The sequence below is a fragment of the Podarcis bocagei genome, assembly GCF_964188305.1.
Source record: "Podarcis bocagei genome assembly, chromosome: 16".
NCBI classification, from domain to species: Eukaryota; Metazoa; Chordata; class Lepidosauria; order Squamata; family Lacertidae; genus Podarcis; species Podarcis bocagei.
This window is the reverse complement of record NC_138142.1, coordinates 30,105,340-30,243,791: the sequence shown is the minus strand read 5'-3', so window position 1 is coordinate 30,243,791 and position 138,452 is coordinate 30,105,340. Positions and strand designations below refer to the sequence as shown.

The window sequence follows — 138,452 nt, the reverse complement described above, 5'->3', positions numbered from 1 at the left end:
CCTGGGGTGCAGCTTATCAGGCCCTGGAGATTTGAATGCATTTAAAGTTCCCTTGCCACTTACTTTCCCATCTTGTGTTGCAGTTTCCTCTTTGCATTATTTATTCTATTATCTCCAGGCTGGGGATTGCTTTCCTTTTGGGTGAAGACAGAGGCATAGTAGGTGTTGAGCAGTTCCGCATTCTCTCTGTCACCCAATAGCATTTCTCCATGCAAGGGACTTGCTTGTTCTTCTTGCTTCGAACATAGCCGAAGAAACCTTTATTATCATTTTTAACCTCTCTGGCAAGCCGGAGCTTATTCTGAGTTTTGGCCCGCCTGACCTTCTTCCTGCTACTCGTGTATACTCTTCCTTCGTGATTTTTCCTTCCTTTCATTCCATTCCATGGCTGAGATATAAATAACACCCTCGGCAGTGGAGTCAGGCTTTAGTGTGTTTGAGGTGGGTGTACATGGCATTGTTAGTTAAACGATTAAGGCACCAACCTCAAGAAGGCCCCGTGCTGTGCCCCAGCCTGATTACTTTCCTGGGGGTGTCTTTTAAGAGTTGAGCACTTTTTATTTTTTGCAGTTTACAGTGGTACCTCGGGTTAAGTACTTAATTCGTTACGGAGGTCTGTTCTTAACCTGAAACTGTTCTTAACCTGAAGCACCGCTTTAGCTAATGGGGCCTCCTGCTGCTGCCGCGCCGCCAGAGCCCGATTTCTGTTCTTATCCTGAAGCAAAGTTCTTAACCTGAAGCACTATTTCTGGGTCAACAGAGTCTGTAACCTGAAGCGTATGTAACCAAGGTACCACTGTATTTTCATCCCTGCTATCAAACTTTTTTTTTTAAAGACAACTGATTCCTTCAGCTTAATGGATGTTCTGCAGGAGTCCAGCACCTTTAATTAGCACTTCAAAATGCCAGAAACACAATGACAGGTATATTTAAAGGCCTAGTCAGGAAGTCATCTTCAGATTTGGGGTTGAGCTGGAGCCAACAGCACTGCCGCTGACTCCTTTGCATGCAAAATACCTCTTCGGCCCCCTCCCCTCTTCCCAGCCTGAGTATTTTGGCAGAGTTCTCCCTGGCTATGCACCTCCTCAGTTGTTCAGCCCTTCTCTCTTTTGCGTCTCTGACTGTGCTTGGAGGTGGGGAGGAGAGCAATCAAGCATTATTATTTTCTTTTAGAAATAATAATTGTTGTCTTTTGGGGAGAAGGGCAAAACAAAGGAAGCCACAGCAGAACCAACGGAAGCAAAACGTAAAGAGAACAAAGGACCAAACTGTGGCAGGTTGTGGTGTTGCACTTTCCAAAGAACGTAGACATATTGGACCAGGTTCAGAGGAGGACAGTGAATGCGGAGATGGGCATGGAAAGGCCGTCCCTTGAGGGAGGTGTGAAGGAGCCGGGTGTGTTCAGCATGCTGAACGGAAGGCAGAGAGGGGGACAGGATAGCCCTCCTCAGATACCCAAAGGGCTGCCCCATCAATGATGACAAAGGCATGTTCCTTGATGTTGGTCCAAAGGGTAGGTCTGCATCTTGTGTTCCAGGAGAAATGTCCATTGCCAGTGGAGCCGATGGCCTAGAGAGCTAGGAGGGCAGGTGGGCTCCTCTTTGCCGGAGGACTTCAAACTATTCTAGCTTTGGGTCACCTGCCATTAGCAGGGGAACGCGATGGATCAGGGGCAGTGTTCGAAATTAGCCAGGCGCATTTTGCACCTGGCTTTCGGCCACTCGCAGCCTAGTGATGATGCCTGGGCACCAGGATGGCACCTGACGTCTCTGCCACCTGGGGGTTATTGGATTTAGACTGTTTTCACACACTAGTACCCAATCCTGTAGAATTCTATCAGTTATATTTTATCTGCACAATCGGAATGAATTTCGGGAACCCAAATGCTTTTTCTGTGCAGCCAGAGCAGGAGCAGTCGCCATTAAGAAAAAGAGGTCGGAAGAGGCCAATATATATGTGGACTGTCCTTGGATCAAGGGACTTTTCTTCTTTAAGTTCTCAAAGTTCTTAACTGAGGCTCAAGGCTGTCCTCTGAACTAGCCAGATGTTTAAATGAGAATCAATCACAGTCAGTCCATCATTTGACAAATTAGACTTTAGAGCCTCCTTGCCCCAAAATGGCAACTAGACATTCCGTTTTTGAGTTCAAGTTCAAGTTCAAGTAGTTTATTACAGTCATAGACCAGCATAAGCAAAACATCTAAATAAATAGTATAACAGTATTAATTAAATAGGAGCAAGAACCAAACGTAGATTTAAACATATACATAGAATACTTAATTAAGCCTAGATAATGGGTGAGTAAAAATTTAGAAGAAAAATTAAAAGATTGGTTAACACAGCTATATGGGGTGGGTTTCAGAAGTGCGGATCTAACAATATGGGCCTTCAGTTTAGGATTGAATTGCAGCATAGACCATTCTTTGTCGAGTATCTATCATGGCAGCGCAAAATATGGCGACTAAATATGTGACTTCTGGGCTCTTGTCCTGTTGTAATAGGGATATGTTGTGTTGTTCTGAACGCCCAGGAAACTTATATAAGATGGGTTGGATAAACCTAGTTGGTTTTTGTGATTGCAACCTTGGTTTAAGGAGTCATTTGGCAACTATCTTAGATATCGGAGTTTTGAACACTGATCAGGGGTCTGTTTCTGTTTGAGCGGCCCATTACATTGAACGCCCATCGCCACCCTGTTGCCCCTCCAGAGTTTTAGTCCAAAGCAGCTGGAGGGCACCAAGTTGGCATTGCCTTGAGTGTAATAATGTCTTGGGGGCCGCATGCTGGTGGTGGGAAGGGCCAGGTCCAGAAGTGAACAGGGACACTTGTTCCTTCACTCTCTGGTTTCTTTATATCAGTTGCTGGGCATTGCAAGTGGGGAGGAAAGGTCTCTTGCATTCGGGACCTGCCTTGAGGCATCTTGTTGGCCACTGTGAGAAGACTGTGATGGGCCATTGGCCTGATCCAGCAGCTGTGCTCTGCTTAATCTTCTTAGGTTCTCTCCATGGCCTTCTTTGGACAGTTCTCTCCTTCTTGCCCTTCCTACGTCAGCCTGGCCAATGCTCAGGAGTTAAGTTGTGGGTGAACATATCAGACAGCGATTCTTCAAACAGCTCTTATTTATTCACAGGCCAGAACAGAACTGAACTGAAGGGTTCAGCCAGCCTGCTTATATAGAGCTCCACTAGAACGCAACAGTAACCACTTTCTGTAACTATCCAATCACTGAACGTCACTTTCAATCCCTTATTTGCATATGTGGACCTGAGTGAAAACTATCTACAGTATCCCCCTGCTGGCCCAGGGTGAGAACTTCAGTACATAACACCAGGGATGATGGGAGTTGTACTGTGGCAACATCTGAGTGGCCACAGGTTTCCCCTATCATAATATGGCAAAGTTGCAATGGGGGGTTGGGTGGGGCTTTCTGAAATCCAGTTCTCTTCTCCCCTCAGGACAAGGATGGTCCTCAGTGAGCCCTAAGGTGGCATTTGAGATGGAGGGGAGCCCAACTCAGGTGGGCCAGAGGTTTCCTCACCACCGATGGAAAACATAGCAAGATTTCACATCTTCCGCTGGGTTTAGCCCCAGCTGGCCTGACATTTGCTATAAGAGAACGGATTGAGAGGGGTGGAGTGAGAACGAAGGACAACCATGCAGGGGTGCATGACGGCACGTGAGTTTGGGGTAGGGCAGTGGCGTAGCATGGGGGGTGCAGGGGGTGCCGGCCGCACCGGGCGCAACATCTGGGGGTTAGGGTTAGGGGGCGCAAATCCATGGGTTAGGGGGCGCAAATCCACGGGTTAGGGGGCACAAATTACTTGCCTTGTCCCGGGTGCTGACAACCCACGCTACGCCACTGGGGTAAGGAGAGAGCGAGAGCTGTACCTGACTGCAGCCCTCTGGGATCCTACTTTTTATGGTATTCCCTGAAGCAAACGCAACAGCCATACAAAGCCTGGATGAGCCTAAAGAGATAGTATTATTATGTGCCCCAGAGAGTGGCTCTGGAATCTGTCCGCCCCCCCCCCCAGTGCTTCAGTCTAAGTTCTGGTTAAAGGAGTGCCCCTGACCATGTCAAGAGTGCTTTTTTGCCTTCTTGCTGGAGAAAAGGCTCCCAAGTCACCCTGAGCTCTGAAACCTTTCCTTTCCCTGCTACGAGAAGGTCAGGTCTTCATTGCCGCCCTCTTAATTGTGGCTTGCGGGGATCCATGCATGTTGTTTGAATGAAGTAAGCAAAAAACAGTCGCTATAGAATGAAGGCAGATAAATTACAGACACCATCCAGTAGCCAAACCATAGTGGCACCTCCGGATGCTGCACCCCCCTGCAATCCCTACACAGATCTAGCTGGCACAGGGCACAAAACCACAGCTCGCCCCTATACACGAAGCCAAGCCAGAGCACAACTAAGTGCAGTACAGCCATCTTCTCAGAAAAAACTCTTCACAAGCTCAAGAGGTCAAGACACGAAAGCTTTAGCAACTAATCCACACCTAATGACCCTCCTAAGTGGTACTCAGAATATCACTCAAGAAATCACTCAAGATATCCCTCAAGTAATTAATGAACAAAAGAAGAAAAGACACACTAACCTGGGAACTTCCTCTCTGCCCAGAACGTTGGAGGCTATACACCACACCCCCTCAACAGTATTTATAGGAACTCAAACACTGAGATCCTGCTCTGTTCCAGTAACAAGAAGCCGAAAGCACCAGCCTGAAGATGACGAGTGAGACCTCGTCGAAACGTCGCCTAGACACCCCAACTCTTACACGGGAAGACACCCGAAGACACCAAAACCTGCATTCCTGTACCCGTGAAAATCTACGAAAGCATATATATATATATATATATATATATATATATATATATATTCATATATTCATTTCCTGTGAGAAGCGGTTCAAGGGGGCAAAGCGGGTTCTAAAGATAGATAATTCATTCTTGTTCCCAAGAGCTGGGAGCATGCAGAAGAAGGAAAGGGTACAGCAAAATCTCAGTGCTCTGTCGACATCCCAAATCCTCTCTGTTCCCAGGGGGCTGGAGAGGGGAATTGTCTTCGTTTTGGAAAATTGCAACGCTACAGACTCACAATTACGTAGGATAGGTCCTGTTTCCTTGGCAGGGGTCAGCATTGTTTCAACAGCAACTGGACGGGTTGCAGCATTTTGCTGGCAGGAAGAAGATCTGACAGGCAAAGCTGTACCTGTGGGATTTCTGCCTGCCCTACATTTTATATTTTTAAGGGGGAGGGAGAGCTCAAAGCAATTTACAGCTGACATTGAAAGATCAAGTGAAACAATCCAGAATGAAACATGACTGAAGAAAGTCAAATATGAAGTCAACATTCAAAGCAACATAATTAACAGGAAGCTAGAATATTGTCTTAAAGGTTTCAAAAGAAAGCGTTGTAATGGAGGTCAGCTACAGAATGCACATTTATCGCAGCAAAGTTAACCGGGGGGGGGGGGGGGAGAGCCTTTAAACCTTTGAAGAGAAAGCAAATATAACATGCACATTTAAAACAGCATAATTAGCAAGAGAATAAAACATTATCGTAAGCATAGAACATATCTGCTGCTGTTGTTGCCAGTCCTGCCAATGGTAGTTCATGGTAGCTGGTGGCTGTGGAAGCCTAGACTCAGTGATCTGGGTCTCTGACCTCTTCAGCAGCCTCCGTTTCTGTAGCTCCGTCATGGCAGGGAGCAAGTCCTCCAGGATTCACAGCCAAGTGAAAGAAGTATTGAATATTGAACAGCTCTTACTCAGAATCTCCTTTCTTGTAACTTGAAGCCATTGGTTCAAGTCCTACACTCCAGAGCAGGAGGAAACAAGCTTGCTCCCTCTTCCATGTGTCAGCCCTTGAAATATTTGAAGAAGGCTATCATATCTCCTCTCGGTCTCCTCTCTTCCAGGCATACAGCAAACCTTGGTTGCAGCTCATGGTTTGTCTGGAGCAGAAAACAAAACCACCACCCCATGAGCCTGGGCTAGGGAAACCTGCTTAGCCATATCATCGAACCCTGCTGTATTTTGAAGCTGTGCTTTGGGGCCCTCCGGATTGGGGTTTGTCGTCTTTGGAGGGTGTCGTCTGAAACATGTCACTGATGAAGTAATAGTGCATGGGTAGGCAAACTAAGGCCTGGGGGCCGGATCCGGCCCAATCGCCTTCTAAATCTGGCCTGCAGATGGTCCGGGAATCTGTGTGTTTTTACAAGAGTAGAATGTGTCCTTTTTAAAATGCATCTCTGGGTTATTTGTGGGGCATAGGAATTCATTCATTCCCCCCCCAAAAAAAAATATAGTCCGGCCCCCACAAGGTCTGAGGGACAGTGGACTGGCCCCCTGCTGAAAAAGTCTGCTGACCCCTGGAATAGTGCATCATTGGTGGATTTCTAACTGGACCACCCACCCACAATTCCACTGTGTTAGTGGTTCTGTGATGCTTAAAAAAGTAAAGGACCCCTGACAGTTAAGTCCAGTCGTGAACGACTTTGGGGTTGCGGCGCTCATCTTGCTTTACTGGCCGAGGGAGTCGACGTTTGTCCGCAGACAGTTTTTCCGGGTCTTGTGGCTAGCATGACTGAGCCGCTTCTGGCGAATCCAGAGCAGCACACGGAAACGCCATTTACCTTCCTGCCGGAGCGGTACCTATTTATCTACTTGCACTTTGACGTGCTTTTGAACTGCTAGGTTGGCAGGAGCAGGGACTGAGCAATGGGAGCTCACCCCGTCGCAGGGATTCAAACCGCCGACCTTCTGATTGGCAAGCCCAAGAAGCTCAGTGGTTTAGACCACAGTGCCACCCGCGTCCCTCTGTGATGCTTACTCAAGGCTATTACACCATTGCCTCCTGGAGGGGCCCCCCTTGCCCTATAGCGCAAAAAGAGGGACAAAGAAATAAACAGGAACATGTATACAGTGGTACCTCAGGTTAATAACTTAATTCTTTCTGGAGGTCCGTTCTTAACCTGAAACTGTTCTTAACCTGAGGTACCATTTTAGCTAATGGAGCCTCCCACTGCCACCGTGGCACAATTTCTGTTCTCATCCCGAAGCAAAGTTCTTAACCCAAGGTACTATTTCTGGGTTAGCGTAGTCTGTAACCTAAAGTGTCTGTAACCCGAAGTATCACTGTAATATAAAATGTTACAGGATTTCAGCAGAAGGCACTTGGACATGCATGCACCAACTGGAAATCAAGCAAGTATGTTTACCCCAAACTTTGGCATGTGCAAAACCGCACTGAAAGTGCCCTGATACCATCATGAGCACAAATTCTCATAAATGCACAATTAAAAGGACGTCTTTTAAGAGTGTATTTTGTTGCTTGGTCATGTCACTTAAAATGCGGAATTATTATTATTAAATTTTCAGTAGTATTCTTCGGTTTTGAATGAGTAATGTGCATAGCAGTTGTCATAACGATTCCCTTTCTGTTAGGATATATGCAAACCAGTTAGAGATTTCCCTGTAGGCTAATGTCTGATCCCTACAGGGGGAGATGGTGGGAGCTTTCATGTAGCTCTTCTAAGTCAGATATCTGGGTTCCACAAGGCCTTGGGAGGAGAATGAGGGTCCGGTATGTTTTTGGCAAGGCTATGGACCTGGGGGTCAGGACACCTGGGTCTTTTTGAGGCCGTGGGAGAAAAATGAGTTCTGACAAGTTTCTTAAAGCAGTGGGGTGGGATATGTGTCTCGTTTTGCAATCCACCTCCGGCAGGTGGTGACGGACTCCACTATCTGGAAGGGAGGAATGGAATAATAGCTATTAACTGAGGTTCAGAAGCATTCCTGTAGTTCAGGGGCGGGGGAACCTGTAGCTCTACAAACGTGGCTGGACTCCGTCTCCCATCAGCCCATCAGCAAAGCCGATAATCAGGGTTCCTCACTCCTGCTGTAGCCTTTATGTTCCAGTGTAGAAGGGGAGTGGTATGCAGTGGTTAGAGGCGATCTGTGGGCATTGGGCCCTCCCGATTTGCTGTCACCTTCCTCCAGCCTCTCTGAGAGGCCCGGGGCGGCGACTGTGAATGGGCTCTTGCAGCGCATTCTAAAACCAGGTCACCTTTGCTGGAACCTTGTCCTGTGTAATCATTGGCAGTAATCTGAGCCCAGGTAACCTGGCACGGAGGAGCCGGTGGATGGCAGGTAATGGATACTTCTTGGGACTAGGCGGGTAGCCAGTCCTCCTTGTTTTCACCTGAATGGGCAAGTCCAGCTGCCGCCTAAAAGGCAGACTAGCTGGATGGTTGCAGTGGTGGCTATTAATAATACTAGCAATAATGATTTTTTTCAAACTTGCTAGCTGCTTTTTAAAAGCCCTTGCTTTATTTGGGACTCACAAGGACACCGCCTCCCCATTTTCCAGGAGTTAAGGCTGAGAGAGGGTGGGTGACTTGCACAAAGCCCCTGACAGAGTCAGGATTTGAACCCGGGCCTCGCAGGTCTTTCGGACCCACTGTGGATAATAAGTGGTCTCAAAGAAACGAGCCTGCCTGAGGTTGATGGAGAATGAACTCCCAAGTAGCTGTGCCTGGGGACTGCATCCAAAGATTTGAAAAACAAAAATTCTAAGCTCCTTCTGCCTGGGTGCTCTGAAATGTGGCAACCGGCATTCAGGAATTTGAAAGATTTCTTTCTCCAGTCCAGTCTCTCTTCTCTCCCCCTCCCCACAAGGCCTTTCCTGCCTCTTAATTCTGACGTGCAAATTAATCAGCTTTCATCTTTGCTGCTGCCTCCCTGCCATCCTGCCTTTTTTCCTTGAGGATTGTGTTTGAATTTCTAGGTTTCTCTCCTGGAAATTCAGGATAGCAAATTGGCAGAACTCTAAGCCCCCTCCAGACAACCCTTTATTATTGTGCATACACAACTGTTTGTGCTCAGGGTGGTATCGGGATGGTTATAAGCAATCCCCCCCCCCTTTCGATACTGTTTGCATCTGTGCAAAAGGTTCAGGGTGGCTTCGTTTGCGATTGGTGCATATCTCATTATCTTCTGCTGAAAAATTTGCAGCTTTTCGTACCACAAATATTCTGGAGCGTCATTGACTTTTTGGTTCTGCTTTGCACTGTTGTAGTGCAAGAGAGGCCCTTCAGACAGCAATAATACAGTGACAATGGGCTTACATTGCAAAACGACTCTCAAAGCTGAACACTGTGTGGATGGTCTGGTCTAAATCTGCCACTGTTGTTGTTGTTTAGTCATTTAGTCGTGTCCGACTCTTTGTGACCCCATGGACCAGAGCACGCCAGGCACTCCTTTCTTCCACTGCCTCCCGCAGTTTGGTCAAACTCATGCTGGTAGCTTCAAGAACACTGTCCAACCATCTCATCCTCTGTCGTCCCCTTCTCCTTGTGCCCTCCATCTTTCCCAACATCAGGGTCTTTTCCAGGGAGTCTTCTCTTCTCATGAGGTGGCCAAAGTATTGGAGCCTCAGCTTCACGATCTGTCCTTCCAGTGAGCACTCAGGGCTGGTTTCTTTAAGAATGGAGAGGTTTGATCTTCTTGCAGTCCATGGGACTATCAAGAGTCTCCTCCAGCACTATAATTCAAAAGCATCAATTCTTTGGCGATCAGCCTTCTTTATGGTCCAGCTCTCACTTCCATACATCACTACTGGGAAAACCATAGCTTTAACTATACGGACCTTTGTTGGTGATGTCTCTGCTTTTTAAGATGCTGTCTAGGTTTCTCATTTCTATTATTCCACCAGCAACACATTGTGGGAAATGCCTGCAAGAAACCCACCAGTCTGGGATGGCCCTTAGAATTGGGACGAGGAGAGGAGGAAAGGTTGGCTCAGAGAGGAAAGGGCTGTGGGTGCATTTTGCAAACTAGCTTTTGCGTGCCCCTGCTCTGATCGCCCAACTCCCCCTCCCTGGCCCTCCGGCGCTCTCTCTAGCTGCGCATGGATTTATCGAGGGACAGGGAGCTGTCAAGTTTCCACCTCACCCCTGAGGCTCGTGCTCATCGATCGGGTGAAGTCTGTGGCCTAGATTCCAGTGAAGGGCAGAGAGGTTTAGTGGCTGGGGCACTGGGAGCCAGGTGCTGCAACTCTCGGCTCTGAAAGGGCGAGTGGGTAGTGGGTTCGAGGAGATGGGGGCAGGTTCCACATTTTTAATTAAGTTTTCCATTCAGTCCTTCGTTCTGGATTTTCAGACGGTGGAAATGGAAGTTGGTTAGGGTGGAAAACAACAGGAGGAGCCTCCTCTCTCTCTCTCTCTCTCTCTCTCTCTCTCTCTCTCTCTCTGCTGACAACTTTGATTGAGAAAGGAAGTCAATTCGGTTCACCCACCTTTCGATCAGCCTCTCTCATGGAGGCATTGGTGGCCGTTGAAATAGGCTGTCTGCCCTGCAGGAGTAAGACCTCTCAGAGGAGTCTGTCCTTGTTAGCTATCCTGCTTTCTGGGCTCCGAGTTCAAGGTGATGGGTGTGGTCTAAATTTTCTCTTTGCAGCCATGGGTCTGGCCCTGCCAGCCTCTGAGCTCTCTGCTGTTTCACGTGTAGCCTGTTGCAATCTCTGAGACCCATGGAGAAACCATCCCTTTTTATTTATTATAGACAGCCTTGTTTTGGGGGGTACCCTTCCCTAGTAAATCACAGTCCTTCTGGAGCGCTAAACTAGAAAATGCTTTGAAAAAGCAGCACTTTACAAGCAATCCAGAATGCAGTGCACACGAACTGAAAGCTGCTTGAAATGAAAAGATTGCAGAATCATAGAACTCTAGAGTTGGAAGGGACCCCGAGGGTCATCCAGTCCAGCCCCTGCAATGCAGGAATCCATCCTCCAAGGACGGAGAGTCCACCACCTCCCAAGGGAGTCATTTCCACTGTCAAACAGTTCTTACTGTCAGAAAGGTCTTCCTGATGTTTAGTCAGAATCTCCCTTCTTGTAACTTGAATCCATTGGTTCAAGGCCTTCCCTCAGAACAAGAGAAAACAAGCTTGCTCCATCTTCCACGTGACAGCCCTTGAGATATTGGAAGATGGCTGTCGTATCTCCTCTCAGTCTCTTTTCCAGCCGTAGAGCAAACCTTGGTTGCAGCTCATGGTTTGTCTGAAGCAGAAAATAAAACCACCCTCCCCCCATGAGCCTGGGTTAGGGAAACATGCTAAGCCAAATCATTGAACCCATCATAGTTGGACTTAGGGGAATGTGTGAACCCTGCTGTATTTTGATGCTGTGTTTGGGGGGCAGGAGAAGACAAGTGGGAACTTGCCCACTTTCCCTGCATGGAGGTTCTGAGCAATGAGCTCTTCTTCAGAAATAAACGCAGCAGAGAAGAACTGAGGGTAAAAGCAGGTCCAGCGACAATGGTGGAAGACCAGAATGAAATGGCCTCGCGTGAGGAGCAACCAGAAGGGAAGAGGTGTGGTTGGAGGAGAGCCTCCAGTGTTGTCAAAACCACACACATTTAAACTTGGGGAGTAAAAGCCCAAAGGAATGCCCACACCTAAGATGGGTTTTTTGCACTGCTGTTCTGGATCTTTGAGCCTTCCACATTAGCAGAAAAGATGGGCAAATGCAAGGCACAGAGCAATGGTTGTGAAAGGACGATGGTGTCATCTGAATGTCCCATTTGGGTTGGCAGGAACACCAGGGCTGGTCCTACAGTGATGCAGCTGCCTCAGGCATCAGACACTGAGTATGAGGAGTAGCCAGAGTTGTCAGTGCCCCATGGCCTGCCCTGTACCCTCTTTGCCAGCCTGCTGCCCTCAAGTGCAGGGAAAGATGTTGGAGTAAGATTCCACTGCCATTCCAGTTGGCTCCTGTATGTGCCCTGGGGGAGGGAGCCATCTTGTCCTTCGCCTCAGGCAGCAAAATGTCTTGAGCTGGCCCTGAGGAACACAGTGTAAGGGACACTATAAAACACTGAAAACACACTGTCACACACCCGCCAACATTTTATGGTTCATTTGTGCTGGTTTGCCGTTGACTTCGGCTCCTACGTCTAACTTCAACGGAATAATTTTCTTATGCCTATTTTTATATCCACATTGACTTCTTTTTTTTGTCCCTGGTCTGCCCTTGCAACGGATGCCAGAAACACTGACTTTTGCTGCCTCTCTCCAGTATCTCATTTACTTTTTTCAGACTTTAATTCTCCACAGTGCCTGCTTGTACAAAATGGATTCTCTTTTTTAAACAGTTGTGGCAAACCTTTCCTCATGCTGGGCGTTCTGCCCACCAGTACCTTTTAAATCCTCCTCCTCACGCTCTCTTTGCCAGAAATAGTTTTCCAGCAAGGCCCATTATAAACTTTTCATCGTTAATTGTTACTGCTTAAGTTTATTGGTTTTGTCGTTCTTATTTCATTAATATATGAAGATGATTTGCAAACACACCACAAAAACCAGCTACAATGGTTTTAAAAAACAGTACAAAAATGAAACTGAAAATAGGTTTGAGAACACCCTTTCATCCAGCTAGAAATGCTTGTTGAAACTAAAATGTCTTCAGTTGCTTCCAGAAAGGACAGGAGGCAGGCACCTGTCATACCTCGACGGAAATGTTGTTCCACAGAACAGGGGCAGCCACGGTGAAAGCCCTGCTCCAGACTTCTGGTATTTTAGAGCTTCAATGAGAAACTCTTCTGCAGACTGCAGTGACCTACTAGGCATATAAGGATTAAGGCGGTCTCTCCCGTGACCTGGTTCTGAGCTGTCGAGGGCCTTGCAGGTTAGTGCAGGCTTCCTCAACCTCGCCCCTCCAGATGTTTTTGGCCTACAACTCCCATGATCCCTAGCTAGCAGGACCAGTGGTCAGGGATGATGGGAATTGTAGTCTCAAAACATTTGGAGGGCCGAGTTTGAGGAAGCCTGGATTAGTACCAGAACTTTGAATTTAGCCCAGCAGCCGATTGTCAGCCAGTGCAGATGAGGTACTATATCCTGGCAGTAGTTTCTCCAACAATTAACCCAGCTGTCTCATTCTGCGCTAGCTGCAGTCTCTGGATCAACCTCAAGGGCCACCTCACACAGAGCACATTGCAGTAGCCCAGCCTTGAGGTTACCAATGCATGGACAACTCTGGTTAAGCTATCCAGGCCTGGCCATAGCTGTCTTGTTAATAGCAGCCTGCCAGCCTGTGAGTTGCCCCATGCCTGCCCCCCTCGTGCACGTCTCTCCACAATTTTCATTTGAGCTTGGGGTATCTCATGTGCTCTTGCAGTTCCTTCTGTTGGGTCAGGTCTTCCTCCTGCAGTAATTTCTCCTTTGAACTGGATTTCATTTTCATTGTGTCATGAAACCAACACCTTTAGCTAGAGTGGCAGGGGTATTATTATTATTATTATTATTATTATTATTATTAGAGTACGTGAGACGCAATTCTAAAAATGGGATGGCCATTATCATTTGGAGTGATTACACAAAGCAGTTCTTTTTGGTAGCTTTTGACCCCGGTAAATTTTTTAGCCATTGTGTCCTTTGGTAATGAATAGCTTCCATTGCCCTTGATCCTGGAAAAGTTGTATATAGCCCTCATGACTAGTAGCCACAGATAGCCTTATTCTCCATGAATGAGCCTGATTCTTGAAATATACTCAGAGTCCCAAAGTGATTTCATGCTCTTTATTCAGCTCATAGTGGTGAGGAGGAATGAATGAAAGTCCCCTCAAAGTATCTGCTTTATATACATTATTTACACAATGGGCCGCACATGATTGGTTAATTCTGGAATTCTACTGTAAGCCAATCAGGTTGTGGATTCACTTATATCTGGAGCATGATTGGGTGGTTCCTGCCAACCAATCATACTGCTGCATTGTTCTTGGACCAATCAGACTGCTGCATTCTGAATCCTATTGTTCTAGGACCAATCAGACTGCTGCAATTTGGATCCTATTGTTCTAGGACCAATCAGACTGCTGCAGTTTGGATCCTATTCAACTCAGTACATAACAATTCTCTTTCCAAGTCATCTGTCTCTCCATCTTATGAGAGCCAATTCTGTAGTTTAACTACGTGCTGTGTGAAGACGGACCTCTTTTTGTCTGTCCTGAATTGTCATTCAGCCTCACTGGATGTCAGCGAGTTCATCGTGATTTTAAACAAGCCACGCAGCTTGTTGTTGTCGTCGTCTTTTTCTCATTTCTATTTAAATCTCCCTTCCAAAGGAGTCCAGGGCAGCAAACACATAATTAAAAGAGCATCATTAAAAAAACATTCTAAAAACAGTTTCAAACAACCCCCATTATCTCAGCCAGTGACTTCAGAGTTGCTAGGAACAGTACCTTTCAACCATCAAATGCCTGAGTGAACAGGAATGCTTTTAAGTTCCTCCTGAAAGTCAATAAGGACGGACACAACCACACAGCATTTACAGCAGAAGCCGCCTTATACTTAACCAGACCTATTTCCCCCCTATCTAGCTCAGTACTGCCTACACTGACTGGCAGCAGCTCTCCATGTTTCAGACGGGTCTTTCCAAGCCCACACCTGGAGATGCCACTGGAACAGAATCAGAGAATTGTAGAGTTGGAAGGGACCACGAGGGTCATCTAGCCCAACCCCCTGCAATGCAGGAATCTTTTGCCCAAGGTGGGGCTTGAACCAACAACCCTGAGATTAAGAGTCTCATGCTGTACTAGCTGAGCTATCCAAGTGACCTTGGGGCCTTCTGCATGCAGGGCAGGTGTTCTTCACCAGGTCCAGCATTACTGCGGAAATGTCCATATTATTTCTCCTGGGCAAACCCTGCTGCAAAAAATTATTTCTAGCCCCTGCAGATAAGTTTGCCACTTGCACCCTTTTCTGCAACCTCCCAGCAACAACAAAAAGCAGTTTGCACATGCTTAAAGTTACTAATGAAGAATCTCAGCAAAACACCTCCCATTTCTCGTAGGAAATAAGTATAAGTCTAATACATATTTTATTTCTAAATTCTCTGCCTTCTAAATGATGGCAGAGAGAACATTGTAAACTTTCACGAGGGCTAGAAGTATGTCCCCTTCTGTTATGTACTGAGTTGAATAGGATCCAAACTGCAGCAGTCTGATTGGTCCTAGAACAATGCAGTACTATGATTGGTTGGCAGGAACCACCCAATCATGCTCCAGATAGAAGTGAATCCACAACCTGATTGGCTTACAGTAGAATTGCGGAATTAGCCAATCATGTGCAGCCCATTGTGTAAATAATGTATATAAAGCAGATACTTTGAGGGGACATTCATTCATTCCTCCTCACCACTATGAGCTGAATAAAGAGCATGAAATCACTTTGTGACTCTGAGTATATTTCTCCTTCCTTCCTTCCTTCCTTCCTTCCTTCCTTCCTTCCTTCCTTCCTTCCTTTTAAAAAGAAGTCTTAAGATTTTGCCTATGTCAACAGACCAGACTACAAAATTCAATTCCATGTATAGCCAGCGAGGGGGGAGCTGTTTTCATTTTGAAAACGAGGCTTGATCCTTTGTAGAACGACTTGCCACCTGCTGTAGTGGCTCTCCTTCCAAATGTGTGCTGGAGAGGGAGGCAGTTTGTGGCTATTCTGTGCCGACGGGACCTCACTCTGCGCATGATCGGGAGCACTGGAAGCCCTCAAGATCTGCCTTCATACTGAGCCTCTCTAGGTGCTGGCATGCATTATTTCAGTGGCGTAATGTACTGAAGGCTTACGGTTTTAAACGTTGTAAGGAGCTCAAAGACCTTTGGGTAACAAGTGACTAACAAATCAGACTCATAGGATGGAAGGGACCTTCAAAAGTCATCTAGCCTAACCTCCTGCAGTGCAGGAATACAGATAAGTCTAATAGATAAGTAAATAAACAATTCCTTCATGCTACAGGCCAGCCTTTGGTAACCTGGAGCCCTACAGCTGTTTTGGACTACATCAGCCATTGTGGTCTGAAATACCTGAAGGACTCTAGCCTTTATTCAGCTGCGAGGTGGCTTCTCTGCCAAGGTCTGAAAGCCAGAGGGTGGCATGGGAGCTGCTTCTGTTTGCTGTGCTTGGCGATTCCAGGCCCAGGTCCCAGGAGCAGTTGTGTTGCCCTCTTTCCACAGGACATGGCAAGGAGCTGCTGGAGTCCGTCCAGAAAAGAGCGGCGAGGCAGGTGGGGAGGGGAGAGGAACGATCCCAGTCCTGGGACACTTAATCTCCTGTTGTGCGAAGAAAGGTGAACTTGGTGGCTTTCTCTGGTTTCCTCGGTGCTGGTGGGGGTGAGATTGCTGGATGCTCCTTCATTCAGCTGTGGACAGTATGTTTATGTGTGTATGTGAGAGAGAGGGTAAGGGATAGCTCAGGGGGCCGGGAACTGGGCCCGGGAGCAGGAAATAAAGTGAAATTGAGAGGACAGCTGCTTTGCTTTGGGTGGGAAGGGAAAGGGGTTTGCTTTGTATGAACATCTATTTTGGAGCTGCTGAACGCAGGTAAGTCGAAGGATCAGCTGGTGGCAAGTTCCTCTCTCTGCCCCCTCCCCTGTTAGGATTGTGCTAGCAGGTTATTTCTCAATAAAGAGGTTTGGGGGCTCAACTCTGCCTGTATGCCATGTTCTCTGACCTTGAAACCCTTGTCCTCTATTTATGATATTATTGGGGAGGGGGAGAGAAGGGGCACTCAGGGCATCTTCAGATAACCATCTCTGAGATTGTTGCTTTGTTTGTTTTTAAGGGTTTGTTCAGGAGCTTAATTCCCCCCCCCCCCTTTAGTGCAGAGGGGACATGTGAAAAGCGGGGAGGAATATAGTTCTGGAGGCTGAGGAAGAGGAATAACTCCGTAAGGGGGAGCACAGTTTGGATTGGGGGGAAATGAGGACGAGAGGCAAAATTAGGCTTTTGAGAAGAGAAGGCAGGACTTGGAGCGGGAAGAATGTTTCGTGGCATTTTATTTTTTTACTTCATTTGTAGATCTTCAGCTACTGCATAATGTTCAGAATCAAATGTTGTATTTGATGCCAGAGTACATATTTCATACCCTCCAACATTTCTCCAATGAAAACAGGGATGTCCTGTTCCATTATTTGTTTGTTTGTTTGTTAATTATTTTATACCTCACCCATCTGACTTTGTTGCCCCAGCCACTCTGGGTGGCTTCCAACGTATATAAAAACATAATGAAACATTAAACATTAAAAAAAATTCCCTATGCAGGGTTGCCTTCAGATGTCTTCTAAAGGCTGCATATTTACTTATCTCTGTGGCTTGGGGGTCGGATAATTCCATACCCTCCAACATTTCTCTGATGAAAATAGGGACGTCCTAAGGAAAAGCGGGACATTCCAGGATCAAATCAGAAACTGGGACAGCAGCTGTAAATCCATTGGGACTGTCCCTGGAAAATAGGGAAACTTGGAGCGTCTGATATTTACGGGTGGGTGAAGCATTTATTTTATTTACCATGTTTGTTCTCAGTGGGTGAGCCTGGCCCCCACACTCTGTAGACACATGACTCCCAGTGTTTCCCATGAAATTCTACTCAGAGGAGACCCATTGAAATGAATAAACCTACATTCGTCATCCTTCTGAACTTCAAAGAGATCTGAAGGCAGCTCTGTATAGGGAAGTTTTGAATGTTTGATGTTTTCTGGTGTTTTTAAATTTTGCTGGAAGCCTCCCAGCAGTCATATGTGCAGAATAATAATAATAATAATAATAATAATAATAATAATAATAATAATAATAATAATTTATTGTTGTTATTGCTGTTGCTGTTATTAGTATTAGTATTATCTCTGTAAGTTTTTAATGAACTTTTCAATTTTTACAAATTTTAAACAACCACCAGAACAAATCTCTCATATCAGTTGACTTCCCATCCACCCTTCCATGGTGCTTATTTTTACCTTATATTACTTATATTTTACCCATTATATACATTAGTTATAAATGATTAAACTGCATTTCTTATCTGATGCTATACTTCCTGTCAGGGAACTGACATCAGAGCAGAGGGGGGAGGCGAGGCTTCCAGATTCTGCAGGAGAGGGAACGAGTAAGGGTAGAGAGAGAACGTCATCTGGGGAAGGAAGTCCAGGTGACACCAGGAAGAAGGGAGAGGCAGAGAGCATCTCGGAGGTGAGGCTCCGAGACTCTTCCAGTGAAGTCAGTGAGGAGGGTGGAGGACCACCACTAGGCACGCCCACTCTGCGCAGAAGGCTTCCGCGCAGAGAGGCGAGGCGAAGGTTGTCCGTTAAGGAATTCTTATGATGGAGGAAATTTAGGAGACGCCCACTCACGGATTCTGCTAGCGACTGAGCAGCAGCGCCAAGGGCTGCTCAGTCAGGGAAAGACACAACCACCCCTAAGTAGTTTGAAACAGCTAGAGGTTTACACACAAGCAACCCCAATTCCCGTGACACTTCCAATCCTGCATACGCTTTAACATAACCGTAATACTTTTTCAAATATTCAAATATTACACAAAACATTTCCGTTCTTCAAGATACTTTTATTCATTCTGTTCTTTAATTCTCAGTTAGTTTAGCCATCTCAGCTTCTTCTTCCCATCAGTGGATCTGCTCTAAGAGGGATTAGCATTGGCTACAATGTCTACAACCTCTTGTCCTTCATATTATAGCAGTTCACCTGTGAAACCTTAGTGCCTCTGTTTGAGTTGGATCTGCCATGACTCCTTTATACACACACAGAGAGAGAGGACTTGTTGCTGACTGCTGTGCTTCCCCTCGCAGGTATCCCCTTCTTCGCAAGGCCGGAGGCCGCTGCCTGCTACCTGCCCTGAGCCTCCATGCCGGGGTGGACTTGCCCCTGCACTGTGCCTGGATAAGGGCCCCCAGCATAGCCTGTGCCCTTTGCACCGCTGCACTCCAACCTTGAGATGATGTCGCGCAAGAAGGCCATCCTCCTCCTCCTGGCGTTCAGCACAGGCACTTTGCTCCTGCACCAAAGTGCCCACCTCGGCTGGTAGGCGTGGGAGACTTTGAAATGGCGGGGGTTGGTGCCAGTTCTAGGTTTGGGGGCAGCCTTTGGGCAACACGCTCTTCCCCCTGTCCTCCCTGGGTATGCCCTAGGCCACTGTTCTTCAGACATTGCTGGGCTACAACTCCCATCATCCCTGTCCATTGGCTAAGCCTGTGCTTCCCAAACTTGGATCTCTAGCTGTTTTTGGACTACAGATCCCATCATCCCTGACCACTGGTCTTGCTAGCTATGCATGATGGGAGTTGTAGTCCAGCAACATCTGGGGTTCTGAGTGCACCACCTCCTTGCTGCCGCTGCTGCCGCCGCCACTGCCCAATTGCATACCTCTCCCTCTGGGTCCAATCCAGACCTCCTCCCAGAGAATGAGGGCAAAGTATGGAGAGTTTTCTTCTCCTCTTCTCTTACCTCTCACTCGCACCAACAGCAAGGAGGAAGAGGCCCAAGAGATTGGGAGTGGGGCCCCTATTAGGGCATGGGCATTTGCAGGTGCCCAGTGATGCTGACCCCTGGCACCATTCCAGACTAATACTAACGAGAAAGAAAAGAAGGGAATGGTGGGTGGGTGTGGGAATGGGCACTGGGCACTTTTAAGATGGCCTATGATGTCTTACCGGTTGAGGCAAATGAGAAAATTTGGAGGCAGCTCGGGGAGGTTGGGGTGGCAGTCAAGGAGATGGGCAAACAAGCACAGGAGGTGGAAAATGGCATGCTCCTCAGGATGAGAATCCGCCACTCCACCCAGCTGTCCCCAACCTGCCACCTGAGGCACCTGCTTCACCACGCCTCATAATTGGGCCGGCCCTGCAGATGAGATTTGGGTTGCGTAATGGACAGGAGAAAGGAGCAGCGCTTTAAAAAGTGGTGGAGCGGAATTAAAATGAAGGGAGGGCTCAAAATAAGTGGGGGAAGAGGGTGGAGGGTCCGTGAGGGCTCCGGGGTGAGACTAGGAAGCATCTCTGGGCTTGTTGTAATTTCTCTCGACCCCCCTGCCACTAACCGGACCCCTTGCTTCTGCACCCCGCCGCCCAGGTTCCCAAAGTCGGCGCCCTTCAGCTGCGTGCCCCCGTCGCCCCCCCGCCCCAAGCACACTGCCGTGGCCTTCCTGAAGACCCACAAGACGGCCAGCACCACCGTGCAGAACCTGCTCTTCCGCTTTGCCGAGCGCCACAACCTGACGGTGGCGCTGCCTCACCACACCTGCGACCACCAGTTCTGCTACCCACGCAACTTCTCGGCCCGCTTCGTGCACCCTTACACCCTGCCGCCACGGCTCATCGCCAGCCACCTGCGCTTCAACCGCGAGGAGCTGCACCGCCTCATGCCCAACGACACCATCTACGTCACCATCCTGCGTGAGCCGGTGGCCATGTTCGAGTCTCTCTTCAGCTACTACAACCAGTACTGCCCGGCCTACAAGAGGGTGCCCAACGGCTCCATGGAGGCCTTCCTTGACGACCCTCGCCGCTACTACCGCCCCCACGAGAAATACGCCATGTACGCGCACAACACGCTGGTGTACGACCTGGGAGGAGACCCCGAGCACAGCCCCGAAGACCCCACCTACTTGCCGGAGTTCATCCGCCAAGTGGAGGGCATCTTCTCGCTGGTGATGCTGGCTGAGTACTTTGACGAGTCCCTGGTCCTCCTGCGCCGCCTTCTGGCCTGGGACCTGGAGGACATCCTCTACGTCAAGCTGAACATGCGCAGCCCTGAGTCCAAGCTGAACATCACCTCGGCCCGCGTGGCGGCCCAGGTCCACGCCTGGAATGCCCTCGACGCCCGCCTCTACGACCACTTCAATGCCACCTTCTGGCGGAAGCTGAGGCGCGTGGGCCAGGACTGCGTCCAGAAGGAGGTGCGCGCCCTCCGCCGGGCCTGCGAACACCTGGCGCGCCGCTGCTTCGGGGGCCAGCCCCAGCTGCGCCCGGCCATGCAGATCAAGAACAAGGAGCTGCGGCCCTGGCAGCCCAGTGCCAAGGTGGGCATCGTGGGCTATGACCTGCCGGGCTCAGGCGCCCCCTTGGACGAACAGTGCCTCAAGCTGGCCATGCCCGAGGTGCAGTACTCCCGCTACCTGCTGAGGAAGCAGAGCCTGAGGAACAGGAGGAGGGCGGCACTCCATCGGCCGTTGCCGCCTCGGGGGCTCCTGCGGCCACCCCGGCACCCTGTCCCCAAGGCGGCATGAGCTCCCCACCACCACAGCAGCTGGAAAGGCCCAGGAGGCGGAGGCCCGGTTGGCAAGAGCCCCGGAGAGAAGCTTCTCACCGTCGCCCTGGCAACACCTCAGCGTCCTGTGATGGGCCCTTGCAATACTAGATTAGGCCTAGGCCTCAGCCTTCTTCAGAGCCAGGGTGGAGGGGGGCTGGTGATGGCTAGTCCGATTTGGCAATGACTCCCCCTCAGTTTCTCTTTTCTGGGACTTAGGGCTGTGCTTAGTCCTATTAAAACTCAGGGCCTTGGGATCTGGGTGAGCGGGACTTTCCTCCAGGCGCCCTGAGGCCGTGTGTGCGAGCCAAGTGGATTCCCGTCACTCGGCAACCAGCCCGATTTTTGTTTCTTAAACCCAACTGGGTGTTCCGTTGTGGCCTTGTTTCTCCCTTGCTCCAGAGGAAATGCTACAACTGGACCTCGGGGGAAGCTGAGCACATCCGGGCCCCATCCCTTGCTGTTAGAAAGCAGTGAGGGTGGTCTCCCTCCCCGCTTCTGACAACCATTTTCTTCGTCCTCCACACTATGTACACTCGAGTGCTGAGTTCGACCACTTCCGGTTCTGCTCCCCCAAATCCATACTGCATGCCTGCACCCCACTTTCACATCCATCCACGTGGAGCTCCAACCTGACATCTTCTCCCTCCCCTGCCCAAAATTAATTTTATACCTTTATCAGTCTCTCTCTACGCCCCACCCCCTTCATGGAACTTGCCAGGATTCATCTCCAGAAACTTGTTTTTTTTTATTTTATTTTATTTTTAATGTCCTAGACCTTGTGACATTGTAATACAGAAGATCTCGCTGTGTTTTTCTTGAAGGAGGAGCTGGAGGCCAATAAAACAAACAAACAAACAAAACCTGTTTTTGCTGTTAGAATTAAGTGTGTGTGTTTAGAGATACTGTATTTTTTTAATAGAGTGGGTGGGTTCCTCACATAGGGGATATCAGAGAATTCCCAGGGATAGAGGAGTTGAAATTAATAATGCCTGCTTCATCGTTCCCAAGTCTGGAATGGAAATCAGTGCAATGAATATGATTGGTATTGGTTGTTGTTGCTTTCAGTTTACAAATGATATGTAACCAATACCTTCCCCCTGCCCCAAAATTGCATTGCATTTCCTTTGCATTGAAATGAATGGGGTGAAATAACATCATAATTATGTAAAATTCTGCCACAGAGGACAGCAAGGTAAATAACTGAGGGTTTTTAAAAAAAATGTGTTTCATTAATTTTCACACAGCAAGTACAATAAATAACATGGTTTTCGCCAGGAGGTGAACAGTAGAACGGAAACAAGCTGCATGTGATGAGCATATATCAAAATGGAAATTGATGCCTCCTTAGGATGCTGGATAGCTCAGTTGGTAGAGCACGGGACTCTTCATCTCAGGGTCGTGGGTTCAAGCCCCATGTTGGGCAAAAGATTCCTGCATTGCAGGGGGTTGGACTTGATGGGCTCTACAATTCTACCTCCCTCTGTGTGGATTTCACACAGGAGGTGTTGGCAACTGTGTCAGCAGGCATCCCCATAGATTTATTTATCTCATTCATGACTCACTTCCTATGAAGCATCTCTGAGCAATTTTGCGGTAAAAACATGCACAATAAACTCTGCATGAAACGATTTCACAGCCAACATGGATGCTGATTAGGATAAAAAAATCCACGTTAGAAGGCTTGTTGAAATAGGAAGTTCTTTAACAGGCACCAGAATGTCAGTAGAGAGGGTGCCTGCCTGCCTATTCATGGGAGGGAGCCACCACCTTAAAGGCCCGACTCCAACACCATGTGCAATGGAGCTCTTGATGAGATGGTATTTGCAGGAGGCCCTTTCTCTGCAGAGAGCTGTCGGAAGGAAGTGTGTGTGTGTGTGTGTGTGTGTGTGTGTGTGTGTGTGTGTGTGTGTGTATACTTCTTCAGTGTGTGTGTATTCTTCAGAACTACCGCTCTAAAGTTCTCAGGGTAGTTCACAAGATTAAAAAGTACAAGATAACCTCCATACAGCTTGCAGGAAGAGCAAAAGGGGTCTTCACTAACCCAGATGGAGTTGGTTGAACAACTGGTCTCCTGGATGGATATTCCTGTGCAGTACTTTTTAAAGAAAGTGTCTGTCGGATTGGTCACAAAGTCCTTCCAGCTTCCACTCTCCCATTTCCCTACAGCAGCTTGAGACCAAGAGCACTTCTAAATCATCTCTATTGTCAGGTCAGATTCAGTCACGTTGCAGCACATTCGGGTGGTGCAGTTAAAGGTAGATTTGGGGCTCTTTGCAATAAGGAAAGAAATGGGGGGAAATGCTCTGGAAAGAGTGGGCTAACTTAACACTTGCTTGGCACCATGTTGTATAAGCTCCCCAAGAATCAAATCAGAATGAATGCTCAACGAACAGGTCATCTTGAAGTGACCTTGATTTCCCTGGGATAGCTTGAGAACACATTTGAGGGCCATCTCATCAACATGATTTGGTAGCTTCTGTTTCCCCCCTAGACTGTCAGTATTTTCTGCAATTAAAGTGTTATTAAGGGACTCTGTTGCTGTGGCACAATAAACCCACTTTTTAAAAACAGGCATTTTTGCGTTTAGGAAAGTAATGAGGAAATGGACTGAGAAGTGTGGGCGGAGCAAATTATTTTAACAGGAAGGCGTATAAACTCCTCACTAGCAAATCAAGATAACCACCTTGCAAACAAACCAGAATAAATGCTCAATAAAGATCAGACATAAGGTGTTCTTTTTTGGGTGGGATCCAATTGCATACATGTAAATTCAGGCTGTACAATTATAGATGATTGGGAGGTCTTCTGCAACAAACCTGCTTCCCGGAGAGGTCAAACTTCTTGCAACAAGGAAAGAGACTGGAAAGTGTGGGAGAAGACTTGTTTTGATGCAACATCCCACTAGCACATCAGAACGAATGCACATTAAATAGGGAATGTTGTCTAATATATCTGCAAACAAATCAGGATGAGTGTTCAATAGACAGGTAGCCTGGAAGCTTCCATATTTTAATCTCCACGTAGACTATGTGCAAGAACACAAACAGGTCTCTCTCTTTCTGGCTTTTAGCTGGTCCTTGCCAGGGATGAGAGAAAGAGAGAAACTCAGCGGTGACTTGGCTGGTGAGAGGCTGCAGCTTCTTAACAAGAAGATTTATTTGCTAATCCTCCAGAGATCATCCTTGCAGATTGGCCGAGTTAGAAACCTTGTGTGGGGAAGTGAGATGGGTGAAGAAGCACAGGGGAGGAGAGCACATTATTATCAGTTTAACAATCTGCAAAAGATTCCCCCATCAGGATGAGAAACTGGTCACAAGAAATTTGTGGGCCTGAGGCTCTCAATGCCAAACTGGATCGTACCCCACAAACCGAGAGCGAGAGGAAAAGGTAGGATCTGCCCTTCAAATAGCCTGCAGAGGTCAGTTGAGTCCCTCCCCTTCTCTCTGCCCTGTTTCAACCAAGCCATGATCAATTTGCTTCCCATCCCCAATAAATGGCTGATGGCACATGACTTTGTCTGGCCCAGGATGAGCTACTAGTGCAAGCTATTTTTTTTTAACCAGCACCCAACTGCATACCACTTCCATTGTGCCTTTTCTTAGTTTGTGAAGAGCTGTAGGCTAATTTGCAAAGAGCATAGTTAGCAGTCTACAGAATGGAGATTTGATGCAGAAAGCCCTTCTAAACAGAGACTAGGCTGAAGTGACTTTTTTGCTACAATCTAGAGAAGCTTGTTTCTACAGCTTGCAGTGTTGGGGATGGAGCACTTAAAGCATCTTTCAGCTTTTTTATTTGTGTTAAGAAACAACTGTGATCCAGCAGGGCGGGAGCTCAGTTGGCAGAGCCTCTGTTTTGCATGCCGAAGGTCGCAGGTTCAATCCCCAGGGTCTCCAGGTAGGACTTCTTGTCTGACTGTGTAAGGCGGCTTCCTTTGTTCCTATTTTTGTTCTTTCAGTTTTCAGTTCTCTCTGCTTGCCAGACTGTGTGCTAAAGCTACATTATTAACCTATTTTCTTTATGAACCTCTTCCCTTGAAGCAACCCAAAAGGATTCCCCATACTATAAAAACATACACAGAACAATTGCATATGCAGAAAGCAGCTTAAGCATTTGTGTGTTATACAATTAAGAACACATAAAATTTAAAACACCACTCCAAATGTATTGTTACAAGTTGGGGTGGGGGGGTTAAGCTGTATCCGAGGTCCTTCTAAACCCTGGATCCAGCAAGTGTTAAAATATAAGCCAGGCTAGTTTCCTGTATTAAGATGATCACTTGAAAGATGGACCATTAAGAGAACAAAGGAAAGTGGGCTCTGTGCGAGACAACAAATGAGAGATAGTTAGAAGGGCAAATCCTGGTTTGAAAGTTGAGAGTTTGCTGTGATGTGTGACCTAGGAGCAAGCTGGAGAGAAAGTTGGAGAGCAATGTCTGATGTCTGTTTTAATCCAAGGCTGAAGCTCTGGGAGAAACAAGACCCTTTTGGGGGTGTTTGTACTGTGAGCCCCTCCATCGTAGGCTCAGGTTGTATATACATGTAAATAAATCATATATCATAAAGACTCCACGGTCTGCTGCGCCTCATTTCCAAAAGGAAACACGAAGCCTGGGGAAGTGCCTGGAACTCCTGGAATCTGATACTGCTTAGAAAGTGGTGTGGCGTGAATACATACCGTATAAAACTAGGCTTTTCCCCTAAAAAATAATGTCAAAGATTAGGGGGTGTCTTATACTCTGGGCCATCTCCCCCCATTTTCTTAAATCTGAGTCCCCCCCAAAATAGGAGGCATTTTATACATGGGGGTGTCTTATAGACGGAAAAATACGGTGTGTGTGTGTGTGTGTGTGTGTGTGTGTGTGTGTGTGTGTGTATATATATATATATATATATATATATATATATATATATATATATCTCCAGTAGAGATGCCAACTGGAGGAAATACATTCATTGTTGAAAGAGGAATGTCTCCAAGAAGCACTGAAATAGAAGGCTGACAAAGGACAGGTGCCTCCACATTAAGGGCTCAGTTCTGGCATAGAGCAGAGTGGACTTCCTAGTTGGATGGTAACTGCAGGATGTCCTCTCCAGCCATCTGTTGGATGTGTTGTATTTGCCCTACTTCTCCAAGTGGCAACACATTCCAGGAATGGAGTGCTTACTCAGGTCGGGTTGCCATGTTGCCATATTTGCATTTTTATTTTATGTTACAAATATCCAGGCTGAGAAGATGTGGAGGCACAGCTGGAAACCTCCAACAGACACCTGGAGTCCACTGCTCCCACATCAGGGCTCCAGAGACATTCCCCTGGCATCCTCTGATACTGTTAACTTGCGGAGCTCATGACAGTACATCTCTTATTGCTGTCCCAACATTCTGCTTCACATGCACACACTTAGATCGTATTCTCTTTAACTGGTGTGGAGGGAGAGTTATGCATTAGGGCTGAGCGATGCCTGGTTTTCAACATTGTGATACATCCTGATGTCTGAAATAAGGAAGTAACTATGTAGACGTGAATGGAGTAGTGTCCTGGGAATGGCTACTACTTAGGTGTCTAAAACTGATCCATTTTTTACTTACATTTAACATATTGTTAAAGGGACGCGGGTGGCACTGTGGGTTAAACCACAGAGCCTAGGGCTTGCCGATCAGAAGGTTGGCGGTTCGAATCCCCGCGACGGGGTGAGCTCCCATTGCTCGGTCCCTGCTCCTGCCAACCTAGCAGTTTGAAAGCACGCAGTGCAAGTAGATAAATAGGTACCACTCCGGCAGGAAGGTAAACGGCATTTCCGTGCGCTGCTCTGGTTCGCCAGAAGCGGCTTAGTCATGCTGGCCACATGACCTGGAAGCTGTACGCCGGCTCCCTCAGCCAGTAAAGCGAGATGAGCGTCGCAACCCCAGAGTCGTCTGCGACTGGATCTAATGGTAGGGGTCCCTTTACCTTTAACATATTGTTACAACTGTTATATTATAGTACAGAGCAGCAGGGGAAGCAGGAATCATGAGATAAGTGATGACCAGCTTCACGGTTTTTCCCATATCACGTTTTTTACCTAGCAAACACATTGTAATTTGTGATATATCGCCATGTCAAATATTATGAAACCGTTATCACAATGTGGACTTCAAAGCGATTTTGAATGGTGTAGCAATACATCATCCAGCCCTAGTATCCATCTTTCTAGAGAAGCTATGAGGAGGACCATTCAATGAAAGTTTTAGCAGAGTTTTACTTAGTAGCACCTCCATACCTTGTACAACACATTCCACACATATGTCAGGATGAACTTCTATGTTACTAAAACACACTAAAGACATCACAGTTTCTTGCCCAGTTTCTCTCTCTGAGCCCAGAGAAGGTTTCTGCTTTTCAGTTTCCTGCTTCCTTAAAGTTCACAGCAAGCATGCAGTCCAGTTGCCAGATTCCTGCAACTTCACAGTTCTTCGGTTCTTTTATTCAGTCTCTCCTCCTGCGTCTCCACATCTCTCTCTCCTTTTCTCCCTCATTCATAGACAACACTACGTGCTGAGCGGCACAGCAATGAGATAAGGAAGATCGCGAGCAATTGCAGCTGCATCTTAATAAAAAAACATGACTGCCCAGCTTATGCAGAACAACACTTTCCTCAATGTAGCTCACCAGTAATGCAAAGCCTAGTCATCAGCAGGGTGCTTTTGAGGGCTTCCCACGAAGCCTTAAGCCTGGGAGATACATGGCACTCTTTATCATCAGATGGCAAGATGCTTACCTTCCCCCACCCTAACCAACCTCTTATAATATTTCCTCCCTCCAAGTTATTTTTGCTACCCTGTGCCACTTTATACAGTGCCAGAGTCATTTTCTTTTTCTCCCCTAGCCCAAAGACGCAAGTGGCTGCACTATGCAGGTTATGGACTGAGCTATGCATGCATGAGAACCAAGCACGGATCCGGAACAAACAGCTGTTGCAGGACTTTGCTGAAGTGGAGGCCCAGTTGGCGGATCTGTCGGCCAAGATAGATGCATTGAGGAAGAGGAGGAGGAGGAGGAAGAGAAGCGATTTAGCCAAGGTAGCCAAGAAAAACGGACAAGGGGGTTGTTTGAAATCAGGTTCACAGGAGAAGAATCCCCATCAATTGCTAGTGGTGGGTTTCCTCTGTGTAGTGTTGCTATATTGCAAGGGCAGGATTAGCAATTCTCATGCATTCAACATCTTGAGAGGCAGACGTTTAATAGGCCCAATTTCCCCCCAGCATGCAGATGCAGTGACGGGTAGAGATCTGCCTGTTGAATTCTTAGGTTTTGGAATTATAGGGTGCAACATATAACTAACAGGTGATATTCATAAGTTGGTAGGGATGGCTGCTAATCTAAGGTAGCTTTTAAAAAGAAACTGGATCAAGGTGCAGTATGTCAATGGCCAAAATTAAACCTCCATGCAGCGCAGGAAGGAGTAACCTGTTGCCCTGCAGATGTTGCTGACTATTTGCCATTGGCTTGGGCTGTTACTCCTCATCCTCCCTGCATGGGGATAGTAAGCTGTAGCTGTTGGATCCTAGACAAAGAGGACTTTTGCCATCATAACAACATGAGAAGAGCCTGCCTGCTGGACCAGGCCAAAGGCCCATCTAATCCCAGTGTGGTGTAGTGGTTAAGAGCGGTAGTCTCGTAATCTGGGGAACCGGGTTTGCGTCTCCGCTCCTCCACATGCAGCTGCTGGGTGACCTTGGGCCAGTCACACTTCTATGAAGACTCTCAGCCTCACTCACCTCACAAAGTGTTTGTTGTGGGGGAGGAAGGGAAAGGAGAATGTTAGCCGCTTTGAGACTCCTTAAAGGGAGTGAAAGGTGGGATATCAAATCCAAACTCCTCTTCTTCTTATTTTTTTTAAAGTAATATTTATTGAACAATTAATAAAAGTACAGAATAAAGAAAGAAAGAAAAAACATTTAACAGAATAATAAAAAAGAAAAAGAAGAACAAAGAATACCAACAAACAAAACAGAAAAAAGATTAGGATTTTCATATCCCATACTTCATCACTAATTTCTTGACCTCCTCACACCTCCCTTTTTGTATTCCAGTTCAGATATTTAATTCAGCAAATCCTTACCCTCTATCCTTAACTTTACTCAAGATCTTAACCTATATTAAAAATACATTTTCCCTCATTATCAATCTATATTAACATATTCTTATTAATCTTTTTACCAACACCGCTTATTTTCCATCCAACGTCCATTTAACATTCATAAATTTTACAATATTTCTGTAGATATTCTTTAAACTTTTTCCAATCTTCTTCCACCAACTCCTCTCCCTGGTCTCGGATTCTGCCAGTCATCTCGGCCATTTCCATGTGGTCAATCACTTTCATCAAACTCTTCTTCTTCTTAATCCAGCATCTTGTTCTTACAGTGGCCAGCCAGATGCCTATCACAGGAAACCCGCAAGCCCGACCTGAGCGAAACAGGTGGCCCAGAAACATCCTTTTGAAGGACCCACCTGGGTCACTGTTAACCTTCCGAGCTAGATTCATGCTCCCATGATTGAGAAAACAAATGGTTGATCCGAAGTTCTAATCTCTCCTCACCTGCCAAGAGTTAAACTAAGGGGTGCTGGTGGATAAAATTGGGGATGGAGAAATCGGCACCCCCAGATGATCCAAAGCTACTTTTTATTTCAGAGCGACTATGAAGAATCCGTTCCGCATCTGAGCAGAGGCCTTCAGAAGCCACAGGGGTCTGATGTGAGACAGGTAAATTAACTCAGGTGGCTGTTGTGAACTATATAATCCCCTGTGCCAAAACCCAATGAACAATATTATTTTGAAGTGAAATTTCATATGCATTTAGGAATGGGCAAATTGTGCCCCAGCACTGCCCCCCCAAATAAGTTTCAGGCCTATTTCCTTGCATCTGAAGAGGGTCCCATTCAAATCTGACATTTTGCTGACTTTTTACATTTCTGAAATAATTTCTGCAATAAAAGTCGAAAAAGAATATTTATTTATGTTTCATTTTTGTTCACCATTGGGGAATTCTCTAAAGGTAGAGCAGTTTATAAATTCAGGAATAAATATTTGTCATCCAGATTCTAGTTCTGAAGTTTGAGGTATAGCATCCACCTTCTGATGCTGACGGTTGTCTATTAGCTTTTCGCTGTGGGCTCTTTAAAATACATTTAGAAACAATCAAACCTCGTTTTATTTCAAACCACCAGCAAACATAAGGAAATAACCACTTGAAGAGTGAATATTTGAAATATTTCCCATTCTGGCTCCCACATGCCTTTATTTTGCTCTTTGCATCCCAGGAACTGCTGGCAAGACCCCACTCTGCTAACTGGAATGGGAAGCTCCCTTTTGAAATCGGGCACCAGAGAGAACAGTTGCCATTTCACCCCTTTGAAACGGTGCGATCCTGGGGCCCAGAAACTTATGGGAGACTCTGGTCAGGTTTCAGGGAGCACAGGAAGAGCTGGGGCCATTCCGTGGCCCATCCTTTCCCCTCCTTAACACTCAGCTCCCAAATTTCCAGAGAACATCGCAGTCAGGCCTGGTCTTCCTCGCGGTCTCCATGGCAACCCCAGAAGGATGAGGAAGTCTTGATATCTCCTGACCAAGGTGGATCCTTTTCTCTGTCCTCCCAACCTTGGACAATCCCTAGAGAGGCCACCAGGTTGAGGAGAGACCTTTCCCAGGAATGGCAGAGGACTAGCATAGTCCAGGGGCCAGAGGACCACCCTACCGAAAGTCCTGCTGCCAGCACCACCATCACAAGGGAGGTCCCGAGGGAAGAAAGCAGCAGCAGTGGATGTTCCAGGGAGGAGCTGAACAACATATCGGTGAGGTGGAACGGTCGCAGCCTGGCCTGCAGCCCACAAGGAAGGTCACAGGCTGCGATGCTTTTTAGGGACACAACAGGTAAGGATGCTGGCGTCAGGTTTATTCTATCTCTTAACAACACCCAGGAAATTCTGGGGAACAGAACCTTCTGCCCATCAGGGAAGGTACTTTGCACATGCTCAGAAGTCCGCCCAGCTTTTATTTCTCGCCTTTGTGCTCAAAGTCTCAAGACTGAGCCCAATTTCAAGTTAAAGTCCTGCCACCAGGTGAGCTGTAAAACTTAAACCTATTTTCCCTCTTTCTCTCGCCAGCTTCTTGGGGCCAGCATGGACCACTGGGGATGAGCTCAGGTGGCTGTGGCCTGGACACAGCTGAGGCAGATTTGGAGCACTGGGTGGCTGAAAGTGCCTCCAAGGCATTGCTGAGGCAGCAAGGGATGCAGCTGAAACAGTGCCAGGATGCTCCCACAACGGTTTTAAGTGAAGATTTGTCCCAGGTGCCCCCAAACAGGTATCCTTACCACCACCCTGGAATCTCAGCCACCCTTGGTTCTCCACCAGGACAGTTGTCAGGAGTGGGGAGAAACTCAATAACTTGCTATCCTTGGCATTTCTTGGAAGGAGCCTATGAACCTGAGCCCGTTGGCCTTGACCTCACAACCTCCCACCCCCTTCTGTTTCCAGATTTCCAGGATTGCGGCAAGAGGATGAGACAGCGATAATCCATGAGCCCAGCAAGTTTTTGGGACAAGAGGAAATAATGGGCCGGGATGGGCAGGAGGATGGAAACCTTGGGGAAAAGGAGGAACGGGAAAAGGGAAGAGGCAGTGGCAGTGAGGTGGGCGAAGCTGCAGGAAGTCTGGATTTGGGGTGGGATAAAATGTCTGGGGACAATGGGTCTCCAGGGGAAACAGCAGCTCAGGATGAAGAGGAGCCCCTGGAAAGTGGTAGAGCTGAAGTACTGGAGCCTGGGCAGGGAGAACAGGAGGGTGGGATTCATGTGGCGGGTGAGAGCAGGACAGGGGAAGGAAACAACGCACCAGGATCTTTGGGGGGAACTCAAAATGTGCAAGAAAACAGGGAGGCAACTGCAGGGCTGGAAGCTCAGGTGGCAGCAGTGAAGTTGGATATGGGAGATGGAAATGGCCAGGGAAGAAGCTGGATCGAGGATGAGGAGGAAGGAGGAACCAGCAGAAATTATGGTGAGCCAGACAGGGCTGGAGGAAGCAGTGAAGAGCAGGGAGGCCCAGAAAGCCAGGAGGGAGCCAGGAGCCCAGAAGAGGATGTAGCCAGCATCAATACTGGTCCAGAGCAGTTCCCTTTGGAACCCAGGATCTGCGGCACATCGGAGCAGTAAGTTCTCAGTGTTCCAGTGGGCTGGAAGGTGGGCAGAACCCTCCTCCCCTATCTTGCGTGGGGAGATGGACCCCCCCTTCCCCATCACTGTTCTTCTTTCTTCTCTTTGAGGGATGACAGCGGCAGCTGCCAGACCTCCAGTCTGCAGAATGGGCAACCCCTGGGGGTCAAGCTCATGGAGGAAGGTAAGCACAGCGCTGGCTGCACGTATGGTGACATTTCCGCTGCCCTTTTTCTGAGTGTCTTCTGCGACGTGTCATTAATGTATTAGCACATCAGTGGTGGATTTATACTGGACTGTCCGCACGTCATTCTGCTTTCTTAGTTGTTCCATGATGCCTTCTCAATCTTCTTGTCATCAGAAGGGGCACTCTTGTGTTATAATACAAAAAAGTGGGACACACAAAAATCCACCCCAGGACATTTATGCTGTGAAAAGCTGCAGGATTTCAGCAAGAAGCTATGGGACATGCACTGATTGGAAACAAAGCAGTATGTCCATTGGTCCATCTAGCTCGGCATTGTCTGCTCTGACCGGCAGAGGCTCTCCAGAGTTTCAGTCTTTCCTGGAGCTACTTCTTGGAGATGGAACCTGTGAAGGACTGAACCTGTGGTTTTCTGCATGAAAGAAAGCATGTGCTCTGACCAAGATGTGATGGACCTCCCTCTAAAAATAATGTAAGATTCCAGTCATCATTGTAGGGTTGATTCAAACAGAAAAGCAGGAAGCTTTCTTATGACAAGCCAGACCCATGCTCCATCTAGCCTAGTATTCTATACACTGACTGGCAGTGACTCTCCAGGGTTTTGATCAAAGGTCTTTCCCAGCCTTCCTTGGAGATGCTAGGATTGAACCTGGTGGCTTCTCTGTGCATAGCATGTGCTCCAGCGCTGTGATCTACAGCCCCCCAAATTAGAATTGCACCCAAGGACATTATAAAAAGCATCCTAAAGTGCAGCAGACAGAGATTAATTGATAATAAGAAATCAGCCACCTGGTCTCAAAACTCCATTTACTTCATTAACAAGGAGAGTTCCACTGAGTGGGCACCACAGTTGGGAAAAGCCATGGTAACCATTCATCTCTCATCCGACACAACGGGATTTGGGTTGGGGACACTGAACTGAATAAATGGAATCTCATTTGGGAGGAAGTGTTCATTGAGGTGTCTTGGTGCCAGATCATTTAAGGTTCTAGGCAGTGTTTCCCAAACTTGGGTCTCCGGCTGTTTTTGGAATACAACTCCCATCATCCCTAGCTAGCAAGACCAGTGGTCAGGGATAGTGGGAATTGTAGTCCGGATACAGCCAGAGACCCATGTTTGGGAAACACTGTTCTAGAGGTCCAATGCAACAGTTTAAACCAGTCTTCCCTAACCTGTTGCTCTCCACATGCATAGGACTACAACTCCCATCAGCCCCATGAGATGTCCCAGATACTGGAGAGCCCTGGGTTGGGGAAGGCTGGTTTAAATTCTGCCCAGGAAGTCCTTTTAACAAAGAGACAACTGAGAATCTGGCAACCGAGATGGAGTACTTTCCCATGTCAGGTTATACCCCTCACCATCTTCCCCCTTGTTCCTGTCAAATTTCTCCTAGTTCACACGTATTTATCGAATGCAGGAACAGAATCCATTTGTGAAGGAGAAGAAGAGGAGGAGGAGGAAGTGGAAGAGAGTGAAGCTGATACAGACATTGAAGCTGCCTTGGCTCCCTTCTCCAAAAAGCCGAAATCAAGGTGGGGCCTCATATTCTCCTCCTTTATCTACGCCCCATCCTATCTTAAGGAACATGAAGACTGGAAACTGTCTTAGACAGAATCAGACCATTGGTTCATCTAGCTCAGTAATGTCTAGATTAAGGTTTTCCACACTTGGGTCTCCAGCTGCTTTGGGACTAGAAGTCCCATCATCCCTGACCACTTGTCCTGCTAACTAGGGATGGTGGGAGTTGTAGTCCAAAGATAGCGGGAGACCAAAGTTTGGGAAAAACCTCGTCTAGATTGACTGCCAGTGGCTTGCCAGGGTTTCAGGGAAGGAACTATCCCAGTCTTGCCTGGAGACATCAGGGATGAAACCTAGGACCTTCTGCCCAAAGTGGGTGCTCTGCCACTGAGCTACAGCCCTTCTCCATGGAGCAATCATAGATCACAACAGGCAACTTCCCATTTATGCGCATTTGAGGCATGTGTGACCGCGCACAAGCAAACCCGGAAGTGGCATGGAAAGGGGCAAAAACGGCCCTAAAGGAATGTGAAAATGGCATCTAGCAATCCCATGAGCCTTTGTGCCAACCTTTGAGGTCTGTGGAGTTTTAGAGTTTGAACAAGGAGGTTTGGAGGGAGTGATTGTGATGGAGTTTGGTGGAGTTTTGGGTTTTTTAAAGAGTTTTTCAAGGTTTTCCAGAGGTTTAGAGTGCGTTTACAGGCTTTTTCAATGGGGTTCCCAATATACACGATTTCCCTTCAATGTATGGTGCCTTGGAACGTAACCCCTGCGCAAATGAGGAGTTGCTTGTACTTCATTTTATACGCATCATGTGTCTGCCTCCGATCAATTTAATTGGATGCCTGAGTAGCCAATACTGGCCTATGTGGACAAATAGTCTGACCCTGGGATAAAGCAGCTCCTTAGGTTCCTAAATAGCACCTGGATGTCCTGCCTCTCCAAGGAAGTCCATCTAAACATCTTTGCAAGAGAACTGGACTTATTAACTCTACCCACATCCCTCACCATGACCTTAGAAGACGCTTGTCTCCTCTTTCGGCTTTTCCTAAGCCGAAAACCACCAGCTATTTGTGCCTTTCTTGATAAGGAAGATGATTCATCCTTCTGATGAATTTTCATCTTTCATCCCTCGCTTTGTCATCAGATCCTCCATTGCCTCGAATACCAATTATCCCATGATAACAAGGCGCCATCTAGCGGCTCCCAGACAATGCTCTTATGAGTCACTTGCTTGTGAGGAAGACCCACTGAACCTAGTGGACCTTGGAGTTATGCGGTTCCAATATCCATGCAGTCTCTCTCACAATGCTAGAAACCAAGGCCAGGTGAATGTTGGAAGATGCAGGGCAGGCAAAAGGACAGCTGGACATATAAGGGCCCCATTACCTTCAGGAGCTTAGGGCCTCATCAAACCTAAATCCAGCCCTGCCTCCAGCATTACTCCAATGAAAATAGGGACGTACTAAGGAAAAGAGGGATATTCCAGGATCAAATCAGAAACCAGGACGACTGGAAAACAGGGACACTTGGAGGGTCTGCAAACACAACCCACTGAAAGAAACAAAACAGGAGTAGGTTATTCCCTCTGACTGCAGTAACAGAGGGGTTGTGAGCTATATGGAACCTGGAATCCTAGCCAGGCCAGCTTGGAAGTGCAAAGAGGGGCAAGGGTGGGGTGGGGTGGAGGAGAAGCTCAGTGTGGGACACAACTCTGGTATTGCAGTGAAGCCCTGTTTGGAGCATTTCTGCATTTGGATCCCCAGTTTTCAGGATCTGATTTTCTTTCTCCACAGGGATCAGCAGAGTGAGGCAGATCTTCAAAGGATCCCAGGTGAGAGGAAATTTCTTGGGCACAGAGAAATGGCAGCCAAAACTGAATCTCTCAGGATAATAACCATGCCACTCCAGACAACCTGTCTATTGATAGTTCATCCCGATACGTTTTGCACACATTTAGTAGGGAGCTTATACAACATCTACTGTTTATTGAATGTTCATTCTGATTTATTTGTTGGGAGGTTATATATGACATTGTGCCAAACAAATGTTGTCCCATACTTTCCAGTTCATTTTCCTTCCACTTTACTCATCACAAAAAGTCTGGGAGGTGGTTTTGTGTGTGTTTTTTTCCAAGCAGATTTGTTGCTCAAGGGCACCAAATTCACTTTAATTGCACAACCTGAGGATGCCTCCAGGCTGCTGCTATTTTGCGGGAATGATTCGAGCACATACTGGAAATGTCGTCTTCCCCGATCAGAGTGGATTGAAGTGTTTTGTCACCATGGTGCAACAACACTTTTTTCAAAAAAGAAAAGAAAAAAAAGAATAGATTTTTGTAGTTAGGAAAGCATTGGGGAAATGCAATGGAAAGTAGGGAATGTACAAATGATTAAAAGGAAGATGTGTAAACACTCCGCAAATGAATCAGGATGAATGTTCAATAAAGACTGGGTGTAGGCAGCATGCTCACTAACCTGTTTGTAGCACAAAAATGTAGTTTTTCTCAATTTGGAATAATTCATGCTAGTCCTCAACTTGCTCATTTCAATCTAGATTGATTTTAGATGTCCACAAGGGTGGGTTCAGTTTCCTGAGCAATGTATTATAATCCCCACCCTCCCCACACCCCAATTATGTTATCCATGCCTTTTCCTTGCTGCACATGCCTAGGTAAATGAAGAAGAAAGAGGAGATTATGATCTTGATATACACCCACCCTCAATGTATTTGGGCAAGTGTGGATACAAACTGCCCCTATCCATTGCCTACATTTGTTTTCATCTATTTTCAAATGGACACCCTGTGGGATAATGCAGAATCAATCTGTAACGAGCTTTCATTGCCGGAGTGGAACCAGTTTCTCAAGAAGCACTTTTAAGGAGCAAAAAAACATGCAGTAGATATAGATTATGTGTAGGGTATGTCGGTGGGTGGGTGGTCTGGAAGTGGCCCCGGGATACAAACAGGGAAGGACTAAAAGTCAGTGGTAGAATCTAGGCTCTGCATAAAGAAGGTCCAGGTTCAATCGCTGGCATCTCAAGCTAAAAGAGTACAACCAAACTGCGGAAAAAATAGTGATCTCTGTGTTGCTAGGAGACTGCATATTTCTACAGAGCAGGGGTGAGGAACTTCTGGCCTTCCAGATGTTGCTGGTCTCCTGTGCCCTTCAGCCTCAGCTAGAATAGTCAGGGATTATAGGAGCAGTAGTCCAGCAACATATGGAGGGCTGCAGGTTCCCCAATGCCCTGCAAAAGTAGGGAATATACTGAAATACACTGTAGGAGACGCTTCAATCCATGGCCATACCCTTTTCTCTCCACAGATCTCTGGGCTGACGCAGAGGAAGCAAGCAAAGATGACAGCTTGCATGATAAAGACGACTTTTATGACTGAAGTGAGAAGGGCAGAAAAAACAAGATAGAAAAATAATAGTAATAGCCCAAGAGTTCAGCTCCCTGCACCGTAAGAAGGGCTCATCTAGTCCATTTCCCAGGGAAATGATATATAATGAATTGAAAAAGATGTTCAAAATAACTTTCATTTTAAAAAAACTCCAGAAGCTTTTCTTTTGGGAATTATAGGGACAGAACTACCTAAATTGTATAGAAATTTATTTATGTATGTTACTACAGCAGCAAGAATGTTACTTGCCCAAAAATGGAAAGAAGCAGAAGTCCCAGTAAAGGAAGAATGGATTCAAAAACTTATGCAGAAATGGCTAAACTTACCAGAAGAATAAGAAATCAAGATAACAAACTTTTTATAAAAGAATGGAAATGGTTTATTGAATATTTACAGATATTGTAAACAGATTGAAACATTAGCAGGATAATTGTAATAACCTGCAGTTTTGTAAGACTATATATTTACTTTAGATAATTAAATGAGTAAATTAAATGAATTTTGATATGCAGAAGGTATGAAAAAAATTAATTTAAGGAACCGCAGAAAGAGGGGGAAGGAAGTCAAAATTTGAAATGTTAAATGGATTGGAAAAATAATGAAATGTATATATTTGAAAAGTATAAATAAAAAACTAAAAAAAGGACTCATTTAGTCCAGCCTCCTGTTTTCACAGTTTTTGCTTTTATTTAATACTTATTGACAAAAAACAATGCAAATATATATATAACTAGTCAGTATCAAAAACTTTTGTTCTAGGTACAATGCTTAAGTTTTCTTCATTAGAGGACCCTGGAAACATCTGTAAAAAGTTGCATGTCTCTGTACCCCTCAAAAGGCAAACAATATTCCCGTCACCACATATAAAAAACAAAGTCAGAAGCGGAGAAGATGAATCCAGATGTTTCAGTCTTTCCCCCAAATCTGCATGTAAACTGTGGGTGGATGTCTCTGAAAATTAGTCATATCTATATAAGTAATAAAGTTAATTCCCAAATGGCACAAAAAGTCTGGTGACCTTTTATTATGCTGATTTGGCAAGTGGTTTTCTCCATTATCGCTGTGCTGCACAAATACGGTAATTCCAGCATAACTCAGAAGCAGGAATCTCAAGCCCCGTGGGCTGAATGTGACCCATTTAGCCTCTCCCTCAAGCCTCTCAGAACTCTCCCCACACCAAACCCTGCACCAGACCTACTTTGCACACCCAAGTACCGTATTTTTTGCACCATAACACTCACTTTTTTCCTCCTAGAAAGTAAGGGGAAATGTCTGTGCGTGTTATGGAGGGAATGCCTACGGGTGGCAGGGGGAATCTGCTGCAGTCGTGAGCAGAGGATCCATGGTTCCCCTTCCTTCCCTCCTCCGCGGCTCGCTTTGAAACAGCAAAGCGGGAGAAGAGCCGCTGAGTGGGGAGGAGAGAGGGACAGAGAGCCTGCTTCTTTAAAGGAGCAAAGCGGGAGAGGAGAGTGTAAGCGGCTCCTGTCCAGTTGGCTCCTTTAAAGCAAGCAGGCTCTGTCCCTCTCTCCTCCCCACTCAGCTCGCTAAATAGCATTATTAGCAGCATCCTTCTCCACACACCCCATGCGTGCTCCTTGTCCCTTGAGTGCTTTTCCTTCCCTCCCCACTTAAAACGTAGTTACAAAGCATGGATCCACATGGATCCTCAGGGTTTTTGCATTGGGCTACTCCAAACTCACTGTCAGATCACACGTCTGTGGCCATAGCATGAACCACAAAAATCATACATCCACTGTTTCGTTTAGAATATTTTTTTCTTGTTTTCCTCCTCTAAAAACTACGTGCGTGTTATGGTCTGGTGCGTGTTATAGAGCGAAAAATACGCTACTTTTGTTTGGCTGAAATGTGTCCTCTTGCTTTTTCTGGATCAGGGATAGAGAGGGGTGTGTGAGTAGGGGTAAAAACTAGACATCTGGTACAAAAGAAAAATTTCTATTCACTGTTCTGCCAACTTTTGCCTTCCACCATTGGAATGCGGCCCCCAGAGGGTTACTCAGAAAAGAGTGTGGCCCTCAGAATGAAAATATGGTCCCTGTGCCACCTGTTATGTAGGCAAAACTAATGGTTATGTAGGCAGTAGGGCACTTTCTGTGCACAAGAGGGGGCTTGGGGAAGCTGCAGGATTTACAAGAGTACAAAAACATTAGAAAAAAACCCTTAAGGGGACAAAAATCCCCCAAACAACCCAATGAGGACTGAGCATAGTCAGTGGCCGTGGAAGGCTGGCTGGCTGTAGAAAGAGAATAAAAAGAGACCCCTGAAGAGAGTTGGCGGGAATGGAATGGAAAAGGGCATGGCTGGCTAGAACCCTGAATAGGAGTGGCCCGTGCTGCAACATTTTGTTGTATATCCCATAGTTTGAACCTAGAAGCCATTGCCCTCCTTTGTGGAAGTGGGAGTTTCCTATAGAAATCAATGGAGAAATTCAAGATTTTGATGTAGCTTTGTGACTTAGCATGTCCACCCTCAAACAAATGGCAGCCGCAAAGAATGCATTTCATGCTTTTTCTAACTCTGGCCTTATTTTGTGTAAAGAAAAAAGGATAACTTAGAGAAAACCTTTTCATCATTTTAATAATAGCCTTACCAATGCAAATTCAATATGCTGTCCCTTTGTTTCAGGATGGAAGGCTGAGGTTGACAGGTGCATTATACTTCTAGCGGAGGTTGTGGGTCAGGCTGAGGCTGAGAGGGTTGTTTCCAATAACCTTATGTTGTCATCTGGTGCTGTTAGACCCATTCTCCACATTGTAGTTGTGGAATTCTCTCCTGCCAAGCACAATTTCTTTTGGGGGGTGTCATGTGCTGAAGACTTTACCCTGGCCTTTGACACCTGATATTTTAGGACCTGCCTTGTTCTGTTGATTGTAGTGTGGTTTAGCTGTTTTTTTATGCTATATTTTTAAAGTTGTGAAGGGTGGCTGAGAAAACTAATACATAAGAAATAATAATAATAATTGATGGGCTGAGACAGCAGCGTACAGCAACTCCACTGTCACCCCACTCCTCTTACAGGGTTTTGGGGAGGCAGTGATGAGAGAGATAGTAGTTTAGGAAAGCCCTGCAGTGTGGTCCACAGCAGATCAGAAGAAGCGCCGAGGCTCATTGGTTGGATTGCCAGCCAAAAAAAATCCCTCATATGAAAACCCCTTGAGAAGATTGCAAAAAAACCCCAACAACAATCCACATATTCCGCTCTTGGAACTTCTCCAGGGTAAACCCAGTACAGTACTCAATTGCATGTAGAAGTTTCATGTTCTGTCATTGGCTTGCATGCAGCTGAACTGAGGTCTATATCTCTCTTCTTAATTAATTAACTAACTAACTAACTAACTAACTAACTAACTAACTAGTGGAGCTTACTTCTGAGTAAAATTACATCTTCTGCTCCTTTTTTGGCGGGACAAGGGGACGCATTTGCTGCCATGACTAATCGCAGATACGTTAAAATCTCAACTGATTTCCACGAGTAACTATTTTCTGCTCTGACACTTGCAAGTCGAGTTGTGCGCCTCTCTAATTTCTTAGCTCTGTGCTGAGGACTGCGGTTGCTATGGGGACGGACGCCATTTTGGGCAGCTTGGTGGCGAGGGAAGGGTGGGGGAAAGGAGAAGCGTTCCCAGAATTCAGCGCGCCTTTGACCTCCGTGACCCAAGATGGCTGCGCCCAGGGCCGCGGAGGAGACGCTTTGAGTGAGTGGAAGGTAAGAGGGGTCAGTGGCTAAAAAGATGCGGGGAGGTTGAACTTGGGGTGACCAACGGGGAGAGTGAGCCTGGAAGTTGCCTTAGACCGTTCGCCCATGTAGTCTAGCGTTGTCTGCACTGTCTGGCAGCGGCTCTGCAGGGATTGGAGCTTCTGCACGCAGAGACTGTGCTTTGCCACTGAGCTATGGCGCTCCCCCCTAAGAGCAAATTTAGGGGTTTAAATAGACATGCAGCTGAAGCTGCCTCATACAAAGGCCACACCAGACTTTTAAAGCACTGTGACAGCCCTTTAAGAGTCATTGGAACTGGAGTCTTGTAAGGGTGCTGAGAGTTGTTGGAAGGCCTCTGTTCCCCTCCTAGGGCTACAATTGTCAGAGTTCCCTGGGAATAAGAATTGATGGTTAAATACTATATAGAAGGAGTGCATCCCCAGCTGCACTTTAGCCCATGTTTGTGAAGCAGAAGCTGGTTGTTGCTCTGGGTTAATAGCACCTTAATGCAAAGAGGTTACTTTTCTAAATGTGGTATCACTAGAATGATTTCTCACCCCTGACCTTCAGCCTTTCCCTTCCTGAAACTGAGCCAAGGCCCCTACGTCCCATAATTCCTCCTAAAAAGTACCCTATTCCTTCAGCTATATTTTCAGAAAATATATCTAACAAATTCTCAAAGCCCAGCGGCAGCTCTTGTCTCTCCTGATGTCCTCTTTGGGCTCCAGGAAGGGTCTCCTCGTGAGCCATGAGGACTCATGAGCCATCTCCTGCAATTTTCAGGTTAGAATGTCACAGGCTAGCCAGTTGCACATAAGTGGGGGGGGGACACTCGTAGTCAGTGTTAGAAACTCAGGTGTATAAGCTGGGTGCCAAATGGCACCTTAAACCTAGGTTATGGTTGCCACAACAGAATGTCTGTTCACCAGGGTGTTGGACTAGATGACTCCTGGGGTCCCTTCTAACACTGCGATTCCGTGATCTCGATTAAATTGCTGTACTGTGGCTTGCTCTTGCAACAATTCACTTGTCCCAGTATGCAAGAAGGAGAAACACACACAATGGAAATGGAAATAGAAATTAACTATGGATTAAGGCAGAGGTTTACAAACTGTGGTTGCCAACCTGGCACCCAGAAATCTCCATGGAGTCGTAATTGGACCTGCACCAGTAGCAAAATGTGCCTGGCGCCTGGGGAATTTTGATCAATGCCCGTGGTTGGATTTCCAATGTAACAATAGGCTCCAATAGGCTCTGGCTCCACATCCTGTCGGCCTGCTTTCTGCTTTCAGTCACAAGGGACACCAGCTACCCCAACTTGTCATTGCATTTCTTCCAGTTTGGGTTAAAGATTACTGACGCTTTAGAGCTGTGGTTCCCAACCCTTTTTTTGGTCATGCCCCACCTAAGCATCTCTAAAATCCTGATGCCCTCCCCACTGTGACATAATTCTTGTTATTCAAAAAGTGAACTCCTGTTCACGTGTAGGAAGCTTAAAAGGCCATTCACTGTTAATAACTCATTCTTGATTTGCCCCCCTTAAAAATCAAATTGCCCCCCTGTGGTCCGTGTGCCCCACGTTGGGAACCACGGCTTTAGAGTATTGATTCTTATGTGCTGGTTTTTAGATACTTTGATTATTTTGTCTTTCCCCAGCTTGGAGTCTTCCAGATTCCTGTGGGTATAGGACGGTATACAAATTTAATAAATAATAAAAATAAATAATAACAATTCCCATCATTCCTGACCTTGGGTCATTCCGACTGGGGCTAATGGAAGTTGTAGTCCAAAACATTTGGAGGGCACCAGGTTGGGGAAGATTATCTTATCCTGAGTTCTGTATAGTTTTAAGCCATTGTTACTTCTCCTTAGTTGTGAAATTGATGTGCTTTTGGTTTTATATGTGTTTTTTTTGTAATCTGTCCAGAGATGACATTGTCTAGCAATCTTTTTAATAATATTAAATTTGACTTTTTCTAATTCAGATCTAGCCAGAACTTGAATTACGATGTCGAAGATATCCCGTGCTGCTTCTAAAGCAGTACAAAAGGTGGAACCTGGAAATTTGATCCGGTCGATCATCCGAGCTGGGCAGGCTGTTCCTGGACCACCCTTAGGACCTATCCTTGGGCAGGTATGCATGGGAGAGGGTTAGGAGGAAGGGAGGTCTAGCAGAATTGAAGTGTGAGGCTAGATCACTAAGGGAGTTTCATTTGCAAGCGGGCCACAATTTGGGACATAAATTGGCTCCTTTTAAAAAATAATCGTTTTTGCTGTTTTCTTCTCTGCCTTTGATTAAAATCACTGGTATTGATCATAATGAAAATAATGAAGGTGTAGCTAACTGGCTGGAAGGTGGCAATTGAGTGCTTGGGCTTGGATCAACTGAGCAGTTATACTGTTTTGCTTGGAAACCCGCTCCCTAGTCCTTCGATTGCATGAACTTGTTGGGATTCTTCTGAACCTTCTCTCCCCCCACCTCCCCCCCCATCTGTACCATGGCAGTGAGGTATATATGTATATGCACACAAAATTAGCAGCTAAGTCTTGAAACGCTGGGCAATGTGTTCTGGAGGCCCTGCTGTTAAACCCCAGATGTGTGTAGAAGTTGATTGCCCTTGTTCACTGGTAAGAGTGGGCAGGGGGGAAGAACACTCTTGACATGCTTAGAGGCACTCTCTTCTTTATTGCTTCACGTTCTGGAGCTGAACCCCCAGCTCAGATACAATCCTTATCCAATCGTAAGCAAAATAGAGTGAATCACAGCCATGTAGTTTGGTTAGTCATTTTGCTAAGCTGCTTTTCTTAAGATAAGGGACATGGAAGTGGTGATTTCCTTTAAGAAACTGTTTTGGCAATTTTGAGAATAGAAGATAGAAATGAAGCTGGCTGCAAGAGCGAAAAAACTTTCCCACTCCCTCGGCAGCAGGATTGTGTCTCCCAGACCTCCTTTGTGGTACGAAGAAGCACACGTTGTGAGATTTGATTTCTAAGGACACATGTGACAAAACTTAACTCTGCTGTTTCTGAGCTTATGGGGTGCAGATCAATTACTGTAACAAAATTAGGAACCCAAGACATAAGAGCAGATCCTAGTTCTTCTGTGCCCATTATGCTCAGGTGGCTGAAGGTGCCTCCAGGTGTGGATGATTTAGCAGTAGCTGATCATTGCCATTCTGCTTTAACCCAGAACCTGAACAGTATCTAATTCCAGACTTCTGGAATCCAAACAAAATACTGTAGTCCAAGCGAGCAGTCCTTGTATCCCAGTCCCATATATTATGGAGGAGGCCATTTGTATTGGGGCCATGGTGTGTGTATTGGGTCGGGTGGAGGTTAAGTATTCCCACCCCACCATTAGCTGCATTCTCCTGCTGCAAAGGAGGGGAGTGGGGACTGATACAAAGGCAACAATATTTGGAGAGGGAGGAGCTAAAGTGACGGCAGTGATTCTTAGACAGGAGAGGCAGACCATAGAGAAGGACATTTCTCGAGCACAATCTGTACAGGGCATTATTGACCTGTCTAGGCTGCAACAGCTGGGTTATCTACACCTGAGAAAATAGTGTGTAGCATCCATTTTTATGTTTAAATGGGATTTTCTGAGCTGGGGTGGAGGGGAGGAAGTTGAATAGGGAAAACATGAGATGAGGGTGTTTTGGTTGTGTAGATGCCCTGCAAAAAGTGTGTCAATGAAGTGTGGCTTTCTCACAGCAAATGACCAGTGTAGAGGCAGCCTCCCCCTATGAAGGTTCTGTTGTTACACTCTTGCTGATACACCCAGTGCCCTTTTGGCCCTCTGTTTCCAGTGAGGGCACCCAAGAGAAAAGTGAGGCTGTTTGCCAGACAGCATCACAGAAAAGGTATCTCACAGTCCGCCCCAGACAGACTTGAGCTGTATGTGCTGACCTGTTCTGAGTCCTCTGGAAGTGGAGGGACCAGTGGCGGCTGGTGGCGCTCTTGGGGAAAGTTGAGTAGTGTGCCTGCAGTGCTCTGACCCTTGGCTTTTAAGGTGGCAGTGTCTGTGGAGCTGGTGACTGGTGGTTTGGACGCAGCAGTGGAACTGTTCTTCTGTAGCCTGCGGCTGTCTGTAGGAGACTTCAGCCATCGCTTGCTGTGGTTCACCTGGGCTGTGTCCATAGGGCATGCCAGCCGTGGCCTGAGCACACTTGTAAACCCTGTCAGGTGTCAGGTGCCCAAGGTGTGTTTCATCTGTGTTTCTACGGAGCTGCTCATCCATTGGTTGAGTATGTCCAAGGCCCCGGCTGCCTCGGATGTGGCTGTGGCCTGTTTCCCTTCTGCCCCGAGTGCTTCTGTGGTGCTGGAGGGCAGCGCAACACTTTAGCGCAATGGCCAAGAAGTTCTTCCCCATGAAGATGGAGGAGATGCGCTGGTCATGGCAGAGGAGCAACAGCCCTCCGCGGATGAAGATGGTGGCCACGTTGACGCTGGCCAGACTCAGGAGTGGGTAGAGCGCGCCAGGGCGAGGGCCCTGCACCCCCAGCTCATTTAGCGAGACACAAGGGAGAATCAGCAGGAGGCCATAGCAGTAGAAGAAGGTCAGGCCCTCAGCCCACAGGGGGAGCACCCGCCGCTGCGGCTCCCACAGGCTGGCCTGAATCTCCAGCACATCCAGCAGGTCCAAGACCACCCAAAAGAGGCGCCCGCGCAGTTCGTCTTTCTTCCGGAAGCTGGCGGAGGCCTGGGCCACCAGCTCAGTGGCTCCAAGGACTGTGTAAAGGGCAGGGATGCAGATGGAGAGCAGGAGGGTCAGGGTGCGCCGGGCCAGCGGGTCAGGCGCCCGCCCCTCGGTTGCGTAGTGCTGGTAGACGAAGTAGAGCTTGATCTCCAGCGCGAAGGCAAAGAGAAACCACAGCACCATGGCGTAGCCTCGCTGGGCCGGCCTCACCTCGCTGCCTACCCACATGGTCGCGTAGCGTAGCACAAGCAAGAAGAAGAGGTCCCCAGCCAGGGCAAGGGCGCCAACTCCCAGGCGCCGGGCCCCTGTGCTCTGCTCCACCAGGTAGACGTCCATCGCCCCCATAGTGCAGACGATGACCACAGCTGCCACGCAGGTGTGTGGGATGTTGGGGGCCTGCTGCTCCATGGTGCCTTTGGGGGGGAGGGGAGAAAGAGGAGAGCATACAATGAAGGAAAATAAGAAGGAAGTGGGGGGGGGGCATTTTCTGAGGATCTTGCTTTCCCATCTGAAAGGAGTGAGAAAGAGAGAGCTCTGGAACATTGGAAACTGTCTTGTAATGAGTCAGACCCTGTGATCCCATCTAGCTGGTACTGCGTGCACTGACTGGCAGTGGCATTCCAGCATTTCAGACAGGATTCTCTCCCAGCCCTGCTGGAGAAGCTGGGGATCAATCCTGGGACCTTTTGCATGCAAAGCAAACTGAGCTTCAACGCTTCCAAAACTATGCATTTAATCAAATAAATTGGGGGGGGGGGACTTGGTTGTGGCCTATTTTTAATTAATTAATTAAATTTCTATTTTATTTTTAATTTGCCCATCAGTAAATATTTCCTTGGTGGCATATAAGCAAAACAATGCTCAAAAAAAAAAGGAAAAAGGAAAATAACACAGTTAAAAATGAACAGCAGTTTTGTCAACGATAGAGATAGCGTAAAAAAAGCTCAAACTGAAAACACTATTAAAAAGCCTCTAGGTGAATAAAAAAAAAAAAAAGGTATTTGCAACCACTGAAAAGGCTGTAGAGGAGGCATACATGAGAAGAGGCAAATCTTCTAGGGATGTGTAGGTAAAACCAGCGTCATCAGGGCTTGCTGGGGCCTTCTGGCTTCAGTGTCGCGGTCAGGCTGGGGCTGTGGTTGGTTGCTGAAGCCTATTCACATGAGCTGCAAAGAACAGCAGTGGGGGTAGGGGGCATATAAATAAAATTGCTTTGCTCCACTTACTTTGTGACTCGTGCCAGCCTGTAGAAAAGGTCACTCTTGCTTTTGCACAGTTGAACTGCCTAGTTGGGGGTGCCTTCTTCATGCCCTGTCAGTATCCGTTATCGGAAGGCTGAAGCAACCGCCTTTGTCTTAAAACGCCAGATTGCTGATCCCATCTGATCACTGGAAACGCCATGACTGTGGACTTTGAAGCCGGGTTGGGGGGGGGGGACCTGCAAAGACCCATTGGTTTAAAACCTCCAATCGCCTTTTCCCTGGTCAGTTCTCCTGAAAGCCCACCTCTTCTTTCGCTTCATCCCAAACCAGACCTGAGACATTTGGGCTTTGAACCAGGAAGCCCCTCCTTCAAAACACGTCTGGACCATGAACTTCCTAGGCGGCCTTAGCGAAGCCCCTCTCAGTCTCCCCACCACCACCAGTCTGCAATATGAGGATAAGAATGCAGGCCTACTTTTCAGGGTTGTTGCAAGGATTAAATGCATACAGGCAATGTGTGTAACGCCCTTTGGGTATTTGTTAAAAAGCTATATAATATGTGCTGCCAACATTAATAGAGTCTGAGCTCGTGTCACTTGAGAGGGGGCCTTTTTGATTATGCCTCCCCCTGCTCATCTGGAGGTCTCCCTGCAATCGTTAACATCCTTACGCCATCAGGTTAAAAACTTAACCTTTTCTCCTAGACATTTGATGGGTTTTGAAGATTTTGCTGTCTATTTATGGTATGTGTTTTGTTGCTGTTTTATTGGTCTGTTTTATAGATTGTTGTAATTGCACTGTAATGCATTGTTCTTTTTTATTTTATGGTTAATGTATGTTATGCTCTTCAAGTTTTTGCAAGTGGCTTGGATAGTCTTTCTGTGGCAAGCGGCTGGTACGAATTCAGAAACAACAATAGAGTATTGTGGCACGTTAAACACTAACAAATTTATGATTGCACTAACTTTCATGGACTGTAGTTTGTGAAAACCTTTGCTGTAATAAATTTGTTGGGTCTCTTAAGGTGCCACAATACTTGTTGGTTTTGCTGCAACAGGCTGACACAGTCTCTTTGACTAGCATTAGGTACAACCTGTTAATTCTGCATTTGGGTAAAGGTGTGCTTTTCTTTAGTCCTGAATCTACTGCTAATCAATTTTACTGGATCATTCCAGGTTTTAATGTGAAACAGGCAAATTCCGCTCCATCAACTTTCTACTGCACATGAATCACAGTTTTTAAAAACCTCAGCTCACCTTTCTCTTAACCATCTCTTTTTTCAAACTAAAAAGCTTCAAATGTAACATCTCCTCCTAGTGCAGTTGCTGTCCAGCCCCCTGATAATTTTTGTTGCCCTTGTTTTCTGCACCTTTCCCAGCTCTGCATTATCCCTTTTTGTTCCCCGTGTGGCTGCACCATGGATTTCTGTAAAGGCATTGCAGTGCAATCAGTCTTACTTCCAGCCCTTTCCCTAATACAGTAATCACAGCCGTGGGACTTGCCTCTTTTGTACTGGCATGAAGTATTATTTATGAATTAATATTGATAATGAACCCTTCCTTAACTTTATTGTCACTTGGATGCCCGCATGGAGATTTTGTGCTGAGCACATCCAAAGGGCTTAAATTTGAGCCAGCAGTCAAGCTGGCTGAAGTTGCAGTTAAGGAGAGGCTGCCCCTGCCCATGTGCAGAGTATGCATTTAGACATCTAGGACAAGAGTGGGGGAGCATTTCCAGGTCAGAGTGCATAGCATCCAGACAGCTTGAGCACCCTGCCCCCAACACCTGGCCCACAAATCTTCCCCACAGGGTTACAGCCACCACATAGATCATCACAGCACAGCAATGACTCAGTATGGACAGTTTTATGCTAACTCTGGACCAGTGCAGAAGTGGAGCAACAGAAGTAGATGCACAAAACTAAACCTCTCTGCAGTCAGACAAACTTATCCACTACAACCCCAAGATCTTATTCTGGGTCTGTTCAGACACAGTTCCCTGTCCATTCCCCCCAACCCCCAGTAATCCCCACAAAACTGAGACATTCCTCCCTCCCACCCCTTAATTACCATACAAATCCTCATCCTTCTTGAAAGGACAAGGCACTGGGATTTGGGACCCCCTCTGCCTGCTCAACTTGCTCAGACCAAGGTTTTCAGGAGCATGAAGGCTGTAGGAAGAGGCTTCAGAACAAGCAGGAGTGCAGAAGCCAAGGCCTGCATGGAGGCACCATTTGCCCAGTGAGGAGAGAGAGAGAGCTGCTCTGTACATCCTCAGAGGCACTCTTTCTGCTGCTCATATATCCTCAGGTGCATACCAGACAGGACTGGGAGGGAATGGGGTCTTCCCCAGTTGTGAGTGAAATTCCCCCACCCAAGGAGTTGGGAACCACTTTGTGTACAGAGATAACAGGGAGGTATCCTGATTCTTGGATTTATTTGGTTTTTATTAGACGGGGGAGCCTTGTAGAAAGTGTGCATGTGTGTCTGTTTCTGTGTGTCTGTTTGTGCATTATGCCGGAGGGATCTCCGTCCTCTAGATTGGGGGTGTCGAGGGGAGGGACCTACGTATTTGCTGGACAAGTGCATGGGAGCTGTGTGTGTGTGTGTGTGTGTGTGTGTGTGTGTGTGTGTGTGTGTGTGTCTGCTTGACTCTGTCCCTGTTCAGCCTTCCTGTTTTTGCCGCTGGGAGGGAGGGTGGGCTGTTGAGTCCTTGCCATTCACATCCTCCCCCTTCCCCCCCCCCTCCTCAGCTCTACAGTTGCTCCTTGTGCCAAAGGAAACGCACACAGGATATCCTGGTTCGGCCCCCTCCCCACTGCTCGCGGGCGGGGGTGGGGGATCTCTGGCGCATCCTCCCCTCCTCCCTTCTTCCAATACCTGCAGGGATCCGGCCGCGTGTGCTTCTACCTACCTCTCCCGATGTGCTCAGAGCAAGGCAGAGACAGGGTGAGGCGGTCTGTCCTCCCTCAAGGAGGAGGAGGAGGAGGAGGATCCCTGTGTGTGCGTCTCCCCACCCCCAGCCTGCTCTTGGACGGAGGATTTAAACACACACGTACACACAAAACTCCCTCGTTTCACCATCGCCGTCATTCAGTTTTTCTTGCCCATTCAAAGGGCCATGGCTGTGGGACTGTTTCCAAGTGGTTTTCATTTGAGCCTTCATTCAAGTCTGGCACAATTGAAGTAACCGTCGAGGGGCGGGGAGTTCCTCTGAGCATATGCTGAGTGCCTCTTCGGTCCCAGGGGCAGGTGATTCACTCAGCCGCAGGTCTGGGTGTGCTCAGCACCCGGGCAGGAGGAAACCACTTGAGAAAAAGCCCCCTCGCCCCTCCAACTTTGCCACCTTGAGTGGGATAGATGTGTAAGAAATGACTCTGTCCATCCAGGATTAAAGGAGGCAGCTGGTTCCAAACCAGAAGGGTTAATTAACATCCAAGCAGCTTGAGACTCAGCACCACTCTTTAGAAATAGACTGCTGTGCTGCACCTCTTTTCTGGAGCAGCGCTGGAGCAGAAACTAGCCTATTGTAGAGTGGTGAAATTTGCATTCCCTCCCCCTCCACTCTCTTTTCCCTCTGAGCCTGCCCACTATTGGCCACTTGGTCCCTGGAAGCATTCCCTTGGGCTGAACAAGGGATTCCTCCACCATCACCCCCACTGTTACCTCCCCCACCAAGCTTAGACAGGGCAGCTATAGGAGAGTTTGCCCCTTCTGGGGAAAGGCTTGGGAGCTGAGTCCTGAAATCCTTCTAGCACCCAGAGAAAGGAAGATTGGGTAGAGACACAATAGTAAAGGTAAAGGTACCCCTGCCCGTACGGGCCAGTCTTGACAGACTCGAGGGTTGTGCGCTCATCTCACTCTAGAGGCCGGGAGCCAGGCCTCTTCTGGGTCACATGGCCAGCGTGACAAGCTGCATCTGGCGAACCAGCGCAGCACACGGAACACCGTTTACCTTCCCGCTGGTAAGCGGTCCCTATTTATCTACTTGCACCCGGGGGTGCTTTCAAACTGCTAGGTTGGCAGGCACTGGGACCGAACGACGGGAGCGCACCCCGCCACGGGGATTCGAACCGCCGACCATGCGATCGGCAAGTCCTAGGAGCTGAGGTTTTACCCACAGCGCCACCCGCGTCCCAATAGAGACACAATAGCAGGCTTTAAATAGCTGAAGGGCTGTCACTCACAAGTTGGGACAGACTTGATTCTGGTCCAGACAGCAGGATTAGAAGCAATGGGGGGGGGGGAATGCCAGGGAGCAGATTTCAGCTACATGTGATACAGCCTATTCAGTACTGGAACAGGCCACCTGGGGACATGGTGGGCACTTACTTTCCAGGAGGCAATTCAGCTGAAAGTGGATCGCCTTCTCCCAAGAATGCTGTGGTTGCATCCTGAATTCTTCCCGATCCTGCACTTCTCAAAGTGTTGGACTACCTGCCCTCTGAATTTCCTTCTAAATCACTTTGCGTGATTCCTGTCTCCTGTCCCCCTCCAGAGAGGCATCTCCATTGGGCAATTCTGCAAGGATTTCAATGAGCGCACAAAGGACATCAAGGAAGGGATCCCTCTGCCCACACGCATCATTGTACGGGTGAGAAGAACATAATTTACCTATTTATTTAGAGGCAGGGCTGGAAACATCTTGCAGGCGGACGTCTGTCTTGAACCTTGAGTGCCTGGGCCCTAGAGTTCAAATACGTCTGTGTGCAGCTTGCTCTGGAGGATCCCAGGTCGTGTGCCAACCACTTTTGACGTCTTACACAGAGCCAGATCCTTGGCCCATGTTGTATACAGTGACTGGTGGTAGCTCTCCTGAGACATGTGCTGTACCACTGAGTTACTAATAATAATGGATGTGGTAGTCCAGAACATCTGGAGGGCCCCACGCCTGGTTTGCACCTCATTTTTGTGTTTGCGCCTTTGCCAGAGATCTCTGAGGCATGGCTGACTTAACTCTCTTCGCTTTTCCCTGTACTTTTTGCAGCCTGACCGATCGTACGAGCTTCAGATAAACAAGCCAACAGCCACGTATTTTCTGCTGTCGGCGGCTGGCATAGAAAAGGGAGCAACAAATCCTGGTGAGAGACACAACCAGGGAGGGAAGCTGCTGGGTAGGGTGAGGGTCCAGAGGCAAAGCGCTGGGAGAGAATGGCAGAAAGGAGCCACCTGGGCACCAGAGCTGGGGGGGGGGGGGACACGGGACCAGCAGCCCTGCGTCCCGGCAATGTTGTCACCAGTGGCTTCTGGGTTGGGATTGGTTTTCCCACCTGTTTGTCAAGGCTCAAATCACTTAAGTACAGTGGAACCTTGCTTCCCAAATGGCTTAGTTGCCAAACAAATCGGCTCTCTTAACGCCGCAAACCCAGAAGTGAGTGTTCCGGTTTGCAGATGTTTTTCAGACACTTCTGCAGCCAATTGGAAGCCATGCCTTGGTTTTCAAACGATTTTGGGAGTCTTCTAATGCTCTGCAGGATGTTTTTTCCATTTGTTGTTTTTGCTGTGACAGTCTAGCACAGCCTCTGGAGTTACCACTAAGTACATGCCCCACATTAGAACAGGTTCAAAATTGTGTTGGGGGAAGCATAAGCCTTGGAGTTTGAATATTTTGAGTTCAAATGAATTCCCCCCCCCCTCTCTCATGTGCATGATAACGCACATGGCTAAAAATGTTGGGAGTTTTGAGGTGTGCTGGGATTTCCTCCTCTTGGGCTTTGGTAGCAAACCTCCAATTGGCTCTTCCTGGCTTTAAGACCCTCTCTTTGCTGTGCTGCAGGGCACGAGGTGGCAGGAATGGTGACCTTGAAGCACTTGTATGAAATCGCCCTGGTGAAGTCTCAGGACCCGAACTTCGTGCTCCGCGACACGCCGCTCGAGAAGGTTGTCCTGTCACTCATGGGGACTGCCCGGTCGCTGGGCATCAAGGTGGTGAAAGAGTAAGTGACTGGTGCCCATGGGAATCAGTGGCTGAAGAGCACAGACCTTGGGAAGAATCCACGAGGCAGCGGACAAGCAGACTCTGGTTGCAGTTTGCATACAACGATAAACGAGGCTTCTCAGTTTATTGAATGAGCAGGGGGCTGGTCCATGTTATTTTCCCAGTTTTCTCCACCCTTGGGGAAGGCAGGAGTAGGAAACTGGGAAGCCTCAGCTTCCTGTTCTGCCCAAAAGAGGGGCCATAGTTTCTTGCTTCCTTAACAGCTTGGGATCAGTTTACTTAAGGGATCTCCCCACCACCCCAGTTGGATCACTTTGATCTGCAGAACTTGCAATTTGAATAAAGCCACACCATCCCAATCCACATTTGCAGGGATTTGACCCTTTCGTGTGGCAGCACATTTGCTGTGGAACTCTGCGCCTATTGACATTAAGCGGTTGCTCTCACTATATTGTTTTGTCGTTGCTCTGTTTATAATTCACCTTTTCTCCAAGGACGTGGTACTCATCCTCCCAGTTTTATCCCCACAACAACCCTGTGAGGTAGGACGGCTGCTGCAAACGTCTTCCAGCAAGCCCACCCAGGCATTTTGCTTAGCTACCTCTATTTGTTTCAAAAGGTTTTATTGATTTCATCTGTGTTTTGGTGACAATGGTTTTGTGCCTATTTATTTTTCGATTCGTTTGTGGATTTTGACCCCTTTTGAGCTACAGTGGGAGAGCTCTCTGATCGATTGGTTGACCAATCTTCTAAACAAATAGCAAGCCAACAACAAATGGTGGCTTCAGATGGGCTGGTGCTTATTCAGAAAGTATGGATCACGGTCATGTGTTAATGTAGCCTCTGCTTCCTGGCCTGGTTTTTTTTGGGGGGGGGGTTTAGGTGGTGGTGGGAAGAGAGAGTATTGTGGGGGGAAACAATAACTGAAATTTGGTGCCACAAGGAGGTGACCCTCAATGCCATTGTAAGGAGAGGCTGTTGGTGGGAACCAGAATACAACAGGCAGCCAAAGTAACTTGCCAGGTGGGAAGGAGTTTCCTGGCAGGTGGGTCACTGTTTCTTGCCCAGGAGGGACGAGGCAGCAGAGAGGTGGACATTGCACTGATCTCCCTGCTGCTTCACCCTTCTCTCTCCCTGTAAGCAACAGTGATCTGCCTCCCAGGAAGCTGGTCGAGCAGCCCTGCCTCACCTGGTGAGCCCCACCTGACCAGTGAACCCTGTGAAGCAGCAGAGAAAGGTGTGGGGCAGAACTGGAAATGGGGCAGATAGGCTTGGCGTGAAGCAAGGAGGTGCAATTCTCTTTCTTCTTCCCCCTCCTCTAGACTTGATGCAGAGGAATACGCTGCTTTCCTGAAAGAGCGCGAAGAGTTATTGGCAGCTCAGGCTGAAGCAAAGGAAGCTGAACTGGCAGCTGCAAAGAAGAAATGAGCACCAGCTCCCTCCATTTGGGCACACTGAGATTCAGATCCCCAGAGTGCTTGGAGTGCGAATGGCGCCGGCTTCACTTGTCCCGTCTGCTGTGTGCTGGGAGCTAAGTCTGCCCAGTGACTGGTCTGGTGATGCCTTGCTGAAAAAGACAGGGAGGAAGGCAAGAGGTCCATGGCTTCTGGTCAGGGCTGCCCTGACACTGGAACTCCCACTGTAATTATTGTCGGTCCCTTTTCAGTAAATGATTTCTTTTTAAAAAAATAATCTCACAATTTCCCTCTGTGTCTTCGAATGTCTGTGCTGCTGTGTTATCTTTCCGATCCCTGAATCTTTTAAAAAGTTATTTAATAAGACGTATTTCCTGCTTAATCACAAAAAACTCTGAGTAAATACACACTCATTAAAAATAATGAATCTAGGTTCATTTGAAAAACACAAATAAACTTGGAAGATGGAACGAAACAAGTTGAGCTAAAATTTATCAAGAAATGAATCGGAGCAAAAGTCTAAAACAAATATACATAATAAAATAAAATCACATGCTAAAGTTAAAAATCTCGGCGGGCTTGCCTATACAAAAGAGTTTTTAGCAGGTGTTGAAAACAATATAGCAAAGGTGCCTTCCTAATATCAGTTGGCAGGGAGTTCCAGAGAGCAGGTACTGTCATAGTGAGGAGCTGATTCCTTGCAGATGGGGAACAAACATTACATGGCACTTGCAGAAGCGCCAGCTCCACAGGTTGAGATGGTTACGTGGACACATATAACTTGTCATTCAAAGAAGGAGTAATACATCAAACATTAAAAAACTTCCCTGAACAGGGCTGCTTTCAGGTGTCTTCTAAAAGTCATATAGTTGTTTATTTCCTTGACATCTGATGGGAGGGCGTTCCACAGGGTGGGCGCCACTACCGAGAAAGCCCTCTTCCTGGTTCCTTATAACCTCACTTTTCGCAGTGAGGGAACCGCCAGAAGGCCCTTGGAGATGAATCATCACCCCCCCCCCAGCTGAACAAAAGGGATGGAGACGCTCCTTCATGTATACTGGGCCATTTAGGGCTTTAAAGGTCAGCACCAACATTTTGAATTGTGCTCGGAAACTTTAGTTTGAGGCTTCTTCCCAAGCAAAAGTTACCCTCTCCCCATGGCTGCTCCCTATGGTTTTAAAGGGATTCTCCTAACACTGTTATAATGAAATTGCTATATAGAGTATCCAGCAGGTGTCAGGGCTGAGCCGTACCTCATCTTTTTTGAGCCCTTTCAATTCACCCATGCCAGCATCCCTCTCACTTCATTCAGGCCTCTGTGGTGCTTTGTGGAAACTACCACAAATCTCAGCACCTCTCCTATTAAAAATAATAATAATGAACAGTGCATTTTTTTAAGGCTTCTGCCCCAGCCTCCCCCAATAGGGTGCCATCCTGCAACAGCCACACACATTCCTGTTGTTTTGCATCCAGGAATGATGGGCTGCATCTCCCTCGCTGGTACCCAGAATTTCCATAGCAACGAGTGATACTGCTCAGGGCACCACCTTTGTGCTACTAGGGCTGCTTGGGTGGCAGAGGATTGCATCAGAGGGGAAGGAGGGAGGCAGGAAAGAGGTGTAGGCATCATTGCTTGGGGCAGCGGATCAAATTGGGAGCTTTCTTGGGGAAATGGGGAGAGGGTGCCATTCACAGGACCCCAACCCCTGAAATGGAAGACGCTTTGAGCAAAAAGCCTGCCGTCTTGCAGAGATCCCCTCTTTCAACTCCCCCTGCATGTTAGCCAATGCACTACAAATGATTTCCCCAACAGATGATGGCAATATACCACCAAGCTCAGCCACATGGGGGATATACAAGTTGACCACTGACTCTCAGAATCACACACCCCATCTTCAAAGGCTTTTTGGTTTCTTGTGCACTTTGCCCCATTCCAGTCACGGAAACCAACCATCTAGAGTACTAGTCACACCACTACCCCTTTATTCTAAGAAGGTACATCCTTCATAAGCTAAAGTTGGGCTCTCCATTTCCCCACCCCCTCACTCATGGCTAAACTTTTATACCTTCAGCAACTGTGAGATAGGCAGAAGTTTGGTAGGTACTATAGTGGCGACCAGTTTCACCTGTTGCCTGTCCTGCCATTAAAAAGGCACAAGAAAGGAGATTCCAGAAAGGGAGAACTTTCTGACAGTAGGAGCTGTTTGACACTGGAATGGACTTCCTCCGGAGGTGGTGGACTCTCCTTCATTGGAGGTTTTTAAGCAAAGGTTGGATGGCCATCTGTCATGGATGCTTTAGTTGAGATTCCTGTAGCCTTAGGCTCCAAGAATTTGTCTAATCTTTTACATTCTCCAAGTTAGTGGCCAATGATACAGCCTGTGGAAGGGAATTTCACAATTTAGCTGTTCGCCGTGGTTTTGACACATGCCAGTGCAGTCAAAATGACAACCAGTAATACTTCAGAGGTGCTGAAGGGGAAAAAAGAGGGTGGGAAGATCATGGCAGTTCTTGGAAGAGCTTTCTCACTCTAAGAGCTGTTTGGCAGTGGAATGGACTTTCTTGGAAGGTGGTGGACTCGCCTTCGTTGAAGGTTTTTAAGCAGAGGTTGGATAGCCATCTGTCGGGGATTTTGTTGTTACAATTTCTGCATTGCAGGGGGTTGGACTAGATGACATTTGCGGGTCCCTTCTAGCTCTGTTATTCTACACTTGTTTTAAACTATATCCTGTTCTACCAATAAGCATCCAGAGTGTCTTGCAAAATAGAAGTGGGGACCACCAATAATGAAGGATAAGCATTTTATGAACAGCAGAACGAAAACAAACAAACCCACCAGGAATTAAAATAATGGAAAACAGTAGCAGAGCATCTCTCTTCCTGGGACACTTAAGTAACTGATACTCAGTGGCTACTGGCTCCCACAGTGGGGGGCAGAACAGAGCCATTGCAGCTGGAAGAGTCAGATTGGCAATAGTTGAGATTCCGAAAAAGGAATCTCAAATGTCTATCTTCTTTGATCTTATGGAGTTTGGGGGCTGGCGACGGGTTCAAACAGCAGGCTTCCAGCGGAGCCTTTCCACTCGCCTCTCTCAGCTCCATTGCAAAGTGAGCAGGACAGGATGCTATTCAAACTTGGGAACCCTCCTCCCATCCCTGAGCTGCCACTCAAAAGCTTTCCAGCCCTGGATGCTGGTTGTGTGCTGTTGCTGTGGCAACGCGAGGCAGGCTGCAGGGGGGGGGGCGGTGGAGAGGGAGAGGGAAAGAGCAGAGGCAGTGACGCCAGAGCTTCGGTTGCCTTGTGGTGCTTATTTTCCTTTTCAAGATTTTCAGCCCTTTTCCCTATTTTGGCAGCGAAAGGCAGAATGCAGCTGCGTCAGCTCCTCTCCCCCTCCCGGCACGCAAGCTCTCCACCAGATTTAAAGGCGCAGAGCCCAGCAGCCAGCGACCTTCTGATCCAGGCCCCAGGACTGGACACACACACACACACACACACACACACACACACACACACACACAGGCTTCTCTTTCAAATGCCTCTCAACCCACCTGGCTGCCCAGCCACCAGACATTAATACAACACATCATTTCTCTCTGGGGTGCTCTCTGAAAGTGGTCCTCTCTCCATGCGCCTGGCCCATCATCTGATGACTGCAGCATCAAGTGATGAATGGGCACGTTGTTCTATGTATGGATGAGGCACCCACTGATCCAGGCGACGACGTCAAATATAACATTTCTCTGTGGAGTCAGACAGTGGTCCACACACTCAAGAGCCAGTCATCAAGGGTTGACTAACAGAATGGTCAACTTGGGATCTTAACAGGAGAGAGGGAGAGAGGGAGAGTTGCATACAGAAAGAAGCTTTTGTGTTTGAGTTGATGGGGCGGTGGGCAAATATTTTGTGTGTGTGCATGATGCACACTGGGTGAGACAGAGGTACAGATTTCTGGGAGAGGGGGCACATTTCAACTGCTTCGGATGCAAACAGTCTTGGATTCAGCCCATGCCACCTCCAGTTATGACGGATCAGGCAGCAGATCAAGGGTGCCAACTTGAATTAAATATGGGAAGGGAGGGAGGGCAGGTAAGACCCACCCTGCATAATTGATTAACAAAAAGCTGACATGCAGGGGCACCCCCTGGGCCGGATGTACGTGCGAAGGCAGGCAGGGACTGTTGGTGGTGGCCCCATTCACCCCAATGAATTGTACTCCACTGGCTAAAGCAGAATATTGATCTCACCCATACGGGGTTAGAGGGCCAAATTTGGCTTGGTGGAGACACATGGTGTTCAGGCTTTGCTGAATTTTTCATTTTGTCTTTTTGTGTCTTTTATCACCTTCCCTTTTATTGCGTAACCCACCTTCTGTGTTCCTCTTCCCTTTTGATTCCCATCCATCTTTTGCTTGCCTCTCCTATGCCATAGGATGAGGGCATGAAATGGGCAGTAGAGATCTTGGAATATACTAGACATTTGTTTTATTTTTATTTTTAAATGATATTTTTGTTTTAGTTGGCCATTCTCAGAATTGATATAAAACAACGTCACATTTCTTTGCAGAACGAAACCATTAACCACATCTTCGAGGAGAGAGAGAGAAAGCTATTGGCTCTCTCAGAGGCTTAGTAATGGCAGCAGGCCAGGTGGAATGGGTTTGTTGCAGCTTCTTATCAGTCCTTGCTTGCAGTCTTTCACAGTAAAGCTCCAACCAGCCAATTAGGGATGCTGGGGAAGAGAAAATCGAAGAGGTGGCATTGGACAGCAGGCAGCAAGTCTTTTGCACAGCACCTTCTGAACAGGAGCAGTCTATCTGAGCAGTGAGAACTTGGAACCATTCAAAGAGGTCAGAAACTGCTCTAAATTTGTTCCAGTGCTGTTGGATAGCTGCGGTTTTAGGAACCTTCCTCTGATGTGGAAGCAACCATTATTGTTGGTTTTGCCGTGGTGTAAGCCACTCCACTCCCAGCCCCAGAACTCAGAACAGAGCTATACTCACTTTGCAATGGAACCAGATTGGAGCAGTCAGTAGTGCAGGGTTGCAGAACCCTTTTAGGACCTAAGCGCTACATACCCTTCTTGGCAACCTTCTGGGGGTTGGCTGTGGGCCAATGGTGAGGTCAGATGCAGAAGTAGGAGGAGTAATGGGTGTGAATTTTACGTTTGTGCAGTAGGCTACTTTCACTCACATACCTGTCTCTATCCTCCATCCAGGCAGCTAAGAGGCATAATTATTGCATGGCATAATTATTGCATTTTATGTAAGCCAAGTAAAAGTACTGACGATTAAGTAGTACAGTGGTGCCTCGCAAGACGAAATTAATTCGTTCTGCGAGTTTTTTCGTCTTGCGAATTTTTCGTCTTGCGAAGTCGCAACTGCACCTCTTCAAGCAATGCACCCTGGGTATTAACGGTTTTAAGAAAAAGGAAACAAACTTGCAAGACGTTTTCGTCTTTCGAAGCAAGCCCATAGGGAAATTCGTCTTGCGAAGCAACTCAAAAAACGAAAAACTCTTTCGTCTTGCGAGTTTTTCGTCTTGCAAGGCATTCGTCTTGCAAGGTACCACTGTATACAAATTGTGTAAAATAAATAAAAATAAAACGATTGGAGTTCAAGGACACATTCCAACCAGGCAAAAATACTTGGTGTGCAAAGCAGGGGCATTGAGTGTGAGATAGCATAAAGCAGTACATCCGTCCTGAGATTTTAAATTTAAAAAAGAAGACTCCAAGGGAATAATCTTTTTGACCACCTGCTCTACATAACAGCTGTGTTATGTCTTCCCTGTTAGTGGAAGACTTGCACAGTGAGGAGAAGACTGAGCTGAAAGCTGAGCTTTATTTCCAAAATGCTAGATTTTAAATATCTGAAATTATTATTATTATTATTACTGTTGTTGTTAATGTTGAGATCCATTTATTTATTTTATCTTAACAGGTTCATTCTGAATGGACTCATTCTGCTGAATACATAGACTTAATGATTTAATAGTTTATCTTCGTATTTGTTTTTGTCCTAAGACTGTGAACATGCTGTACCGTAAATCACATTTCTGCCCAAAAATAATTCTGGGTACTGTAGTTTGTGAGGGGTTGTTTGTGATGGGTAAACTACAGTACCCAGAATTCTTTGAGGGAAATAATGTGCTTTGAATGTGTTTTAAAGGGGTTAGCCTAAATCCAGCTGCTTTAGATATCATTTACAAAGGAGGAAAAAAAGGCAGGATATAAGTCTCTTGAATAACATTTATTCAGGTTTCAAGCCCAAATTCAAACTTCAGTGAAGGCTATTCATGCATTCAGCTGCTAGTTGAGTAATCAAAGCTACAGAGCAACAAACTACCCTGGAAGATGGAGAACTCTCCTTCATAGGAGTGCTCTATGAGTAAGGTAATATATATGTCGGAACCAGCCTAAATAAAGAATTGTGGTGGTACTGAAAAAATGGCACCCACTTAATGACAACCATCTCTACTGTTAGAGGCTAGAAGTGTGATCTGCAACAAAACATTGCAGTGCGGTGTGCCAGTCATCCCCTTTCCCAAGATACTCCATTGCATATCCTCTCTTCTTGCTGGTTTTACATTTTCCTCTCTCCTAGAAGTCAGTTAGTTGAGCATGCTCAGCTGTTTAGGTTCGCCTTCCCTTTTAGATGAGAAAAAAACCTAAAGTCCACAGGCTATAGGACATGTCACAAGACAGTTCTGGGCTGTGGCCACCTTCCCTCCAACTTCTGTGGGTGGTGGAGCTCCCAAGAAGGGGGCCTGGTTTATCTCAGCACCCAACACGGTCTGTAGGGAAGGAGGCTGTCTTTCTGATATTTGGACCCGAAGTCGTTTAGGCCTTCAAACACTAGCACGAGCACCTTACGTAAGTCAAACCTGCCAGCAAACTGCCAACCCATCCGAACAGTGATGTGACAGGTAACAGCTGCAACATACGACGTTCCCCCTGAGTTGGAAGATGCAGCACCTGTTGGATTTCTGCCTGTCCCATGCTGATGTTGAAAGCTACCACAGCCCAGCCGGGGGGGGGGGAGTCGGTCTCTGTGCAAAATTCTACATCAGTTGAGAGGAGCCGTGTATTTTCAGCACCGGTGGGCACAAATTTTTCCTCCCTCACAGGGAACATACACAGGCCTTGTTGACAGGAACACTGTGAACCCTAAACACTTTCTGGAGGGGGGGGCTTGAACCCCCCCTCTCCAGGTTTGCTTCCCCCACCCCATCAGATACACACACTTCTTTCTATAAAAAGCTGCTTCTCCCTCCCTCCCTCTCTTGTGAAGCTCCTTGTCCTTTTTGGTGAAGCCGTGGGTGGGTCACCATGGCAACGGCTGAGATATTTTCGATGAAGACGGGGGATCAAGCTCCAATACGCTCCTCACACTCTTTCTGGCCCCCACCTTGCAAAAGGAGATGGGGGGGGGGGAGAGAAGGCAATGAAGTGGGTAGGTGGGATGAAATATAAATAGATTTCAGAACCACAGCAAAGTACAAGGGGGCATGGCAGGGGGGTCTACACAAAACGGGAACATTTTTGGGCCTTTTCCTGTGGACCATAGGGTTGGTGGGTTATTCCTGTATTTCATCTGACTCAGCTCGTAAATGCATTTTGATGGTAGGCCGGACTGTGATGATCAGATCTGCATCTGGGGAAACCCAGCCAGATTATTATTATTATTATTATTATTATTATTATTATTATTATTATTATTATTATTATTATTATTATCTTTCATGTGCGAAAGCTCGGCATTGGATCATGGGAAAGAACAGGATTGAACTAAGCATGTGCAGAGTGCCATGCCACCCCTGCCGGTCTCTTCTGAGCAACACTGCCTGGTTTCTACATAGCTGGTATTAGGGAAACAAAAACAACACCTTGCAGGGATTTGAGCCCTAATCATATTGGAAATTAGGCATTTACGAGGCAGGAGCTAACAGGAGAACTGTCCTGATTTCCGGAAGAGGGTTGGATTGGATAGCCTTACAGTTTCTCCCAATCTCAGACACAAATTTCATATGTGGGTCACCAGGCCAGCGGTAGTGAGGGGCAAAGACAGTTCGGCAAAAGGACCCCATGACGATAGCCATTTTCACATCCAGACATACAAGAGACCCAAATATAGGCCCAGATAATTGGTTTCTCTCTCCTCCCCTGCTTCTCTCTCCAAATGCCTCTGTTGTATGCAATCTCCCTGTTGAAAACATGATTGAAAAACACATATTTTTTTCTAGATGGCTTCCATCCCTCCACTTTACATTATATTTTTTTTGTCATGGCTAGGTGGAAGAATATAAATAGCTTGTTCTCCTGGGTTATTAAAAGCAACAGATTCAAGGCCGTACCAGTGAGGGGGCTATTTTATGTAACAAGGTGTCAACCCCTGGAATGTTCCTCTTCCTCCTCTATTCCTCTTTGCCCATCACTGAATTTATTATTTCCTTTTCTCCCTGCCCCGCAGCCCGTTTCCTAGATTAATTTAATACACATTGCAGCAGCCAATTCCCTCAGTGCTGGCACAGCGGCGATGATGCTTTGCCAGAATGGATCAGAAGGGCTGTTGCCTCTTCGGTAATAATAATGAAATTAAAATAGGCAGTGAGGAGCACCGTCAAACACATTGGTCCAACAACAGTGAACAATTCAGCAACTGGGATATACGATATAGGATGGAAGCCATGCCTCTTGCTCTCCCCCCCCCCACTTTCCCCTGTGCTCCTCCCCAAACAAAGAGGAAATATATCTCAACAAACAAATAAACTGAGAGGACACTTTGCTCAGGTGTCTCCCAAACCTTGAAGCAGCTGTGTAAAATTTGAGATGTGGCAGGATCTGTGCCCCCCGCCCACCCCCCCGCTTCCAATCACTGCGCAGCAAGGAGGCTGATAACTTGGACACAGAGATATTTTCAGTGTCGGGTTCCCATTGCTAAGGGCTGGTCGAGGGTAAATGATCAGCGTGATGTGCTCAGTCTTGAGTGGGGACTCCTCCCTAGCAGCAGGGAAAGGGGAACCCATGTCTTTGTATCTGGTCCTGGGACTTTTGCTAGGCCACACCGCTCACTGGCCCTATGTTGCACCCCAAATGTTTGTGCCTGGCTGAGAACGCCTCTTGCTTGTGGGGATGGAGAACAGGGAGGGGCGTGTGAGTGGTGTAGAGAAGCCTGCTTTTATATAAAGGTAATATTAGCATTCCTGGCTCTGCCCGCCACTGGCATGTAGGCTTCATAAAGTTGCCCAGTCTGGAAAAAGTTGCCTACTCCTGTGCAAAAATCTTCTCCAGTGTTGGACACATCAGAATGACCACAGTGTAAACGTGGTGGCATGGTGCCAGTTCCATCTTTTTCAGGGCCCTGGAATGAGATGCTTGCCTCTTCTACCTCCTCTCTGCTGTTGCTGCCTGTTCACTGTCCCATTTCTCTGGGGCCCAATCCACCCCACTTCCCAGGGAGAGAGGGGGTGGGATGGACAGGGGATGCAGGGGTTACTCCTCCTTAGTTTGCTAACTTGAGAGGGCCAAGTACCAGGGCAAAGGGCCCACTATTGGGATATGGGCGCTAGCAGACGCCTGGTGTTGTCAACCCTTGGTGCCAGCCTTGCCGATGCTACCCTCGCTCTCTCCAGACTCCTACAGACAGGCTGCCAGAAAAAAGCTCAATAACTTTGTCCAGATTTTTCACTTTGGGGGATACGGCAACCCTAGCTTATTCATCCTGGTTTCTTTTTCACAGAGGTTAGACGATGCCTGCTCTTTAGTGAGCATTCATCCTGATTTATTGACGGGGCAGTTATGCAACAATGAGCAACCGCCCTGCATTTGCTTGCATGGTGGTTACACATCTTCCTCTTAACTTTTTATCCATCCACATTTTGCAGTGCATTTCTCTGCCACTTTCCTAACTGCAAAAAGTCTGAGTTGTTGTTGTTTAAAGTAAATTTATTAGGGAGAGAAACAGAGTGCATTAAAGGTAAAGGGACCTCTGACCGTTAGGTCCAGTCGTGGCCGACTCTGGGGTTGCGGCGCTCATCTCGCATTATTGGCCGAGGGAGCCGGCGTACAGCTTCCGGGTCATGTGGCCAGCATGACTAAGCCACTTCTGGCAAACCAGAGCAGTGCACGGAAACGCCGTTTACCTTCCCGCTGGAGTGGTACCTATTTATCTACTAGCACTTTGACGTGCTTTCAAACTGCTAGGTGGGCAGGGACTGAGCAACAGGAGCTCACTCTGTTGCAGGGATTCGAACCGCCGACCTTCTGATCGGCAAGCCCTAGGCTCTGTGGTTTAGAGAAACAGAGTGCATAAATCCACTTTAAATTTACAGTGTGCACTTGATTCCTGCAAAATGTCGACAGCCTGGAGGCAACCCCCCCCCCCCAAGGTATTGTCCTATTCAAGTTAACATGCCTGCAGGATTTACACACACCTTGAATTTTGTTTATATTCAAGCCAGCAAAACCACTCAAGGAGGGTGCAAAGTAAGGGGTGTTGAGGGGTGAAGCCTGGGGAGGGAACATGTGGCTGAGCAGATGTAGCCTGTGCAAAGTTTTGAGAGAGAGGTCTAGAGGGCTGCATTTGGCCCTCAGGCTTCGGGGGGGGGGCACCAAATTTTAACACCAAATTCACACTCATGATATGTATTCACTCAATCTCTTTTCTTTATCAAAATTCCCCGGGACTGTTATTTTTTCTTTCAATGTGGTCCTTCTCACCACACATGCAGGAAGTGATTCCACCCTGCTCCCACCCTGCGGTGATGGGTGGATGTAGGTCTGTTGCTGCAAAGGCCCATGTTGCACTCAAACACCTTCACACTGTGCCTAACCTTTTGGGGGCTCAAGGGTTGCACGGACCTAGAGGCAGCCCCCTAGCGGCTGCGTGTCAAAATGGGTGTGGCCAAAGAGGGGGGAAATGAAAAAGTATCCCTTTTCTGTACTATACTCAGTTGTTTTAATGATTCACCAAGAAACTTGATTATTAATTCCTCACTTTGTAACTGGTGTAATTCACTAAGCAGCAATAAGAACACATTTGCACAACCCTTTCCTGCATAACTAAGTTCAATTCCCTTCCATGCTTATAAATCAATTTCTATCTCCCATTTCCCCTCATAATTAATTTCACTGCCTTCCCACTTTTTCCTCTTCACATCCCCTTTCTGTTAATTAATATCGCCTTCCATTACCACACATAAGGAAGGCACACAAACACACACACACTCAGCAGAGAGATTTCTTTTCTTATTCCCCACTGCACTACGGTAGGAGGCAATTCATTTGCTGTTACTATTAAAGAAGCCCTGGTGCTCTCCAGTAATTTGTCAGTGAAATATTCAGCTGCTGCTCTGGGCGCAAGGATGCACGGTTTGAACTCTTGGCCTGGGAATCTCTCCTCCTCCTCCTGCCTCCTTTCACAATGTTTGCTTTTGAATTTATTTTAAGTTTTGAACACTCTCCTTGGCTATGCAAGGAGGGGAGCGCCACCGCATGCTTTTTTTAAAAACAAAACAAAACCCGTTAAGTAATAGCTAAGGAGAATGCATGGCGATGTCTCTAGCCTTGATTTTACATAGAATCATAGAATTGTACAGACCCCCTGGTCCAACCCCCTGCAATGCAGAAATCGCAGCGAAACAATCCCTGATAGGTGGTCATTCATCCTCATCTTAAAAACCTCCACTGGAGGATCTGGCAGAGGATTAGCTAATATGACCCTATGGGCCTCCTCTGTCACCGCCTGTGCAATGACTAGCACCAGAATGTGGCGTATCAACAATGGCTCAGTCGCCACCACTGGAGAAAGGAAAGGCCTCTTCTCCTGGCCTCCTATCAGACTCACTCTGCCCCTCTCCCCGGGAGAGGAGAACCCCCATGGATTACCTCTCAGACCATTCCAATGGGAGCAGGGCACAAACATTGGCAGGGAAATTATGAGTGGAAACTGCAGTCTTTAGTTCATTGCTGAAGCACCTGCTTTCAATGCAGACGGTCTTCATCTCCTGTTTTTAAAAATGGTCAGGGAATGGTTGGTGGGGAAGACTTTCTCTTCCCAAGAACCTGGACAGCCGCTGCCAGTCAGAGTAGAAAATAACAAACTGGATCAGACCTTCATCCAGGACGTTGAGGACTAGAAACTTACTTCTTCTTCTTTTGCTTAGGGCAAAGACCATAGCACAGCACACTTTGGGGTTGCATTACAATCCTATGCACGTGGGGGGCAGTGTCCAGTGCTGGTACAGCATCCCTGGCACTCCTACAGCCAACAGCTTGCACAACTGGGACAACTGGGACAACTGCACAACCGACAATGGGAAACACTGGCTTGCGAGCGCTCAAGTTGGAGAACAGCCTTTACCAAAGGTGTCATGGGCTTTGAAGACACTCAAACTCAGGATGCAAGAGAGAAACGTGCTAAGACAAAGGCACGCTTGGCAAATCCACACCGTGATCAACTCCCGCCTGGAAACCTATGTCCCCACTGTAGAAGGATGTGTGGATCCAGAATTGGCCTCCACAGTCACTGATGGACTCATTGTTAAAACCGTGTTTATGGAAGACAATCTTACTCGGCTACAAGTGATCACAGAAGAAAGAAGAAGAAAAGGATATATGTGCAGCCTGTCAAAGCATGATTTGGCCCTATAGCTCAGTTGGTTAGAGCATGGTGCAGATAACGCCAAGGTTGCAGGTGCAATCCCCTATGGGGCAGCTTAACATTCCCGCATCGCAAAGGGGTTGGAGTAGATGATCCTCAGTGTCCCTTCTGACTCTATGATTCTATGATGTGCAGGCTGCCTTTTACATACATGCTCAGCACCTCTCCCCCCCCCCGCCCCCTGCTTTATAGGTGGCAGGGTATCTGAATGCATCTGTGCCATTTCTGTTACAAACAGCTCTCTGAGCCAAAAGATATTTATATCATCCCTTATTGGGGTAAAAGTACAGCTTGGATGCCTCCGCCCCCGCTTTTGCTCTCTCTCTCTCCTTCCTCCCTCTCCCCCCACTGCAGTCTTCGCAATGATGAGCGACGCTGTTGGCCGCCCCCACACGCTGCAGCAGAGGGACTGTGCATTACAGGCTCTGAATTGCAAAGCAAAGGAGCGCCAGCGTGTGTGCGCACTCCAGGCTGGCTATATTTAGCCGCTGGGTTGCTGTTTTTAGCTTCTTGATTCAGAACTCAAATTAGCAGCAAAGAGGTGAAGGGTGGGAGGGGCGAGGCCCAGGAAGGTTCTTAAGAGACCTGAGCAGGGGTGCTCGGGAGGTATGTGGGGTGGGGGGAAAGAATGAGGAGGGGAGGCTTTGGCAAGCAATGGGGTGGTGAGTGGCTCTGCAGTCATCGGCAAGACCGCCCCCCCCCACCTCAAATCCTCACCATAACCCCTCTCCCCTTTCCCTCCCCAACCCCACAGAGTGGATGCTAGCAGGGCAGTGAGTCACTGTCACAATGCTATGTGATTCACTTAGATTTAGGCTAAGCTGTTAGCAAATCGGACTGCTTGTCTGCCACCCTTTTAGGCAGACTCTCCTCCGCCTTGCTGGGACTTCCCCCTTTTCTTTCCCCCTCCCCCGCCGCGCGCGCACACCTCCACCCGGAACTGGGTTTAGGGACAAAGAAAAACAGCCCTGCCACCGGGCATAACTTCACCCAGCATTTGTGCTCAAGCCGAGTCCTGGTTATATATGAGCACCATCCCCCCCCCAAAAAAAAGTGTTTGGGGCTTTGTAGCATAAAAACTTAGCAAGTGGCCTAATATAAAGTCGGAGCTAGTGGTGGGTGGAGCCCATTAGGACTGGTTGGGAGGAAGGGAGCCCGTCAGTAGGTGGCGCTAGAGCCAATGAGAGGCTTTGTCCCTATCCTCCTCCCTGCTGATTTCCAAATAGGGGAAATTGAGACCCAGGAGGAGGAAGCTGGCAGGCAGGCAGGACCATTTCCTGGGCTGGCTGCAAGTAAGAAGGCAAGCCAGGGTGGGAGTGGGCAGCTGTCTGGGTTGCTGGAGCATTTGCCACCAGGCAGCAGACCCTTGGGTCTATCTAACTCAGTATTCTCTACTTGTAGAATCATAGAACTGTAGGACTGGAAGGGACCCTGCAGGCCATCTACTCCAACCTTCTGCAGTGCAGGAATCTCAGCCAAAGCATCCATGACAAATGGCCTCCAACCTCTGCTTAAAAACCGCCAATGAAGGAGAGTCCGCCAGCTTCCAAGGGAGTCTGTTCCCACTGTCAAACATCTCTTACCATCACAATGTTATTCCTAAGGTTCCAGGCATGGCCAAACTTGGCCCTCCAGATGTTTTGGGACTACAACTCCCATCATCCCTAGCCAACAGGACCAGTGGTCAGGGATGATGGGAATTGTAATCCCAAAACATCTGGAGGGCCAAGTTTGGCCATGCCTTTAGGCAGAATTTCCTTTCTTGGGATTTGGATCCGTTGCTTCATGTCCTTCCCTCCAGAGCAGCGGAAAAGAAGATGGGCAGCATCTCCCAAGAGTTTCAGGCCAAGTCTTTGTTTCCCAGTCCTACCTGGAGTGGTTGAACCCGGGACCTTTTGCATGCAGTGAGGGAGCTCCTCCTCGCCTGACCCAGTTCGTATGTGCAGCCCAGAGTAGGGCTTCTGGGTCAAAGGCTTGGAGAGGCTTGAGCCACAGCACCCAAGTTTAGTCCCTGGCATCTCCCTGCAGGTCTTTGAAAGGATCCTGCTTGACAGCCGCTGCTAGTCAGTGCAGTCAATACTGGACACTCACTGGAGAAAGTCAGGGAAAAAAGATGAAAGAAGTGGCAGGGAGACAGAAATGGGATGATGCCGTCCTGCGGAAAGTGAGTGAACAAATAATAACCATTCTGCCTTAAATGTCTAGAGTGAATTCCTCCTAAGTGTGATGTACCATGCAGCAAAGACCCCCAACTTCTCTGATGGGGTTTGAATTGGTGGTAACTAGCCAGGAAAGAGATTTTGGAGTCATGGTGGGCTGGACATATTGAACATTGACCCAGCGTGCACAGATTTGATAGGAATAGGATAAAATATACACCTGCCAGTATTGCAATGGCATTATAGAAATATGTGGTATGATCCTATTTAGGACAGATTGGAGGCGAATAAAAATAAAAAGTATTTGTGGGGCTCATTCTTGGAAGTCTCAAGGTGCAAGTTAAATCTCAGGGCCATCAGCTACTGTGGTACACCTGCTAAGTCAGTGGTTCCGTCTGAGCGCATAAGTGTGTTAGCTGAGATCACCTGATAGGTGACTATTGCACCTATAACTTGCACCTACAGCCCAGTTACATAAAAAAAATATGCAGGTAACTATCGCAAATATAACTTGCACATGCAGCTTAAGCAGATATATAGGTACAGAAATGACTTTTGCACCATGTGAAAGATGAAAGATCACGAGCTGTCTGAATGCAGCCAGAATATGCACCATACATCCGTTCAAAGCACATCCCTCACCTCCCTGAATCCTGAGGACTGTCATTTATCCCCCACAGAGCTACAATTCTCAGCCCTCTTATCAAAGTACAGTTCTCATAATTATTTTGTGGGGAATGTGCTTTAAATGTGTGCAGGCACAGCCTTAGATTCCTCGTGGGTTAAGCACCCAGGAGGCTCAGTTGTTCCTGCAGGAGTAGATGCCTTTCCATCGCAGACAGCCGCTACTTCCTCTCATCCAGGGCTCTGACACCCTTGCCTGCATCCACAGACTCTATTTGCTCTCCCAAGTCCTTCCCACTCAAGCTCAGGGCTGCGTCAGGAGGGGATCCCAGCCGTAGAGCTGTGGAAAGGACCCATCTTGAGGAAACAGGATGCTGGCAGGAAAACCCCCACAGTGAAAAGCCGGGGACTCCCAGGGCCTATTTATAAAACTGTGCATCTAAAAGAACATTGAAAGAACACAGTGGATTCATATCCTATATCCTTTCCCCCTTTCCATTTTTTAAAAGCTTTCCCCTTCCCTTGTTTTCCCCCTCCTCGTTCTCTCCTTTCTCTCTTTCTCTTTCATTCTTGACTTTCCCCCTTTGAATCCAGGGCTGCGGCGATGGAAGAAACAAGACCCTTTGGGGTGTTAATGCTGTGAGCCCCTCAATCAGGTTGTATATATGTGTAAAGAAAACCATATATCATAAAGACACCACAGTCTCCACTATCCCTCATTCCAAAGTAAACATGAACCCTGGGTAAGCATCTGCAACCCCTGGGATTTCGCGCCCCTTGGGGATTGGGGTGGCACGCAACAATACTAATGGCAAACTCCTTCTCCAGGTGTGGGTCTCAAGCAGGCTTGGGAGAACACCAAAGTTTGCAGAAGGACAACCCCGTCTCCTTGAGATGGGGAACCCCCTTCTAAGGGGACGACTCAAAAGCCCAGTGAGAGGGCTGAGTCCTCTTACTAGGCACAGAATGGTGGTTGAGGGAGCGGGTTGAGGATGGGGAATTGGAGGAAGGGATGGAATGGAGTAACCTGGAGGAGGCATGGCTGGCTGAAACCCCAAACAATAGCACTTCACGTGGCCACATTTTGTTGCTGGTCCCCATTGTTGTACCTCCTTAGACATTTGTCCACCTGACATTGCCCTATTGGTTTGGAAGCAAAATGAGGCCAACCCCAAAACAAGGCAGCTGTTTACTTTCTGGGTATATACATTAGCAAATTAAAGGAAGAATGAAGAGCCCCCCCCCCCAACAGCCTAGTAAAGCCTAAGTGTGCTTCCTATTCATGATCCTCACGGGATATACTTTACTGGGCTTCTGCCCTAAAGCCACTGGTTATCATCCCACTTGTTGATACTTAGCCCTTAAGGCTCTTGGAGAGATCCAGGCTGCCATGGAGATGAAGTCACCTCATACAGCAGGGGAGGGGAACCTTAGGCCCAGAGGTGGGGGTGCTGAATGTAACCCTCCAGTGCTCTCTGTCTGGCCATCAGGGTTTTCCCTGGGTCACAGTCCTTCCCCAGGTCACATGACTCACTGATCAAGCCGCACACACCCTTTGTGAGTTTTGGCCTGGCTGTAATGTGTTCTTAAATTTGCACTGATTCCTCTTGCCTGCCTGGATGGATGGATGGAGGGTCAAATGGAGCATGTGTGTGCCTGTGTGTTTGTGTAGAGAGAAGGTAGTCTACTGTACCCTGGTAGAGTTCATGTTTGCTGCTCTGCCATAATTTGCCTCTGGTGCTTCCCATTGGCATATGGCCACACAAAAGGAATTGGGCTGGAAAAGGTTCCACAGCCCTGCCATACAGATTTCAAGGGATCCAGCATTTTTCCACCCAGGGCTGCTAACCCGAGCCAACAGCTCCTGTTTTGCAGCCAAAAAATGTCAAGCGAGCAGAGTTTCCTAAGTTATCCGCAAGTCACCCTGGCTCTCTAAGGAGCCCTGCCCTTCAGACAGCTCTGCAGTTGAGAAGTAATGCCCCTAGTCACTCCTGGGAAATGATCTACTGGTAAGTGATCACTACTGTGATCACTTATCCTGGGAAGGGAAGGAGCCAATGGGTCTTTGATCTTGCTGATACTTATGAAATTTCTTTCAGGTCATTTCAGCCTCTGATTAAACATGCACCTTCCACCTCCACCCTTCCAGACACACTATACATTGAACATGTAAAAATCCAACAGAGTTTGAAAGAACTTTTCAGGAGTTGTTGTCTCTGGTTAACTGGATTGCATAAACAGGCTGTCTGCATTGCAGAAAGCTATCATTGCATAACAGTGAAAATCCTGTTTCTTGGAGCCACCATGACTGAGCCTGTTTCAGTTGTGCTTTCCTTAAACAAAAAGCATGGAATCGAAGAAGATTTAAACAAAACACACAAACACAGGGACCCCTTCGAGACGCGGCCCCAACGGGTTTTCTTCCTGAAGCAGAGGATCCAGCCCCAAGGAAGGACAGCTTGCAAGTGCTAGCCCTGAGCAGAACAGGTGAAAAAGCATCCAGGCTAGAAAGAGTTACTCTCCTCCCACCATATCAGCTTCTTTTCCTTATATGGAGTGAGAGATTATGCAAAAGAAAGGTACCTAATTTAGGTTACCTCTTGGGGTGGGGGAAGAAAAGAAAGAAAGAAAAAGAACCACCCCAAAATGGGAGACAGAGAGCTGTCACTTTTCAGTCCGTTGCTCAGGCAACCATGAAGCAAAAAAAGGCACCACTCTCTTTTCTTTCTCAAAGTCTATTTTTGGCCTTCATATAAGAAGGTGTTATTTAAGACCTGACTTACCGGTATTTATTTGTTGAGGAAGTTTTTTATAACAAAAAAAGAAAAGGAAAAGAAACTCACCCACTAGTGATTGCTGTATGGGAGAGAAGCCAGAATCCCTGGAGAGAAATCCTATATAAAGGTGTGCTTAGCACAAGGTTTCTTTACTAAAAAGAAAATGGGAAAGAAAGCCAAAACGAAACAGTGAGAATTATGTTAGGCAAAGAAAAAAAAGTCAGGGGGAACAAGAAAAGAAAAGAAAAACAAAACAGCTTGAAATGATTCCCCCACAGATCAATGTTTGTATTATTATTGTCATTATAATTAGTAAAAGACCACATAAGGTACATTTTCTTAAAGACACTAAAACGAAATGTACACTCAGAGAAATAAGCGCGCGCGCACACACACACACACACACACACACAGATGAAAGACAATCAGGCTGAGAGCCCAACCCAAACACACCTTTTTGAACTTGCTTTTCATGCAATTCAGGTCTAAGCCCACGATTTTGACCTGACTTTTTCTCCCTGGTTTTCTGTTTTAGATCAGCAGTGAAGAGATTGGAAAGGTACATTGAGGGTTTTTTTGTGCATGTGTGAAAAGGGAAAGGTGGAAGAAAGGATGAACAAATCAATGAATGAGTGAGTGGGGAAAGAATACATAGCAAATGGTTTTGAGAAAGGAAACCCAGAAAGAAACACAAAGGGAAGGAAAAAATATGGAAGGGAAGTTTCGAAAGCCAGAATAAAATGAAAGCCTGTGAAAGAGTTGAGACAGCAAGTCCTTTTCGTGAGAAGGGAAGAAAGAAAAGCGAGACTCCAGCGCCAGAGTGAATATCTAAGTCTGAGCTGGAGGAATGGGAGGAACAGAGGAGAGAAGGCGTTGGGCTCAGACGCTGCCGAGGTGTGATTCCAACAGAAACGTCTCTGCTTCATCTCCTAATTCGGTGCAGCGTTTCTTTGGCTGCCTCCCCCACTCCCCCCCCTTCCTCACCGCGTCATTCAGGAGCCAGTGACGTAGGGTTCCCCCAAGCCCAAGAAAGGGAGGGGGAGGACTCTGCAGCCGTGTCCCTCCATTGATCTGAACAAATCTTCCCGCCCCACTTTCCTTAGCATGCCAGTGCCCACACTCCCGACAGCCTATAAAAGATGAGAGGCAGGCAGTGGTTCTCAAACAGATCCACAGGCAGACACCGGAGAGACAGAGAGAGAGAGAGACCAGAGAAGAGGAGGAGAGGAGACGGAGGAGCGCTAGTCGCAAGGAGCTTCGGCAGCCGAGATGTATCGGTCCACGAAGGGAGCCTCCAAGGCGCGGCGGGACCAGATCAATGCGGAGATCAGGAACCTGAAAGACCTGTTGCCTATCGCGGAAGGGGATAAGCTGCGGCTATCGTACCTCCACATCATGTCCTTGGCGTGCATCTACACGCGGAAATCCATATTCTTCTCCAAAGGTAACTAACTGCCTGACAGATTCAGAAAGATCCCGAGGTTCGGGGGGGAATCCAGGAAGTGCAAGGATGCGGGGTGGGTGCGGGGACACCTGAAGTTGGGTCTTGGGTCCAGCGTCTTTCCTTCGTCCCCCTTCGGGATGGTAGGACTCAACAGGTCTCTCTCCGTGGTGCTGAAGCACCAATGTCTCTTATGAGAAGAGATACGGGGAGCTGCTGTCCGTGGTCCTGAAACAGCCAGGGCGAGCTTTGCGGAGGCAGGGCAGCAACAGTTGCTGTCCCCGGTGCTGAAACCCTAGCCTCAGCCGCAGCTAAAAATCTGATGCAAAGAGCTAAAAGGGTTGTCGCTGTTGTTTAAATAAAAATTATGTTTGTGCTTACCAAAATAACCGATTTTCCCTTCTCTTCTTCCTCAACAGGAACAACTCTAGAAGGGTTGGAGAGCTTGCTTTCTTCCCAGGACTTGGAAGATTTTATGCAGACGCTTCCAGGCTTCCTTCTGGCATTCACTGGAGAAGGCAAACTCATCTATGTGTCGGAGAATGTTGCTGAACATCTGGGGCACTCTATGGTATGTATCTGATCAGCTTGTGGGTGGAAAGGGAAATGCCTTTGCTGTAAAATGGGGAGATTGAATAATCCTTGGAATAGGTACTTAGTTAAGCAACAATCTTTTAGTTACATAAATTCCTTTTAATTCCTTTAGGCCTTGGTAGCCCTAAAATTAATCTTATGCCCCTTATAGTATAAACAGATAATTTCTAGCCTTCATAATTATTCCCTGATGTGATGGTATCACTTATTTATCTGACCATGAATATCTGTTGGACACTGGGAACTTTGTGGTGCTAGCAGCATTTTATAGTGCTTAATATGAAACCGGATATCTAAACCTCATCTGATTCTCTATCCTGCAGGTGGATTTGGTTGCCCAAGGAGACAGCATCTATGACATCATTGATCCAGCAGATCACTTTGTGATGAGGAACCAGCTGGCATTGACCTCTCCAATAGATACAAGTAGGTATCCCTTTGTGAAACTGTGCTCAGTGACATGTGAGGAGGAGGAAATGTAGCTGTGCAATGACTCTAAAGTAGAGAGACGGCAGATTAAAAGTTGGCCTGCAAGTCCTAGAATAGATGATGCCCAGCAGGACTTAATTCAAGCAAGAAACCTTCTTTTCATAATATTCACTTAGCCCTAGAGCATGTGAAAGAATAGCAGAAGTGAGAGTGCCTTTGAGCTTATAGTAGCTGAGCATGCACCTGCACTTTGGGTCTTAGAGGAGGGATAGGGAACCTGTAAGCCCCACCCCCAAATGCTGCTGGACTCAAACTCCCATAAGCCTCAAGAAGCATGCCCAATGGTGAGAATGATGAGAGTTGTAGTTCATCAAGAACTGGAGGGCTGCAAGTTGCCCATCCCTGGCTCAGGGCTTGATCCAGAAATGTTCAAACCCCATTGCTTCCCCCCAAAAAGTTCAACACTGAAGCCTAGAAATGCAATGCCATGTAGAAATAACCTCAGAGCCAATGAGAGTAGAACTGTCTCATGTTTTATGATTGAGATTGGCTTAACAGTGTGACTGTGCCAACTGGGTGATATTTCTGTGGCTCCTCTAACTCATCAATACTCTTTTATTTACTTTTTACAAAAACTCCAGGCCGACTTTTCCGCTGCCATTTCAACACATCCAAGACAATCCGTCGGCAAAGTTCCGGGAACAAGCTGGTCCTTATCCGAGGGAGGTTCCACCAGCCCCCACCTGGCTCTTACTGGTCCACTAATCCTGTATTCACTGCTTTCTGCACTCCTCTGGACCCCAAGCCCAGAATCAGCCAGAATTCTTTCTTCTTGACTTATTTTGAGAGTCGCCACACAAAAGACTTGGCCATTGTGGACATCTCTGAAAGGTGAGCACGTGTTCTGGGAATAGGGAATCTTGGGACCTTGGAAGGGATTGGAAAAGTTTGAGGAAGGGTCTTGAATTGACTAGTGAGAGCCACAGTGTTGACAATGGGAGCTGCCTGTCTAGCAAGGGGTGGTGGGTGGTGAATTATTTTAGTTGAGCAATATAAACCATTACAATCCAAAGTGCTCATCTCTCTTTTCCCAACTTTGCTGTTTTCTAGTGTGATCTTCCATTTGGGCTTTGAGAAAAGTGAGCTGTTTTGCAAGTCATGGTATAGCCTGATTCATCCAGAAGATCTCAGCCATGCGTCAACCCAGCATTACAGGCTGTGTAAGTATCTTGTCCCTTCTATTGCCCAAGTTTCCCACCACATTTGCTGATTTGCAGAGCTGTTTCCTTGGATGGGACCATTGATCTAATCTTTTCTGATGTGCTCCTTTTCCCCAGTGGGTGACACAAGTGAAACTCAAGCTGAAATGGTTGTTCGGCTCCAAACTAAAGATGGCAAGGATTGGATATGGACCTATTCACTGCTCCACATGGAGAATGCTGATGTTCCTATCACTTCCCACAACTATATAATCAGGTAAATACCAAGAGACTTGTCTCCGGCTGTATGTGGGTGTCTCTGAGACCTACCTTGCTTCTTAATCAATTTAGTAGTGGGTAGAAATGTTGAGATTTCCCTTCCATCACTTCTTGCCTTCTGTAGGCCACAAGCAGGAGTGTTCATGTGCCATCTAAGGGGTAACTTTTGGTCCTCGAGGAAGCACAGGTGGGGAGGGGGATGTGCCTAGGATTGTTAAAAGACTTTACTAAGCCCAGCAAGTTGGTAATAAGAAAGGCCACAACAGTGCAAGGTGTATTCAGCACTGCCACTGCTTCTCTGATGGACGGTGCCTCATGGTCAATCTGTTTGTGTCCCTTAATGGCACCCAATGAATTTGCCTTTATATTTTTTAAAAGGCCATCTATTTAAATGACTGGCCCTACATTACTCACCACCATTAATTTTAATAGGTAGGCTCGGAGTATGGTGAACATTGGGTACAAGCCATGGAAGTTGCTTCTGGGTGAATAGTAACAAAAATAAGCCTCAGGAGTAGAATAAATAAAATGTGCTCAGGATCAAGCAGCGATACAGGATCAGAAGGAATTGGTGGCTGGGAATAAGGCCTTTGCTTTTAAAAGGTTATTGTCACTTGTACGTTAGGAATTCATTGGGTTTCAGAAGCAAAAAAGCAAGAAAGAAAAGACAGACAGGGATGAATGTGTCAAGTGCAGTTATTTGCAGTTATCTCTGCTTTGTTGAAGCTGGGGTCCCCTTGGGTGCTCATCTCACTTCCCCTTCCTTTGCTTTTCACAGTGATTCTGAAGCCTGGTCTCTCAAGCAGCAGCTCTCAGCAGAAGAAACCCAGGTGGCCTATGTCCTCGGAAGTGCACCAGCTTTCCTGGAAGGCCTCCTCTCTCCGGGGCAACTTTCCAGCCCTGACCAAGTCTTCACACCTGTAGCTGGCACCCCGACCAGCACCATTGTTGCGCCGTCATTTGACTTCGGCACCACTGGTGGAGCAGAATGCCCCTCTGCCTTCACAGAGACCAGTGCTTCTAGTCTGCCCCAGGAGGTGGCGGAGCCTAGAAATATATCCTCCGTGGAGGAGCCCACCCCAGGCTCCAGCCTCAGCCTACTCGACAAAGGCCCAGCATTCAGCTACGTGGTCTTCCCGGCAGACTATGAACATACCTTAAGACGAGACAACCTTAGCGGCTCCTCCTCCAAAGACTTTGTCTGCACCCCTCCATATACCCCACACCAGGGCTGTGCCTTTCTCTTTGGAGCCCAGGAGACTTACGCTCCAAGCACCATCCCTACTGCCTTGCCTCCTGTGACCACTACCCCGCCCGCTGCCGCCCCTGCCACTACTGTTCCTACCACCACCACCTCTGAGCTGTTCTACACCCAGGACCAATGCAGTGCTCTCTATGAGAAGCTACCACCTACCCCGGACAGCCCTGGTAATGGGGACTGTACCGTCATGACCTTGCCTGAGATCAGGGGTCCCCTCTATATCGATGTGCCCATGGTGCCCGAGGGGATCCTGACTCCAGAGGCCTCGCCCATCAAACAGACATTCTTCAGATATTCTGAAAAAGAGAAGGGTGAGATTGAATTGCTAGCAAAGCAGATCAGCAGCCTGGCTGAGGCTTTCAGCTCTGTTGCTCCCAGAGAGCTCGTCAAGAGCAGCCATGTCACCCTCGGCGATTCTGCACTGGGCGCCGGCCCCGAATTGTGCCTGGACTTCCAGCCTTCCAAGAACTGGAGGAGCATTGACTTCTCCTTGTTGGCCTGCCCAGAGGAAGACCTCTTAGAAGAGGATGCTCTCGAGACCCTTCTCCAAGACCTGTCCACCTCTCTGTTTGAGAAAGGTGGGGCGGGTGTGAGGTGCCCTCACCACCAGTTCTGCGGTGGGAATGTCAGTAGTCCAATCGGCTTGGACACCGAAGATAGTAACCAAGGGGCCTTGGCTGCCTCTCCCAGCATGGACCTACCTCCAGAAGAGCGATGCTTTTTGGAAGAACTGGCCTCCTATGAAACAGCCTTTGAGACACGTGCCTCAAACTCTCCCTGTGATGGGTTAGATGAGTTGTATCAACTCCAGAGCCACATGCAAGAAGGCTTCCATGAAGGTAAGACTGGGGATCAGGCTTGGGAGGGGGCAACTTAGGGAAAGGCTGCAGTTCATTGGCAGAACACCTTCTTTGCATGCAAAAGGGGTCTCTTGTAGTAGAGTTTGGAAAGACTCCTGTCTGAAACCCTGGAGACCTGCTGCTATTCAGTTTCCAGGGTTTCCCAAACTTGGGTCTCCAGCTGCTTTTGGACTACAACCCCCACCATCCCTAGCTAGCAGCACCAGTGGTCAGAGATGATGGAGGCCGTAGTCCAAAAATAGCTGGAGATTGAAGTTTGGGGAAACCTGGTTTAGATGATAGGCTTGACTATGTCAAAGGCCTCTTCCTGTACTCCTAAGATTGTGGCAAAAGTCAAATAAAGTAAAGCCACAACTGAGCAATAATTGTCAGGTAGGGAGTCAGCACTGTCGATACTCTGGTTCTTCTGTGACCACGTTACACAATTTTATTTTGCTGCAAAATCCCATCCCCTGAGAATATTTTGAAAACGGGTTTCTAGCCCCTGGGCTTTTCAAATATGATTCTGAAAGTATGTCAGCATAGTCTCGAGGGAGGTCTTCCTGTCCACTAACCAACCACGTCTTTCCTTTGTTCCCTTCTCCCACAGATGGAAGCGAAAGTGACCCTTCGTTTTGAAATAAGTCTGTGACTTACTTCTCCGAGTATGGCATATTGTCATATCCCAAGGACCTTCTTCTGACGAAACCCGTAATGACGAAGCAAGAGGATGTATTCAACCCAGCATCCCGGGATGGGGTTTTTGGAAGAAAGACTTTGTTGTTTTTGTTGTTTTTTTGACAAAAAAAAATTAACAAAAGCAAATATACATATATACATATATATATTGATTCTGAGACATCGAAGCTAAGATAACCGATATCAGAGCTAAGGGAAGGACCATTGTAAGTGGACTTACATACGTTACCGTATTCACTCGTAGTGAGTAATCTTGTATGTAATTTACTAAGAAATCCAAGGCGGGGCCTAGCGCCAGGCTGCTCCCAATCGCCATTCAACGCAGAGTTGGAACGAAGCACTTGTGGAGCCAGTTTGCGCGTGATATGGGGATTCCTCCTCTTCTAATCTGCCCCCACCCCAGAGAACAGAACGTGTAGGTGGTACTTGAACCTACTATAGTAAGGGCCAATGGCTGGTGATGTGACATTTTACTTCCTTTTTTGTTTCTTTGCTTGTTCTTCGCTCCTGTTGTCTTACAAATCACATTTCTGTTCACAGAGGAGTCTTAAAATTCAGATTCAGCTAGCCCAATTCTAAAGGGGCTGTTGTTGTTCTTGCTGCTGCTCTGACTGTTGATATTATTAGGTTTCTAAGTTTCTCGCAACTGCCCAGAGAGAACTAGCCATTTCTAGTTCCACCTCTACCAGTTAAGCACCCATCTCATCCATTTCCCGGGTTGGGCTGAGTGTCAGCCTGACAGAGATTTCCTGCGTTGCACCTATTGCAAAGATTGAGTAGCATTTGATAATAATAATTAAAAAAAATATAACAATAATGAAAACAACTCTGATGCCCTCCAGATGTTTTGGATCACAACTCCCATCATCCCTGAGTATACCAGCTGGGGATGATGGGAGCCTTGCCAAGAAGGAAATATGGCCTGTTCTCCTGAATTATTATCTGTGTACCACGATCTGTTATTTGCTCTCAGCTAGAGCAACGGGGCAAATTAAAAATTTGAAGCCTGGTAGTACAGGCTTGTTGATCCAGAGGTGATCTTGTGGATGGCAGCAGATGTTTGTAGCTGAATTCATTTTAAACCATTTTATTTGAAATCTGGGTCTCACGGTCTCTGTCCTCTCTAAATGTTTCTTTCTGGCTTTCAGCAAAACCCTCTTTCTTTCTTTCTTTCTTTCTTTGGTTGTTGTTCCAGTTTAAAAACAACAACCCCCCATATAACATGATCCCATCTGTTCTTGTAGGACCAACGCATTTCCTGTCACAGCAGGATCTGCCATAATATACATGATCACAGTGTGAGCTATTTGGAATAATTTTTTTTAGAATCCCAAACTTTCCTTTGACCACCCTCAAGTGAGGAGGGGCTGTAGCTCCGTGGTAGAGCATCTGCTTTGCATGCAGGAAGCCCCAGGTTCAAATCCTGGTATCTCCAGGTAGGGATTAGAAAGAATCCCTGCCCGAAACCCTGGGGGTCTGCTGCCAGTCAGTGTAGACAATACTAAGCTAGATGGACTTGGTATAAGGCAGTGTCCTATATTTCTGTGTTGTGGTAGAGGAGACATAGTGGTCTAGACGATGGTACAGAACATAAATGTTTATAGCTATAAATACTGATCACTATCTAGCTGTTTTTTCCTTTAAAAAGCCAATGATTTTGTAAGGGAGGTTGCTCATTTCTCCATGATCCTGTCCCAGACTTTGTTCTGAACAAGGATGAGTTGGTCAGGCCACGGAGATCTGTGCTTCCGCCTCCTCTTTCTTGTGCTTCTTTCTTCTTCAAATTAAAAATGTGCCACTTCCCCATCGTTTGATAGGAGGTGGGGCTGTCACTCCACGTAGAATTGTCTACGACTAAGTATCAGGATTGAATCCTCTGAACCTTTTTATGAATTCGCACATTGTTGAAATGTGGGATGTTGTAAAAACCCAAAACCAATGATGTACATTTGTATCATATATCTATATATATATATACAGAATTATATGTGACTGGGTTTGCTTTTTCATTTTAAAAGACAAACACAAATATGTCTATACGTGTACATTGGTGGAACTCTGTCCTGTACATAGATTCTTTTCTGTTTTGTTAATTCCTGACCCTATGTTGGGTCTTGATGTGATGAGCACTTTGGAATAAAAGTGAAATATAAAATCAAGGAGATTCAAAGATTCAAGTGTTATTCTTTTAAAAAATGGCTGATTTGAGTTTCCTTTCAGTGAGAAAGTCCTGGAGGTTTGAGGAGGAGCTGTACATCAGTGGTACAGCATGAGCTTTAACCACAGAAGGTCTGAGATTCACTCCCCAAGCAATGATGTATCATGGGTGAAATCACAGGGGCAGTTGCCCTGGGTGCAAAATTCATAGGGGCACAAAATTTCAAAAGGAAAAAAAAGAGAAAGCAAAAATAATACATAAAAAATAGTGTACCCTCCCCACCACACGGAAAATCCCCCCATGTTCGTGTGGGCGTTAGAAAGATACCTGCTCCTGACAAATCCCCCATCCCTCTTTCCACCATGCCTGCCGCTCACAGGACACCACAGCTGCCACTTGGGTAGGTCGTCGAGCTATTGCCCTTTGTTCCAGCCTATCAGTGGACAGTGCTGATGATACTTACCTTGCCCCGTGCACTGGCAAGCAACGTTATGCCACTGTCCCCAACGACATCTCCAGGTAGGCTAAGGGGGAGCCTTTGCTCTGAAATCCTAGAGAGTTGCTGCCAGTCTGTGGGAACAACCCGGAGCTAGATGGACCGACCCAAGGATCTGCCTCAGCGTAAGGCATGTGCCTGCCTACATTTGACAACATTTGCTTTATTTACAAGTATGCAACTAAAGGGAGGACACGGTGGAGGGTCACAAGAATTATATGCGCCGGGTGGGGGGAAGTTTTTCTCCCTTTCCCATAATTCCAGAACTGAGGGGGGGGCACCTTGTGAAAATGAATGGCAGAAAGTTCAGGGCAGAGAAAAGGAAGTCTTTCTTCACACCACACAGTTTGCTGATGGAACTCACTGCCACAAGATGGGCCTTTAGCTGAAGACGGCTTATAAAAGGTTTTAAGTAAATGCATGGAGACACGGGCTATCGGTGGCTACTGGTCACGATGGCTGCAAGCTGTCCTCAGGATCAGAGGCAGTTACTGTGCATCAGCAGCAGTAGCTAATGCTGCTGCTCTCACGCTGTGCTTGTGGACCTCCATGGGCATTTAGCTAGCTGCTGCATTGAAGCAGAATGCTGGACTAGGCGGACCACGCATCTAATTGAGCAGGGCCCCTCTTGTATCCTCAGGACATAAAGTCCAGTACATTCTTGAGAAACATGCTGGAAATCACCTACAGTTCCTCTGCAGGAGGAATGGTTTACCAGTGTGTGGAACACGCCTTTAGCTGAATGCCTGCAGTCTGGGGTCAAGCCCAGTGATACAGTTTTGATGCAAACCAGTCTCCATTTCTTATTACATAAATAGGGAGAGTCGTATAAGTGCTCCTCCTACGACCCACTCCTTGTTATGCTTGGGCATCTTAAAAACTTGGCTATACGTAACTGCAGCTCTGTAGTTTATTTTTTTATACTGGAGATGCTCCATGTATGGTGGTTACGTCTTATCTTGTACAAGTGTTTATGATAAATCAATAACAAATTTAAAATAAAAAGAACAACCTGAGCTGAAAGCTGTCCCACCCCCCTTCTTCTGCTCCTGCCCTCCTCCTTTGCATAATAAGGCCTCTTAGTGCCCTCTGCTGGGTTAGAGAAGGACTTTGCAAGGAGTCACAGCCTCCCAGTCATCGCCTCTTGGCGGGAACTTAAACGGAAACCTCGAGAAGAACAGAAGAACTTCCCTTTCTCACTCACAGCAGCTGTGGCTGTGACATGCAGAGCACCATTACCAAGGAATCATGGCGAACGGTGAGATACATTGCTTTGTTTAGCCCTGCCTTCCAGAGGTGACTGAAAAGTAAGTGTGTAAACAACCTCATTTCAGCTTGTTTTAAACTGAGCAACTTGTTTCATAATTGCACAGTTCTGTTCTCCTGCAGTAGCGAAATCTGGAGCTAAGCCTGGCTACCTGCAACTGAAACAACCGCAGACTCTTTCCATGCTTAACCCTGCTCCTTCCTTTGTTCCTTCCTCCGCACCAGACTTCTGATTGTAAGATCCTCAGGGCAGAGGCCACCTGCCTCCTTGTACTCTGCACTGGCTGCACTGATGGCATGCCCAGAGGGGACCAGGATGGCGTGAGAGGTTCTGGGAACCAAGTCCTATAAGGATTGGTTAAAAGAGCAGGGCATGTTTAGCCTGAGGGAGAATAAGTGAATAACCCCAGAAGAGGTTATTGCCTCTGACGGCTGGATCTAGACCAGCATCCTGTTCTCAGGGTTGCCAACCAGACACCCTAGTGGGGAAACCTGAAAGGAGGACCTCAGCAGCACAACAGCAATTCTCCGCCTCTGTGAGTCCCAGCAACTGGCATTTCCTCAAAGAATCCTGGGAACTGTAGCGCACCCCTCACTTTCCAGCACCTTTAGCAAACTATGGTTCCCAGGATTCTTGGAGCAGGGTAGGTTTAAATGCATAGTGTGTTCACAGTCATAGAGTGCCCCCCCCCGGAACTGTGGAAATGGTAAGTAGCACCCAAGAGCTCAGCAGCGGAAAGGCCAGGGCAGGGGTCAATGCAATGCAAAGACTCCTATGAACATATTAATATTACATTATGGTGTAAAAGACTCGCCAAGGGGTGAGGAGTGGGGAAGGATGGCGAGTTCCAGCCTGTTCTCCATAAAAAAGTAGGCTTGCAGTATCCAGGGCCGGCCCACCCATGAGGCAAGGTGAGGTGATTGCCTCAGGCGGCAGGATTCAGAAGGGCAGCAGATCCTGATGTAGCTCTTTCTCTCCCCCACCCCTTTGTTCCTGGTGTAGAACTTCCTTCACCCCTTCTTCCACGGCAGGGAGGGTGCGTGTGCCACTTTGCGCTCCGCCTCAGGTGCCAAAATGTATTGAGCTGGCCCTGGTAGGATCAGCTCTAAAAGCCCACAAAGCTCCCACATCCAGTTTCCCTTGGATGCCACTGAAAAGCCCAGAAACAGGGTGTGAAGGCAACAGCGCTCTGTCCATCATCTGTCTCCACAGGCCTTTAAGGGAAGAGTGCGGCTGGACAGGGAAGTTCCATTTAGATTTGCTACGGGAATCCATGCTCTAGTAACATTGGGCTTAGATTGCTGTAATGCACTCCACGGAGGGCTGCCCTTGAGGGCTCCCCAGAACCTCCAGTTATTTTGGAACACAGCCACCAGAGTGCTGACATTTGCGTGGACTTGTATGACACCAATTCTCAACGACAAAGGACCACGGTTTGGCACGCAAATCATTCTGATTCAACTTGTGAATTGTGATGTCAACATTTATGTTTCTTAAAAGTTTCAATTTCGGGCCCATCCAGATTTTCCTTTGCCATTTTTAAATTAGCTTTTATTAAAGCTTTTCTCGTGTTGCAAAACAACCAAATAAACAAGGGAAAAAGGACATATGGCATCTCCATTTTCGATTCATAGTCTTCTTTTTTTACAGTTTGCCACCCATTACAGTTTGCCACCCATTCCGTCAGGTAAAGTGCTGATTCTCTGAGCTTTGAGAAACGGCATTGAAGATCTGTAATAAAAGTAAAATATTGCCTGGAACAGATAAGATGCAACAAAAGCGAATCTGTGTAAAAACTGCGCCCCTCAAAATTCAGCGCTGCGACCTAGATAGGCAGCTGCCGGGTTGGCCTAATGCTAGCGCCGGCCCTGCTGGTGACAACTGGAAAGGCCCATTTCCCCCAGAGATCCCCTTTGCTCCGTCGGCCGCCTCATCCCCCCATTCCCCCCCCCTTGGTCTCTCCCTGCCGGTTGGCTCCGCTGCCATTCTCAGGGTGCCGGCGGACAGGCAGACCGAGAGAGGGGTGGGGAGAGGCGGCCTCTTTCCCAGGCGCGCTCCTGTACGCAGACTCCGAGGCCGGCTCCTCCCTGACCCTCCAAGGGCGACGGCGGCAGAGAGGCTCTCCTGTCTCGCCGGCATCTCCAGCCTCATGGAGGCGAGGCCGGGCAGCACCGGCAGCGGCGGCAGCGGCAGCAAGCAGCGCCGCCCTCGGGGGCTGGAGCTCCGCAGAGGCAGGTGAGCCCCGAGCGCCGCGAAGAGGTCCGGGGGTGCAGGAACGGGAGGAAGGATGTCCGAGCATGCTCCCATGATCCGAAGCGGAGTGACTCTGGATTGCATAGGAATATGACCCTTCCGAACTCAAGGTAGGGCCTCTGGAAGAGGATTGCTTAAGAAGAGGATTTCGAGGGCCTGGGGGTGGGGGAGACGAGAACAGGTGCAGGGGCTCAAGCCTAGCTTCTTTTAAAAAAATGCCTTTTCTAGAGATCAGTCAGAGACAGCAGTGGCGTAGCGTGGGTTGTCAGCACCCGGGGCAAGGCAAGTAATTTGCGCCCCCTAACCCGTGGATTTGCGGCCCCTAACCCGTGGATTTGCGCCCCCTAACCCTAACCCCCAGATGTTGCGCCCGGTGCGGCCGGCCCCCCCTGCACCCCCCACGCTACGCCACTGAGAGACAGGGTGATGGAGATATTTTCAACACCAGGGTGCAGTTTTAGAGCAAATAAGCACACAGGACTTTATCGTGGTCCGTGTAGCTCTGTACTGTTTACACTGACTGGCAGCAGCTGTCCAAGGTTTCAGGTGGGGGGACATTCCTAGCCCAGCCTGGAGATGCTGGGGATTGGACCTGGGGGGGGGGCGGCGGCGGGGGGCAATCTGCTTGCAAGGCAGATGCTCTACCACTGAGTGACTAGCAAGGAGCAGCTGTGCCCCTGAACTTGTGCAGAGCGTCTTCCCTAGCGCAGCCTGTATCTTTCCTACGCCTAGGACGGGAGGGGGAAGATTGCCAGGCGTTGAACCTGTTTTTCAAAACTGACCCTTCCAAACTTTCTCTCTGGGCCACCAGAGGTTATTTGGTGGAATCCTCCCAGGCACCAGAAACCACAGGAGGGGAGAGTGCTCTTGTGTTCAAATCCTGCTTGTAGGTTTCCCGTAAGTACCTGGCTGAACCCTGTGAGAACAGGATGCTGGACTAGATGGGCCAACGGGCTCTTCTCGTGTTATTATGGTCTTTTGACCCCTGAACTGTGAGCCGGTTCATAAGAAGAGCCTGGCTGCTGCATTAGTCCACACCTCCAACAATGGACATTCAGAGGGACACTGCACAGTGTTGGTAGAACATAGCCATTGTGGATCATGCCCATTGATAGCTCTGTCCCCCAAGAATTTGGGGAATACTCTTAAAGCTACCCAAGATGTAGGAGGGCAGCATTCTCATCTAAGCAACCATCTCATCTCAGCCGAAAACTACAGGGAGACTCCTGACCTAGATCAAGCCTGGCTGACTCTTTGCATCTCCCCCTTGGTTAGACAGAACTAGGATCTTTCCTTTCAAGAAGCGACTTCCTGCAATAAACGTAGCTTTCTTATTGCCCCAAATTCAGAGTCCTGGTGGGATTACGTGCAAGGTAAAGAGTGATGCCTCATCTGGGCTCCTGTATTCTGTTCGACTTCCTAGTGCTTTAACTGCCCAATGCCGACAGATGCTAAACCAGAACAGGAGAATAACTTGTAGAAAACAAAGACAAAAAGGCAGACCAAAAAAATGGCTTGATTTTATTTCATATGCTATAACAAAAAAGCACAAATTTAGACCTCCTGTGACCTTTGGACAATTATTGACAGAGACATTTATTTGGTGCTTGATATGTGGTGGAATTATTTCGTTACTTTCTTGCTGGACATATTTCTGAAACTGTTCCAGGGGGAGGGGGAAATATTATTTGTTTCCTTTGTTCCTTGCCTTGTATTACCTGTGAAAGATAAACGAACACTTAATTTAAAAAAAAAACTGCAGAGGGGGTGGAATTTGAGAGGAGGAGGGTAACCAGAGGCCATTGTCAACAAAAGCATTTGCAAAGGTGAAAACCTCCCATGGCCTTTGACCAGGCCTTTGCAAATTCCTGATTGGGCAATCCCAAATGTTGTTCGAAGTGTATAATGTGGTGACTAACAGACCTTACCTGAGCAGTCGGCTGAAGTTTTTGGAGGTGCTGATAGCAATGTGAGTAGGCTCTGTGTGTGTCTGTGTGTAAAAACAATTCCCTTGATACCTTTTCCCAGGGTGAATTCCAGTCTGTGCTTCTGGATTTAAGAGATTATGCTTATTCCGTTTACTTCCTTATTTTTCTTGTTGCAAAATAACCAGGAATTTACATTAACTCTTTGACGCCTATTTGGGGCTTGAAGATTTGGAAGGAAGAACCAGATTATTCTGTTTCGTACTGGATTGCTTGTTGTTGCTTAAAAAAAAAAAAGCAAGTTAAAATGTATACATAGGTTTTTGGCCAAAATGACCCCATGAGTACTGTAGAAATATGTCTATAATGTATCTATTTAAATTGTTTTAAAATCAGGAGAAAACCAGGTAAAACTAGCATGCAAATGACAATTATTATTATTTATTAAATTACAATCACAAGTGTCCGGCACTAGATATAATAATAACCCAGCTTTCCCTAACCTGGGTGCCTTCCAGATGTTTTGGACTACAGCTCCCATCAGCCCCAGCGATCACACTTTTGCTGGCTGGGTCTGATGGGTGTTGTAGTCCATTAGGTCTGGAAAACACCACCTTGGCAAATGCTGTAATGGCAAATTCCCTTCTATTTTATTCACTTCCACACTAGTGCTTAAATTCTTTGCCCTGCAAACCCAGGCACTGAGGAGGGGCAGGGTCTACCTCTGCACATTCTCAGAGACACTCTCGCCTTTGTCATTGCTACACAATTTTCAGGGCTTATCCTGGTATTCAGAACAGACCTGAGGCCTTGGAACATTAAGACGAGCCCTGAAGTTGGGTCAGGCCAAAGGCCTATGCAGTTTTCCAAGATGCCTGTTTGGGCTTGAACTAGGACCGATTCAGTGCTGTGGGTCAGTTGTCTTTCCTCCTTTGTCGATCTTTGAATGGTTTGTGTCCATCCCTGTAGAGTGTGAAGCAGTAACAAAGAGGAGAGTGTCTCTGAGCATGTGCAAGAGTAAGACCCTGCCTCTCCCTTCTGTTTTGTGACTTGAGGACACTCTTGGCCTTCATTTGAGTTGTTGAAGGCATGGGCAGGATAACAGTCGTAGGGCTTCATCTGACTCAGCCTTAGAGCCATAGCTCAGTGGGTTAGAGAGTAGTGCTGATAAGGCTAAGGTTGCAGGTTCGATCCTTAATGTGGGACAGCTGCGTATTCCTGCATCGCAGGGGCTGGTCTAGGACACCTTCCAGCTCGACAGTTATATGATCAAGGCAGAATATAGGAAGTAGTAACAGAAAAAGAGTGCCTCTGGGGGCATGCAGAGTGCATTTCTTTCATTAGTGGGGAATCTCAGGCCCAAGGGCCAAATGTGACCCTGCAGCCTTCCCTATTGGTTCTTTCAAACTCATGTCCCTCACTGGCCTTGACTGTGTTTGCTTGTCTTCAAAATGTCCTTGAACTCTGAGAATGCCTCTCCTGTGCCTGGATGGAGGACAGAGAGGGGTGTGCGCAGAAGGGTAAAATTCGCATTTGTTGCTTTGCACGCTTTTGCCTCTGGCCCTGCCAACTGTTGGCATGTCGCCATTGGGCTGGAAAAGACTCCCTGCCTTTGCAGCAGTGAGCAGTTGCATCTGATCCACACGTCACGAGAGCAGGGCAGCGGGCATCTCAGCCGTTCCCTGGGACCACTGGTCTGGGGATCTTTCTCTTACAGGGTGAGGCAGGGTCCTGTCAACCCTTGGGGTGCTTTTTTTCCCATAGATCTGGGGTGTGCAGTTCCTCCTGCCTTGCATTGCTTTTTCAAATCCCCTCTTTGAAAGCTGGAGTTCTCAGAACCTCCCGAACACTTGAGATGGGCATAATCCAAGTTTATTAGCTTTTTTCGCCCTTCGTGGATGGAGGCAGAGTTTTCCCTTCTGTTACTACTTTTTTCAATTCCCTTTCAGGTGCAGCTGTGCTTTGACAGGAGCCAGACTCCTGTCACTGTTCCTGCCTCCCGCTTAGGGGGTGTAACTGGTTCCCGATGGCTTCTCAGGTGACCCCCAAGGACTCGTAAGTATCAAAGCCCCGTGAGATCTGACTTGGGGAGAATATACTTTGAAAAGAGCCGGGATAATAAGCATCTTAACCCTCAGAACCACTTGCAGAGACTGAAACGTGAGAATAATACCTGGGATGCCTTTGAGCACATTGCTTCCTGAGCCTTTTGGGTAGGGGTTTTGTAACATACACAAGAGTCCCGAACGTGACACCCCTTCATAGATGAGTTACTGTTTTGCATGTTAGAGGGTGGTTTATTTATTTGTTGTTGAGTTAAACAGAATCCATTCTCAAGCAGAGGTTGCTCATGGGCCTGTGGGGTGTAGTCGAGTGTGGTGGGCCAGAGTGGGGAGAGCTCTGGGTTCAAAATCCATGAAGCTTTTCTTTGGCCCATCATGGCTTAAAAGTAAAGGGACCCCTGACCATGAGGTCCAGTCGTGGCCGACTCTGGGGTTGCGGCGCTCATCTTGCTTTACTGGCCAAGGGAGCCGGCGTACAGCTTCTGGGTCATGTGGCCAGCATGACTAAGCCGCTTCTGGTGAACCAGAGCAGTGCACGGAAACGCTTTTTACCTTTCCGCTGGAGTGGTGCCTATTTATCTACTTGCACTTTGAGGTGCTTTTGAACTGCTAGGTTGGCAGGAGCAGGGACCGAGCAACGGGAGCTCACCCCATCACGGGGATTCAAACCGCTGACCTTCTGATCAGCAAGTCCTAGGTTCTGTGGTTTAACCCACAGCGCCACCTGTGTCCCTCATCATGGCTTACAGGGAGGATAAAATGGGATGATCTCATGAGCTTCTTAGGGGATTTGTAGGGTACAAAGGTGGTTAAAAAACACACCTGAGTGTCTGACTAGGACCTGAGAAACCAGGGTTCAAATCCCCACTGGCCACAAAGTTCACTGGGTTTCCCTGGGTCAGTCACTTCCTTTCAGCCTAACCTACCTCACAGAGTTGTTGTGGGGATTTAATAAGGAGGAGGAGAACAATGTACATGACCTGGAGAAAAAAGGTGGGATATAAATGCAATAAAAAATAATAAATTTGCCCGTGTTTGCAGAATTGCAGTGAACCTTAGAATCATAGTTGGAAGCAGCTGGAAGCAGAGTCATACAAATCATAGTTGGAAGCAGAGCCTACACAACACAAAACACTGTTGCTGTGTGTGTGTGTGTGTGTGTGTGTGTGTGTGTGTACATATATATTGCTTTATTACCTTTTATTTTGGAAATGTACATCCAGGTGTTTTTTCCTTTAAATTTTTTGGGGGCCCCCAAGAGAGTGGGGCCCTAAGCTATAGCTTGTTTAGCTTATACGTAAATATGGAACTGTTCATATGCCACCCATCTGACCGGATTGCTCCAGCCTCTCTGGGTGGCTCTCAACAAAATATTAAAAACACAATTTCGTTATACAGTACTCAGAGTATAGCCGTTGAAATGAATGGACCTAAGTCAGTCATGCCCACTGATTTCAATCAAGGGTCCCTCTAGATGTTGCTTTTATTGCACATTCATGATGGTACCAGTGCAGTGAGACACTTTTCAGTACTGATTGCACCTGCCAGCATGGGCCAGCGGTCAGGAAGGATGGGATTTAAAGCCCAGAGATATTTGGAGGGCTGCAGGTCCACCCCCCCACTCCTGGACGAATACAATGAATCCGTGATGCATTCCACCAGAATATGCCCAGTGGCATGGATGGGGAAGGGTGGAGCGGGACCAAAGGGGTGAGGGAATGAAAATCTGCAAGCCTCAATTAGGAACGGTGGAGGGAGTTAGGTAGGTTTAGCTTGGAGGAGAGGAGACTGAGAGCTGATACTGTACAATAACCATCTTCAAATATCTGGAGGATGTTTCCACATGGAAGACAGAGCAAGCTTACTTTGAGCTGCTCTGGAGGGTAGAACTCAAACCAAAGGATTCAAATGAGAAGCAAGAAGATTCCAATTAAACATTAGGAAGAAATTTCTGCGGGTAAGAGCTGCTTGACAGCGGAAGGTGGTGGCCTCTCCTTCATTGATGATTTTTAAGCAGAGGCTGGATGGCCACCTGTCAGGAATTCTTTAGCAGTGATTCCTGCATTGTAGGGGGTTGGACTAGATGACCCTTGGGCAATCCTTCCAACCAGTGCCAGATTTACATATAAGCTAAACAAGCTATAGCTTAGGGCCCCACTCTCTTGGGGGCCCCAGAAAAAAATTAAAGGGAAAAAAACCCACGGTGTACATTTCCAAAATATAAGATGAAAAGCATATTATGTTATGTGCAAATGGCTTTAGATACCTATTAGGTCCATAAATTACCATATAGCATATATTCAACACAAAAGACAGTGGCAATTTGTTGTTGACAAAGGACAGCTGGACATATAAAGGGCCCCATTACCTTCAGTAGCTTAGGGCCTCATCAAACCTAAATCCGGCCCTGCATATGAATAATAAAAATCATTATGAGTTAGTTAGTTGTATGCAGCCTGTTATTTCTGCTCTGCACCCAACACATTTTTTTCGTCAACTCCAAATTGGACCAGTTGTATAAGCCTCACCTCCCCAGATGTTTTCAGTTACAAAATGCAGCTGCCTAGGTGTGCCTTCTTGGGTTTCCTTCTCTGCATACTCAGGTATGTGTTTGGGGAGGGAGTGGAATGTTTCACACCTGGATTAGTCAAGTTGCATGAGTTACTTACAGTATGAGGATTTGAAGTGTTGAGTTTCCAGTTTTCTGGGCAGGTGCACAGATTTCCTTTAGGTACCCTGTTCCCCTCCCCGGTGCTGCCACAAGTGCACTGGTGACTTAAATCTTCCGCTTCCCTTCTTTTAAAAAACAAAACAAAACAGCAAACAAAGGAATCGGTTCCTCAAAACCTGATTTTCCTGTCCAGAAATGAGCACGGGGGTGGGAACGCTTTCTTCTTGGCGCTGTGCTCCGTTTGTGTGCCTGGTGGGGGAGGGATAAGAAGATGGGGTGGTAAATAGATTGGCGGGGAGGAGGGCGGAAACCGCTACCAGGCAAGGCCTTGTCATGTAGACATGCCTTCGGCTTATTAGATTAAATCTGTCGCTCTCTTTCTCTCTCTGCTTCAGATCCAGCCTTTGGTAACCTGGGGCGCTCAAGACGCTTTGGACTACAGCTTCAGTCAGCCCCAGTGATGGGAGTTGTGGTCCAAAATTTTGGGAGGCAGGGGTGGGAGAAACCGTCAGTTTCCTTTCCTCATTTTGCCAATCTGGAGTTGAGCTCTCCAAATTTCCGCCTCAGTCGTCATGTTGGTGGTGGGAAGCCCTCGTGAAAATTCATGAGCGTATTTCTGTAGGCAGTTTTGCCTAACAAGAGACATTTTTGCAAAGCCGTTTCCCCTAACCTAATGCATTTGGGCATTATATTTAGATATGCACTTTAATGCACATTTGTATGCGCGTTTCTGCACACCTGGCTGGGGAACTGCGCTGCAAAATTGGGAAGATTGCAGATTTCAAAGGAAAGCTGTGTTTTGGATCTTGTGTTGTTCTAGAAACCCCAAAAGCAGGTCCTAGCTACCTTTTTGACTTCCCCTGATCTCCCTCACCTAGTGTCACTTTGAGACGTTGTAGGATACTCAAAGGGTGGTTAGGCTCAGCCGCCCAGCCCTACTCTGAGCACTGTGACCACAGTTACACAGTGTTCTCGTGGAGGGGAAGCATTGCAGGATGTTACCGGTGGGCTTGGATTGTGGTAATTATGACCCACCTGCCTGGCCTGAATTGTTTTTGACTCCTTTTTAAGAGGGAGGGAACGTAGAATGCTTGCTCTGCTTACAGAAAGTCTCAGATTCAATTCCCAGCATCTCCTGTTAAAAGGGATCAAAAGACAGGTGGCGGCTGCCTGAGACCATGGAGAGCTGTTGCCAGTCAGAGCAGGCAGTACTGAGCCTGATCTAGCCCTGATTTTTCAGAATCTTGAGGGCTAGAATCTTTATCACTCTTTTCTTAAGCAGAAGGACTGTAGCTCAACATTAAGACTGCTCGCTGTGCAATCGTGGGCACCTTCATCTAGGAAGGATCAGGGTCAACAGGTAGTTGGCAAGGGGGGAAGACCCCCTATCTGGCTGAGACACTGGAGAGCCGCTGCCAGCCAGAGCAGGCAATACTGTGCTAGATGGACGAGTGTCCTGATTTGCTCACAGCTGCATCTGTTTAATGGCTGATTCTCCTCTCCAAACCCCCAGGTTCCATTGTGTGGGGATCATCTTCTTCCTCCTTGGCCTGGGAACTCTCCTGCCCTGGAACTTCTTCATCACGGCCATACCGGTGGGTCCTTTGCTTTAGGCACCTTCTTCTCTGGGCATCCGGGGGGGGGGGGGGACACACACATTTCCAGGGCTGAGCCCCAGGACAGGGTTGGGATATGAATACTGCAGATGCTCAGAGAGGATATCTTTATTAGATATTATCCTTCCTCCTTTATGTTTGTGAGTTCAGCAGAATGCGTCCTTTTGCAGATTAACAGGGAAGCTTGGATAGGCTAGTTTTAGCCTTTTGAGTTTAAGTACAGTGGTACCTCAGGTTACATACGCTTCAGGTTACAGACTCCGCTAACCCAGAAATAGTAGTAGGTTAAGAACTTTGCTTCAGGATGAGAACAGAAATCGTGCTCTGGCGGCGTGGCAGCAGCAGGAGGCCCCATTAGCTAAAGTGGTGCTTCAGGTTAAGAACAGTTTCAGGTTAAGAACAGACCTCCGGAACGAATTAAGTACCGGTACTTAACCCAAGGTACCACTGTAATCCAAGATGCTTTAAGGCAGACTACCTTCTCCCTTGTATTTCCTCCTTTTCTATCCCTTAAAATAACAACCACACAAACAGTCTTGTAAAAGGTAAAAAAAGAAAACATTTACTCACTCAGAATACTTGTTGAAGAGTTAACAGATACAGCAGCTTTGTCCGGGCAGGCTTAACATGGTAATTCTGTAAAAAAAGACATACTTACGTCTAGCTTAGCAGATGTTCTTATGTTGCTGGCATGGTGGAAAGAGATAGGAAGAGTAAGAGAGGGTGCCCGGGCAGAGTGGGAGCATCTCTCACAGAAACCTCTCTAGGAAACTTGCAGGAAAACTCTGTGAGCTTCATCTCCTGCCGTGTGCCTATCTATCAAAACACAAATCGTTGGCTTGACTGCACGTGGTTAAATATCCCACGTGCAGCTCACGCCAGGAATCATCGCCCTTGTTGCACACTCACTTCTTTGCATTTCTTGCTCTTCAAAATAAGAGGAAACTCTGAATCCAGCTCCGCTCTAAGGCCATTTGCCCAGGATGAATTAGGCTGCATCCCTGGATCCCACTTAACCTGGGAGCAGGAACGGAAAGCATAGTCTCCATTTCACACGGATGAGTTCATTCGCAAGGCCTTTCCATCCCTTTCCGGCATCAGTCCATAAATTCTTTGTTAAAAAAACACTTGCACAAATACTTCCATCTTTGGGGTGCTCAGGAGGAGGAGGAGGAGGAGGAGGAGGAAGAGAGGAAATGGAAGCCCCATTGTGCTGGTGGCATGCAGTGATGGAGGCGGTTTGTGATGGCAGCGTGGCTTCCTGTTGTTTGGTGCTTTGAGGAAACGGGTCGAGTTTTGGGCTTAGCTCACCATAGCCAGCCCTGGAACTTCCATCGATTGCATCGCATGGCAGGAGTGAGCAAGGTGCAGTGGAGCATGTGCAAAGTGTCCTTGCACCATGCCTCAATTAGCCTGCACGCATGTGGGTTAAGAGGGGAAGAGCTTTAATGGTCCAACAATGTGTGTTGTATTTTTATCCTGTGAACCACCCTGCGATCTTGCGATGAAAGGGGGTATATAAATATCTAATAAATAACCATGGTGTAGGGCGAGTCTGAGTCCCAGCCCCTCTCTTCCTGGGGAATTGAACACACAGACACCACTCACACAGAGTATAACCTTCTTTTCAGTATTTTCAGTCTCGGCTCATTGTGGGGAACTGCTCAGCTGGCAAGGAGGAGGATGGGAACTGGACAGGCCTGGGACTTGAACCCTCATCCCACTGCAGTGATGACTTTAACTTCAGCAACTGGCTGGCTCTTCTTTCCCAGCTGCCTCTGCTCCTCTTCACCCTTCTCAACTCCCTCCTCTACCAATGGTGAGCTAGCTTGCTTCCTGCTCCTCCATCTTGGCCCTGATCCCATGCCCAAGATGGTTGTTGCCCACCTCTGTCTCCACACTCTCCCAGGTTCCCTTTCCGGGCGTGGGTAAAGCGTAATCTCCAGATTCTCAGCTTTCATTTAAAAGAAGGAAAAGCAAGTGTCTGTAGAACCTGAGACGTGAGGCGAAATGTACAGGCCTGCTTCCCCCTTCCACTGTTTGACTTCGCCCCCACCTATGTGTCCAAAGTGTCCTCTGTAAACTGTGCTATAAGGGGTTAGTCACAACAAAGCCTTGATTGTGCTTGCAGCAGCCCTGTGAGGTAGGACCACTGTTGGTTCCATAGTACATATGGAGAGTTGAGGCAGAGAGACCAGAAACTTGCTTTGTTTTGAGGGCCGCCGCTCACTGGTAGAACATCTGCTTTGCATGCAGCAGGTTCTGGGTTCAATGCCCAGCATCCCCAGGTAGGGCTGGGAGTGTCCTCCACTCAGTGGCGTAGCGTGAGGGGTGCAGGGGGGGGCCGGCCGCACCGGGCGCAACATCTGGGGGGGCGCACTCGCAGCTCTCTGCCCCTACCTGGCTCGCTTTCTCTCTCACTGCAGTGCTGGCTGTGCGAATCCGATCCAAGCTGCCGGGTCGCCGCCCACTGTGGAGGGGGAGGGTGCCAGGCGTGCGGTGCGGTGCAGAGCGGAGAGAGAGCGAGGGAGGGACTATCTGGGGGAGGGACAGTGCAGTGGCCGCCCAGCGCAGCGCTGAGCGCGGGAGAGAACCACGCCAGACCAGACCAGGCAGCAGCAAGAAGAAGCTGGCAGCGGCGGCAGGTTAGGGGTTAGGGGGCGCAAATTACTTGCCTTGCCCCGAGTTAGGGGGCACAAATTACTTGCCTTGCCCCGGGTGCTGACAACCCACGCTACGCCGCTGCCTCCACTGAAACCCTGAAGAGCCACTGCCAGTCTGTTTAGACAATACTGAGCTAGGACCAACAGCCTGACTCTGTATAAGAGCTTCCTACTTAAATCAGCCCTTTATTCAGGACCATGTGGACCAGAAACCTAAATCCTTCTGAGACGAAGGGTCATAGATCCATGGTGGAGCCTCTGCTTTGCTTGCAGGAGGTTCCCAGTTCAATTCCCGGCATCAGTGTTGAATCCCAGAATTGTGTTGTTGGAAGGGACCTCAAGGGTCCTCTAGTTCAGGAATCTCAGCTAAAGCATCCATGACAGGTGGCCAGCCTATGCTTAAAGAACTCCAGAGAAGGAGAGTCCACAACCTCCAGAGGCAGTCTGTTCCACTGCCAACGGCTCTTACGGTCAGGAAATTCTTCCTGATGTATAGTTGGAATCTAATTTGAAGCCGTGGGTTCAGTTCCCTTCCTTCCCCGTATCTCCCAGCTGCTCAGCCCCCTCCGACTCTTATCTAGGCAGCGCAACCTTTAAGCTTTCATCTTTCTCCTTTCCACCCCTGCAAAGCATTCCGGACAAAGTGCGAATCCTGAGCAGCCTGATCGGGATCCTGCTCCTCTTTGTGCTGACGGCCGTCTTGGTCAGGGTGGAGATGCCGGCCCAGAGTTTCTTCTCCATCACCATGGCAAGCGTCTGGTTCATTAACTGTGAGTTCTGCATGGCCTGGCTGGGGCCTGGCTGTCCCTCTCAGAGCAATAACGCCATTGCTGTCTGCTCCCAAGCCCTGCGGCAGATCTGTAACCTCCAGGGTTTGAGTTTGGAGAAGAGGATGACCGAGAGCCAGTCTGGTGTAGTGGCTAGAGAGTCAGTCTAGGGCCAGGGAGACCCAGGTTCAAATCCATGCTTGGCCCCAAACCTTTTGGCCAGCTGCTGTCTGTCGGTCTGAACAGCCTCACAGGGTTGTTGTGAGGGTAAAACAGGGGTGAGGAGAACCATGGATCTGTGGCTCTGAATTTCTGGGATGAAAGGTGAAGCAGAAGTGTAATTTCAATGTAATTTTAAAAGGCTGAGGGAAAGGGCTGTCATGCCGAAGAGGGGAAAAGACTTGCTGGCTCAGACTGGATCTGATGTGCTTAAATTACAGGAAGGCAGATTGAGGATCAGGATGGTAAGAACAGTTTTATAATCATAATTACAATAATAATTTATTACCTACTTATACTCCACCCATCCGACTGAGATGCCCCAGCCACTCTGGGCAGCTTCTAACAGAATATAAAAGAACACAACGAAACATCAGACATTAAAAAGCTTCCCAATACAGGGCTGCCTTCAGATGTCTACAGAAAGTCGTATAATTGTTTATCTCTCTGGCACCTAATGGGAGGCCATTCCACAGTGAGGGTGCCACTACCGAGAAGGCCCTCTGCCTGGTTCCCTGTAACTTCACTTTTTGCAGTGAGGGAACTGCCAGAAGGCCCTCGGAGCTGGACCCCAGTCTGGGCTGAATTATGAGGGTGGAGATACTGTATACCCTATACAGAGCCAAGGAGCTTCAATTTTACCCAGGCTAGTTTTCTACACACGCTCCTCTTTATCCTCCATCCAGACAAGCAAGAGATCAAGGCCAGGCAAAAACACTTGAGGTGTGAATCAGGGCCAGTGAGGGGGTGTGGCTTGGGGAGAGTTCCGAGGGCCAGATAGAGAGACCTGGAGGGCCACGTTTGAAACCCCTCTCCCCGAGACCTAAGGTTCTCCACCCCTGGACTAAACGGCCTACAAGACTCCTTCTAACTCTGTCATTCTAGGACTGCAATCTAAGAAAAGGTATCCGTTGTTGTTGCTGTTGCTGCTGCTGTTCACCCGCCCTTTACCATACAGTCCTAGGACAGGTGACAGCAATTTAAAAATGCCAGTGTCGAAGGCCTATGTCAGAAACTGTCTCCTGAAGATGCTGGACAAGAGAGGGAGAGAGGAAGTTGCACGACTTCCTCTGGCTGTGAGGAATGATCTCCCCTGAGGGATTGTGGTTCTTAGTGCTTGGGGGAAAGGGGAAGGTTGCCCCCCCCAACCACGGTCTTAGTCCCAGTCCTGGGTGTGTGAGCTTATAAGGAAGTAAAATGCCACTAAGCATGTTGGCTGCTGACATTCTTGCCCCAAAAGTCCACCTTCCTTCTCTCCTCTCCTCTCGCCAGCCTTCTGTGCCGTCTTGCAAGGCAGCCTCTTTGGGCAACTGGGATCCTTCCCACAAAGCTACAGCACTCTCTTCCTGAGCGGCCAAGGAATGGCTGGGACCTTCGCAGCCACCGCCATGTTGCTCTCCATGGCCAGTGAGTATCGTGAGGAGGACGAGGAGTCTGTGGTCTGGAGAGCAAGTCCTCTGAGGGCCTGCTGGGAAAGTGCTGGGAAGGGGGGGCGGTTTGCACGGAGAAGAGAAGATCGAGGAGGCCGGGGGGGGGGGAGGAGAACCACCTTCAAATATCTGAAAGGGGTGTCACATGGAAAATGGCGGCAACCTGCTCTCCGTTGCTCCAGAGGGTCAGTTTAGAACCAAACAGTAGAAATCGCAGGGAAGCAGATTTCTGCTGAACATTAAGACAGAGGTGAGGAATGTCCAGCCTGTCTGTGGGCCTTAATATGCCCCTACCTGTGGGGCAGGTAAAGACATGGACGGGTCAGGTTTACAGCTGACCACCAGGGCTTCAGATTGCCCTGCAGGGTGTTTGCAAGCATCAACATTCAGCTGACCATCGGCCCTTTTCAGAGAGCAGCATGAGACACTCTGATGGCTCCTTCAGTTCTGTGCAAGCCCTGATGACCAGCTGAACATTGCTGCTTGCAGTGAGCCCCAGACAGTGCTTTGAAACCCAATAATCAGCTGATTTGTTGGCGCTTCAAAATGTCACACGCTGCACTGGACCAAAAGCAGGTCACCTGGTGTCGTTGTGGCATCAGGTGATTGACAGCTGGGCACCCCCACCTCTCCACCTGTCAAACTTGATCTACAGGGGTGGGGGAGAAAACAGTAACAGGCACCGAGCCGTGCAGTAGGCTGCCTCAGGAAGTGGTGGGGCCCCTTTCAGGAGAGGCATTTTAATAACAGCAACTTCAGATTGCCTGCCTTTGGCTTATGAATGTGGAGCGCCCAGTTGGTCTGAGGCGGAGCTGCTTTGTTGCCCTCCAAAATACCACTTATATTTTATTTATCATTTATTACATTGTATGTCCCACCTTTTACCTTCCAAGGATCTCAAGGGGGCGTAAATGCTTCTCCTCCTCAGCACGCCTCACCCTTCTGAGCCCACTTCCCTGTTCATTCCTTCCAAAAGCACACATGCATTCCTTAGGCCCAGTGTGAAGTCCCCACTCCGCCCCCAACTGCCCCTTTCTCTGTAGGCTTCTCACTTCTTCATCTCTCTTCCCCACCTCTTTCTTCATTCAGGCCTTTGCCTCTTCCAGGAACAAGAAGAAAGGACCTCTGAGGTGCACCAAGTTATAATTCGTTGGTGTTTTGAATACAACCTGCATCGCGGGGGGGAAAGGCAGCAATGCTCTGTGGTTTTCTGTGCACTCTGCTGCGATGTGGCTGTGGCACCCCTTACCCACCCATCCACTCCCCAGCTCAGTCTCATAGCTTGCCCAGCACTCCTGCCTTTAATTCCTCCTTCCTACTAACCCCTCTCCTGTCCCTCACCCCCTCCTATGTGAGAATTCCTTCTTCCTGCATACTGAGTTATCACTTCTCTTTCCAAAACTGCCCCTCACCCTTCTCCATGTTCTGTCTTGAGACATCTTCACCCCAAACATTTGTGAGCGTTCCATGACATGACAAAAGCTCGATTGGTGACTGGTAGAGGTTCAGAGGTGATAAGACAGTGTTTAACTGTGGGCTTGTTTGTTTGCATTTATGCCAAGTTGCATATCAGGGTTGTGGGGAAGGAATGCGAGGCAAGTTCTAGCAACTTACTCCTCACCCCCACAGGCTGTGTCAAAGCCCTGGCCAGAAGGGTAGCCCAGAAAGCGCTCTCCGTAGGCTGCCCATCCTCATCTCATTGTTCTCTGGCTTTTCAGGTGGCGTGGATGCTCAGACCTCTGCTTTGAGCTATTTTGTCACCCCCTGTGTTGGGACCCTGATCTCGATCATCTGCTATATCTTGCTGCCCCACAAGGTGAGACAAAGCCCTCTCTCCCATACCCTGGTTTTGAAAAATAAGAAGGAGCTCTTCCACTGGGTTTGATGAGGGGAGGAAGAGATTTGTAAGCTCTGGCATGGTCTAATCCACTTAGAAAGCCAACTAGGCTAAAGCGATGTGGACAATCATGATCTCTTCCCCCTCCCCCTGCACCATGTACACATCTCCTTATTTTCACCCATTTTGTACAGCGGATAAACTGCTTTCTGGGCACTTACAGACTGACGTGATCTTTGAGTGGGATTCATTCACACATTCTGACAAATTCAGGTTGCACTATTAAAGTCAATTTGGCACTCCTGTGCAACAAACTCACTCTCCACCCCCCTAAAAATCTGACATCTTCTTTTTGCATTGCATTTCATTGCAATGCTGTCTACCCCCCCAACAAATTAGAAATAAATAAATTGCCAGCGTTCTCTAACTCCCTGCAAACTTTATGCAAACAAATCTGGGTTGCCTGGAAGTGAAGTCTATGAACTCGCTGTAACTTTATTCTCCCCCCCCCCCACTGTTGGAGGCAGTATAGCAGGCCTCAGAATACCAGGTGCAGGGAATCACAAATGGGGAGGCAGTGGCGTAGCGTGGGGGGTGCCAGGGGTGCCGGCCGCACCGGGCGCAACATCTGGGGGGGGCGCGCTCGCTGCCTCCGGAGTCGCCGAAGAGCCTCGGGCGCAGGCTGTAGCGGAGCCGCACGTCTCGCGGAACCGACGAGCTGTGCGCGCGTCCGGGCTGAAGGCGCCCGGCAGGCAGCGGCTCTCAGCGCTCGCCGCGGAGGACGAGCCAGGCAGCCCCTCCTCACAGCCCCGCCTCCGCCGGTGCTGCTGCAGGTGCTGGGCTGTTGCATTTTCCTCGCCTCTCTGCCCCCCTCCTCCTCCGGGCAAGCGGCGTCGTTTGGGCGGCAGCGCCAGCGGCAACTCGCAGGTTAGGGGTTAGGGGGGGCGCAAATTACTTGCCTTGCCCCGGGTTAGGGGGCGCAAATTACTTGCGTTGCCCCGGGTGCTGACAACTCACGCTACGCCGCTGTGGGGAGGCCACTGAGAAAACAGGATACTAGACTAGATGGGTCCCCCTTTGGCCTGATCCAGGAGGCTCATATTGTGTTCTCAGCCTTATCAGCTTCCCTTGCAGAGGTGAGGGAAGGGGTGATGGAGGAATCTGATAACAGCCTGCCATTTGCAACCACGGCTCGCTTTTTTCTCTGCAGGATTTTGCTCGCCACCACCTGCACAAGAGAGCCCAGGAAGAGCCAGGCTATGAGCTGGAGACCAAGGCGGGGCTTCTTTCCCCTGGTAAGCAGCCTCCCAAGGAGGGGGTCAGCCAGGCTCCCCCCTTGAGAGTTCATCCCAAATTGTGGAACCAATTCACAAATTTAATAATGGAGCTTGTAGGGCAGGGTGGGGGAACATTTGGCCCTCCAGAGGCTGTTAGGCTCCCAACTCCCAGCAGCCCCAGCCAGCAAGACCAGGGATTAGGGATGATGGGAGCTGTAGTCCAGCAACTCTAGAGCAGGCTTCCTCAACCTCAGCCCTCCAGATGTTTTGAGATTCCAACTCGCATCACCCCTGACCACTGGTCCTTCTAGCCAGGGATCATGGGAGCTGTAGGCCAAAAACATCTGGAGAGCTGAGGTTGAGGAAGCCTGGGTTAGAGAGCTACACGTTGGCCACCCCAAGTGTACAGTTAAGTCTCCCTCTACCTGGCTGGCATCTAGACAGTTTAACTTTTTTGTAAACCGCTTTCAGGGTTTGGTTTTGTTTAATAATCAAGCGGTGTATAAATGTTACGAAGTAAATAAATAAATTGCAAGGTTTTTTTAAAAAAAACTCTCAAAGCTCAAATGATATTATTATTATTATTATTATTATTATTATTATTATTATTATTATTATTATTATTATTCATTAAAGGTACATGGCAACCCAACAACGGAATTCCTGATGTAGTCATAAAAAAACACCCCTCACTCAATACTAAACAAACCCCCAAAATGTAATAATATTGTAATTATTATTCGGAAATGGAAGCAATTACTTCTGGGTTTTCAGTGTTCGGGTTCCAAATCGTCAGGCTTCCGAGACACTCGAAAACTGAGTTCTACTCTGTGTGTGTGTGTGTGTGTGTGTGTGTGTGTGTGTGTGTGTGTATGGCAGAGTAGAAGGCGATTAGAGCCTGTAGGTCACCTGACTCTGCCGCGTGCTGATTGGCTCCTTTTCTGTCCCGCCCCCCAGAGGATGGCCTTGGCCCCGTGCCGGGTGCCACCCAAGGAGGAGAGCCGCTGAGCTTGAGCAATGGGATTGCCATCGCCCTGGAGCAAGAAGACTCAAAATGCCCCCTGGAGATTATGAACGGGAGCAATGGGGCAGGCCTGCCTCCGCCGAAACCGTCAGTCCTAGGTGTGCTCAGGAAGGTAGGGACTGTGGCCGGAGGGGTGAAGTAACGGGAAACGTCAAGACTAGGATGGGTGGGGGAACTGAATGGAATAACTCGCTCACATTGCTCTCTCTTCCTCTTCCTCCCGGTTATAGATTTGGCAGATGGCCCTCTGCATCGTCATGGTCTTCTCCATCACTCTGTCTGTGTTTCCCGCCATCACTGCCAGTGTGGCCAGCACGTCAGAGAACGAAACCTGGAGTGAGTAATGGGGGGATCCATTGGGGGGGGTGGAAGGATGAGGAGGGCCGGTCCCAGCTGGCTAGAGGCGGTTGAGAGCTGGAGCCCCACAGAAAGGCCCACAGCTCAGCAGTAGAGCTGCCTTGCATGTAGAAGGCCCCAGGCTCAGAAGTCCCCAGTAGCACTGCCATGGAGGGCTTGGAGAGACCCTTGTCTGAGGCCCTAGAGAGATACTGCCTTTGAAAACAGACAGCAAGACTCGGCCTTCTCGGTAGTGGCACCCGCCCTGTGGAACGCCCGCCCATCAGATGTCAAGGAAACTAACAAGTGCAGTGGTACCTCGGGTTACATACGCTTAAGGTTGCATACGCTTCAGGTTACAGACTCTGCTAACCCAGAAATAGTGCTTCAGGTTAAGATCTTTGCTTCAGGATGAGAACAGAAATCATGCTCTGGCAGCGTGGCGGCAGCAGGAGGCCCCATTAGCTAAAGTGGTGCTTCAGGTTAAGAACAGTTTCAGGTTAAGAACAGACCTCCGGAACGAATTAAGTACTTAACCTGAGGTACCACTGTATCCGACTTTTAGAAGACATCTGAAGGCAGCCCTGTTTAGGGAAGTTTTTAATGTTTGAAGTTTTATTCTGCTTTTAAGGTTTTTTTGAAAGCTGCCCAGAGTTGCTCCAGCCAGATGGGCAGGGTAGAAATAATAAATAAATAAATAACTTCTTCTTCTTCTTCTTCTTCTTCTTATTATTATTATTATTATTATTATTATTATTATTACTAAGGCAATTGCTTACCATCCTAGAAAGATGGCTGAGGCTCAGGGATGAAGCACTTACTCTGCTTGCAGAAGGGTTCCAACATCTCTAGTTAAAAAAGGATCGTGTCGGAATTTTCTCTGCCTCTGTCCCCAGAGAGCCACTGCCAGCCAAGAGTAGACAATATTGGGCTACGCCAGTGGTTCTCAAAGGGTGTGGCAGGAGAGGCTGGCAAGTGTGGAGGGAAGAATCAAGGACACCTGGGCTTTGTTCACACCCGGCATATGAGAACTTCAGTTTTATTTATATTTAAAGAAGATTTGCGTACCACTTAATTGACAAAAACCCCTCTAAGCGGTTTACTGAAACGGTATAAAACATTTGTAAGGAAAATCCCAATTAAACCAAACTTTTTAAAAGTAGTAGACATAAAACGTAAGTAAAACCAGATTTTTCAAAGCAAATCTAATTACAGGTTAGTGTTGCATTCATCTCCCTCCTATTTCTCTGTCTTTTTCTTATGCCTAGGGAAGTTCTTCACTCCTGTCTGCTGTTTTCTTCTGTTCAACGTCATGGACTGGCTGGGCCGCAGCGCTACCTCCTATTTCCTCTGGGTAAGTGTTGGTTTCTGAAGTGGGATTGGCTTCACGCTGTCCAAAATCAGGGTGACTATTATGACTATCTCTGGATGAACTCCAGAGAGGCAGCAGTGTTAACCTCCCATAACGAAAGCAGATAAGGCATGTGGCACCTACAAGACTTTGATTTCAAGGAAAGCTTTTGTGGGCTTGGGCCACTAAGCTCAGGAATCCTTATCTCACACTTGGCAGATTGTTATAGCAGGTGGAGACCACATGTGGCCCACCAGGTCTCTTCTCTGCCTGGTCCTTGGGACTCTCCCAAGGGTTTTTGCTTGCACAGGATGCATCCTTGAACTCTTGCAATGACTCTTCCTAGCCCGGGTGGAGGATGGAGTTGAGCATGCATAGAAACTAGCCTAGTGTACAAAGGTAAAAATTATGTTTGTTGCTTCTCCCTCTTTTGCATTTGGCCCTGCCTGCGACTGGCATGTGGCCCTCAAAAGGTTGCCCAGAAGGGAATATGCTGCCCTTGCCTTGAAAAAAGTTCCTCGCTCATTACATAGGAGTATGCTTGAATCCTAAGATCTTCTACTCTTTTTGAGGCCAGGCAGGTTTTATTTACCATATTTTGCCGTGTATAAGACTATATTTTTTCCTAATTTTTTAAAGTTTAAAATAAGGGGTTGTCTTATACATGGATAGTGCATAGTGCATTTTCTTAATTTTGAGCCCCCCAAAATAGGGGGCGTCTTATTCACGGGGGCACGTTATACAGTGGTACCTCTAGTTGCGAATGGGATCCGTTCCAGAGGCCCATTCGCAACATGAAAAGAGCGCAACCTGCAGCAGCGCATCTCTGCACACATGGGTTGCGATTTGCCGCTTCTGCACATGCGTGTGACGTCATTTTGCACTTCTGCGCATGCGCGAGCGGTGAAACCCAGAAGTAACCCTTTCCGGTACTTCCGGGTCACCACGGGACGTAACCTGAAAGAATGTAATATGAAGCAGACGTAACATGAGGTATGACTGTACACGGAAAAATACAGTACTTAGACATCTTTTAATAATAATAATAATAATAATAATAATAATAATAATAATAATAATACAAATAAATAAATAAATAAATAAATATTATTTGTACCCCGCCCATCTGGCAGGGTTTCCCCAGCCACTCTGGGCAGCTTCCACAAAGACCAAAAATACACTAAGATGCCACACATTAAAAACTTCCCTGAACAGGGCTGCCTTAAGATGTCTTCTTAATGTCAGGTAGTTGTTTATCTCTTTGACATCTGATGGGAGGGCGTTCCACAGGGCGAGCGCCACTACCGAGAAGGCCCTCTGCCTGGTTCCCTGTAGCTTTGCTTCTCGCAATGAGGGAACCGCCAGAAGGCCCTCGGCACTGGACCTCAGCGTCCGGGCAGAACGATGGGGGTGGAGACGCTCCTTCAGGTATACTGGGCTGAGGCCGTTTAGGGCTTTAAAGGTCAACACCAACACTTTGAATTGTGCTCGGAAACGTACTGGGAGCCAAAAAGATCAAGACGTTCTTATGAAGTTAAAATAACGATGCAGAAAGAATTATGAAATAGAATAAATAAAAAGAAAGAGAAAGAAAGAAAACTCTAGTAGGTTTGTGAGTATGGAGGTCCACAGCCATCACGTCATAAAACGAGACCTTTGGACGTTTATTAGGAAATAGGGTAATGAAGCTGAGAACGCTGCTTTTTGCTCTCCGCAGCCAGAGAAGCACCTGCGCCTGCTCCCTGCGGTGGTGGGGCTCCGGCTGCTGCTCGTCCCACTCCTACTTCTGTGCAATGTCCCCCAGCGGGAATACCTGCCCATGCTCTTCCGCCAGGATGCCTGGTTCGTCCTCTTCATGGTCGTCTTCTCCCTCTCCAATGGCTACTTCGTCTCCCTCACCATGTGCCTGGCGCCAAAGTGAGTGTGCTCTGAGCGACGTCGCCCCTCCTGAAACATGCAGAAGCAGCATTATGAACAGGGGGGTGTCTGCAAGAGTGGATCGCTTGTTCTCTTTACAGTGGTACCTCGGGTTACAGATGCTTCAGGTTACAGACTCTGCTAACCCAGAAATAGTACCTCAGGTTAAGAACTTTGCTTCAGGATAAGAACAGAAATAGTGCTCCAGCAGTGCAGCAGCAGCAGGAGGCCCCATTAGCTAAAGTGGTGCTTCAGGTTAAGAACAGTTTCAGGTTAAGAACAGACCTCTGGAACGAATTAAGTTCTTAACCCAAGGTACCACTGTATTTAATTCGCGCTGGGGCATTGGCACCTTGTTGGCAGCCCCTGGTCTGCACTAACCAGCAGTGGCTCTCCAGGGTTTAAGGCAAGGGATGTCTTGCCAAGCCCTACCTGGCAAAGCCGGGGATGTTGAACCAGGGACTTTCTCCATGCAAGGCTCCCTGAGCCACCACCATTCTCGAAAAACGGGTAAAAATGCCATCTCCCTGAATTCCAGGTGTGAACAGCAGGCCCTCAAATTATTCTGATTTTTGTTGTGCTCTTAGGCCACACCACACACTTAAAGCACTCTCTTATACCACTTTAATAGCCAATGAGTCCTGGGAAATATAGTTTATACAGGGTGCAAGGGGTTGGACTAGATGACCCTCGGGGGTCCCTTCCAACTCTGATTCTATGTAGCAGTGACCCACACATTTTGGCACCCTCTGAACGGCAGAAGCATCCCAACATGCCCTGTGAGTGTTCTGCGTAGGACATAAAGCTTAAGACACTTTTGTGATCTTCTTTGAGAACAAAGTAATTGAAATTGAGTTTTAAAAAGTTGTATTTAAAGGCTGTTCATAATTAGAGCCCATAAACTGTAGCTTCCATGTGCATAAATCCAGCCCTGGTTTCCTCTCTGGGTTGGGCAAAGAGGAAGGGCCTTTCCCACGGGTGTAGCCAGGATTTATGTTCTAGGGGGACAGGATTTATGTTCTAGGGGGACAGGATTTATGTTATAGGGGGACAGGATTTATGTTATAGGGGGACAGAACCAAGTTATCTGAGATGCAGTTGGTCAGTTAGTTATTTTTATTTATTTACTTGATTTGGGGAGCAAATACCCCCCTGCACCCCTTGGCTACGCCCTTGGCCTTTTCTGCCAGATTATAAAGTGTCTTCTCTGTTTCCGCCCCCAGGCAGGTGCAACCACATGAGAGCGAATTGGCGGGAGCCATCATGACGTTTTTCCTGGCGTTGGGTCTCTCTTGTGGAGCTGGGCTGTCCTTCATCCTCAAGGCCTTGCTCTGATGTCCAGGACTTGCTGGACCTCAGCAACAGCAAAGCATCTGCCTTGAAGACTTGAGGAGCGGCTCGTTGCCCTTCTCTCCCTCCCAGGTGTGCCCTCTGTGTAGCAGCTAATATCCTTCTGGGTAGCAAAATGGGCTTCTGGCACCATCTTCCAACAAAGGCAACTGCTCTTTTTGGTTTTTCTTTCCTGTATATGCAGAAGTTCACGTTCACTCAGCTACCCTTTTAAATCCCCAGGAGCCTGAATGTATTTTTTTTAAAAGACGCTTGGACTTTTCTGAAAGATTCCTGGATTTTTACCAAGCCAAGGGAAGGCTGCGGTACGGAGGGGCCATTTGCAAGCCCCCTTCGTACGCCCCTGGAGGTGGAGGAGCCGCTCTGCCTCTCCCACTTGTGCCTGGCTGAGGACGCACAACAAAGGGGGATTTTGCAATATCCTCACACGTACTCTTGCTCTCCCTTTGCTTTCAACTTGAGGAAGTATTGTTGCATAACACACGTTTGCTCTACAGAACATCCTCCTAGAGGGTGATGGTAGGTAAGGAAGGGAGAAGTCTGTATCCAGTCCGTTAATAGAGTTGGGTTTGTTGCTTCCATCTCAAATTAGCCACATAGGGCAAGCTCTCTGCTCTCCCCCCCACCCCACCCACTGGCCGGTTTATGGTTTGGTTTTTTCAGCTTGCATTGTTTCAAACCTGTCTGCTAAAACTTGTTCTCGTCCGATAAAGAGGTCCACGAGATGTCAGATACTGCTTTCCAGAGGGGTCCATCCTCCAGCCTCCCCAACCAGGTGTTCCCCATATGTTTTGGGACAAACAGCCCCAACCATCACTTCCTGTAGCCCAAACCATCTGGAAGACTGGTGGTGGAGGCTCTGCAAAAAGAGGCATAGGAGTGGTGAGAAATAATATCATGTGTAGCCTCTTTAAACTAGTCAGATTTGGCATTTGACCAAGCTTCTCTTCAGGCCAAAGGAGCCTCGTTTAGGCTGGCAGGGCTATTCAAAGTAGGGCTAGGCCTCCGCTGTTAAGCCTGAAGCAGCTGCTTTCCTAAGCTAGCCTGTTTCCCTCCGGTATGTAATGGAGGAGACTGCCAGTGTTTTGTTTTGGGGTTTTTCGGGGTTTTTAACGTATTTAGTGTTGAGGTAAGATCCAGAGATGCTGGGGACTGAACCTGGGACCTCTCGCATGTAAGGTAGGTGCTCTTTCACCAAGTGACAAGTGTTGGCCACCGACTTGGACAACTTTAAAAGGGAATTAGACAAATTCATAGAGGAGTATAACTTATAAGGTGATCAATAGCTACTAGTCATGTTCATGATAGGATACCTCCAGGATTTCGGCCAGCATCTCTTCTGGCTGATCCTCACCTGCTCACACCTGAGCCGCTCTGTTTCCATCTTCCACCATTACAGCTGAACATGCGTTTAGTTTCTTCTTGCAGAGCTTGCTCAGGACTTCTGCACAGTGAACTAGATGGGGCCCTTTGGTCCAAAAATTCATTGAAGACCTTCCAGAAATTTGAACATAAGAAGAGAACTCTATAGCTGGAAGCTGGATCAGGCCAGTGGCCTGTCTAATCCAGGATCTTGGACTCACAGTGGCCAACCAGATGTCCCAATCGGAAGTCAGGCCTCTTTGTACAGAATCTCTTTACAATGAGCCACCCTAATATACAATCCCAACCTTTAACTCACAGAGGCATTTAACGTGTGCCATTTTACAGAACACATACACCGTCTTCAGTTGCAGCATGGATGCAGCTGTGGAAGCCATGTCCTATTTTGCAGCAGACTGGAAGCTTGAACTATTATTTTTTTATGGGGAAGGGCTAGCAGAATTCTCAGGTGTCCTGGTTTTAAAACTGAAAGGGGCAGCTCTGTATGGGAAGAGCTGGACTTCCCCTCTTCATGGAGCATGGTCTAGAAAACTGTGGTTCTGTCCCACAAACCCTGCTCAACCTCCTCGGCTCTCCAGTAGGGCCCCCCTCCCAGGCCACCTTCTTCTGGCCATGTGACGCTTGAGAGAGGCTTGCTTTGTGTATGACATGCTCAGAGTGATGAGATTAAAAAGGAAGTACATCTGGAGAAAAGGAGATAACGATGAACCATGGCCCATCAGAATTTTGAGGTTTCAAAGTACTGAAATTTGAGTGGGGGGTTTATTTCATTTTTAAAGGGAAAGAAATGCAAGTATAAACCTCCTGCACTTGCTCAGCAGTTGCAAATGCTTCTCTGAAAGGAATAAGGGGACGGGTTGCAGGGAGTAGTAGAGAAGTGAGGAAACCGTGATCTTCCTGATGTAGTTAGACTTGAACCCCCATCAGCCTCAGCAAACGTTAGTCTGGGAGGATGGGATCCAGAAACATCTGGGGGGGGCACAGATTCCCTGCTCCTGGACTAATACGTTAAATTATCATTTGCCTACTGGTATGGCTGGGAAATGGTGTAATTTGGCCAAAGGGGGGGGGTGAAAATCTGCCAAAGGTTCTACAAACATCTAAGAACAGGGAAGCAGCGGCATGTGGCAGAGGGCCTCCCATCTGAATGTACCTGATCCAATAGCTCCCATGGAATATCCTCAGCTATTAAACACAGTCTAAGGGCTCTAGGTGTCCTTTTTATTGTGCACATATGATTGGTGCTTATGACAGTATCAGGGCAGTTATGTGCAATCCCGCTTTCAGGGCGCCTGCAAAAGTTTCAGAATGGACATACAGATTCATTTCTCATCAGCACATGTCCCATAGCTTCTTGATGAAATCCTGTAACTTTTCATACTACAGATGTTCCAGGATGTTTACCACACCACTTTTGCTGCGCTATATAGCACAAGAGTTCCCTTCCCGACATCAGTCAAGGAGTAACATTGTGGAAGCGTAGCAGAACACCCAATAAAGTGAAATGATGGGGGGACAGTCCAGAATACAGTGGTGCCTCGCAAGACGAAATTAATCCGTTCCGCGAGTCTCTTCGTCTTGCGGTTTTTTCGTCTTGCAAAGCACGGCTATTAGCGGCTTAGCGGCTATTAACGGCTTAGCGGCTTTAAGAAAAAGGAAACAAACTCGCAAGAACTCGCAAGACGTTTTGTCTTGCGAAGCAAGCCCATAGGGAAATTCGTCTTGCGGAACGACTCAAAAAACGTGAAACCCTTTCGTCTAGCGAGTTTTTCGTCTTGCGGGGCACCACTGTAAATCCACCATGAATGCACAAATATTGCGTCAGTGATATGTTGCTGAATATATCTGCAAAAAGTACAGTCTTGGGGCTACCCCACGGCTAGGGCCAGATATTGCCTTATAGGATTGTGGAATTGTAGAGCTGGAAGGGACCTAAAATGTCATCTAATCCAACCCCCTGCACTGCAGGAAAAGGCAAGACACAACGATGGTTTATTCACTGTGATCCGATTGCAATATTCATTATGGTACATTTGAATGGTTTCAGTCTTGTTGCCTACTTAAGCAATATATATTTAAGTGTGTTTCATTGTAAACAGAGACTTGCTCTCAATACTTACTGGCATTATAACTAACTTTATTAAGGATCAAAGGGCAATGGGAAAATTGTGTTTATTTTTAACGACTCAATTTATTTTAAGGTTTGTGCGAAGGACATTTTGTCAGATCCTGTGTGTGATTGTTTTAAATGAATTCAGAGCTCAAACATTTTTATTTTTTAAAGAATATTTTTGCTGCATGTACAAGGTTGAACTATTGTCATTACCCTGGAGGGATTCTGGTTTGTTTATCATTCCCCAACCCCCAATAAAGCTTTTTTTTTAATAAAAAAAATTATTGCCTGGAATCCTGAACAGCATCCCACTACACTGCAACATTTTGTTCCAGGTCCCACTTATCTTTTGGAAACTATTGTAGTGGTCACCACATCTTCTTGTGGCAATGAGTCCCCCGTGCAATGTGCAAATGACAGAAATAAAAATATAACAATGACACAAATAATTGTCTCCAGGGCAAAAATCCTAGCAGATCCTAGCCTAGAGCATATGAGGGATAACCTGTAGCTGTCCAGATATTGATGGACTACCATTCCCATAATCCCTCACTGATGGGATATGGGCGTCCAGCAACAATTACTGTATTTTTGAGTAATTTCACAAATAGAAGCAAGTCAAGAAACAAAAATGGGGGGGGGGATGAAACTAATAAAGCATTTTTATGACCACCCCACAAACCAAATCCTTGATATACCGGTACTTGTCTTTCTGAATAATACTTTGGTCATTTTTCTAACTCAGTTACCCTTTTGATTCAATTTACAAGAGAAGATCACAGTTCCTTGTACTCTAAACTAATTGAGAATGGTTATTAAATTGTGTGATGCATTTTGAAGGGCCTTAGTTCTTGTGAAGCACCTGAGAAGGAACTGCCCTTTGCACACATCTTTGACAGAGCTAGGGTGCCAATCCCACTTTTATCTGGGAGTAAGACCCATTGAATTCAGCAGGGATTATTATTTCTGAATAGACAATCTATGAGATTTTCAGTAGGAGTAAAATATTTACCTGGAGGGGTTCACTTTTGAATGCCCCCCCCACAAACCCGTTTCCAACTCCACGAGGAATCCCCATGAATTCATGAAGTTACACTTTGTTGGGTGTTCCCACCTGTTAAGTGAAAGTTGCCCTTTATGTGGGTGTCTCTTCCCTAGACTTTTTCAAAGAGAGGAATTTCCGGTTACAGGCCTGGGGGGAAACCACCTTGCAGAGTGTGGGCTTGATAAACAGAATTGATCCACTTTTTCCTTTAAACTCAAAAGGGGAGAGGGTCGATGCCGACGAGGGTGGGATTCGAACCCACGCGTGCAGAGCACAATGGATTAGCAGTCCATCGCCTTAACCACTCGGCCACCTCGTCACACGGAGCAAGTGTGCCTCTTCCCACTAGATCCCTTAGTCCGCTTCCGGACAATCTGTTTGCTCTTTTCCCAACTCTTCCCCGTGGCATTGCACTTTCTCCATGCATCCCCACACATTTCCTTTTAAGCAAAACAATACTAATAATAAATGGCAGATGATGATGATGACGACGATGATGATGATGATGATAATAATAATAATAATAATAATAATAATAATAATAATAATAATAATAATAATAGAAAAACACGCACGCACGTCTTAGTGCGGTGTGTGCGAGGAAAGGGGCGATGCATCTGCCCTGCTTTGCAAAACAAGGGAGAGAGCAGTGCAAAGGAGGGAGGGGAGTCGCACCTTCCCGGGGCATGCGCGTGTTTTTGCAATGCATCCTCCAAGGAAGCAGAGGGCGCCGAGGAGAGCTCGCCCCTCCCGCCCCCAGACGTGAAACTGTTTGCAAGAGCCGCCAGGCACCCGCCTGGGAAGCAGCCTGAGCAGCTGCGGGGAAGGATGCAAGGTGTGGGGCCTGGCTTCTCGGTGCGCTCCCTCCAGGCTGGCCTCCGGTGAGGTCGGGCGAGGAGGAGGGGCAGGCGAGCGGGCCCGTCGCTGAGGCTGCCGCCCATGCACTGCTCCTGCTTCCAGGCGCTGGTGGCGGCGCTGGCGCTGGTGGCCGGCTTGCAGCTCCTCTACTTGGCGCTGCTGTCGGGGCTGCACGGCCAGGAGCAGCGCTCCCGCTATGCCGAGCTCTTCCAGGGCCGACGGGCGCCGACGGCCCGCGACGCCCACAAGGAGCGCCTCAAGCAGGTGTTGGCCAGCGGCGGCGCCCTGGACGCCAGCGGCCAGTACCGCGTGTATCGGGACATGGTGCGCGGATCCTGGGAGGGCGAGCGCAGCCCCGACGTGGTGCTGGTCACGCACACCAGCCTGGGCAACCTGCACCACGCGCAGCGCCTGGCCGAGCGCTGGCGGGGGCCCATGTCGGTGGCCCTCTTCGCGCCGGGCGCCGCCGAGGTGCGCTTGGCCACGGCGCTGGTGTATGCGCTGGCCGCCCTGTGCGCGCCCGTCCGCCAGCTGGTGCGCCTCCACCTGGTGTGTCACGCCGACCAAGCGGCCTCTTTCCCGGAGCTGCCGGACCGCGGCGAGTTCGCCCGCCTGCAGGCCTGCGGGGATGTGTTCGCCAAGCTGGCGCGGGTAGCCGCAGGCCGGCGCAATTACGCGCTGGACGCCGCCAACGCCTCGTACCCGAACAACCTGCTGCGCAACGTGGCTCGGGGAGCCGTCGGCGGGCACTGGATGTTGGCGGTGGACATGGACATGGTGCCCAGCGAGGGGCTGCGGGAGGACTTCTTGGCTTTGCCCGGAACTGCTGCCGAGGAAACGCCGGGGGTCTTCGTTGTGCCGGCTTTCGAGATCCGCCACACCCGCCGGATCCCGGGCACCAAGACGGAGCTGCTGCAGCTGTACCAAGTGGGCGAGATCCGGCCGTTCTATGAGGAGCTGTGCCCGCGGTGCCAGGCGCCCACCAACTACTCCCACTGGCTGAATCTCCCCATCGGAGGCCCTCTGCGCGTGGCCTACGAGGTGGAGTGGCGGGACCCCTGGGAGCCCTTCTACATCGGGGCTAGTTCTGTGCCCCCCTACGATGAGCGCTTCAAGCAGTACGGCTTCAACCGAATCAGCCAGGTAGCTGCCCTGGCTGGGGGGGGCATGACTTGGGGCAGCATTGAAGGCACGTGGCTTCCCTGCAAATAATATTGGGAACTGTAGCTTACCCCTTAACCATTCTCAGCACCCTTAACAAACCACAGTTCCCAGGATTATTTGGGGGAAGCCATGTGTTTAGTGTTCTTTGGTGGTATAGTGCATATGTAGCCTTTGTTGGTGGAGAGGCCAAACCAGGTAGTGGGAAAACTGCATTTGAGCCAAGAGGTGGGGAGTCTTATATCAGGGTAGGGAATTTTTTTCAACTCAAGGACCACATTTGCTTCTGGTCAGCCATCTGGGGGCCATATGTCAGCAGTGGGTGGAACCAGAGAGAAAAGCAGGTGAAGCAACAGGTGTATATTTTACCTTTGTGTGGTAGACTAGTTTTTACAGCCACATCCCTCTCTCTCCTCCATCCAGGTGGGCAAGAATCTTGCCTTCAAGAACACATTCCAGCAGAAACACTCAACAAGGAGGGGGTGGAGCAAGGATGGTGTGGGGGGGGTGGCCTGTTGAGAGCAGGGCAGGGGTTGGCCAAGGAGGAGGTAGAGCCTGGGCAGAGGACCAGATAGGGAGGCTTGACTCCCAGACCTGAGATTTCCCGTTCTTGCCTTACATCTTACCTGTGCCCATTGGGCTAAAACACCTACTCAGCATTACCACTGGTCATGCTTGTTGGTGCGTTGTGGGGACAGAGTCTCTATCCTTGGAAAGTGTCCCACACCAACATCATATATGACCATCAGGTGTAGGTCAGGTGGGCATAGCTTGCCCAGAATGGCTTTACAGATCAAATGAGGGGCTTCTGTCACTATAAATAACCCAGAGGTATTTTGAGGTGCAGTTATTCTTGCATGTTGTAGGTTTTTGGTGGTGGGCTGCTGTCCTTACACTGTCCTTTTCCGCCAGGCCTGCGAGCTCCACGTGGCTGGGTACCGTTTCTCTGTGCTGAGCAATGCCTTCCTAGTCCACAAGGGCTTCAAGGTGGCAAGTGAGTTCCACGCACAAAAGGATGCTGAGAATCAACGCAACAAGCTGCTCTTCCGGCAGTTCAAGCAGGAGCTCAAGACCAGATACCCCAGTTCACCACGACGGTGCTGACCTCACGTCTACCTTTGTGGAAACAGAGCAGAGCCTCTTAGCTGGACGGCGATGGGAGCATAGTGTTGCACACTGTCTCAACAGAAATGTCTGACTCAGGATAAGGACCACTCCTGTGCCAACTGGAGGAGGAGAAATGGCTTAGTGACTCGGTGACCTGCTCGCTCCAAATGTGTTTGTTGCTGCTAGAAGTATTTGTGCTTCATTTGGGGGGAATTTGTGTATGCACATACATACACATACTGAGACCCCTTCAGGTAGGAGAATACCCCCATTGAGTGCTCTGTGTGTGTGTGTAGTTTAAAAATAATAATATGGGGGTTTGCCTCAATCTCACAGACATCTCAAGGGTTGATTCAGAAGGTCAAGCTTGTTGAAGGTGAATTGCCAATCCCAGCCAAAAAACTAGGAAGTCTTATTGGCTCACCTCCCAGTTAGTTCACTTCTGGGGTGAGCAGTGATGGGGAACCTGATAAGGATGGGGAACCCGAGGCTCTCCAGGTGTTATTGGACTCCAGCTGCCTTCAGGGAACATGGCCAGTAGTCCGAGATGGTAGGAGTTGTAGTCCAACCATCGTTGGTGTAAACACTAGCAGGTTGCCTTTGATGGGTGTTCATAATTTTACACAGAGAAACACAGTGACCTGCGGGATTATCCAAAATAGTAGAGCTAGCTCACTCTGCCATTTTTTAATTCCTGTAGATGGTGGGTTGTTTTCTTAGTAAACAAATTCTAAGATAATAACTTTGGGATAACAACCATTGAATCTGGATTCTGTGGGCAATCCTGCAGTCCTATTCTTTTCACTTGTTCCCAGTGCTTACAGACATGTGATTCTCCCCACCAGTCTATTTCTCACTGACTGGCATTTTCTGTAAAAGACCTGTGGAATCAGGGCTGAGGTTTATTTCTAAGCTATGGGAATTGAGATATGGTGATTTGGAGCAGAGAAACAGAACCGTGAGCCAAGATTATAGGGCCCTGCACCAAACGTTGCTTCTCAGATTGGTGACCCCCATTTCCTTTTCTGTATAGTGGGAATAAATATACTGACGTCTGTCCTGGGGACAGGGCGGAGGAGCTTAACTTATTGCTGTCCTGAACAATCACAATCTGTAAATGAATTAAACTGAACCAGTTTGATTTAAAACGCTTTAGCTCTATCAACTTTGTGACAAGCATTCCGACAGAATGTATTTCTGGAAATTGATTGGGGAGGATGGAGATGTGGGGAGAAACACATTTTAGTGAAAGATTGTCCTCAAATGTGGATCAGGGCATTTTGGAGTTTGGAATGAGAAATCCAAAGAGTACTGCCCCCACCTCTCCACTGAAGATCCACAACTCACTGCAAAGTCCTCTCCAGCCTCACTGAAATGAACATTAATTACTGAGCACCCATATCAGAGAGCCTCACTTTTAAGCTTGAAGCCTGGCATCATTTGTTTTATAAATTTAGCACAGGGTATGCATGCACTACACAACCAAATGCTATGACTGGATGTCACTCAAACATCGCAGGTGCTCTGGTACTAGCAAACAACCATCACATGCCTTCCAATATTTGTTAAATAGCACTTTTCTCACTTTTATCTGGAGCAATTAATAGTAATAATTTGTCTAAATAACTATCAAATAACAGAAGGTATTTAAGTTCAAGTGCTTTGGTACCAAGCTGAATCCCACCATAATAAGATTTGGATGATCCATCCCCAATTTGGGCTACATAAATATTTTTTTAAAGCATTGTAAGGAATCGAGGAAGATACCGGTACATTCATTCAAGGCCACATTGTAACACCTCTTTTTTATTTCTTTTCTGACTTGCTTTGCGGTTAGCTACACAAAAAAATGGACCTCTTTTCAGTGGAGACAGTGAATAATTAGAAATCTGCATGCCCCCAAATCTTGCTGTGACAGCCCTATAGCCCTGACTGCATTATGGCATATGTACAGAGATGCTTGGTGTCATCAGTGCTGTCATTATTATGCTTGGTTATAATCTATCTATAATCAGAATGTGTTGCTTAGGTTTACAGCCTACTGTATTGGGTGTACTTTGTTAGGGGGGGTTAATGGCAGTAAGCAACAGGACATGGTGTGATGTCATTGATTTGCTGTGCTGTCATAGTGTTTATAACTTTATTTTTTTAAAAACAAAACCCCCCAAACACCCAATGGTTTTCAGCCAGTAAGTTTGACAAGAAGGTAACAATCCAGTATGGTGTAATGGTTAAAATGGCACACTAGAATTAGGCAAATTGGGTTTGAAAATCTGCTCATCCCCAAAGTTCCCAGGGTGATAGATGAACCTAATCTACTTCACAGGGTTTTTTGTGATGTGCAGGATGACAAAAAAACCCCAAACAACCAGATATGCCTTCAGCTCCTTGGTCAAAGCGTGGGGTACAAATTCCAATATTTTCTTCTTCTTTTTAAACATCAGAGGGTGTGGGGGTGGGCAGTAGGAAGATAATGGCAGTCTCCATGGCAACAACAGTACTGGTTGGCATGGCAACCATCACCTTTGTACTAATCTTGTAGTGAGGCTTCAAGCCAGAATTTGCCTCTTGGCTCCCCACCCACCCCAGCTCTTATTTTTCCTACGTCTATATTACAACTTAGCCACAGTACTAACTATTGTAAATGTGGGCATATATTTAGGATGCACTCAAATAAGCACATATACATGCAAACGAACCCTTCCTGGGAGGACGGTTGGTTTTCTTTTTAATTACTTTTTCACTGTATGGTTTTATTTTGCTATGAAAACTTCCAGGCCACTTTGTAGGCACACAGAGAGAGCACATTTTCACTCCCCTTCGCTTCTCTAGTTTTTCTTTATTGTCTCGTTACTATGGCAACGCATAAACCCTTCTTCCGTTTCCGTATTCCCATAGTGCTTCACGGAACCATAGAGCTTGACGGCGACGCAGCACCATAGACGAGTGTAGGGTACTTGGAAATGCCAGCCGCTGTGATTGGTTAGTGTTGGTGGGCGGGGCCGAATGAGGACGACTTCCGATTGCTGAAGAAAGCCAGAGCGGGGTTTGCGCCTTCATCAGCCCCTCCCCCAGGTAATGAGGGGTCCAGACTTTCCCTATCACCCCCCTTTTGTGGGTAATGATGGTCCCGCCCATTCCAGCCTTATGCATTTCCCCCGCTTTGAGAGAAGGGGGAATACATGGGCCAGCACACTACAACCCGGGGGCGGGGGTGTTCGCATATGACCGATTTCTCCCACTTAAGTTCAGTGTTACATGTGCGACATAGGGGGAGAAAATGCTTCTATTTGCCCTCTCCTTGGAAGTGCTCGGTAATCCTCCCCTAAATGATATCCATTCGGACACATGCTTGAGTCTGTTGTAATATGGGGGTAAGGTTTGCTATATTTATGTGCCCCCCCAGGTCCTTCTGTTGGATTGTTCTTACCAAGCAAATGCTATCGGGGTGCGGGAAAGACCATTAGATATGGCGGGGGTGGTGATGTCGGGGCTCGTATGTCTGCTTTGCCAAATGGTGCCTTTCACTGCAAAGGAGGAGGAAGCAGCGCTTGCAGGATCGTCTCTGGATTTCCTAAGAGAACCGTGAGAAAGAGACACACGCACAACCCTTCCAAAAGCCACCTTAAAATCACTACCAGTGACCTTTAGCTGGGCGGTGAACTGCACACAAGATGGAGGGATAAAGGGCTCTGGGAGGAATAAGTTGTGACTTGAAAAGCTGCCTGAAGAGGCAGACATTCAAGAGGTGCAGCTCCCCTTCCTTCCTTCCTTCCTCTCTCTCACTCTTGCCCCACAAACCAGTCATATCCAGTCGTCACTGCTTAGGAAAGAGAGATGTGCTGATTTTCCTGTCCTCTACCATGCAGTGGCTGACATTGATTTTGGCTACAGCCCTATGCATGTTAACTCAGACCCCAGCCCCACGGAGTTCAGTGGGGTTTACTCCCAGGCACTTGTGGCTTGGAGTGCAGCCCCAGTGGCCTCTTTCTTCCCCTTTAAAGCCTGGCTGGGGAATTTGCCCTTCCAACTATACCTGTCATCTCTGACCACTGCCCATTGCTGGTTGGGACTAATGGGAGTTGGCACCTAACAGCATCTGGTCTCTTATTCTTGATTTAAAAGAAGCCCTTGTTTCCTGTCTCACAGGGGCCCTCATGGCACTTATAAAAAAAAGTGCCGGGAGAGTTCCTGGAGCAAATGGTGGGCATTGCACGCAGGTTAAGTCCCAGGTTCAGTCCTCAGCATCTCCAGGGTAGTCAATGAAGGGGAAAGCGCTTTTTCATGGGAACCAGCACTGGTCAAAGGCAACAGGGCTTGGCTAGATGGCCAAAAAGTTTGACCTGGGGTCAGGCAGCTAGCTTTCTATGTTCCCAGTATAGGGGAGAGAGGTCCCAAGGCAGAGCTGGGGAACTTGTGGCACTTCAGACATTTGCTGGACTCATACTCCCATCACCCCTGACCTTTGGCCATGCTGCCTGAGGCTGATGGGAGTTGGAGTCTGGCAGTGTCCCGAGGGCCAAAAGTTCCCCACCCCTGTCCTAAGGAAGGGAACCCCTGATTGCACGTTTCATTTATCGGGCATAGGCAAACCCGGCCCTCCAGATGTCAGTTCCCATCATCCCTGACCACCAGTCCTGTTAGCTAGGGATGATGGGAGTTGTAGTCCCAAAACATCTGGCGTGCTGAGTTTGCCTATGCCTGATTTAACTCCTCTGAAGGAGCCGTGTGTTAGCAAGGTGCTGATGGTTGAGGATTCTGGAGGCTGAGAAAGGAGGAAGTGGATATGGGCAAAGACACAGAAGCCGGAACCCCTGGCTGCCTTCATAACTGCCCCTAATTTGTCATTCAGCAGCAAAATTAGCCTTTGAATACGAGTTGCTGGGAATCACAGGTAGGGAGAGGGCTGTTGCACTTAGGTCTTACTCTTGCACTTAGGTCTTGCACTTAGGCTTCTTACAATGGGCATCTAGTTGGCCTCTGTGAGAACAGAGTACTGGACTAGAATAGCCTTTGGCCTCATCCGACAGAGCTCTTCTTGTGTTCTTATGAGATAAAGAGCGGAGAGAGGAGGGGAGCTAGCCCTCCATCTTTAAGAATATATGAAGAGGTGGCTGGATCAAACCAATGGCCCACCTAGTCCAGCATCCTGTTCCCACAGTGGTCAGCCAGAGGCCCATGGGAAACCTGAAGGCAGGATCCAACCACAGCAGCACCCCCTCCCCACTTGTGATTCCCAGCAACGGATATGCAGAGCCATGCTGGATCCAATAGTGGAGGTAGAACATAGACACCACGGCTCTTTATATTTTCTGGCAAGCCTCCATGCTTCTCAATGGGCAAAGCGTCTGATGAATGTAACCTGCAGCCAGGTTCTTAGGTTCTCTGTGTGCCAGGGAAATACACCTCTCTAGCTGTTCCTTCATGTTCCTGTATGTGCAAAAAAGAAAAGAAAATCCAAACTCTGTATTAGCAACACTTCTTGAGAAAATGTAAAGGTATCCTTATGTTGGGTAATGCGGAAAAAATTGAGAGGGTCCATCAGTATTTTCTTTCCACTGGCTTCTGAAGACACACCTGGTTAGGCAAGTGTCCCCTAAACTTCTGATCTTGCAAAAAACTGTTCTACTTGTCCTGCTTTTTAAATGGCTTTTTTTCATTGTACATATTAATTAAGGCTGTTTTGATGCTCTGATGGAATTGTTCTTGTGTGTATGTATGGATGTTATAATTGATTTTATAGTTGCAGTCCACTGAGAAGCCATTTTGGCATGTAATTGGTATATTAATTGGGCAGGCTTTCAGCTTAGAAGCTTGCTTAGTTGCTGGCGGCAATTTACCGGTTATTGTACCGGCCATGTACCTGCCAGCCCTCCTTTGCAACCTTAAGGACCACAAAGCCGCATTTCCCGCTGATACACTCAAAGTACTGAGTGCTGTGCTTGTAATCCATTCCTGTGCTTAGCACGGTCCCCTTTGGAATACATGTATATCATAATTTGCTACTGTAAAGATGATGGCCTGGTGCCATATTCACCTTTCTGCTGCTTGGTTGTTGCCTAGCCTCCTTTCCTTAGCCTGGACCCTCTTGTTTCTGCAGAGCACAATGCCTGTGCAGCCATTGCCCAAGGAGATGGAGGCGGAAGGAGACTCGACCACAGAGATGAACGGCGAAGAAGAGAGCGAGGATGAGCGCAGCGGCAGCCAGTCTGAATCAGAAGAGGAGAGTTCAGGTAGCTGGCAGGAGCAAAACGCCTCCCAACTCCTTCTTTCAGTGGTAGAGCATGCAGTTTCCATGCAGGAAGTCCTAGGTGTGGTCCCTGGCATTTGCAGGTAGGAGTGGGAAAGACTCTTCTCTGCCTGAAACCCTTGAGAACTGCTGCAAGTCAGTGCAGACAGGACAGAGCTGTTCAGAACCATGAAGACTATTGTATTACCTTTTTATGGGAACGCCTATGGTACAGAGGGAGAGCAGATGGTTTGCACACAGAAGATCCCAGGTACCATAGTGGGCATCTCCAGTTAGAGCAGGCGTGGGGAACGTGTGGCCTTCCAGATGTTGTGGAGCTCCCAGTTCTCATAAATCCAGACTGCTGGCCATGCTGTCTAGGGATGATGGGAACTAGAGTTCAACAACAGGGAGCAGGATCTGACCCAGGGGCTGGATTCTGAGCTTCCCTACCTGCCACAGGTCACTTTGACAGGTGGATACAAATCTGAACCCTAATTTTTGGTTTCCCTTTACTTACCAGCAATTGGAAACAGTAGTAAGGAGGACTGAGTTTTTCCCTTTCTGTTTCTGTTAACACCCTGTTAAAAAAATATAAAAATATTGATACTTATTCAAAACCACACAAAAGTTCTTGCCCATTGCAAAGCATCTTTATATAACACACCAAAATAAAACAGCTACTAAATCTGAAAAAGAACAAAGGCAGAATGGGGGAAAGGAAAAGAGAGACCAAAAGAGAGAGAAAGCAAAAGAAGAGGAGAGAGAAGAGATTAAAGAGCTGTTACTCTGACAATCTGACATAGCCTCTGTGGTCTTTCTAAGGCAGGGGTGGAGAACACCACCCACTCACAGTGGGACAAGTTTGACAGGTAGGTGGGTGGGTGATCAGCTGATCATTGGGGTTTGCAAAGTGCAGTGCTGTCAGCTGATTGTCGGGGCTTGCAAACAGCTGCACGGGACACACTGCAAGCCCTGACAATTGGGTGGTGGTTGCTTGCAAAAGCCAATGACGATCAGTAGATGGCCAGGCTTGAGAAGCAGCACTGTGCATGGGGCTTTGCAGATCTACAGCTTGTTCTGATCCACCTGCCCAAGAGAGGGCTCTTGGGAGTGGTCTGATGCAGGGATACCAAAGAAGGATGTCAAAAACACACGGCCAGTTCTAGTGCTTTATTAAAGAAAGGTGTAAACTTACAATTCAGCATGCAGAGAGCCCTGCTGCCTTGACAGATGCGGGATGAACACCACAGCAGCAAGCAATCATGACTGGTCCACAAAGCCTAATATGTTATACACAAAGCCGAATACAAAGCCAGAACCTCCACCTGGCTCATGAGGGCATAGGTGGGCAACTACCCAGGGCTTACAGACAGCTCCCCTCTCTGGGCCCAGAACCTAGCATCCCAAGGCCCACAGATAAGAGTTATATCAAAGCAAGCCAATTAGCATGTATCAAAGCAAGTGAATATACTTAAGCGAGCTCGTTCTTGCAACAACCAATTAGTTTTGGGGTTATCTTGACTACCAAGATGGCGTATGCAAGCCTTCCAGAGTGGGCTCACATTTGGTTCAATGCAAACCTGCTCCCCAACTCCCAGCGGTATGGTTTCAGGTATAAGGCAGTTCATAGAATCATAGAATCATAGAGTTGGAAGAGACCACAAGGGCCATCGAGTCCAACCCCCTGCCAAGCAGTTGGGCATGGCTTGGCTAGAACGGTTTTAGCTAAGGGGGAGAGCTGGTGGGGCCTAATGAGATCCACAGGCCTGAAGTCCCCCCGCCACTGTTCTGCTCACTGTGGTAGGAAAACAAAAGGGGAAACTTCTGTGCAACTCGAAAAGCTTGCAACCCTTTCTTCCCTGATGCTGTTCTAGATTTAGGAACATAGAAACATACTACTCAGTCAGACCCATTGGTCTGTCTAGCAGCTCTCTAGGGTTTCATATAGGGCAGGGGGGGGCAGGCTCTCCCAGTCCTATCTGGAGTTACTGGAGACTGGAGTGGGAACCTTCTGTGTGCAGGGCAGGTGATCTTCCACTGACCTACAGTCCTTCCCCACTGATTTAAGCCCATTGAACAGAAAGAGATCCCAGATAGCGAGCATTGTTGGATTTTCTTGCCCTGCAAGACCTGTTCAGAGGAGCCAGGTGACACACGTTGTCTCTTTTACCTGCAGAGATGGACGATGAAGATTATGAACGGAGACGCTCAGAGTGCCTAGATGAGATGTTAGACTTAGAGAAGGAGTTCTCTGAAGTCAAAGAGAAGTGAGTTTTTCCATCTCTTTCCCCTGTACTTATTTATTACATTTTAAGCCCACCCTTCCTCCAAGGTGCTTCCCCGCCCCCAGTTACCCTCTCAACAACCCTGCAAGGTGAGCCGCATCCTCCTTAAGGTTTCTGGCTCACTGTGGTTTCTTGTGCCTGCTGCCCAATAACTCCCTTAAACTTAAAAAAAGGGAGACACTGTATAAATATCTCAAGAGTCCTTCCAGTAGCCAAAAGTAAATGAACTGAAATTTTTGATTAGGAAAATCAAGTGTCAGTGTGCTTCAAACATTGCATTCCAAATTCAAAGCTTTACTTGGAGATCATTTTTGCTGGGATGGCGTAAGTTATTTTTAATTCGTGATGACTCAATAGCATGCACTTCCCTTTTATCACTTAGATTTAAAGAAGGAAATTTGAAGGTGTGCTAAATTTAGGATGCTTGGCAAAGAGTCTGTGTAAATGTATGTGCTTCCTACAGATATCCGAAAAGAGTTAAATGCAACTTTGATTTGAGACTAGCGCAAATGAGGCCCTGCTTTTTTGTGCACTAAGGTTTGGAAAAGAAGCATATAAAGATCTGAAGACTAGAGGCAGCGGCCAGATGCTCAACCCCACAATAGGATCGCAGAGCTTCTTTAGAAAAAGTAGCCTGCCGGAAATAAATCTTTACTCCCTGCTTAAAGGCAAATTAATTTGTGGAACTCACTGCCTCAGGTTTTAAAAGGGGATGAGACAAACTTGCGGAGGAGGAACAGATGCTATTAGTGGTGAGCATCCACTGTCCTCTGAGAGACACTTTGGAGGAGGAGGAAGCAAGCAGACAGGCAGCCAAAAACATCATCAGATGGCTGTTCCTGGACCATCTCAGGGAACTACCCCATCTGCTGTTCTCTTCCCAAATGTTCAGAGGAACTACTTGTTCTCATTGCACTGGGTTTTGCTGTTGTTTGACTTCCTTGCCTCAATATATATATTTTTTTGTAATTCCTCGCCTTCCAAAAAAAAAAAAAAAAAGATGTGCAAATACAATAAACAAAACAACAGACCAAAAAACATCGCAAAAATAGGCATGAAGGCAGGGAGAAGAAAAATACAAGATAAAAAATAAGGATTAAAAAAGAATGAAATATATTTCATGGTGGGATACAAGGTTCTTTATTGCATATACATGATATATCAAGTATTCATAAATGTCACCAGATAAAATCTTATTTAGTAGGAATGTGCAAGCCATGAGATTGTTGTCTCATATAAGCCCCCAAACAGATGCTGACTCTGAGGGGCTGGCATCGCCCCTGGGTCAGTTTTTCAGAGATGTTCCTTCCTTCCACAATTCTTTTTTCCTAGGCCCACTTATATTTTTTATTTACACACACACACACACACAGCCTTTTAGGGCAGGGATGTGGAACCTGGCTCTCCAGATGACTCCATCTCCCATTATCCCCAGCAAGTACAGACAAAGATCAGAGATGATGGGCAATGTAGTCCTGCAGCATCTGCAGGGCCAAAGGCTCTCTGCCCATTTCCTGTTTTAAAGCATAACCCTTACATATTCATTATACATTAATAGGGAACTCGGGTGCTGAGCATGTTGGCTGTGTAGCCAAAACGGGGGTACAGAGAAACAAGAGGGGGATGTTGTCCTGCTCAGCAGAACCCTACGGTTTGCAGAAGTAGAAAATATTTTTTTTCCTTAAGTGGGGGAACACCCCCCCCCCACAACAAGTTAAGTCATCCAGTCTATATAATTTATGAGTCCATTAGGCAATAGTGTCCCCAATTTGTGGCTCCAATCTGCCTCTCCTTTCTGTCACTGTTCATATAATTCCATTCCTGAAACCTGCATACTATATGCTCTACACACCCAAGGTTTTTTGCTGTTCTGAAAAATGCTTAACCTTGACATTTTCCAGTTCCAGTACAACTTCTATGCTCGCATATTTTAATTTAGTGTGGTCATACTAACTTACCCTTCCCCGCCACCCCACATACCATTGGGGGGGGGATTCCACCACCCACCTTGAGCTCTTGTGGCAACTCTGATTAACCTGTCTGCTGCTGCCGCTCTCGCAGGCTGTTCAAGGAGCGCCTGAGCCAGGTGAAGGCAAAGCTGGAGGACGTGATGGCGGGGAAAGCGTCAGAGTACCTTGACCCGCTCGGGGTCTTGCAGAACCACATGCAGATTCGGATTGAAGTGGCTGGTAAGTGAGGAACCCCACCCCACCCTGGCCACTCTTGCCAGCCAGAGTGTAAGCAATCATAACAGCTTTGGTGGAGAGATGGCTTCCAGGTTGTGGCATTTGGAGTTAGGGCTGGGGTTAATTTCTAAAAGAGGTGCATGGGTTATTTTCCTCGTACAGCGTTCACCATATACTGCGGACGTGCCTCTTTACCCTGGCCTTGGTCCTTAAATATTTAATTTTAAACAAACAAACAAACCACATAGTGAGTGGGCAACCCAGCCAGATGAGCAGGGTATAAATAATAAAATTATTATTAGACGTGTTCTGATTTTAAAAAGTGAAGAAAGAAAGAAAGAAAAAGGAGAAAAGAATAGTATATCACTGTAACAATTGTTAACAGTTAGTAGTTACCATTTTTAACTTACTGTATTTTGTATAAAGCAGTTCCAAACTTCATTATACTTGTCCACGATGCTTAAGGTATTTGGTATTGTGGGACTCGCCTCTCTGTGGGATTCTCACACTGAGAGCCAGTGTGGTGCAGTGGTTAGGAGCAGTGGACTCGTAATCAGGTGAACCGGGTTCGCTTCCCCGCTCCTCCACATGCAGCTGCTGGGTGACCTTGGGCCAGTCACACTTCTATGAAGTCTCTCAGCCTCACTCACCTCACAGAGTGTTTGTTGTGGGGGAGGAAGGGAAAGGAGATTGTTAGCCGCTTTGAGACTCCGTAGGGTAGTGAAAAAGCAGGATATCAAATCCAAACTCCTCCTCCTCTTTTGTCTCATTTATACTGTAATGTTCCATTGGGAAAGTTTTCCTTGTTTTGCAATTCGGAGGGTTTTATCTGTTTTTCTAAAGGTACGTTGTGTTGTTGCAACCAGTCTGGAAATACTATGGTAAAAAAAAACACCACCTTATAAATCAATGAAAACAAATGAGAACTAGACTGCAAGGGGCTTGTGTCTCCCTGGAAGCCATGCCTGCCTCAACGCAGGGATGGGCTGTGCTGCAAAGGAGGCAGATGCACTTTGTAGGTGCTCAGAGGCACTCTCTTCCGTGGCTGGTCTTTTGCATTGAAAGGAAGTGGTGGTGGGGCTGGGCCACAGTTCCGGTTGAGCTTCTGAGGATGGCGAACAGTAAGAGCCATTAGACCGCATGGCAGACACTCTCGGGAGGCGGTAGATTCCCCTTCCTTGGAGGTTTCAAAACAGAGGTTAAATGTCCACATGTCAGGGATTCTTCATCTGTGATTCCTGCATTGCAAGGGGTTGGGCTAGATGACCCTCAGGACCCCTTCCAACTCTACCGTCCTGGTTTTATGAACAGTGCTTCAACGTTTTGCCTTTCTGCAGGGATCTACCGAGGTTTCTGCCTGGAGGTGATCCACCACAAGCACCGTTGCGAGCTGCAGGGAGCACAGCAGCACCTGGAGGTGAGAAGCCCCACTTGGTCCCATCTCCCTCCCTTCATTGCCGCTTTCAAATCCTGGCGGGGGCCGGAAAAGCAGCCTCATCACAAACTTCTCGGGCAAGAAGGCAGAATGCAAAAATCTCCTACGCAGGGTGAAGGAGCTGCTGCCAGTCAGTGTAGACAATACTGAGCTACATGAGCCAATGGACTAACTCCATATACGGCAGCTTCCTCTGTTATTACTCTAACAGGCATATGGGCAGAGGCTCTAATGGGGCTAATGTGAGAGGCAGTGTGGTGTAGTGGTTAGAGTGCCGCACCAGGGCCTGAGAGACCAGGGTTCGAATCCTCACTCGGCCATGAAGCTCAGCGGGTGACCTTGGGTCAATCACTGCCTCTCAGCCCCACCCTACCTCGCAGGGTTGTTGTGGGGATTGAATGAGGGTGAGGGGAGAACCATGTACGCCACTTTGAGCTCCTTGGAGGAAAAAGCAGGGTATAAATGCAGCAGATAATGTCACATAAACACCATGCTTTTAATCCTGGGAACTATAGTTTGTTAAGAGATTTGTCGCTCTGAGGGGGCAAACAGCAGTTCCGGGGATTGTTTGGGGGGGGAAGCCATGTGTTCAAAATGTGCCGTGAATGTGACTTCAGTTACCCCAGGGACAGGGAACCGTCGGCCTTCCAGATGTTGATTGACTCCAGCAGTCCTAGCCAGCATGCCCAATGGTTGGAGACAATGGGGGCTGCAATCCAGCAACATCTGGAGGGCTGCTGCATGGGCTCTATTCAAAAACATGACATTGCTGAGTGTGCCCTGTTTCCTACTTCATTGCCTATCCCAGCTTGGAATTCCAGAGTCGGGTTTCAGCTTGCATACGAGAATTGCATGTGGGAGCTTGCAGGACCACACGGCGCACTCGACAAACAATAATTAGCAACAAACAACCGGGTTCCTCAGCAAGAAGCCTGACCAGCAGCTTTACAGAACTGATTGGTGGTTGTCGTGGAAAAAAGGTCCCTGCCTTTAATTAGCTGAAGACGAGCAGACGGGGAACTAGTCTAGTTTCCAGTTCTCTTTTTTGCAAACACAGCCCCGATCAGCGTTTTCACAGATATGCCATTGATCCACCACGTGAACTCCTAGGCCAAGGGGTGGGGAACGTTTTGGCCCAGGCCTTCCTGGCATCTCTGTGTGGCCATCTCACTGGGTGACCTTGGGCCGGTCCTTCGTACTCGCCCTAGCCTGCCTCACTGGGCTGTCACGTGGATGAAATTGGTGAAGGAGTATTACAGAGACCACCTTGAGGTCTTTGGAGGAAAGGCAGGAGAGAAATATTAATAAATCGAAAGGAGACCATGCATTTCTGAGAGCATAAAACCAGGTGCAAATTTGCCTTGCCATTAAACAGAACAACTGGGTGCCTTGTGAGTCAGCGAGCAGAAATTATTGTGATGTGGGGAGAAACCCAGTTGGGCTCATGCCAAGAAAGCTTGAATATTAGTTTTAGATGTTGCGCTGGCTGTAGAATCAATAGCAATCCCCAACTGGATGGGAAGAAAGAAGAAGGGGAAGATGCACTTAATCCATACCACCCTGTGGAACGCCCTCCCATCAGATGTCAAGGAAATAAACATCTGTCTGACTTTTAGAAGGCATCTGAAGGCAGCCCTGTATATGGAAGTTTTTAATGTTTGAGGGTTTTAATACTTTGTCGGAAGCCACCTAGAGCAGCTGGGACAACCCATCCAGATGGGTGGCATATAAATACAGTCGTACCTTGGAAGTTGAATGGAATCCGTTCCGGAAGTCCGCTTGACTTCCAAAACGTTCGGGAACCAAGGCACGTCTTCCGATTGGTTGCAGGAAGCTCCTGCAGCCAATCGGAACCTGCGTTGGATGTTCGGGTTCCAAAGAACGTTTGCAAACCGGAACACTCACTTCCGGGTTTGCGGCGTTCGGGAGCCAAAACGTTCGACCTCCGAGGTACAACTGTAATAAAATCATACAGAATTGACATGATGCCTTTCGGATGTCCTTGCACTGCAACTTCCACCACCCCTGGCGATTTACCATGCTGGCTAGGGTTGATGGGAGTTGTAGTCCAAGGACTACTGCAGGGGGGGCACCACATTGGCTTATCCTGACCTGACGTTCCCCTTCTACCCAACCAGAGTGAGAAGCTGCTGCTGTTTGACACCCTTCAGGAACGCCTCTTGGAACGGATCCAGTGCTTGGAGGACGACAGGCACAGTGTGGGCCTCACTTCAGGTCAGTCCAGAGGAGCAAGCAGACGCTGTCCCTTCTATGGGGAGGGGCCCATAGCTCAGTGGCAGACCACCTGCTTTGCTTGCAGAAGGTCCCAGGTTCATTCCCCTGATGGAAAGAATTCGACCGCAGGTGATGACTAAACCCTCAGAGAGAGCTGCTGCCAAGCCCCCCAAAAAGCTGTATTTCAAAATGTATTTCAAAAGTGTCATCTAGCCTGGAGGAGGAAGTTGCCAAGTTCTGCTTTCAGCAGTGTGCTGACTTCCTGGGTTGTGAGATGTCGTCATTGCGGGTAACTCGGCAGAATTAACGATGGTGCACAAAGCCTTTTTTAAAAAAACCAAGGCTGCCTTGACCCACAGATGGAGAAACCTGCAGCCCTGAATTTGGCCCCCAACCTCATTTTATGTGGCCCCTGACACTTCCTGAAGCTGCTCCATTCTCCCATCCTGGGAACCGTGGTTTGGTGAGGGTGCTGCAAATAGTCTTCTGATAAATGCCTGTTACTCGCCCACCCCATGCCGACCCAGCATTGAATCCATTTGGGTCGGTGGAGCATCGATGGCCCTCAATGCTGAGGTTCCCCTTTGGGCTTATTTTTTTTTCCTCTCTCTCTCTCTCTCTCCGTCCCCTAGAATGGTGGGATGACAAACTTCGACCGAAGCACAGCTCAAAGGAATGGGACCCACTCCGGCCTGGCAAGAGGAAGAAAGCACCACTGGTGTCTGATATCCTTTCTGTGCACCCCACACCCCGATGGCTCTGCCCTAGAGGAGGCTGTGGTGCCCAGCATATGGCAAAGAGAAGCAGCTCAGCAGAGCGGCTTTGGGCAGCTTCTTATGCAGTGTTTGTGATGGGAAGCGGGTTAAGCACCTGCCCAAAATTATTTCAGGAAAAGGGGTGAGTGGGGATGAGCAGCGTTTAATTGGCAGCATTTATTCCCCGCCGTTTACCCAAACAGGCTGTCTCAAGAGCTGCTTTAAAAATATCATTTCTAAGATTCTTTAGCTGTGATTCCCACATTGGACGAGATGACCCTTTGGGCTCCTTCCAATTCTGTGGTCCCTGACCTCAGGCTCACAGTCTAAAAAGACATGGCACACAAGGTTAAAGGAGGGAGGAGGGAGGAGGTAAAAGCCAAGCTCAAGCACAAGTTCTTCAAGTGGTAGCTGGTGCCAGGGGCAGTTTTGTCTGCCTTTAAGACCAGTCTTCATTCAGATCCAAGAGCAGAGCTGGTGACAGCATCCAGGGCCAGGCACACAAAGTTCTTCCCTCAGTTAGATGACTTGATGGACAATAGAATCCCAGTTATATTTTTTATCATAGTTGCTGGGGTGCAGGCACCTCTCCCTTAGCTCGTCTTTTCCCACGCCCGTACATCGTCTACATGCTGCATGAAATGGATATCATGGAGGACTGGACAGCCATCAAAAAGGTAAGGGTGAGAGAAACGGGCTTCTCCGTGTCACCTTGATCGGCGTGAAGGGAGAGAATGAGGACTCTGAAGTGTCTCTGAGACTGGGAGCAGAAGAGGGGAAGCCTGGAGAACTCGCCCTTGGTTTTCATGGAAAGGCTGGTCATGGGAAATCACACTAATGCAAGGTTTCCCAAACTTGGCCCTCCAGCTGTTTTTGGACTACAATTCCCATCATCCCTAGCTAGCAGGACCAGTGGTCAGGGATGATGGGAACGGTAGTCCAAAAACAGCTGGACACCCAAGTTTGGGAAACACTGGTGTAGAAAATACAGAGCTAGATGGACCAATTGTTTGACTCAGTATAAAGTAGCTTCCTCCATTCCTGTTTGAACCAGCCGTTTATCCAGAACAATGAGGGACCAGAGTCTTTATTTTGAAGGGAATGACCATAGTGGTAGAGGTGGCGCTGTGGTCTAAACCACTGAGCCTCTTGGGCTTGCCAATCGGAAGGTCAGCAGTTTGAATCCCCACAACAGGGGGAGCTCCCGTTGCTCTATCCCAGCTCCTGCCAACCTAGCAGTTCGAAAGCATACCAGCGCGAGTAGATAAATAGGTACCGCTGCGACGGGAGGGTAAATGGCATTTCCGTGCACTCTGGCACACATCACAGTGTCCTGTTGCACCAGAAGCGGTTTAGTCATGCTGTTTAGTCACGTGACCCAGAAAGCTGTCTGTGGACAAACACTAGCTCCCTTGGCCTGAAAAGCGAGTTGAGTGTTGCAACCCCATAGTCGCCTTTGACTGCACTTAACCATCCGGGGGTCCTTTACCTTTTACCGAGAAGATTTGCATTGCTTATAGAATGTCCCAGGTAGGGCTTGGAAGACCCACGTCTGAGTCCATGGAGAGCCACTGCCAGTCCTAGTAGACAAGGGATGGGGAACCAAACTCCCATCTTCCCTGACTGTTGCATGCTGGGAGGGGCTGATGGGAATTGGAGTCCCAGCAACATTTGGAGGTTCACAGGTTCCTCAGCTGACATGGATCAGAGACCTGACTTGGTGGAAGAGAGCTTCCTGTGTTTCTGATCAAGGGTGTATAGTCCCTTTGGGACTTCATAGTGCTGCAAAAGAGGAGTTAGGGTATTGGGGGGCCTCCTCGTTCCCTTTTTCTAGTTTGGGATGAGCCTCTCCCTTGGAGGTCTGCAGGCTTTACCCAGCCGACTAGACAAGGGACTTCTTCAGCAAGGGGCCTCTGGGAGTGTGACTTCCTCTTACACTCATCTCTTTCTTCCCAGGCAAAAGCGGCTGTGTCCTCGCCGAAGAGGAAACTAGAAGGCAAGAGCCCTGTTTTTTCTCTCTCTTCATTGCAAGGAGGAGGGGGTGTGGTCCTGGATCTTTCCCCTGCCTTTCAATAAAGTCCTGATTGTGCCTGAATGTCTGGGAGGATACAGAAGCCCAACTGAGCAGTGGTTCAAAGGCAGGCAGCCCCTGTCTGCTTGGTCCATTGGAGAGGGTTACAGGGCCAGGACCCCCCCCCACCCCCTGTGTTTGTGTGTGTTGGGTGCGTGCCTTTTCATGGAATCTGGTGCTCCTTAGAATCTTGGGTTTTGTTTTGTTTTTAAATCAGGTTTCTAGCCCTTATGGCCGCAAAGAGTATATTTTTAAAAACAAGTGAGCACTGTCTGGTGACAGCTTAGAAGCCGGGTTTCGATGTAGATGGGATACTGAATTTCGGCCTTGCACAGCTTCCCGCCCCCTACCCCATCTGTTGTCTTCTGCAACCTGACTGCTCTGCTCTTCCAGTCCTTCCCAGCTGTCCTCTCTCTGTTCCTTTCTGCATAAACGCCCAATTATTTGGAAATACGGTTTGGAAGGGGAGAATAAATGATGGAACATGAAGATAGGCTAATTTGCATATTGGATCATGGCTGTCATAATTGAGTGGATGTGTGCATGCACAAAATCTGCAGAATGAGTAGAATGCACAATCAACCCCACCCTTGAGTTTAAACTGCAGATGCTATCTGACTTTTCCTCCCTGTTTCCTCCCCCCCCCACCCCACTGATTATTTTTCATTATATATTTTATTCAAGGCATTCATACACATCCTTTCACGATATGTATGCCTGGGCAGTTTACAGTTTTACTTTTTAAAAAGTGACAAATATGTGCCATAAAATTGACTGGAGGAAATTAACAAACAACATAATCAGCCAAGTAAAAATATCCGTCCTTGGTGTTTTTAAAAATATAGCGTCCTTTCAATACTTTTTAAAAACACAAAGCACTTCAATTAGATCTGTCCCTCATATGAATCCCAAGGCAGGTAACCACAGAATTAAAGATGAACAAATCCCAACAATGAAACACAATGAAAGAAATAAACTTCTAACAGAATGATCAACAGCAAGAACAGATCATCAGCAGTTAGATCCCAATCATAATCATTATATACACATTACCACAGTGAGAAACCATTCATAAATGTCCAACACGTGGATCTTATTCTGGTGCTGGGATGCGATTAAAATTGGTGCCCGGTCAGGGCACCTTCACAGAGAAGGCACAATGTCCTCCCTGGTGGTAGGACATCGAGATGGGCTTCCCCACCCCAGACCGAAGGGCACAGGCAGGTTAGTATAGGGAGAGGTGCCCCTTTAGATACAACAACCCATGTGGGGAACCTTCGATCTTCCAGAGGTTGCTGAACTACAAGTCCCATCAGCCCCTGCAGGCACAGACAGCAATGATGGAAGTGGCAATTCAGCAACATCTGGGGGAGTCAAAGGTTCCCCACACCCGAAAAAAAGACATTCATTGGGGGAAAAAACCCAGAGAGAATAAGATTGTTGCTTAGAACATATTGGCCCTGATTTTTCCACTTCCCCATCCCACCATATCCTTTCCTTCCCCCAGGCCCAGTGAAGGCCGAGAAACTGCCGTCCCCTGCCCTGTTCTCTGCTCACTGTGAAGATGGCCAGCTCCACTACGAAGGCGAGGCCTACGTCAAAGGGCAGAGCATCTCCTTGCAAGTTGGGGACGAGGCACCTGTCCAGTGAGTGATGAAAAAGAGGAGGGGCAGATGGTGTGGTGGGTGCAGCCAGGAGGACGCTCCAGATCCTGGCCTGAGCTTGCAGCTGAGGATAGTTACCTTGTGCATTTATGCAGCCAGTCAGATAAAAGACGAGAAGAGCCCATCTAGCCTAGCACTGTGGTTTCACAGTGTCCAGCCTTGATGCCCATAGGAAGTCTCCCAAACCTGAGATCCCCAGCAGCTTGTATTCAGGGGCAAACTGCCTGATAAAAGAAGGTTTTCTTTATCTGTAATACACACAAAAAAACCATAGAGAGAGCCATCCTTAGCAGCCATTGATAGTCTGATCCTTCATAGATTTGTCCAATCGTTTTTGGAGCCGTACAAGTTGGTGGCTGTTATTACATTTTGGCGGTAGAAGATTCCATAGTTCAACTATGCACTGTGTCAAGAAGTACTCTTTTTTTCTGTCCTGAATATTCCAGCATTCAGCTTCTTTGTTGTCCCTGGGTTCAAATGTTATATGAGAGAGAGAGAGAAATAAAGAGAGAAACCTCTCTCTGTCCTCTTTCCCTAAATATGCATAATTTTATATGTTTCTTTCTAAGCTAAAAAGCCCCCAGTGTTGTAACCGTTCTTGGAAATTCCTCTAATCTCCTGATCATTTTCGTTGCCCTTTTCTGCAGCTCTGCAATATTGTTTTTTTGAGACAGGGCAGCCAGAAACTGTACATGGTATTCCAAGTTTAAAGATCAGTGAGAAGACAGTATATCTGCCCTCAGATATACAATCTTTGGATATTTTTCTCAGGACACAGCAGTAGGGGAGGAAAGGGTTAAATTCCCCTTCCATGCCTGCTCTGACCCCAGGACCAGTCTCCCTTGCCCCAAGCTGCTATTTGCATTTCCTTAAAAGCAGCATTGTTAATTGCAAATATGTATTACTAGTGTTATTATAAAGACCTATAATTTTTGCTCAGGCTTTTCTAAGCCCGTAAGACCCTGTCTTCATTTGCCTATATTCTTGTTTTTATATGCCTTTATACAAATGTTTTGCTGTTTTTGTGTTGCATTTTTTGTGTTTTGATGGTTTTTTAAATGTTTCACACCGCTTAGAATCTTCTTTTTTTAAAAAAACAGCCACACTTTCTATGAATGCTTTTAAATAAATAAACAAACATCAGTAGCAGTACAGTGGTGCCTCGCAAGACGAAAATAATCCGTTCCGCGAGTCTCTTCGTCTAGCGGTTTTTTCGTCTTGCGAAGCAACCCTATTAGCGGCTTAGCGGATTAGCGCTATTAGCGGTTTAGCGGCTATTAAAGGCTTAGCGGCTTAGCGGCTAAAAGGCTATTAGCGGCTTAGAAAAAGGGGGGGCGAAAAAAAATCGCAAGACGTTTTCGTCTTGCGAAGCAAGCCCATAGGGAAATTCGTGTTGCGAAGCGCATCAAAAAACGGAAAACCCTTTCGTCTAGCGGGTTTTTCGTCTTGTGAGGCATTCGTCTTGCGGGGCACCACTGTATAGTATAACTTACAAAGCACCTAACCTGGTCTGTATCAGAGGGTGGGGAATCTCAAGGCCCAGGCACAAAATGCGGCCCTCCAAGTCTCTTTTTGCAGCACTCAGGAATCTTCCCAGGCTTCTCCTCCTCCTCCTACTTTGCCACTGGTCCTGTTTCACACCCTCACTGAATGTTTTTTGCCTTGCTGCAAAGTGTCCTTGAGCTCTGATATTGCCTCTCAGTTAATGCTTGGAGGGCTGGCAGAGGGGTGGGGTCTGCGGGCATAGAAAATAGCACACTTTATTGCTCCGCCCACTTCCCCTCTGGCCCCGCCCTCTCCACTGGCATGTGGCCCCTGGAAGGCTGCCCAGAACAGAACATGGCCCTTGGGCTGCAAAACGGTCCCTGCCCCTGGCTGCATATGTATGAAAAGGATAAGACAGCTCCTGGTGCTTTCAGGCTTGACTTAAAAAGAACAGAAGACAGCAAGCATCAGGGCAGTTTCTCCTTTACTTGACCAGTCGATGGGGTCCAGCCAGTCCCTCTCCTTGCCCTGATATTCTTTTGGGGAGGGAGCAAGTTCAGCCTCTCAGTGAACCTTGGTGCCTTGGCCAGTGGCAGAGGCCTCCTTTCAAACCCAGTTTGGCCCAAAGTAACAAACTTCTCCTTGCAACCAGCCAGGATGGCATGGACCATCTCCGGGAGAGGAGGGTGAGCACAGCTGGTGTTCCAGCATCACCCACACAGCAGCCCCTGCTTCCTGTCTCTCCCTGAGAGATGGGAAGGGTCATAGAAGCACGATATAGAACCTCTGTTGCACCCAGGAGGTCCCAGGTCCCATCTCCATGTAGAGACTCCATTTTCGAAACCTTGCAGAGCAATTGCCAGTAGTCCGACTTGGTATAAGCTGCGTTCCTTTGGAGTGAGGTTTGGAGACGGCTGGCATGTTGAGATCAGGGCCTGTGTGAGATGCTGCCTTGCCCCCCCCCCCAAGAAACGTTCTGCCTGTCCACCCCTGACTCTTCTCCCTTTCCTCTAGGGCTGTGATCACTGCCATCAGCACGGGGGAGGTTTGGCTGCGCAGGGAAGACGGCAGCAAGACCAAAATCTACGTCTCGCAACTCCAGAAGGGCAAGTATTCCGTGCGCAAGGTCTAGCAGCACAGACTTTGGCTCTCTCGCTTCTCCTGGAACAGGCACAGCTTCTCTCTCTTGGAAACCAAGGGACTTTGGAGCAGCAAAGACCACCCCGAACCACCCCAGTTTGGGCTGCAGCAGGTGGAAGGGAGAAGGGCTTGCTTGCAGTTACCTTGGAATCATACCAGCATCGCTGCCCCTAGTGACGGGGGCCCTTGGCGTGGAGCCCTCCCCCTCCAGCCCCCTGTTGGTTCTGCGGCAGTTTTGATTGTGCTTGCCCAGCGTGCTCCTCCCTCCGTGTTTGGGCTGGGCGTTGACGGCAGCTCCTCTCTTTCTGGAAGAAACATCCAATAAAACACCAAAGTGAAATACCTCCCTCCAGCTTCCAGGCCTGGCTTTTTAATTGGAGACCAGCTGTCTCTGAGGTTTGCTTGTTTGGACTGAGAAGGGAGGAAATGCTGCTTTGGGGTGGGGTGGGAGGAAGGGGAGGGGAGGGAAGGGAGAGATGGCAGTTAGAAGGCAGATCGCAAACCCTACAACCTCCATTGTCCTCATATTATTGTCCATGCTTGCTGGGGCTGATGGGAGTTCCAAACATTCGGTTGGCTACCACTGCCCTGACCACTTCCCTGTTACTTTTGAGGAGGCTGTAGCAGTGGTGGTATCTGTAAGGCCGGGCAATACCTGGTTTTCAGCAACGCAATATATCACCAGCTAAACATTGCAATATATAGATAAATCACAATGTCTGACATAAGGATGGGACTATTATAGAGGCGAACCGTAGGGCGGGGCGATAACTGGTTTTCAACATCAATATATCACCATCTAAGCATCGTAATATACCGTATTTTTCTTTCTATAAGACTCACCCGACCATAAAATGCACCTAGTTTTTAGAGGAGGAAAACAAGAAACAAGAAAACAACGCAAAGCCTCCTGAGCGAAGAGGGAGCATTCCTCCCTCTTTGCTCAGGAGGCATTGCAGGGCTATCCCTGAAGCCAGGAGAGCAAGAGGGATCGGTGTGCACCAATCCCTTTTGCTCTTCTGGCTTCAGCGATAGCTGCACAGCCTGCATTCGCTCCATAAGACACACACACATTTCCCCTTACTTTTTAGGAGGGGGAAAGTATGTCTTATAGAGTGAAAAATACAGTACCGATAGATCACGATGCCTGAAATAAGCATGGAGCTATGGAGAGGCATTGGCTGGCTTCACGGTTTTTCCCATCTTGTGATTTTTGCCATGCCTGCCCTTGTGATTCTCTGCCCCCCCCCCCCCAGCCTGCGTGAGGCAGGGGAGAGCTGAGCCATCAGAGTTAACAGGGGCTGCAGAAATCAAAGAGAAGCATCGGCTGGCTTCAAGGTTTT

The 138,452-nt window shown here is 47.9% G+C and overlaps 8 protein-coding genes and 2 long non-coding RNA genes across 26 annotated transcripts in view; 7 read left to right on the top strand and 3 right to left on the bottom strand.

The window, feature by feature from the left end:
* The window catches only part of GAL3ST3 (galactose-3-O-sulfotransferase 3), a 29,633-nt gene extending 6,642 nt beyond the window's left edge, over window positions 1-22,991 (top strand). For 2 of the 5 annotated variants that reach the window (XM_081174193.1, XM_081174195.1), the window contains exons 2-3: window positions 18,632-18,863; window positions 19,911-22,991. In XM_081174193.1, coding sequence (XP_081030319.1) covers window positions 18,778-18,863; window positions 19,911-21,066 — 1,242 coding nt within the window. In that variant the 5' untranslated portion in view covers window positions 18,632-18,777 and the 3' untranslated portion in view covers window positions 21,067-22,991. The other 3 variants (XM_081174196.1, XM_081174197.1, XM_081174194.1) reach the window with 3 other exon arrangements.
* Window positions 22,992-29,538: 6,547 nt separating this feature from the next.
* LOC308575423 (uncharacterized protein) lies at window positions 29,539-37,477 on the top strand. Its single transcript, XM_081174050.1, has 8 exons — window positions 29,539-29,833; window positions 30,391-31,000; window positions 31,234-31,432; window positions 31,606-32,274; window positions 32,389-32,462; window positions 33,877-34,015; window positions 35,798-35,835; window positions 37,327-37,477. The coding sequence occupies exons 1-8, from the start codon at window positions 29,735-29,737 to the stop codon at window positions 37,395-37,397; spliced, it is 1,899 nt and encodes a 632-aa protein (XP_081030176.1). The 5' UTR covers window positions 29,539-29,734; the 3' UTR covers window positions 37,398-37,477.
* A 3,502-nt stretch (window positions 37,478-40,979) lies between these two features.
* On the top strand, window positions 40,980-54,651 carry MRPL11 (mitochondrial ribosomal protein L11). 2 transcript variants are annotated; one of them, XM_081174276.1, is made up of 6 exons: window positions 40,980-41,130; window positions 43,107-43,255; window positions 51,520-51,615; window positions 52,009-52,102; window positions 52,798-52,957; window positions 54,282-54,651. In XM_081174276.1, the coding sequence occupies exons 2-6, from the start codon at window positions 43,130-43,132 to the stop codon at window positions 54,385-54,387; spliced, it is 582 nt and encodes a 193-aa protein (XP_081030402.1). In that variant the 5' UTR covers window positions 40,980-41,130; window positions 43,107-43,129; the 3' UTR covers window positions 54,388-54,651. The 2 variants fall into 2 exon arrangements, with proteins under 2 accessions (XP_081030402.1, XP_081030403.1); XM_081174277.1 differs by having other exon boundaries at window positions 41,034-41,119.
* Window positions 43,788-50,895, bottom strand: LOC308575469 (transmembrane protein 121-like). 4 transcript variants are annotated; one of them, XM_081174183.1, is made up of 3 exons: window positions 49,936-50,895; window positions 47,047-47,466; window positions 43,788-46,233 (listed from the first exon to the last, which is right to left on the bottom strand). In XM_081174183.1, exons 2-3 carry the CDS (start codon window positions 47,126-47,128, stop codon window positions 44,990-44,992), a joined length of 1,326 nt encoding a protein of 441 aa, XP_081030309.1. In that variant the 5' UTR covers window positions 47,129-47,466; window positions 49,936-50,895; the 3' UTR covers window positions 43,788-44,989. The 4 variants fall into 4 exon arrangements, with proteins under 4 accessions (XP_081030309.1, XP_081030310.1, XP_081030312.1 ...); XM_081174184.1 differs by having other exon boundaries at window positions 47,047-47,258; XM_081174186.1 differs by lacking the exon at window positions 47,047-47,466 and adding an exon at window positions 46,857-46,986.
* Window positions 54,652-58,839: 4,188 nt separating the features above from the next.
* On the bottom strand, window positions 58,840-73,539 carry LOC308575528. Its single transcript, XR_014002857.1, has 3 exons — window positions 73,047-73,539; window positions 72,660-72,745; window positions 58,840-59,103 (listed from the first exon to the last, which is right to left on the bottom strand). It is a non-coding gene; the product is annotated as an uncharacterized lncRNA (long non-coding RNA).
* A 179-nt stretch (window positions 73,540-73,718) lies between these two features.
* On the top strand, window positions 73,719-79,460 carry NPAS4 (neuronal PAS domain protein 4). The gene is made up of 8 exons (XM_081175373.1): window positions 73,719-74,037; window positions 74,454-74,605; window positions 74,952-75,054; window positions 75,699-75,948; window positions 76,168-76,277; window positions 76,395-76,533; window positions 77,314-78,635; window positions 79,246-79,460. The coding sequence occupies exons 1-8, from the start codon at window positions 73,863-73,865 to the stop codon at window positions 79,272-79,274; spliced, it is 2,280 nt and encodes a 759-aa protein (XP_081031499.1). The 5' UTR covers window positions 73,719-73,862; the 3' UTR covers window positions 79,275-79,460.
* Window positions 79,461-83,198: 3,738 nt separating this feature from the next.
* On the top strand, window positions 83,199-112,005 carry SLC29A2 (solute carrier family 29 member 2). Of its 4 annotated transcripts, none has more exons than XM_081174160.1 (14): window positions 85,500-85,618; window positions 88,210-88,346; window positions 89,383-89,488; window positions 93,681-93,762; window positions 95,415-95,602; window positions 97,077-97,216; window positions 98,705-98,839; window positions 100,581-100,678; window positions 101,910-101,994; window positions 102,934-103,112; window positions 103,231-103,336; window positions 104,605-104,690; window positions 106,405-106,604; window positions 107,828-112,005. In XM_081174160.1, exons 3-14 carry the CDS (start codon window positions 89,460-89,462, stop codon window positions 107,937-107,939), a joined length of 1,440 nt encoding a protein of 479 aa, XP_081030286.1. In that variant the 5' UTR covers window positions 85,500-85,618; window positions 88,210-88,346; window positions 89,383-89,459; the 3' UTR covers window positions 107,940-112,005. The 4 variants fall into 4 exon arrangements, with proteins under 4 accessions (XP_081030287.1, XP_081030286.1, XP_081030285.1 ...); XM_081174159.1 differs by lacking the exon at window positions 88,210-88,346 and adding an exon at window positions 86,322-86,405; XM_081174161.1 differs by lacking the exons at window positions 85,500-85,618; window positions 88,210-88,346 and adding an exon at window positions 83,199-83,299 and having other exon boundaries at window positions 89,389-89,488.
* Window positions 87,152-92,476, bottom strand: LOC308575534. Its single transcript, XR_014002865.1, has 2 exons — window positions 92,166-92,476; window positions 87,152-87,715 (listed from the first exon to the last, which is right to left on the bottom strand). It is a non-coding gene; the product is annotated as an uncharacterized lncRNA (long non-coding RNA).
* Window positions 112,006-113,293: 1,288 nt separating the features above from the next.
* B4GAT1 (beta-1,4-glucuronyltransferase 1) lies at window positions 113,294-116,769 on the top strand. Its single transcript, XM_081174192.1, has 2 exons — window positions 113,294-114,496; window positions 115,427-116,769. The coding sequence occupies exons 1-2, from the start codon at window positions 113,435-113,437 to the stop codon at window positions 115,616-115,618; spliced, it is 1,254 nt and encodes a 417-aa protein (XP_081030318.1). The 5' UTR covers window positions 113,294-113,434; the 3' UTR covers window positions 115,619-116,769.
* A 1,769-nt stretch (window positions 116,770-118,538) lies between these two features.
* On the top strand, window positions 118,539-137,456 carry BRMS1 (BRMS1 transcriptional repressor and anoikis regulator). 6 transcript variants are annotated; one of them, XM_081174231.1, is made up of 11 exons: window positions 118,539-118,696; window positions 121,722-121,854; window positions 124,030-124,120; window positions 126,200-126,327; window positions 127,662-127,741; window positions 129,898-129,994; window positions 130,627-130,719; window positions 131,362-131,426; window positions 132,706-132,745; window positions 134,328-134,466; window positions 136,984-137,456. In XM_081174231.1, the coding sequence occupies exons 2-11, from the start codon at window positions 121,728-121,730 to the stop codon at window positions 137,099-137,101; spliced, it is 978 nt and encodes a 325-aa protein (XP_081030357.1). In that variant the 5' UTR covers window positions 118,539-118,696; window positions 121,722-121,727; the 3' UTR covers window positions 137,102-137,456. The 6 variants fall into 6 exon arrangements, with proteins under 6 accessions (XP_081030357.1, XP_081030358.1, XP_081030356.1 ...); XM_081174232.1 differs by having other exon boundaries at window positions 118,570-118,696; window positions 121,685-121,854; XM_081174230.1 differs by lacking the exon at window positions 118,539-118,696 and adding an exon at window positions 118,808-118,995.
* Window positions 137,457-138,452: the final 996 nt, after the last annotated feature.

Bases quoted from the DNA above. Each gene is read 5' to 3' on its own strand.
- LOC308575423 (XM_081174050.1), top strand. From the start codon at position 29,735: ATGATCCAAAGCTACTTTTTATTTCAGAGCGACTATGAAGAATCCGTT. The intron at 29,834-30,390 runs GTAAATTAACTC...TTTGCATCCCAG, and splicing joins AGGGGTCTGATGTGAGACAG to GAACTGCTGGCAAGACCCCA. The intron at 35,836-37,326 runs GTGAGAGGAAAT...TTCTCTCCACAG, and splicing joins AGATCTTCAAAGGATCCCAG to ATCTCTGGGCTGACGCAGAG.
- MRPL11 (XM_081174276.1), top strand. From the start codon at position 43,130: ATGTCGAAGATATCCCGTGCTGCTTCTAAAGCAGTACAAAAGGTGGAA. The intron at 51,616-52,008 runs GTGAGAAGAACA...TACTTTTTGCAG, and splicing joins CCACACGCATCATTGTACGG to CCTGACCGATCGTACGAGCT. The intron at 52,958-54,281 runs GTAAGTGACTGG...CCCCTCCTCTAG, and splicing joins GGCATCAAGGTGGTGAAAGA to ACTTGATGCAGAGGAATACG.
- LOC308575469 (XM_081174183.1), bottom strand. From the start codon at position 47,128: ATGAAGAAGGCACCCCCAACTAGGCAGTTCAACTGTGCAAAAGCAAGA. The intron at 46,234-47,046 runs GTAAGTGGAGCA...TCCCCCCCAAAG, and splicing joins AGGCTGGCACGAGTCACAAA to GCACCATGGAGCAGCAGGCC.
- NPAS4 (XM_081175373.1), top strand. From the start codon at position 73,863: ATGTATCGGTCCACGAAGGGAGCCTCCAAGGCGCGGCGGGACCAGATC. The intron at 76,534-77,313 runs GTAAATACCAAG...TGCTTTTCACAG, and splicing joins TCCCACAACTATATAATCAG to TGATTCTGAAGCCTGGTCTC. The intron at 78,636-79,245 runs GTAAGACTGGGG...CTTCTCCCACAG, and splicing joins GCAAGAAGGCTTCCATGAAG to ATGGAAGCGAAAGTGACCCT.
- SLC29A2 (XM_081174161.1), top strand. From the start codon at position 89,460: ATGGCTTCTCAGGTGACCCCCAAGGACTC. The intron at 97,217-98,704 runs GTGAGTTCTGCA...TCCTCTCGCCAG, and splicing joins AAGCGTCTGGTTCATTAACT to CCTTCTGTGCCGTCTTGCAA. The intron at 100,679-101,909 runs GTGAGACAAAGC...TTTTCTCTGCAG, and splicing joins ATATCTTGCTGCCCCACAAG to GATTTTGCTCGCCACCACCT.
- B4GAT1 (XM_081174192.1), top strand. From the start codon at position 113,435: ATGCACTGCTCCTGCTTCCAGGCGCTGGTGGCGGCGCTGGCGCTGGTG. The intron at 114,497-115,426 runs GTAGCTGCCCTG...CTTTTCCGCCAG, and splicing joins GCTTCAACCGAATCAGCCAG to GCCTGCGAGCTCCACGTGGC.
- BRMS1 (XM_081174229.1), top strand. From the start codon at position 119,120: ATGTCTGCTTTGCCAAATGGTGCCTTTCACTGCAAAGGAGGAGGAAGC. The intron at 121,855-124,029 runs GTAGCTGGCAGG...TTTTACCTGCAG, and splicing joins ATCAGAAGAGGAGAGTTCAG to AGATGGACGATGAAGATTAT. The intron at 124,121-126,199 runs GTGAGTTTTTCC...CCGCTCTCGCAG, and splicing joins TTCTCTGAAGTCAAAGAGAA to GCTGTTCAAGGAGCGCCTGA.